The sequence below is a fragment of the Panthera pardus genome, unplaced genomic scaffold (assembly GCF_024362965.1).
Source record: "Panthera pardus isolate Hobbes unplaced genomic scaffold, ASM2436296v1 HiC_scaffold_16, whole genome shotgun sequence".
NCBI lineage: Eukaryota > Metazoa > Chordata > Mammalia > Carnivora > Felidae > Panthera > Panthera pardus.
Window position 1 is genome coordinate 10,670,799 of NW_026526721.1, and position 143,176 is coordinate 10,813,974.

At 48.0% G+C, this 143,176-nt stretch overlaps 1 protein-coding gene across 3 annotated transcripts; it reads left to right on the forward strand.

Annotated features, from left to right (window-relative positions):
- The first annotated feature begins 1,428 nt into the window (after positions 1 to 1,428).
- Positions 1,429 to 102,339, forward strand: RCAN1 (regulator of calcineurin 1). 3 transcript variants are annotated; one of them, XM_019420270.2, is made up of 4 exons: positions 1,429 to 1,787; positions 93,769 to 93,942; positions 97,604 to 97,763; positions 100,569 to 102,339. In XM_019420270.2, exons 1-4 carry the CDS (start codon positions 1,545 to 1,547, stop codon positions 100,739 to 100,741), a joined length of 750 nt encoding a protein of 249 aa, XP_019275815.1. In that variant the 5' UTR covers positions 1,429 to 1,544; the 3' UTR covers positions 100,742 to 102,339. The 3 variants fall into 3 exon arrangements, with proteins under 3 accessions (XP_019275815.1, XP_053759074.1, XP_019275816.1); XM_053903099.1 differs by lacking the exon at positions 1,429 to 1,787 and adding an exon at positions 71,170 to 71,187; XM_019420271.2 differs by lacking the exon at positions 1,429 to 1,787 and adding an exon at positions 90,362 to 90,543.
- The last annotated feature ends 40,837 nt before the right edge of the window (positions 102,340 to 143,176 follow it).

The following is a 143,176-nucleotide window of genomic DNA, read 5'->3' on the forward strand; positions in this document are numbered from 1 at the left end:
AGAGACAGAGCATGAACGGGGGAGGGGCAGAGAGAGAGGGAGACACAGAATCCGAAACAGGCTCCAGGCTCTGAGCTGTCAGCCCAGAGCCCGACGCGGGGCTGGAACTCACAGACCGCGAGATCGTGACCTGGCTGAAGTCGGACGCTTAACCGACTGCGCCACCCAGGCGCCCAAGGGGCTATTTTTAATAATGATGCTACGAACCTTTGGATGTTGGTTTTGTGTGGACATGTTTTCATTTCTGTTGGGTTTATACCTAGGAAAGGAATTGCGGAGTCCTGCAGTAAGTGTGTTGAACTTTCTGAGGAACTTGCAAGCCGTCTTTCCAAAGTGGCTGCACCATTTTACATTCCCACCAGCAGTATAGGATGGTTCCTAGATTTCTCGAATCCCGTATCACATTGTATTTTATGAATTATCTCTGCATGCGGATTACTTACCCCACTTGGATTTAAGCTCCTCCTGACCACAAAACGTTCGTAAGATTGTCACAATGGCCACCCGGTCTAATTTCACACCTTCCAAAGAACTCTACACTTGAACAGAGTTAGCAAGTATTGGGCCCTTACTGGATTCTTACCATACATGACTTCATTTTACAGATGAGGAAACTAAAATTCAGGTTACTCGTCCAAGCAATTAACAGCAAAGCTGATATTCAGACCCAAGTTTTGACTGTACCACGTGGTCTTTCACGGTGAAAAAAAAATCTACCTATTTTGCAGAGGGAAAAAGAGTCTTACTTGAGAATTCGTGCTTTCCCTCTATAAACTCCCCAAAGGTAGGGCGCAATGTTTTGCTTCTTTCATTATCTCCTCTTGTGCGTAGCACAAAGGGGTAACTCAAAAATTTACTTCTGATTACATAAACTTTGAACAATGATATTATGACGAATAAGCTGAAATATAACAGTAAGGTATTGTCGTCATGGTCTAGTTCAATCCTTACTGCGACTATACGTGATAATATACGGTAAGCATCTAACCACTTGCCAATGCCCTCGGAGCCACAGCCACAACTGAATCTCGCTTAAATCCCCCAAAGTTGGCCTTTGTGCCTCAAAGCGTCACCGCCTGGGAACCAGAGAAGCGCTGCCTCTCCAGCTACCATCCCGGCGCCCAAGACGCAGCCTTGCGCCTTTCAGGTGACACCAGGCGGCTGCAAAGCGGCACTGGTTGACGAGGCCCGTGCCCCTAACCAGCATGGCCACCGTAAGGCTTCGGGGTGAGGGCGGCCGAATGAGGATCACGTGAGGAGAATCCCGTTCCTTTATTGGCTTTCCCTCCTGGGAGGGCGGGATACAATCACCCAGCGGGGGGCCGGTCTTAAAGGGCCCCGCGGCTGTGTCCTTCCCGAGCTCCGCCCCCGGGGCTGGGCGGGGCCGGCGCGCGGAGGCCGCGTCCGGGGGAGCCGTGGTGACCGCCGCCGGCTGAGACGAGAGCCCGAGGGGGTTAACCGCCGGGTCGGCGCGCGGGAGAGCGCGAGGGGCGCGCGCACGAGCCCGGCTCAGCCGACGGGAGCGCGCGGGCTCGGGCGCGGGGATGGAGGACGCCGTGGCCGGGCCCCGGCTCCGGGCGGCGGCCGAGGCGGCCGAGGCGCGAGCGCAGCCGGGGGTGACGCTGCGGCCCTTCGCGCAGTTCTCGGGGGCGGCCGAGGCCGACGAGGGCGGCGGCGACTGGAGCTTCATCGACTGCGAGATGGAAGAGGTGGACCTGCAGGACCTGCCCAGCGCCACCATCGCCTGCCACCTGGACCCGCGCGTGTTCGTGGACGGCCTGTGCCGGGTGAGGGCCGGGCCGGGCGGGCCGTCGGGTGGAGGGCGGACACTTGTTGCCCGGAGGAGGCGGCGCGGGTCGCGGCGCCCAGGTCCCGGCCGGCCCGGGGCAGCCTCTCCAGCCCGGGCCACCGGCGGGGCCGGGAGGCGACCCTCGGGGACGTGGCGATGCCCCCGGCCGCCCTGCCGCGGTCCACTCACGGCCCGGTGGGGCGGGGGCGCGCTCCCGGAGGGTCCCGGGTCCCTGAGCACCTGCCGGGCCGCGCGCGCAACCCGCAGGGGGGCTTTCAGCGCCTCGCCTTTGACGGTGGCCGGTCACCACCTCGCAGACAAGCGCCTGCCCCCGGGTGTCCACTCGGGTGGGGAGAGTAGGGGTTGGGGGGAGTGAAGTAAGAGACAATCTCGGGATGAATTAGCACCCGGCGTGTCCGGGAGCTCGCAGGGCCACCCTTGGGGCATGTAAGGTAGCTCGGGCGGCACTTACTCCTTTGGGGAAGGGGCTCCCCTCATTCATCGGGAGGAGGAAACAGACGTGGAGCGGCGACGTGACTCACTGTTCATAAATAGGACAGCGTCTCTGCATTCTCAATCTGCACTCTTGGAAGAAAAACCAATGTTTGGGTGAGGATCTGTGGTTGCTCATTATCCTGTGGCTGGCCAGTTTCGGTCGAATGGTGTTGAGGGGAAGGGACCCATTCTCTAGGCCTTTAGAACAGTCGGGAATCTTGCTCTCTGAAGGGGTGACTTGCCACCATTGGGACACGCTATACATGGGGAGTTGATTTTTTTTTTTAATCCACCCAGTTTAGAAATTTAGGAGGGTGAGGGGGCAGGTATGAGTAATCAATGGTGGTGGCAGGGAGGAGGAATCTATTTCCAATCTACAATTAGTGTGCAGAATAGGATTTGGACAACGCAGGCGTTGCAGAATAAAGCCTGTCTCTAAGAGATATGTCTCAGGAGGAGAGCAGCCGTCAAAAAAAGCGATGCTTTCCATGCTTGGCTCTGGGTCTGCGTATACTGTCTATGAACTTGTAGTAGGAGGCTGTTGCCAAGAGGTACGCCACTGTGGAGCCGAGAATGGTGTGCTGGAGTCCCATTGATTTGTAATTTATGTGCCCATCCACTTTCAGAAAGGATTCACAAGGGCCGTGTGCTTAGGCAACTTCCTGTGCGTGCTTTCTAAAGCAACAGTTGTCGTAAGTGCGGGGTCCCGCTCGTCTTACTCTCAAACCTTGTCTCTTCCCGCGGCCAAGGTCTAACTAGCATTTCAGGTCTCTTTCCCCGGGGGTCCGAGGCTGTCCTTCTGATGGAGCCAGGTCAGGTCATGTGAGACTGCGTTTATTTGCTTGGGTGTCTAGCAATTTGTAGTTTTCCAGTTTTCCCAGTTAAGTATGGGGGACATTCCTGAGATCGCTTTGTATGAAATTTGGTCCGCTTTGCCAGCTATTCGTTTATAACAAATGTTGGCAACTCTGCTTGGGCCAGGCGCTATTCTGGGCCCTGAGGGCACAGCAGTGAATGGAACAGCAAGTCTGCCTTTCGGGGCTGACCTTTTTGTGGGCGGCAACAGACAGTGAACAAATATTGAGTCTGTCACGAGGCGACAGTGCTATAGGAAAAAGTAGGAAGGAGGAGATAGGGGAGGAAGGAGTGGACGTCTGGGAGGGGAGGGAGATTGATGTTTTAGTAATGACGATCGGGGAAGGGCTTACTAAGGAGGGGATATTTTGAACAGGCAGTGGGCTACCATTCATTCCTTCATTTATTCTTTTGCAGTTTATCGAGTGCTTACTACGTTCCAGGCACTGTTTTGGGCCCAGTGAGTAGAGGGGCGAACACAGTGAGCTTCCTGCTGATGTTCTAGTGGTTGAAGGGGGGGGGGGGGGTTAGGTAACAGAGGAATATAAGGGAACAAGGTCATTTCAGATAGTATGAAGTGCAATGGAGAAAGTAACATAGGATTGTAGGCTAGAGAGCCACCCAGGGGAGGATGGGGGCTGAGTCAGAATCAGTCCTCACGGGAGCACTGTGGTGGTTGAAGGGGTTTTAGTAAAGAACTGATTAATCGCAGCAGGACTAAGAGAGTCCCCTGGCGGTGGGGGGGGGTGGTATCGAGGGGAGGAAGTGGCATTGCTAGAGCCTGGGGAGAGCAGCGGCCCGGCAGGAGAGGCAGATGTGAAGGGATGGGATTGAGATGCTGTGGCAGGGACTGGCAGGGAGGAAATACCCCCCGCTTGCCCTGGCTTTCTGATCTCCTTGGCTGAAGCCAGCTGGCAGCCAGGAGGCAGGGGGGCCCCGAACAATACAGTCCCATAGGTGGGCTCAGCCTTCCAGAGCCCGGAGAAGGGGAGAGAGGGCAGAGAAGGGCCCTGGGGACGGTGCAGGCAAAGAGGACGTGCAGAGAGGAGTCAGCACGGGGCCACTTTAGATGGAGTGGCCCTGGAAGGTGTCTCTGCACAGCTCGGACTGGGCTGGCAGGAGGAAGCTCCCGGTGCAGATCTCGCGTGGCTGGCCTCCAGGCAGAGGGAACAGCCAATACAGAAGTTCCGAGGCAGTGGTGAGCTGAGTGAATTCAGAAGGCGCAAAGGGGCCCTCGTGGCCGAGTGGGAGATGGTAGGGGGAGACTGAGGTTCGACACAGCCGGGGGGGAATGGTTCCATGAGGGGCCTTGGTGGCCATGGGAGGGATTCAGATGTTATTCTAACAGCCAAGCCGAGTGGAGAAGGTCTCTTGGACAAGGAGAGTGGGGGGGTCAAGAGAGGAAGCAAGGAGACCCCCTAGGCGGCTCTTGCCTTTCCTTGTCCCAGGGAGCTTTGGAAGTGTTTGGACTCCGATGGGGTGTTGGAGATGGACCAAAGGACAGAGACTCTATTTGAGTCTGTCAGAATGGGGGTGGGGGAGCTTTATGAGCTTTGGTTGTACATCCATAGGGTCCTGTAAGATGTCAAACAATTGGCAAAGACGCAAAATTCACTGGGCTAGTCAGAGGCTCGGAGGGCAAGTAGTTCTGGCAACCGAGGCGGTGAGAGCAGAAATCCCCGTGTGGCCTTTGGTGAGCCTTCCAGTAAAAAGAGATTTCTCCTTTAGCTAAAACCATCCCTCTAGGTGGGAAGGTGTGGCCTCTGACAGCCTTATTAGTTTAAAGGCTTTTCTCTCTCCCAACCGGGCCAGATCACCCAAAGGTGGTGTAATGAATATGTCCTTCTCCATCAGGTCAGTGTGGTCTGACCCCTAGTGGGCATGCCGCTAACTGCATTGCTGACAGAAGTCGCAGGGCCAGCAGGGGGTAGGGTGTCTGGTGGTCCCCTCTCATTCAACAGCCTCTTAGAAGGCCACCTGGATGAGTGATGGTGGCTTAGCTTGTTAGGGGACGCTAGAACAAAATGCCACAGACTGAGTGGCTTATAAGTAACAGACATGGGGGACCTGGGTGCCTCAGTCAGTTAAGTGTCCGACTTCAGCTCAGGTCACGATCTCGCAGTTCAGGAGTTCGAGCCCCGCGTCGGCCTCTGTGCTGACAACTCAGCCTGGAGCCTCTTCAGATTCTGTGTCTCCTTCTTTCTCTGCCGCTCCCCCGTTCGCAGCCTGTCTCTCTCTCTCTCTCTCTCTCTCAAAAATAAAATAAACATAAAAAATTAAAAAATGAAATAAAATAAATAAACAACAGACATTTATTCCTCACCATTCCAGAGGCCAGCACGGGTGACAGCCCTCTTCTGGAATGCAGACTTCTCGCTGTGTCCTGAAGCCATGGCAGGGATGGGGAGCTGGGGCGGGGGGCTCTTTCATAAGGGCACTGGTCCCAGCCAGAGGGCTCCATCCTTGACCTAAATACCCCCTAAAGTCCTCATCTGCTAATACCATCACCTTCAGGGGTTAAGATGACGGCATGCAAAACTGGGGGGACCACAAACACCCAGACCATGGCAGATGGTGGGAAGGAAGAGGGCTGTGCCGGACTGTTCACCCAGGCTCGTATTATTCTCTTAGTCCCGAAAGAAAGAAATCGACCTGAGGCACCAATTCATTTGGGAATGTATATCAGAGGTCATTTTCTAGCCCTGACAGTTAGGTCTGATAGGTGAAATCTGTTTCTATTAGCTGGGTCATCATCGATGCTGTAAATAATTTGTAATGAACATGTTCATTAAATGCTTATCTAACACCTAACCGAAGCTGTATGGTCATTAATTTCAAGTAATATTACTAGAGATTTGCACCATTACAAATGAATGAAGACTTTTATGAAAATAAAATTAGTTCCTGTTGTACAAATATTAATGTAGCATATCCCATTACCGTCCTCTTTCTGCAAGACTGTTTTTGCTTTACTGAGAAAGCAAAGCAGCACTTTGAAGCAGTAATTAGAGGTGCTTTGGCTTGTCGGCAGTGGTCCACTGGTTCCCTAGAATAAAAGCTAACTAGAAACTTAGAGGAGTTCTCAAAAAATGCTCTGTGAGTTTCCCGGCAGCAAATATAGTTCCATACGGTAATAGAAATGAATACCGCTTTATCTGTTGTCTGCAAGATGAATGCATATTTGATTCTTAATGTTTATTGATTTTTGAGGGGGGGAGGGGCCGAGGAGGGGGTGTGGGGAAACAGAGGATCCGAAGCAGGCTCTGTGCTGACAGCAGCATACAGCCCGAAGCGAGGCTTGTACTCGTGAATCAGGAGATCCTGACCTGAGCCAAAGTCGGATGCCCGACCACCTGAGCCACCCAGGCACCCCTGTGTATTAGGTTGCTAGCGCTTTGCCCAAAGGCTAAGTCAGAACATATTAATCATCAAAAAAATGACTCTTCTCTAGTGAATAAACTCACCTTCCTTAAAACAGATGCCCACTTAAGATTCGTGATACAGACATGACTTTCTTTTAATAACAGGAAATATTCCGAGAGCCCTAAAAGGAGTTTGAGTGGTGGCTTTGATTTCTGTCTATCAGAGACGACTGATCGCACCTTAGCTACATACACGAGAGTCCCTGGGGAGCTCTAAAATCGTCCAGACCCGGGCCGCCCTGACCAGCTGCAGTCTCAGGGACTGGGAACCGCCTGGAAAGAATTGCCCAGGGAAGCTCCCCCAGGTGATTCTAATGGGGAGTCCAGGTTGGGGACCGTTGTCCTACCTGGAAGGGGTTTTGCCTGACCGGAGGCGTTGTTGGGCCATGAAAAGATCCTTGAGTAATTGGCCACTGGGTTCCATTTTGAGCCAGATCCGTGCCTCGATTGCCTCATGTCTAAACTAGAAGTCAGGCTCGTGGTCTGACGCCTCCCTTCTCTGAGTGGTGTCTGACCTCGTAGCTGGAAAGCAGGGTGATTGGCTGTCTGCCCTAGAGCCCTAGCCTTTGGGAGGTGACACGCGGGATCGGGGTGTGTGCTTTAACCTGGGGTTGCCTCCCTTCGCCTCCGTGCGCCTCCCTTTCCGCGGCTGCTCAGTCTCCAGACGTCACATGCTGGACTTGTCTTCCCAGAACCGATTTTTGTAGACAGGATACCATTCAATAGGAATTGGATGATGGAGATGGTTTTAGTGTCCGTGTCCGGGGTAGCACGGCTGATGCTACTTGGGGGCTGACTTCTGCTCCCAAGACTGTGGGCCCTTGGCCGTGTTTCTGCCTCTTCCTGTTACAAGTCAGTCTGTGGCAGCGTGTCGTGAGATGCGACATTCCAGCTGGACAGCGGCAGTCGGCTTCCTCTGCAGTGTCAAATCCAGGCATTCTCAGGCCATTTTTAGCCTCACCCGAGTGTCGGAGGCATGTGGTTTCTCAAACTTGAACCGTGTGTAAACCGGCCCCGACACCCACCCCCAAAGAGTAGAGTGACGGTAAACCAATATGGTATGGTTTAATTTCTTTGGAAATGTTCAGCATGTTCTATGTTAAAAACAAAAAACAAAAAAAGCCCACAAAACCCCCAACCGTGTGTTTCATCCGTGCAAAGTTTATTTTAGAATTTATTCACTATATCCCTAATTTTAGAATTTCTGACTCTTACATGAATCAAATGATTTTTTATATCCGTGAGGTTCCTTGGGCCCCTCCCCGTCACCCGTGTCGTGGGAGCAAGCGTGTGGGTCGCTTTCAGCTCTGTCCCCTACCACCGGGCACTCAGCAGCGGTAGCATCCACTGTCACTGCCCTGCAGCCAGGACTTTCCGGCCCCCAAGACAGTCCCCAAAGGGAACAAAACACAAACCGGCCTCGTGAGAGGACAGAGTGGCTAAAGCAGAAGCTGCTGGCGTCTGATTCCTGTGTCCATATTTCAGGTTGTGTTCGTCGCCTCTTGACTTTTGAAAAAGGTCCTCAGACAGTCCAGCCCACGCTTGTCATCCCCGCCGCCTGAGGGGACCCGTTTCCCGGGCTGCGTGACTGCATCACTCCTGGGGGGCAGCAGCCAGCTGTGCACACACAGCAGCGTCGCACATCAGTGTGCGCATTGAGGGTGGCAGCGGAGATAGGCCCCCGCGGACCACATTTTCGGTGCCGATCGTCGGGACCCCTTTCAAGGGCTGGGGGGGCGAGTGCCAGTCACTTGAAATACAATTCGGCTGTGACAGCAAACTTTTTTCTTTTTTCTTTTTTCTTTTCTTTTCTTTTTTTTTTTTAATGTTTATTTATTTTTGAGAGAGAGCGTGAGCGGGGGAGGGGCAGAGAGAGGGAGACGCAGAATCCAAAGCAGTCTCCAGGCTCCGAGCCGTCAGCTCAGAGCCCGACGCGGGGCTCGAACTCACGAACCGCGAGATCATGACCTGAGCCGAAGTCGGACGCTCAACCGACTGAGCCACCCAGGCGCCCCTACTTATGTTTTTTTAATGTCAAAAGATTTGATGGGGTTTAATATGCTCCCCTCCCCACTGAAGTGTGCGCGAGAAGAGACAGTGCCGCCCGCTGGCAGAGGGCACGGGTCTGAAGCAAACCTTCACCACGCGGGTCCACAGTGGGAGTCTGAGGATGCTGTTTCTCCCACCGTGCCTTAGTTTCCCCACCTGTAAAGTGGGGGTGGTGACAGTACGTGTTACGATGTACATAAAATGCTTATCACTGACTAGGACGGAGTAAACATAACCACCTGCGTTGGTGTATCAGTTATCTACAGCTGTGCGACAAACCGACTCAAAACATGGTCATTTCTTTAGAGAGAATTGGGGAGGGGCAGAGAGAGGGAGAGAGAGAGAATCCCAAGCAGGCTCCTCGGTGTCAGCACCGAGCCCGACGTGAGGCTCGAACCCACGAACCGTGACCTTGACCTGAGCCGAAAGCAAGAGTCCGACGCTTCACCCACCGAGCCGCCCAGGCGCCCCAAGACCTAGCGCTTGAAAACAATACATTTCATTATCCCACGGTTTCTGAGGGTCAGGATTCCAGGGACGGCTTTGCTTGGCGCCTCTCCCTCCAGGTCGGCCTCCTCCGAAGGCCACGCAGAAGGAGTGTCTGCTTCCAGCCTCCCTCACGTGGTTGGCCGCAGGATTGCCTTTCTGGGGGGCTCCTGGGCTGAGGGCCTCACCTCCTTGGTGGCTGTTGGCCAGAGGCCTCCCCGGTCTCCTTGCCACGTGGGCGTCTCCACAGGGCACCTCCCGGCCTGGCAGCTGGCTTCCCTCGAGCGAGCGAGGAAGGGCACGTGACAGGCAGGGGATCCGCAGTCCTAACCTCAGAGCGGAAGGAACCCCGCCACTTTTGCTCTGCTCTGTGGGTGAGAAGTGAGGCTGTGCCAGGGGCAGGGGGCGCCCACCAGGGCGGGACTCCCGGGAGGTGGAGGTCCCTGGGCCATCTCAGGCTGCCTGCCGCGGGAGCTCATCTGTTAGGACACTGTTTTCTTTGTAAACTCTTCTGACTTCTTGGAGCAGCTAACCCTCAAGTGCTTATGAAGGTTTTTTCTAATCTGTTTTGTTTTGTTTTTTTTTTTAAGCTTCAACCCTATAAAAGTCCTTTTCTCCACAGTTTTAGGTGGCACCACTGAACATAAAATACCCCATTGATAGGATTATAGCTCGGTTATTAGGTTTCTACAGTATCAAAAGCTGTTAGCCACTCCGTTTCTGAAAGGAGAGCTCGGGAAACTGGACCCATTGACGTTGGGAAGGGTCAGGACAGTATTTTTCCTTTCGGTGCTAATTTCAGCAGATGTGGGGTGAAACTCCTGTGTTAGTCCTAATCAACGCCATAGGAACAAGTATTTGAGGCTGGCCTGAATTCAGATTTAAAAAATGAAAGTGTCGGTTAGTTCAGATAGCCGAGTTTGGATTTGTTTTCACTCAACGTAACAGTAGCGTGTTTTCCTTCCCCCCTTTATATTTTTTTGTTAAACTTCCTGCTTTATTTTATTTATTTACTAAGTTTATTTCTGAGAGAGAGAGAGAGAGAGGGAGGGAGGGAGAGAGAGAGAGAGAGAGAGAGAGAGGGAGAGTGTGTGTGTGTGTGTGTGTGTGTGTGTGTGTGTGTGTGTGAGCTGGGGAGGGGCAGGGGGAGAGAGAGAATCCCATCCCATGCAGGCTCCACGTGGTCAGCGCAGAGCCCAACACAGGGCTCAAACTCACGAACTATAAGATCATGACCTGAGCCGAAATCACACGCAAGGGGCAGGGGGCTTAATGGATCAGGAGTCAGATGCTTAACTGACTGAGCCACCCAGGCGCCTCTCTGCTTTATTTTAAAGATGATAAAGTAGTTCCCATTCATTACGGTGAAGTTTTTTTATGTGTAATATATTTCTTTTCATCTTCTTATAAGAACTCTGCACGATAGGTGCAATAACATCCCCATTGCACAGATGTGGAGACTGAGGCCAGCAGAGGCCAAGTAGCCTGTCCTAGGTCGCATAGCCAGGAAGTGCTGGTCCTCTGATTCAAGCCTCGTTTTGGCAACCTCCAGAGCTTGGGCCCTCGTCATCTTACAGAGTACAGCTCTGCACATGAATTTTTCATGTCTTTCACATCTTATTGAAACCCCAGGGCTGCTCGGTGAAGAAAGTATTTTTATCCACAGGAAACGGAGGTTCAGATGAGTTACAGCTCTGTTACTCCTTCAGCCATTTATTTATACTTAACGGTGTATCTGAGTGCTCTTGGTATATCAGTGACAGCCATAGTGATGTTCTTGTGTTCAAGCAGAAGGCAGGGCCTGGGCGCTGGAGCCAGAAAGACCTGGATTTGAACCTTGGCTCCATCACTTCATTCATTCATTCATTCATTCATTCGTTCGTTCGTCTGTTCGTTCATTCGTTCATCCATTCATTCAACAAACGTTTACTGGATGCCTATTCTGAGCACTGTGCTGGTTTCAGAACCAGTCCTGGGACCCCAGGTGAGTCTCCCACCCGCCCCAAGGCCCCGCCTCCTTGGTTGCAGAATGAAGACAGTCATCCCCACCCCACGGTCATGGTGACATCAGCATGAGGGGGCGCAGCCCTAGACAGCCTTTGGTGAGTGACAGACACCAACCATCCCCACCTTCGTGGGGCTCACAGGTTAGCAGCAAAGACGAAGAATTAACTTTTGATTCCTGTGTGTTATGGTCAGTTGGTCAACGTAACCAAAGCACTTAGTAGATCCATAAAAAACCACATGTCGTTGGGCAAGTTATTTAACCAAACCTCAGTCGCTTCCTCTATAAAGTGAGCAGGTTGAGTTGGATAATGTCTGTGAGACCATTTCTGGCTCTCGAAACGATATGGGTGGCTTTACACTCTTACATCAGTGGCACATGGTTAGAACAGGGCCCATTTGCCCTTTGCTCCCCAGCACGCCCACATGTTAAAATCAGACTTTTCCAAGCAGGAAGTTGCTCAAGAAGGGAATTTCTCTAGTGTGAATGTAGTTTTCCATCCGGCTCTCCCACCTGTAGGCGAGGCAGAACCTGACCTCTACTCATCCTGGGTTTTCGGCTGCGGCTCTTTAACAAAAAGACAGATTAATAAGAGAAAAAACAGACCGTTATTACTGGGTGCCGTGCATGTCACAAGGGAGAAGCCTCAGCGGAATGGAACTCGGCTTATCAATCCTCTTGAACAAAGAACGACATACTTGCAGAGGAACGACAGGGCGGAGAAAAGCCATTTCAGGCTTCCAAGGGCAGCCGACTGTGGAAAGGTAAAGATGTGGGAGGAGTAAGGTTCCTCTGGTGTCTTCTCTGGGCTGATAAAGAGTCTGGAGTTGTCTCCAGTAAAAGGAGACTTTACATGCTGCCTTTAGGCAGAAAAAGAGGGAGGAGATAGAACTTTATTGCCTTCAGCTCAAAATAACTTTCATGTCAAAGAGGGATACTTGGGGGGGTGACATATTCTGCTTCCTTCACACCCATACTCGAGTCCTACACTGGTCAGTGAGAGGCCTGTCTGCGGGTTTGTAGCTGCAGAGGACGTGAATTTCAGTCACTTAGAAATTTACATGGGGCTGATGTGAAAGAAACCTGTGTCAGAGGGCGTTTAACTGACCGCTGCATTGATTCTGTCCATTCAGCATTGGAGGGTCTGCCAAAGAGAGCCTCACAGGGCCAGACCACTTATGTGAAATGTTTGTTCTTACAGTCTCTTGCTTACTTGGGACTTTTCCAAATCTCCTGATGGCTATTACTTATTGACAGGTGACAATATGTCCCATTTGCACGTCTGATTTATGCCCGTCGTCCCGGGAAAGTTATCAGTCGTACCCCTTTGACTCTTAAGTTTGGATGATAAAGTACAATTAATGATAGCACCCTGTTTATGAAGCACCATTTGTTCCAAATATTTTATGCACATCATTTATTTTTTTTTAAGTTTATTTGTTTATTTTGAGAGAGAGATAGGGAGAGAGAGAGGATCCCAAGAAGGCTCCACACTATCAGTGCAGAGCCCGACGCGGGGCTCGAGCTCACAAACCGTGAGATCATGACCTGAGCCCAAGTGAGGCGCTTAACTGACTGAGCCCCCCGGGGTACCCAGCACATCATTTAATCCTTCTTACAACCTTCTAAGAAAAATACTATCTTTGCCTCTTTTGTAGAAGAAGGCTTCTTCCCCCTTTGCAAAACTACTCAGCACATAGAATCCCGCTGCAACTGGGCCTCTGACCGTGGGCACTCTCGCAGAACCAGGGCAGGAAGGGCCCCTCAGCCTACACCCTGCTTTTCTCTCAGGAGGAATCAAGGCTCAGAGAGGGGATGATGTCTCCTCAGGGGTGCTCCCGGGACATTGGCTGGAACTAGAACAGGTCTCCTGGCCCCTACCCGCCGCCTTTTGTACTGCCCGTGTAATTCCCCGGAAGTAACGTCCTCCCCTCTCCCACCCCCGCCCCACCCAAAGAACCCAGAGCACATGAATAATGAGGACAGCTAGAGACAAGTCAGCCAGGACAGGCAAAACTGTCCCAGTGCCACTGTTAGGGGGCTGCCACAGAGCAGGGTATCCGGGGCCCCTCCCGGCCCGAGAGGCAGAGAGCTTTGCCCCTGAGCCAGTCCCATGCTGTTCAAAACACCGGCACTGGCCACCAGGGGGAAGTAACTTCGCGTATGTTCTGCGATGGAGCCCGTCTGTTGACTTAGACTTTAATTCAGGCATCAGGACAGAAAGTGCATTTTCAGCAGGAAGAAGTCACGCCTGTACCGCAAAAGAAGCTATTTAAAGATTAGTTTGTAGTTGAAACTTTCACGCGGAGGGACCGCCTCCCCTGCCCACAGAAGACCAAGGGAGCGAGAGCCACCTCCCGAGTGGCCCCTTCCCTGCCACCGGGCCATGCCGGGCCTTCGGTGGGAACAGGAAGCACAGGGGCATGTGGTCCTCCTACTCCAGCCATGCCTGGTTCGAGTTTGGCACTTCCTCTGCCTCAGGCTCAGGTTTGAGGTTTGTCGGGACTATGACTCCAATTATCAGCGGAGGGGCACCTGGGTGGCTCAGTCGGTTAAGTGTCGGACTCTTGGTCTCAGCTCAGTTCATGATCTCACGGTTTGTGGGATCGAGCCCTGCATCGGGCTCTGTGCTGACAGTGTGGAGCCTGCTTGGGATTCTCTCTCTCCCTCACTCTCTCTACCCCTCCTGCACTCTCTGTCTCTCTCAAAATAAATAAATAAATAAACTTAAAAAAATAAAAAAATAATAGTTAAAACAATCATCAACAAAGGGGCACCCGGGTGGCTCAGTCGGTTGAGCATCTGACTCTTGATTTCAGCTCAGGTCATGATCTCAGGGTTTGTGGGATCGAGGCCCGCATCAGGCTCCTTGCTGACAGTGTAGAGCCTGCTTGGGATTCTCTCTCTCCCTCTCTCTCTCTGGACCTCCCCCACATGCACGTTCTTGCACATGTGCTCTCTCTCTCTGTCTCAAACATTCAAGCTATCAGCATAAAGAAATACAAAGGGAACTCATTCAGATGAATCAGACACCATTTCAGAGATAACGGGAATTTTCTGAGCTGGCTTCCGATTTTAGGTTACCACATAGACTACTTATAAAAGTAAAGCTTGTGCTGGCAGATCGGTCTCCAGACCTGTGCAGCAGGACGTGTTCTCTCACATGGGAGCCCCTGTCCTGGGGTGAACGTAGCCTTCAAACTCAGCCCCCTGTTGATCCCGACACAGGATTTCCAGACTGTTTTTATTTTTAAAATCAATCCTGAAGTGGTGTATTTCTTTGAAATGGTCAATACATTTGCAGGGGGCTAACACTTTGACCCTAATTTGCTCTGTTTTGCCAAATATTTATTCTTGACACGTACTGGGAAATAACTGCTCATCGGCAGAATACTTTGTAGCCTCCCCGTTTGGAGCATTTCAGTTGTGTAGAGCAAGTTGGGGAAAATGACCTGGTCCTCCACGTGGTGAGCCCGCCTGAGACGGTGGCGTGAGTGAGGTGGGGTGGGAGGTAGAGACATTGTATGGGGGGGATGACTCCCCGCACTTGCTGGGGTGGGGGGGCCATCGTGCAGAGGACAGAACGGGGCGGTACATGCCTCAGTAGCGGCTTGGTCACCTCGAGGGCTGTGGCCGAGATTCCAAGCTTCATCTTCAGTCTGTAAAAGGAGGGCGAGGGGGTGCGTTCACCTTTCCTGGATGCGGTGAGGTGTTAAATACAGCACAGCAGTGTCTGTACTAGTATCTGAAGGCACGAGATACTCCGAAAGTATTTGTTTTGTCTTTATCAACGACCCCACTTTAACGGCCATGATTATATTACTGGATGATGATTCGTGTTGGGTGGCCATTTAATTTGTTTGTTAACTCATTCCCTTGTCATTTATTTCCTTCTCCTCCTTCGTTTTCTCTACTAGATAGCACAGGGGCCACACTGGCAGGATCACCTGATGGCAGGTTCCTTTGCTGCTTGGTATTAATCTTAACTCTTATGGCTCCGCTGAAAGTGGAAAGGTCCAGGCGTGTGCGCCTGGAAGATCCTTAAGTGCCATTTGTTACGGGCACACGCCAACCTTGCTTTAGAGTCCTGAATGCTTAAAGGTGTTATGATGTTGGGAATAGGAGGGTGGGTCCCAAAGCCAAGTCAGCCTGAGTTCAAATCCCAGCTCTGCCAGCAACTGGCTGTGTGACCTTGGGCGAGTGACTTTTTTGCGCTTTGGTGTCTTTAAGTAGGCCTCACTCCCAGCCCAGAGCCCGGTGCGGGCCTTGAACTCATGACCCTGAGATCAAGACCTGAGCTGAGATCAAGAGTTGAACGCTTAACCAACTGAGCCACCCAGGCATCCCTGGTCTCTTTGTTTTTAAAGTACCTACCTCCCGGGGTTGTGAATATAGGGAATAAGGGCAGGCCACCCCAAAATGTGCCACTTTGGCATACTGACTCTTTTTTAAAAAGGTTACTTAAGAGACGGCCTGTGCAAGAAGACACTCAGACTGCCCTCTGCCCCTGATATAATCCTCCCACGCAGAAGGTACCCTCCCTGTACTAGGAGGTAAAGAGAAGAGACATCCTTACCATCAGAGAGAAATTCGGGGCTGAGAAAGCTGTACAAATAACCCTGTTACTTTTTACTAATTATGACCCTAGTCCAAATTCTGATTAGAATTCCTTACTAATTAGAGGCGACTGGGTGGCTCAGTCGGTTGAGCATCCGACTTGGGCTCAGGTCGTGATCTCATGGGTTTGTGGGTTCGAGCCCCGCGTTGGGCTCTGGGCTGATAGCTCAGGGCCTGGACCCTGCTTCCGATTCTGTCTCCCTCTCTCTCTGCCCCTCCCCTGCTCGCACTCTCTCCCTTTCTCTCTCAAAAATAAAAAAAAAAAAGAATTCCTTACTAATTGAAGCTCCCAAAAGTTAAGTTTTTCTTTGTCCTGTCAATTCCTTACAGATGTATTGTTTCTTTGTCTAAAAAGTATGAAAACCGTATGCCTTGGTCATTTCTCTGGGTCTCAATTTCACTATTGGGTCTCCATGCACACATAATAAAACTTCTCCTGTTAATCTGTCTCAGGTCAAAGTAATTTTTGGTCCAGCTGGAAGACTTTAAAGGGTAGAGGAAGAATTCTTCCTTCCCTAAATAAGGATAAATATAAATTGTTAACCTTAAAAATAAAACTCCATATTATATGTCAAGCGTACTTCAATTAAAAAAAAAAAAAAAACAGTGGTGTCCAGGTAACTAAAAATAATAAAATTAAAAATAAAATAATGTAAATAAAATAAATTAAATAAAGCTGTTAGTTGTTTTACCAACAAAAATGCGTTAATTCCGGAATAACAGAATTGCAATTCCACAGAAGCAAACTAAGGCTAAACCACAGACAAGCCTGGAGAACAAAGGAGAAGAATGTTCTTACATCAAGAAAGGGGAGGTTGGGAGGGCTGTGTAAACAAAAAAGCCATTGGCCTAAACAGGGAATTCAAGTATTGTGGCTTCTCATTGGCTGAGCTGTTGCTGGGGCAGGAGAAACCCTTTCTTCCTCCTATTGGCTGTGATCAAGTAGTATCCTGGTGCAAGGTTCCTCCCTCCCGCCATTTGATCGGAGGTAAGGTGATAGCACTCCCCCTTCTGGCCTCCCATTTTGGCCAGGTTTCCCTTGATTAATTTTCACAAAATAAAGAGCTAAGAATAACACCAGGCTCAAAGTAAGTGTTTAGTACATGCTAGCAATTTTATTAAAACTAGTCTTAAAATCTAAATACTACGGTGTCTGAGTCGCTCACTGCTATTTATCCTGTGCCTAGGACAGTGCCTGCCACACAGTAGGCACTGAATAAATATTAAGTACGGCGGTAGAAGTAAAACACTAACATAAAAATGAAAGTATTGCTCTTTTAAGTCCATTAAATACTAAGCCTTATTTTCCCAGGAGGTTCCCGCACATGGGAGCATGTGTATGAGATTAACTGGCTGAGGTGCTGCTCAACATTAGGAACACTGTAGCAGGATGTGTCACACCAGGAGGCTAGCGTGGCCTGTCATCACTTGTAAAAGCTTAGCTCAAGTATGCTTTACCGTGGAATGAACTCTGCTACAAAGTTGAAAACAACTTAAGAAACAAAACGCGGTGGGGCGCCTGGGTGGCTCAGTCGATGAAGCCTCTGACTCTTGATCTCGGCTCACGTCATGATCTCACGGTTTGTGGGATCGAGCCCCATGTGCGGCTCTGCGCTGACAATGTGGAGCCTGCTTGGGATTCTCACTCTCCCTCTCTCTCTCCCTCTCCCCTTCTCTCTCTCTCAAAATAAATAAATAAACAACGGCAACAAAAAAACCCCGAAACACTGTAAAAACAAATCTCAAGACAATGGATGTAAAAATCCATGAGCCCTAAAGCATAAAATCATTAATGCTGATGATGAGAAATCCTAGGGGCGTCTGGGGAGTTCAGTCAGTTAAGTGTCTGACTTCGGCCCAGGTCATGATCTCGCGGTTTGTGGGTTCGAGCCCCGCGTCGGGCTCTGTGCTGACAGCTCAGAGCCTGGAGCCGGCTTGGGATTCTGTGTCTCCCTCTCTCTCTGCCCCTCCCCTGCTCACTCTCTGTCTCTCTCTGCTCTTAAAACTAAATAAACGTTAAAAAAAAAATCCTAGACTTCCCAGCACAATTTTTATTCTTATTTTTATTATTTAAAAAAATTATTTTTAGACATTTATTAATAAATGTTCGAATTCGGAGTGACAGATTCCAAAGCAGGCTCCAGGCTCTGAGCTGTCAGTACAGAGCCCAACAAGGGGCTCGAACTCACGAACCGTTGAGATCGTGACTAAGCCGAAGTCGGATGCTTAACCGACTAAGCCACCCAGACGCCCCTTTCCGGCACAATTTTTTTAAAAAATTCTGTAATTGAAAAGTAAATACCATGTTTGCTTGGGAGTCTTTCACTCTCTCTTGCCCTCCCTTTCTTCTTTCCTTATATCCTTTCGTTTTCTCTCCCTCTTTTCTCTTTCACTGTTCTTAGAATGCCTTTTAGGAGACACATCTTTTCAGAAATTCACTGTCATCTGCTAAATCTCCACTTACTGCACCAGCCAGACTCTAGCACCCTTGATAGAAGGTGGCTGGTCATTCTCTGCCAAATCTTGTCCCTAAGAGGGCAAAATCAACTTGTGATCTTATCTCTGAATGCTGCCCTGGTTTCCATTACTTCGTGCCAGGAAAGATGACCTTCCTTAATGAGATGCATGCTGTCTGCTTAGTACTCAGCGGCCTGCTGTGCTTTTAATTAAATGAACCGATCTTTAAAAGCTTTATGGTTAGCCCCACAGCAGCCTGTCACCCCGCAGTCTGTCCCCGGTTACAGTAATTCCAGATGATTACATCATAGGGTGGCACCAGTGGGGACTGAAGGTTGGACTTTAGCACTGTACGATCTGGGCTCATACTTCTTAGAGCCAGTTCTCTGTGCTTTGGGTCCGGGATAACTCACCCCTTAACCTTCTTGCCAGAGAGCACTGCCATTCTAAGCTGGCTTTAGCAAAGAGTTTACGCACCATTGCGTTAGGTCCACAGCGTGCTGGTGTAACAGTATCTAATGGCATTAGGGAGGACTTTCTGAAGAGCACAACTCATAACACATTTCTGAGTACCAACCATGGGTTTTTTCATTCGTCTAGATTGCTATTTGATCTGAAGAATAATTCATTATAGAAGTAATACTCGGCCATAAAAATAAATGAAGGCACTTACTAAAAATTCCCCATCCTCTTCTCGCAACCTGTTTCTTAAAGATAGCCTCTGTTAAGTTTTATGTATACTGTTTCATGCATGTTCTATGCATGCATCAATGTGTATGTGGTGTAGATAAAGAGATAAATGCACTTAGATATATACCATGTATATATATTCATGTAATGTCATACTATACGCTCTTTTCCTACTTGCCTTTTTAAAATACTGTGGCTATCTTTCCAATAGACTGCATTTCTTTTGATGGCTACCTGGCATTTCAATATAAGAATATAACATTAAAAAAAAAAAAAGAATAGGGGCGCCTGGGTGGCGCAGTCGGTTAAGCGTCCGACTTCAGCCAGGTCACGATCTCGCGGTCCGTGAGTTCGAGCCCCGCGTCAGGCTCTGGGCTGATGGCTCGGAGCCTGGAGCCTGTTTCCGATTCTGTGTCTCCCTCTCTCTCTGCCCCTCCCCCGTTCATGCTCTGTCTCTCTCTGTCCCAAAAATAAATAAAAAACGTTGAAAAAAAAAAATTAAAAAAAAAAAAAAAAAAAGAATATAACATTTAACCACAATTCCTACTGATAGACATTTACATTGTTTGTGGGTTTTTCCCCCTATATAAACATTCTTGCAAGCAGCTCCTTATACATATATCTTTGTTTACTTGTGCAAATGTGTATGTTACATTTCTAGAAGTGGAATTTCTGAGTCAGAGGGTTTAGTGATTTTGCGTCTCAATAGATGCTGCCAGCTTGCTCTCCAAAATGTTTACACTCCTGTATATTAACCCCTACACTGCATCAAACTTCCTCTTTCCCCACATGCTTGCCAACGAAAGGGATTCTAAAGCATTTTAGATCACTGCCAAGATCGTCGTTCAGAAGTGAAAAATAGTATCTCTTTGTTTGAACCGGTTTTTCCTAAAGTAGGAACAGGGTTGATCATCTTTTATGCTTCTCGAACTCTTGTTGGGTTGTTGTTGTTGTTCCTGTGAGTTGATTGTTTATATCTTTTTGCTACTTTTCTGGTAAGTTTGTGGACTTAAGAATGTGTAAGAATTTCCTGTATATTAAAGAAATTGGTATTTTATCATGTATATTGCAGACATTGCCCCCAGTTTGCCATTTGAATGTATGTGGTTTTTATCCCACAGAAATGTTTACTCTTTTTATTTGTAGTTCAGATGTGGAACTTTTTTTTGCCTTCCAGTCTTCTGGGTTTGTCTCATACCTAAAGTCCTTTCCTGGGCTTTGTATATATTTGTACATATTTTTTGTGTGTATATATATATATATATGTATATATATATATATATTCTGATGTTTGCCATTAATTCATTGGGTATTTTGGTATAAGGAGTAAGGCAGATTTCTGGTTTTCTTTTTGCATGTTACCTGTGCATTCCAAATCCCACAGATTTGAAATACATGTCGGTATTAATCAGGGTGTTAATCTTTTTTCCCATTTCTGAACCTATTTCATGCTATTTTAGTGGCTGTGGCCTAACATGTTAGCCTTCTTTAACAATTAATGGGTCTAATTCTCCCCCATTCTTCTCTCTCAGCGTTTCATTTTCCAGCCAGTTTCATTTCTTACTGTTTTTTTTTTTTCTTAATTTTTATTTTTGAGAGAGTGTGTGTGTGCAAGCAGGGGAGAGGGGAGAGAGACTCTCGAGGGGGCTCCATGCTCAGCGTGGAACCTGACGTGGGGCTCGATCCCACGGCCCTGGGATCGTGACCTGAGCTGAAATCAAGAGTCCAGTGCTCAAGGGGTACCTGCGTGGCTCAGTCTGTTAAACGTCCGACTCCGGCTCAGGTCATGATCTCACGGTTTGTGAATTCAAGTCCCACGTCGGGTTCTGTGCTGACAGCCCAGTGCTGACTGCCTCGGATTCTGGGTCTCCCTCTCTCTGCCCCTCCCCTACTCATGCTCTGTCTCTCTCAAAAATAAATAACCATTAAAAAAAATAAGAGTCCGATGCTCAGTTGACTGAGCCACCCAGACTCCTCAAACTCAGCATTTTTTATAAAACAATGGACTCTTATTATTTTATTTTGGTTTAGTTTTTAAATGTTTATTATTTTTGAGAGCGAGAGAGAGAGAGAGAACTCGCGCACATACGTGGGTGAGAAGCGGCGGGGGGGGGGGGGGGGGGGGGGGTTGGCACAGAGGATCCCAAGCAGGTTCTGTGCTGACAGCAGAGAGCCCAGTGGGGGGCTCAAAGTCAGGAATGGCGAGATCGTGACCTGAGCCAAAGTCGGACACTTAACTGACTGAGCCACCCAGGCGCCCCTCAGCACCTTTTAAATGACAGTATCTCACTTGATTTACGTAGCTCCGTCAAAACTTGCCATTTTGCTCAACCGGCTGAGCCACCCAGGTGCCCCTCATTTGCTTATTCTTCATAAACCTCAGAATCATTCATTCTGTCACGTTCAAACTCTCCTCCACCCCCTACAAAGAATGGAATAAGAAGTGCAACAAGCAAACCTGTTAGGATTTGGAGTGAGATTGCTTTGGGCTTATAGTTATTTAAGTGAATATTCGCATCCGGAATGTTCCGTTTCTATAATGTTCTACCTATTTGGGCCACCTTTTTGCCACCAATAGAGATTTGACATTTTCTTCATGTAGATCCTGTCTGTTGTTTGTAGTTTGTATTCATGTTTCAGATTCTTGGGTGTAAATATTTTTTATGCAAACGTAGGAAATGTATTAAAATGCGAGCTGTCTTTTACTATTATAGTGACTTCTACTGTCATATAAAGAAAAGTGTTGTTTCTATGGATTAGCTTTGTAACTAACCACCACACTGAGCCTCTTACTGTTTCTAACAGGGGTTCAGTTGATTCTTTTGTATTTTCCAGCTGTAAAGTCATACCCTCTGAAACTAGTGATAATTTGACACGTGCTTTACAAAACTTGTGGCTTAATTTCTCAGCCACATGGCACTTTAACAATGATTATAGTGGTGTCAGATGGCATCTTTATCTTGTACTGAACTTTTTTTAAAATTTTTTTTTTTTTTTAACGTTTTATTTATTTTTGAGACAGGGAGAGACAGAGCATGAAGGGGGGAGGGGCAGAGAAAGAGGGAGACACAGAATCGGAAGCAGGCTCCAGGCTCTGAGCCATCAGCCCAGAGCCCGACGCGGGGCTCGAACTCACGAACCGTGAGATCGTGACCTGAGCCGAAGTCGGACGCTTAACCGACTGAGCCACCCAGGCGCCCCTGTACTGAACTTTTAAGGGGAGTGTGCTCGTATCTTACCATTGACCATAACCTTGGGATGGCGGTATGGTAGTTTAACTCACCTGCAAGTAACTTTGATGAATATGGTCCTTTCCTGGTCTAAACCTGCTTGTGCACAACAAACACATCCAGCTCTCTTCTTGCTGTTTTTTTTTTGTTTGTTTGTTTCAATGTTTATTTTTTCGTTTTTGAGAGAGAGAGAGAGAGAGAGAGCAGAGGAGAGGCAGAGACAGAGAATCCCAAGCAGGCTCTGCACTGTTGGCCCAGAGCCCGACGCGGGGCTTGCACCCACAAACCATGAGATCATAACCTGAGCCGAAATCAAGAGTTGGATGCTTAAGTGACTGAGCCATCCAGGTGCCCCAAGTTCTCTTGTTGCTTTTAAGTAGACTTGATCCTCCTTTAAAGAAGTGACTGGAAGGATGTTCTATGAACCATATGTCTCTGCCCAGTCTCGACACTGCCCAACCCACCAACTCTGTGTTGATGGAAAGGTTCTTTATCTGTGCTGCCCAGGGCAAGAGCCACTGAGCCACTGAGCCTAAGAAACGTGGTGGATACGATTGAGGAGCTGAATTTTTTATTTTATTTCACTTAGATTACTTTAAATTGTCACATGCTATTGAGTGCTCAAAATGTGGCTGGTGCTGCTGAGAAACGGAATTTCTTATTTTCTGTGTAAGTAACTTTAACTGAAATAGCCACACACGGCTTGTGGCCACAGAACCGGGCAGCACGATTCCGCCTTCGTATCGTGAGAGGATAGGACGCGAGCTCTGGAAACCACCTGGTGGCCCCTCGGTGCGCTCAGAGAGGTTGAGATTGCAAGCAGTCTCGCGGGCAAGTTCATGGCTGATGGCAAAGAGACGCCCAGGCAGGCGCCTCGTTCTCGTCTCAAGCTTTTCCCGCTAGGCCTGACCCCCACCTTCCTCCTCACTTCCTGTTTCCCTTCTTGAAGTGACAACCACGTCGTGGGGTGTGCAGACCAACAAGCGGTCGGTGAACGTGCCAGACCCCGCTGACTTCTTCACCGGGTGGGTTGACCCTGAGGCTTGCGCGGTTGGTGAGTTTCAGCTGACTTTCCCTGCTCTGCTCTGCACGGTTCCCTTGGGGTTCGGGTGGTGCGGTGCTGGAGCCCATCCAAGAGCCCATCCGGGCCCTGCGCCTGGCCTCTCGGCAGGTGGGGTTGAAGGCAGCCCTTGGCACTGTGTTCTAGCATCCTCAGGAGATGCTTGTAACTGTGCCCTCTGGGTCCACATGTATTTTCTAGTCTTCTTCCTTCAAGACTGTGAACATGCGCACTTCCAGCAACACAGCAGCGTGTGGCTCCTACCCCTGTGACTGATCCAAACCGGAAAAGCAATTCGCCTCTGCTGAGTTGGGGTGTGGGGGGAGAGAATAAAGAAAGGAGAGCCCTTCTGGGCTGATGGCTCGGAGCCTGCAGCCTGTTTCCGATTCTGTGTCTCCCTCTCTCTCTGCCCCTCGCCCGTTCATGCTCTGTCTCTCTCTGTCCCAAAAATAAATTAAAAACGTTGAAAAAAAAATTAAAAAAAAAAAAAAAGAAAGGAGAGCCTTTAGGAAGGCCTTCGGGGCGGGGCGCCCGGATGGCTCAGTCGGTTAAGCCTCTGACTTCAGCTCAGGTCACTATCTCGCGATCTCGCGGTCCGTGAGTTCGAGCCCCGCGTGGGGCTCTGGGCTCAGAGCCTGGAGCCTGCTTCCGATTCTGTGTCTCCCTCTCTCTCTGCTCCTCCCCCGTTCATGCTCTGTCTCTCTCTCTGTCTCAAAAATAAATAAACGTTAAAAAAAAAAAAAAATTAAAAAAAAAAAAAAAAAAAAAGGAAGACCCTCAGGCCAGGGCTCCAGCCCAGGGTGGGTCTCCTGGTGACAGAGAAACCATAGTGGTGCTCACAAGTCACTTGGAATTTTCCTACTTGAGCCGACCCTCCGCCTCTCCCCGTGGAGATTTCCTAGGTAGTCACTTTGGGCCACAGCTGGCATTCTCCTGGACTTTCCCTTCCTGCCGGCCACTCGTTGACATGAAGCAGGAGTGACCTTACCCCATGAGGGACTCCTCACTCTTTCTGGCCGAGAGGAAGACCCGGCGCTCACACCCAGAGGTCGTTGGTGGAAGCTTAGTGGTGACGGTGCCGAGCGCCTGCCCTGCCACTCACTCGTCGTGTGACTCTGGGCAGCTTGCTCACCCTCTCTGTGCTCACCTTCTCTGTGCCTCGGCTCACTGGCCTGGAAGATGGTAATGGCCACCTCGTGGGTAGGGCCGCCGTGAACATTCCACGAGTCCGTAGCTGGAAGGTGCTCAGAGGGCCCGGCTCCCCAGTATGCCCTCCACAAATGTTAGCTCTCCACACAGGGGACACTCTCCCTGCCCCCAGGGCAGGTGACCTCTAGGCTCCGTCCGCCCCTGCCCCTCGGTGAGAGCCCTCCGTGCAGGCGTATTGAAAGCACTGCCAGGGTACGTGTGGATGGCTGCACCAGTGGCCCCCAGGGAGTCCCCTTTCCTGGCCGGGTCACATGCATGTCTCGGCGGGGCAGAGGGACAGCTGCTTTCTGACAGCAGGGTCCCAGGGCCCTGGGGGCGGCTTGTCCAGCACCAGCGACTCCACTGGAGCTGTCAGGACGCCGGCTCACGGGCCCGTCCCGGCAGCGCGTTGGTCTGGGGAGTGATGCTGTCCCAGGGGCCGGTGAAGGAGTTTGCGTGTCTGAACCTGTTTGCCAGCTGGGAAGTCAGCTGCCAGCTAGGAAGAGGACCCGCCTCCCGGGAGCAAGCAAAGCCCGGGGGTTCTGTTTCTCCCGGTTTCCACAGTGGCTGAGATAGCAGGGCCTACCTGCAGAGCCTGGCCTTCGGACCGGACCGTTGCCAGACGCTGGAACTTGTGGCGAATAGACGGCTTGTGTTCACTCCGGGCCGAGTCAGTAATTTGCGAAAAGGTCAAACTCGGCTTGAGCAGAACACAAAACCACTAGGATTCTAGTCTTCTGCCCCACGTGCTCTTTTTTTTTTTTTTTTTTTTTTTTTTTTTTTTCCCATGGTCAGGCAAGACCTTGAAAGGTCTTGGTGTACTTCCTTAGAGCTTAAAAACTAAGTCATTGTCCTCCGGCTTTGGGGACTCTCTTTTCCTGTCCCCGCCCCCAGCACATCCAGAGAAGGGCTGTGGTGACTTTTCCCCAGCCACCCGCTCAGCACCTACTGTGTGCCAGTCCACACAGCAGCTGGCTCCTCTGTGTGTTGTGGCCAAGTAAATGCTTCTAGAGCCTTTGTTCTGTGCCAGGCACTGTTGAACGTGCTTCGAAATATGGACACATCCTGACACAAACACACAGAAAAGCTGCTCTCGTCTCCCTTTTATGGATGGACTAACCGAGGCCCCCAGAGGTGAAGTCGCCGGCTCCGTGTTGCACAGCTAAGTTGGGGGCGGGGCAGGATTTGAGCCCAGGCTGTTCTATCACAGAGCCCAGAGTCCTTGACCACTGCCCCCTGCTGCCTCTTCATTCTGGTCCCCCGTTTAGTTTGATTCCAGCATCCCTGTGAGGTACACACTGTCGTTACGTGTGGCCTGGAAAGTTCCCGTGAAGGCCGGTAGCCGGCCTGGGATTCAGAAGCGATGCCCGTGGGCCCAGATCCAAACACTGCTGCTCCCCGGGCACCCGGCTGCCCAACCATCATTGCCATCCAATTCCCTGGACTTTGTCTCAGCCCCTGCCCTCACATTACACCCATCAGGTCGAATGCACCTGACAGACTCTCAGGGGCTCAAGGCTCCCCTTAAAGGGCACCTCTCTGCTCATCTTCATGAAACAGTCTCTTCTTTTCCAGCTGCGTCTCTGACTGCAAAATTGTTCTGTCTCCCCACGTGCTTGTTTACTGCTTCTGTTTCCTCTGGACAGTTTGTATCCTTTGCCTGATTCAGTGATCGGACTGTCGAGTTTAGGTAGATCTGGTTTCCGACTCAAGGGTCAGGGTCCTCCAGTCTCATCACTCGATACATAACATTTCAGTACCTTTTCTGTTTTGCCACGATTCTGAAAATAATCACTTGCCTGTCGTGCTAAATAAGAGCCTAAGAATGCAGATGTCACCCGTCGCCCAGCCCTCCAGCCTCAGAACAAAAAATAAGTGTCAGCTAGCAGTTTTTTCCTACACGGGCGACAGAATTATAAGCATGCCTGGGGCCGTGGTTGCCCAGAGCATGAGCCCCTTCTGTAGTCTGTACACCTGCTGCTTGAGGGCAGGACTCTCCCTGGTGGCCACCCTGTACCCCGACCTGAGACCTGGTGTGCGGGAGCACTCCATCAGTGTCTGTCCAGGGAATGACAGCAGGCAGCTCACACATATTTGGTGGGAAGGGGGACCCAGGAAGCCAGGAACTAGCCCAGAACTTTCACAAAGAGAACGCCCACAACAATTTTCTTCTGTCTTCTAGACGTTCTACTAAACCTACCTGCTGTTCCGGAAGCTGTGCGTGTCCTTTCTCTGTGCTTGGCTCAGCAGCCAGGGGGCTCCTCACCCCGACCCTGTGGCCCATTGGGACTCCATGCTTCCATCTCTTGGGGGCTCGATGTCTTCACCTATGAAGCTGGCACGGCTGTTTCTATTCGGGCTGCCTCGAGCCCCCTCCCTCGCCTAGGAGAGAGGCCGAGCAGGCTCATCATCCAGGAGCACTTCCCATGCTTAGTATGCGCAAAACAGAGCGGACACGCTCGCTCGGTTAGGATCCCTTTGACACAGCTCTAAGGGAAGCTCGTGATTCGGGGTGACAACTCACCCGAGTCATAAACCAAATCTTATTCCTAACCGTTTAATTTATTTTATAATCTGTGACGACGCACTTAAGAGGATCGGCCGAGGGAGGGTGAGCTGGCATATGGTAAAAGTACGCTGTGCCTTGTCTGGCAGTCGGTCGTAGGCGCTCTGCAGGCTCGTGGCCGGGGGGCCGAGAGCTAATTAGTATCAGGTCGAAACACGTGGCATTGCCAGTGTCTGAGCATTTTTCACCCAAAGACGTTGGCGCTTCACTATTCTGCCGCTGTCCACGACCAGGCTGGCATTGGAGACCATCTCCGTAACTGAGCAAGACTGAAAGCATCATACGAAGTCCTACCGTGTGCAGACTGGGTCAAGTCCTGGTGTAATCTACCTAGAGGGAAGGTCGATCTTATTTTAGAACGAAGGCCACCGAGGTTCATTTGTGATTCCGCTCAGTGTTGGTGCAGAGCCCACGGGCACGGGTCTTCTGTGTATTGAAGCCCTCGTGACTGCTCAAGGCCCAGCGCCCATCCTCCGGGTCTTTATGTCCCCACACACTTAAGAGAAACAGCATCACAGTCCATTCCCATGTCCTCCTGGAACTCCAGTTAAGTCCAGCCGTTGAGGCTTTCCTGTTATTGGAGATTGGCATCTCTGTATTAATCACTAGAGCACGTAGAAGTTACATAGGAAAATCTGGTCGGGGACAGATGGCCCCAGCCAAGAAATGTGTGGTTGTTTTTTTGTTTGTTTGTTTGTTTTCCCACGGAATCAGAAAACACAAGGAACAATGATTGGTTTCTTTTCGCTTTTCAAGGCTTCATAAATCAACGTGGGCCCTTGATAAATGGTTCTATTCTTAACAGACTTTGAGGCCTCGGTGTAGAACAATGACAGGCACCTGGATGGCCCCAGAAAGGTGGCTTGGGTGGAAAAGGAGGTCAGGGGTTTGTGTGGGTGTGTGAGGGAACAGACTGCCCCTAGTGCTGGGAAGGCGGGACATCCCCCCTCTGCTTGAACGTAATCACCTCCTGGCGGCATTTGATTCCGAAAAACAGCAGCCTAAATGCTGATCCTTGGGCTTAATCACATCTTTTCTTAGCCAATCAGAGGAGAGTTTTAACAGGGTTTGGCCATGGGTTCAGGCACTACCATCCTGAAATAATGAAGCAGGGCTGACTGCTAGAGGGAGTCCTGACACCCAGGAGCACTTGCGAGGCTAGGAGCCCCCCCACCCCCAACCCTGTAAGCAGAACATCCCTCCAGAATGCAAGTTCAGACGTGTGGGTGAATTGGGGCAGTTTCTCAGGTTTTCTGGTTCCCCATCATTTTTCTCTCATCTCCGTAAACCCAAACAGAGGAAGACTCTGTAAAGACAGGGGGATCTGGGGGGGCACCTGGGTGGCTCAGTCAGTCGAGCGTCTGACCAGCTCAGGTCATGATCTCATGGTCTGTGAGTTCGAGCCCCACATCGGGCTCTGACAGCTTAGAGCCTGGAGCTGCTTCAGATTTTGTGTCTCCCTCTCTCTCTGCCCTTCCCCCGCTCATGCTCTGTCTCTCTCTCAAAAATAAACATTGAAAACTTTTTTCTTAAATAAACATTTTTAAAAAGACGGTGGGGTCTGACAGGGCGTAAGGGGGTGGGAGCACTTCTGCATTACCTGTGATGACACCTCACAGCTAGAATCCAGATCCTTCTCTAGTTCCGTACATGACCACGTTTATTGTAAGGGGGGGGGGGGGGCGGTATTGGGGGCATGGGTAGAATTCCATGATGGCCTATTCTTTTTTTTAAGTTTGTTTCTTTGTTTATGTATTTATGTATGTATGTATGTATGTATGTATTTATTTATTTATTTATTTTGAGAGAGAGAGAAAGAGAGAGAGAGAGAGAATTCCAAGCAGACTGTGCTATCAGCTCAGAGCCCAATGCAGGGTTTGATCTCACCAACCGTGAGATTATGACCTTAGCCGAAATCAGGAGTCGTGGGCTCAACCAACTGAGCCAGTCGGGAGCCCCCATGATGGCCTGTTCTGCCCACACGTGTAAACTAATGGCCATTCTGGTATCAGCCTGACGGTCATAGGATCCCGATTGTGGGAACCTTGAATCCTTCAAATAGATCAGTTAATCAAACTGGAATTCAGTGGTAGCTTGAAAGACTTAAGCGCCGTTTAGTCTTGAACTAGCTGTGTTTGAAGCTCACCTTTCATTTCTGTCCCTTTTACGTACGCTGTCCAAGGGCCCCTGGACTTCGGGGTGTCCCTGCGGTAGCTGGCCAGCCCCTGTGCCCGCATCCCCCTGCACGTGTTCAGTGAACACCTCGTGCTCCGAGGTCCCACCCCAGGCCTCTCTGCTTGCTCTTCCCTCCTCCTGGAACAGTTGGTGCCCAGAAGGCCATCGCTGGCTTCCTCACCTCCTTTGGGTCCTGGCTCAGATGTCACCTTCCCAGGGAGACGGTCCCTGGCCATCTTATTTCAGGTGTACCCCCTCCCCTGCACTCTCGGTCCCACGTGCTACTCCGTCGTCCTCCAGGCCGCTTCTCCCCCATGTGACACACCGTGTGTTTTATTTATTATTTATTGTCCAACTCTGCTTTCCAGACTGTGAACCGCATGTGGGGGGGGGGGGGGTATTAGTGTTCACTGTCGTGTATCTCCAGTTCCAGAGCTCTCCCTGGCACACAGGATGTGCCCAAACCAATATTTATCAAATGAAGGGATGAATCCTTCCTGACAAAGATTTATACTGGCGTCGGCTGGGTAGCATTCTGGAAGTGAGGACTGGACCCGAGTTCCCACTTGAGTCCACGCCCTTCGTAAGGAAGTCCCTTATGTGGGTCCTGGCGGGTTTCTTCTCTGAACACTGTGCAGCCATCACCTGTACACAGATTATAAAGGTACAGCTTGATGGGTTTTTACTAAAGAAAGAATCTTCATCATTGCCCCTCAGGTCAAGACAGAGAATATTATTGTGCCCAGAATTTTCTAGGCCATCCAGATCCAGTCATCCTGATGCTTTGATTGGCTAGATACACTTTATCTTACAATAGGGGCATAGTTTGACTTATCCTTGAGGCTCCTGGCTTCTCAAGTAGAGGAAGCATGTCTTCTCATCTTTTTGTAAATTTCCTTCTGTGGCCTTGCACACAGGGACCGTCACGCTTGTGATGGATCAGCCCTTAGTCCTGGCTCTGCCTTAGGAGGGGATACGGGCTGAAATACAGGGTCCTGGAATGGTGGAGCCCTGTAGGCTACCAGGTGCTGACCATGGCTGGGATGGATGGGCTTTGTCAATGTGGGGAGATGTTTCAGGATAACGTTGAAGAGATCCAATTTAGAAAGGGGATTCAGAACATTTTTTCTGAGGTTTCTAGTTCTTATTCCCTTCCAGATCAGAATGCTGAATTTAATACTCTGAGAGGTGTGCTCGTTAGACATTCCTTTATTCATTCACTTGCTTATCCAACAAATATTTATTGAACGCTCCTGGCAATGTCCGTAGACCCGGGAGAAAACATAGCAATGTCTTTGCCCTCTTGGAATGTGCATTTTTCATGGGAGAGACAGGTTTTTTTTTTTTTTTTTTTTTAAGTTTATTGGTGATAGATTGGGATTACTGCCATGAATAAACCAAATGAGGGCCTGATAAGCAATAATGGGAGGCACCTAGTGGGGCCCCCTGAAGATCTTTTTGAGGAGATGACATTTAAACTGCGGTCTCAGGGCTGCAAAGAGCCAGTTAAAGTCCAGGAAGAGGTGGGGGCCTGCTCACAGGCCTCTGGCAGAAAGAGTGTTCACACAGGAAACCAGTGTGAGCAGAAAATAGGGAGGAAAGGGGAAATGGGTAAGTATTGAAAAGTGTTTGCTAGACTTCTATATTAGTTGGGGTTCTGCACAGAACTAAGTGAGAGAGAGAGACATATACAGAGAGATAGAGATACATAGAGATACAAAACTAATCCCCTTTCCTATATATTATATAATGTATATTAAGTATGAACGTATAACTATATAATGTATATTAATAATATGCATATATAGACTATCTTAGATTAGTTTTGTTTGTGTTTAACTTAAATGGAATCATGTTTTTAATTATTTGTATCTCGGTTTTTTTGTTCAGCATTCTGTTGCATGTGGTATTAGAGTGCTCCAGAGAGACAGAACCAATAGGATGTGTATATTTATATAGAGAGATTTACATTAAGGAATTGGCTCACATGATTGTGGAGGCTGGCAAGCCCAAAATCTGCAGGGTTGGCCAGCAGGCTGCAGACCCAAAGGTGAGGTGATGTTGCAATTCGAGTCCAAAGAAAGTCTGGCTGGAGACTAGAGAGAGACCCGGTGTTGCAGTTCAAGTCTGAAAGCCTTCTGTTGCAGAACTTACTCTTGCTTGGAGGAGGTCAGTCTTTTTTTTGTACTCAGGCCTTCAACTAATTGGATGAGGCCCACCACATTAGGGAGAGCAATCTGCTTACTCAAAGTTCACCAATTTAAATATTCATCTCTTCCAAAAACACACTTGCAGAAGCATTCAGAATAATGTTTGACCACATATATGGACACCATGACCCAGCCAGTTGACACATAAAATTAACCATCACACCTGTAGTAATAGTTCATTTTCATTGTTGTTTCTATCTATGAATATATCACAATTTATTTATTATTCTGTTATTGATGCCATTTGGATGTTTTCCAGTTGGGGTATCATAATAATCCCTCTATAACATTCTCCTACATGTCTTTTGACATACATACCTTCATATTTCCTTGATTGTGGTACAGTGTTCCTTTTTTACAAGTCCAGCTTTGCTTTATTACTCTTTTGTTTTGGAATTTTATGTCTAGGTTCCTGAAAGACATGGGTCAGTAATTTTTTTCTTATGATATCCTTGTCAGGTTTTAGGATCAAAGTTATGCTAAAATCATAAAACAGGTGAGAAGAGTTTCCCTTTTTGTGTCTATTGAAGATTTTATGTAAAATTGATGTTATTTCTTACTTAAATGGTTAGAAGACTTCATGGATCTTCTGTGAGGGCCTGGAGTCTTATTCTGAGAAGGTTTTAAAATTAAAGAGTCAGCTTCTTTAACAGAGATAAAACTAATTGATTTTCTCTTGTCTGTTTTGTTAAGTTGCAGTTTTCTTGGAATTTGTCCATTTTATTTGAAATCTCAAATATATTTTCATAAAAATTGTATTGCATTTTTATAGGCTTTTAAGTATCTGTAGGACCTATAGTGATGTCTCCTGATTTCAACTCTGACAATGACAACTTGTGCTTCATGTGTCCTGTCAAAGGTTTATTGAATTTATTAATGTTTTCAAAGAGCCAACCCTTGACTGTTCATTTTTTTTCTATTGTATATTAATTTTCTATTTCAATTTTTTTTCACTCTTCCCCTTTTTTCAGATTTGCTTCATAGCTCCACTAAGGGCCAGTTTCATGTACGCTTGAAAAGCATGTGTTTTTTTTTTTTTTTTTAATGATTTTGTTTTTAAGTAACCTCTACACCCAGTGTGGGGCTGGAACTCACAACCCCAAGATCAAGAGTCACGTGCTCTTCTGACTGAGCCAGCCAGGCACCCTGAAAAGAATGTGTATTTTGTAGCTTGTTGGATGCACTGAACAACAACTTATAGTCAGTTGGGTTAAATTTGTCATTTGTGTTGTTCATATCATCTGTTGCCTTACTGAGTTTGTATTCATGATGCCAAGAGAAGTGTGTTAAAATTGAAACACAGTTAAAATAAAACTGTGGTTGGGATGTTTTTCTCCTTTCTCTCCACTTTTACATGTTCACTCTTTCCTTCCCACACCCCCCTCCCCCCGTATATATAACAATAAAATAACCTTAAAAAATGACGCAAAAGAAGACATCATTTTTAAAATTATTTTGTTTCATTATTTCATTCCCTCCCCTAATTTGTCCATTATGCATTCCTTTACTATTCTTTTAGTGTTCTCATAGTGGTTGTTGTAGAGATTACAACATGCATCCTTGACTTATTAAGGTCTGATATGAATTAGAGAGTAGAAATACTATCTTAGCATGTGCTGCTTCTGTAGCTAATGTATTATTCTGGAAAAACATGTAAATTTGCTTTTTGTGTATGTGTGTCAGTAAGGTTCTTAAAAGACCTCTTGCAACTGTTAATGTTTTAATAATCACCAGAATGAATTAAGAGTAAAGTTGAAATCTTATATAATCTTTAGAAATCATTCAACTCTTTTGAAATTCTGCTATTAATTTTTCTAGAAAAAGATAAAATTCATCTTAAACAAGAACGATTTATAAATTATTTTTATAATAATCCAAGTACACAGTTGAGGTAAAATCTTGGAGCATTGCCCTTTCAGCATACAGAATTAGTATCTGTTAAATATGTATCAAAGCATGACCCTCTGATAACATATAATTCTCGTTTTAGTTCCTAATGCCACACATTTACATGCAGCAGTGGGGACTCGTGGTCAGTGTGCATTTGATTTTGTCCTTTGGATTCATGATGCTCTCATGAATCCTCTGGTGAAAAGTCAGACATGGAAAACATACAGGTTTATTTTCAACAAGACCCTGGCACCAGGCAAGCAGGTACATGCTTCTGCAGAGTTTGAAGAAGCCTAGCCTATGAACTCCTTCTAATTTGTAAGCACCTGACCCAAAGTTAAAAGCAACTTATGATCTTTTCATAAAGAGGACTGATGTCCTCTGCATCCTTGGTAATTTTCCCCCGACCTGTTCCTAATTATACCATCTCACCTGGCAATTTGATGCAAACCTCAGTAGGTGTTAATACCAACAAGATTATATTTCATAGGGGAATGTAATTTTCCACTGCCGTCAGCAATGGAAGACGAGTAGGCTGGTAAAAGAAACCCTTTTGCAAGAAGGTTGTATTTGAGGAGTCATTCACAAGAACAAACTATAATTACGAAGCTTTATTTTTACAAAGGAAAAATTTTTTTAACCTTGGTGATGTCTGTTTTCTTAGATTTGGTGGCAGCATTTGGAAAGAGATACTTTGGTGTTGGAAGTCTTGTTTTCCATTATTATTTTGCTTTGAAGTTGTTTGGTGAATTCACTCTGAATGAGACATTTTGGTTATTTCTAGCTAACTGAATTTCTGATTTCCCTTCAGATTCTTTTTTTTTTTTTTTTTTTTTTTTTTGAGAGAGATTGAGAGGGCACAAGTGAGCGAGGGGCAGAGGGAGAGAATCACAGGAGGGGCAGAGAGAGAGAGAGAGAGAGAGAGGGAGAGAGAAGCGGGGCTCACCTGAAGCAGGGCTCAAGCTCACCTGACGTGGGGCTTGAACTCACGAACCCTGAGATCATGACCTGAGCTGAAGTCAGATGCTTAATGACTGAGCGCCCCAAGTGCCCTCCCTTTGGATTCTTAATACCTTCTGAAGGCTAGGGAGGGATATTAACAGAGATTACTTGAAATAAGGTGTGAGATTTTTCTGCCTCTAGAATACGGGCAAAAGGTAAAGTCAACAAATTGTCGCATGATGTCAGCCAGCAGGCTGGGGCACTCCAGATGGCTCTAGCAAGCTGCCTTTGGCCAGCCCTGTCCTCAGGTGGGTGGTTGGGTGGGCAGGAGGGGGGAAGGAGGAGGCATGCTCTTCAGCAGAAGGTTCAAAGAAAAGTCATCCTAAGGTATTTGGGAGTAAACTGGTAGCTCCTCGTTAGACTTCATAATCCGTATGAACTTTGCTTGTGTGTGTGTGTAGTTTGTTTTCTTAATAGTCAGCCTTCAGGTCTCTGTTACCTGGTCTGGTCATGGGATCTCTGTAAATCAGGGTTATGTTTATCGACCTGTTGAGATGCAAAGCAAAACAGAGGCTCTTTGTGTTAGTTTACGAGAGCTGCCGTATCAAAGTGCCACAGACTGGGTGTCTTTAACAACAAAATACGTTTAGTTTCCAGCAGTTTTGGTGGTTGAAGTCTAAGGTCAAGATGGTGGCAGGTTTGGTTTCTCCTGAGTTCTTTCTTTCTCACTGGCTTGCGGATGGCCACCTTCTTGTGTGTCCGGGTGTAGTCTTTCCCCTGTATGCATATGTCTGATGTCCCTTTATGAATCCTAATCTTTTTTTTATTTTTCTTAACCTTTATTTTTTGAGAGAGAGAGAGAGACAAAGCACGAGCGGGGGAGGGGCAAAGAGAGAGAAGGAGGCACAGAACCCGAAGCAGGTTCCAGGATCTGAGCTGTCAGTACAGAGCCCAACGCGGGGCTCGAACTCGTGAACCGTGAGATCATGACCTGAGCTGAAGTCAGACACTCAACCTACTGAGCCACCCAGGCGCCACCCCCCCACTTTTTTTTCTAAGTAGGCTTCACACCCAGTGTGGAGCCCATTGCGGGGCTTGAACACAAGACCCTGAAGTCAAGACCTGAGCAGAGATCAAGAGTTGGACCCTTAACCAACGGAGCCACCAAGGCGTCCCCATTTTTTTTTAAAGAAGCTCTCTGCCCAACATGGGGCCTGAACTTATGACCTCACATCAAAAGTCACATGCTCTACAAACTGAGCCAGCCATGCACCCTTTCTAATCTCTTCATAAGAGGACACCAGTCAGACTGGATCAGGACTCACTCTAAGAGCCTCATTTTAACTTAATTACCTTTTAAAGGCCCTCTCTCCAAATAGAGTCACATTCTGAGGTCCTGAGGGTTAGAACCTCAACATGTGAATTTAGGGAGGCAGGTGCAATTTAACCTATAACACTACTAGAGTAATCTATTGGTTATCAGGGGCTAGGGGGTGTGGGCAAAATGGGGACATGTTGGTCAAGGGTACGTTTTTGGTCATAAGAGGAATAAGGTCTAGGGATCTAATATACAGCATGGTGACTCTAGTTAATAACACTGTATTATATACTTGAAATTTGCTAAGAGAGTAGATCTTAAGTGTTCTCACCACACACACACACAAAAGGGGGTAAGTAATGTTTTTTGTTTTTTTCAGAGAGAGAGAGAGAAAGCCAGAAGGGGAGGGGGCAGAGGGAGAAAGAGAGAATCCCAAGCCGGCTCCACACTCAGCACAGACTCCCATGCAGGGCTCTATCCCAGGGTCCTGGGAACTGACCTGAGTGGAAATCAAGAGTCCCTTGACCAACTGAACCACTCAAGCGCCCCAGAGGTTAACCACTGTTACGTAAATAAGCTTGATTGTAGGACTCCTTTGACAAGATAGATAGATAGATAGATAGATAGATAGATAGATAGATTTATTCATCTTAAATATATAAGATTTTTATTAATCAGTATGGTTTTATCAGTCAACCAATAAACCCCGGGGGGGGGGGGGGTGGAGACTATCTGTAGGAATTTCTTAGCACTATTGTTCTAGAACAAGTATCAGGCTGTTCTCTGAAACTAGTGACCCTGGACCCAATTCCAACGTGTCTGGGTGGGGAGGAATTTCCCCACCACACCAGTTCTCAGACACCAGCTGGGTGTCCAACGATCCGACTCCATTCCGACACCATCTACTTGGAGGTGGCGTCGGATCTCCCAGGTTCAGGGCTCAGCCCTACCAGACTGCCCCCCAGCCCCACACCCGTACACTTCAGGTGCCAGCCCCAAGTCCAGGCTGCCACCTGTGTTCCCGACCACCCAGCTATAAATCGGAGGCTCCCACGGCCCTCACCCTGGGTCTGATTCATTCACTAGAGCGGCTCACAGAACTCAGAGGAGCATTTGACGTACTAGACTACTGGTGTATTATTAGAGGCTCCAAGTCAGGAGCGGCCAGACGGAAGGGAGGCACAGGACAAGGTGTGGGGAAAGGGCACGGAGCTTCCGTATCTCTGGGCACGCCCTTTTATTAATCTCTATGTGTCCCCCGACCCAGAAGCTATCTGAACACGGTCCTTTTGGGTTCTTACGGAGGCTTCATTACAGGAGCATGATGGATGAAATCCTTGGCCTCCAGACCCCCTGCCCTCCCTAGGTCAAGGGGTGGGACTGAAACTTCCAGCCCTCCAATCACCCAGTGGGTTCACCCAGCAACTTCAACCAGTCCCGCCGCCTCCCCCCGCCCCCCCCCATTCTGAGAAGTGGTCTAAAACTCGCCTCATTAACATAACAAAGACACCTTTCTGCCCTCCAACACTTAGCAAATTGCAAGGGTTTTAGGAGTTCCCTGACCGACAGGGACACTGAGATGAAGACGAAATATCTATTTCTTATAAATCACAGTCTCACAGACATTCTTTAAAATGGCACCAAACTCCATCCAGCCCAGGTGCTAGAGTAAATGCCTCATCTGGCTTGGAAGAGAGCAGCCCTGTTGGCCTTTTGATAACAAAATCAGAGCCCCCAGGTCACTCCCTGATTCTGTGACCTAAATAGGAAGGCACCTGCTTTGCAAGAATGTGGCAGGTCCCCTGGGAGGCGCCCTTGCTGGGTGCACTCTCCGTGGGCACCAGGCCACTTGCCCATCTTCCTGACTTTTTATTTTTAGATTTTTTTTTTTTTTTTCCCATGAATACTCCACCACTGAAACTGTCACGCTGGGTATCCTGATTGTGTCTCATACTTTTTAGGGCTGCAAACAATGGAGGCTTTTCATTCTTAGTGATTTCTTTGTCCTTAGTAATGGCACTGACGTCTGGGGATGACTGCTTGTTTTTCTTTGGGCTTCTTCATCTCCAAGGTCAGACTTTAGTACATGGAGAGCCAAGAGTGGGAACTTCCCCTTCCTCTTCCTCCTCTTCTCCCGTTTGAGGAAACTTTTCAAATAAGAGGAAAGAGAGGGTGTGAGTAATACTTTCTCAGATTCGAAAGATCATTAAGGGGCACTATCAACTCATTTTTTGACTCTCGGAGATGTTCATCTTCGTTCTGTTTGTTTGCTTGTTTTAAGTTTGTTCGTTTGTGGGGCGCCTGGGTGGCTCAGTCGGTTCAGCATCCAACTTCGGCTCGGGTCATGATCTCACGGTTCCGTGAGTTCGAGCCCTGCATCAGGCTCTGCGCTGGCAGCGTGGAGTCTGCTTGGGATTGTTTCTCTTACTTTCTCTCTGCCCCTTCCCGGCATTCTGTCTCTCTCTTTCTCTCTCCTTCCCTCCCTCCCTCCCTCCCTCCCTTCCTCCCTTCCTCCCTCTCTCTCTCTCTCTCTCTCTCAAAAATAAATAAATAAACTTAAAAAACATTTTTTTTTTTAATTTATTTATGTCTACACCCAACATGGGGCTCAAACTCACAACCCTGAGATCAAGAGCTGCATGTTCTTCCAGCTGAGCCAGTCAGGCACCCCTGTTCTGTTCAGTTTTTTCAATTTTTTTTTAAGTTTATTTATTTATTTTGAGAGAGAGACAGAGAGAGACAGGCAATAAGGGGCAGAGAGAGAGAGAGAGAGAGAGAGAGAGAGAGAGAGAGAATCCCAAGCAGGCTCCCACTGTCAGCACAGAGCCTGACGCGGTGCTGGAACCCACAGGCCGCAAGATCATGACCTGAGCGAAACCAAGAGTGGGACGCTTAACCGACTGGGCAACTCGGGCACCCTTGTTCTGTTTTTTAACAAGAGTCTCCCTCTAGCCTTCCTTCCTGTGCCCGGTCCTGGAGCTTCCTGAGCAGGGCAGTCAAGATCCTAGAAACAGCATCTTCATTTGGCTGTTGGGACGTTGGAACTGGTATCTTTGAACTGTGAGGTAGTCTTTGAAAACAAAATCACAAGGAAGGCCGTTGGCTATTTAAACTCTCCAGCTTGAAGTGATTTCCAATATTGATCTTTCCCACAGAGCCTAAGACTCCCCTGAGGCCCCTGGGCCCATCCCTAGAAGGGCCTAGAACTCCGACTCACTGCTCAGTGTTTTTGGTTTTCAGGATTTTTCTAGCGCTTGTCAAAAGACATTTTTGAAGTCTTTTGGCCTAAAAGTCTCCTTCCTCGCCCTCCTCCTCGCCGGTCTTGTTTACAAACATCCCCTGGGGTGACTTTCTATGCTTTTTCTTGACTTGCAACCAGCCAGCTTTTATACATATGTCATCAATGGACAGGAGCCGAGGAAGGAGGAAGCCTCCAAGGTCTCGGGGGTCTCAGACTCACAGCGCCTGGGCTTTGGATCCCTGCTCTGTGCAACCTCGGGCAAGTTGGTTAACCTCTCTGGGGTTGGATTCCCTCATCCATAAAGTGGGATGAATACTGCATGCCTCTTTGGACCCCAGGGTCAGAGGTGAGGGGCCGAAGAAAAGCATCCAGAGCCCCCAGGGCAACCCCCACACCCATGTCCCCGCCCCACGCTGGTTCCCGGGAGTCTGTCCAGTGTCCCGCGCCTGTTTTTGCAAGCGCTGCCTTTCGGCTGCGTCGGGTTACAGCATACAATCCCTGCAGCCCAGAGGACGTGACTGGATAATAGCCTGTCAAGTGAGCCACGGTGATATTTGAACATGAGCCCCGATCTGATTATTCTTCAGTCATTCAACCCCCGGCAAGAACGGATTCATACTTTCCACTGCTGCCTGCGCCAGCCGGTTTCCATATCAGCCGGAGTCTCAGGAAGATGGAGGGACACACTGTCATTCTTTCCATTCGTGCTGACCCCACTCGCTATCAGGCCTGAGCGCCAGCACGTTCAGCTCAAGGAAGCTGCAAGTGCCGACCGGGCTGCGCAGACCGGCTTCCGTTTCCAGCACGCTTGAGGGGAGATAAGGCGGCTCTTCGTGTTCTAAAGCCGGACTCACCTTACCTGCAAAAGCAAGATGAACGGGGCCTCCTCCCCTCTCCTTGGGAACCTGTGGCCAAGTTCGCTTTTTATTTTGAGCCACTGAAGTGAGGGCAGTGCGGACACTTTGGGTCTGAAAGGAATGCGATGCGACCTTCTCCTCTCTGTTCCCTGACGCTTGCTGTCACTTAAAAAGAGTCAGACTGGTAGCAAATCCCATATGAATTCTTCCACGGTGGGGGGAAAGATCGGTGGTGGTCATTTCTGTTTGATAGAGCGGACAGGCAATTCCAAAGCAAAAAAAAAACCAACCAAACCAAACAAAAATTCTTCAGCTCACGGTCATTACTGAAAACCGGCGGCCCCGATGGAGTCGGAGCTCGTGGCCCTGAACCTGGCCAACCCACCACCGCCCTCCCCTGAGCCCAGGGACGTAGCTGACACTCTGTTTCCGTTTTAGAGAATTCATTCCGGGGAACTGAGAGGTGGGTCTATTTTAGGACCCTTGACTAATTCATTTTATTCTGTTTTCTGTAAAGCAAAGAGTGTTATCCATCAGCAAGCGTAAGTAACGTCTGAGGAATGCAGCTACACTGTGTTAGGTTTGGGGTCATGATTATTGAATGGGTCCTGAGCTCATGAGAAATTCAGAGGCCCCCATCCTTGCTCCAGGCCCGGGGCCAGTGATCTGGACTTGGCCCTCAGCACTGCAAGTTGAATCACCTTCCCAAGCAATCCCTAAACAGCCGGCCTAAACATCTCTCAGGGACCCACCTTCCAGAATCGCTAAATACAGATCCTTTTTCATTTCCTGGGTTTTTTGTTGTTTTTTTTTTTTTTGTCTGCTTGGTTTTGTTGTTCCTCACGCGAGGCGCCTAAGTACTGGGTGACCTTGCCCCAGGGGTCACAGGGACTCACAAGTGTTGAGTTGGGACTGGTAACCCAGCCCTGCTCTTCCCAGGCCAGGAGAGGCTGGTGGCCGAGACGCTGTGTGCACAGCCACACAGACCACCTGGAACATTCTGTAGTGTGACCGATGCCCCTGCAGTGTCGCTCCGGCCAAGATGGACCTCCCAGAGGACCCACTAAGTTCCAGAGATTCTTCTCTAACCCTTAGGAAAGGTTACTTGTAGGGAAGACTGTCTACAAAGTCTCCTCTCCCTCTCTGGGCGGACCCATCGCCCCAGGGCCCAGAGAGGGGCCGCCAGGACGGGAGCAGATGTCACGGTTGGCCCCAGAATAGAGCTGGTCTGTCCAATCCACCTGCTGCCCCGTGACGGCAAGCTGCATGGGAATCGAGCCTTAGACAACCAGTTCAGTTGTCTGTGACAAAGCATTTCCACTGTCAATGGCTTCAGCCAAATGGCCCATTTATAAAAATGATTGTCCAGTAGGCTTTGGATGCACACTGGTTATCTTCTTACTTTCTCGGCTCAGTGGAGAGATGATAAGAATATGTAGTGTGGTTGGGGCTCAGTCGGTTGAGCGTCCGACTTCGGCTCAGGTCACGATCTCACGGCCCATGGGTTCGAGCCCCGCGTCGGGGTCTGTGCTGACCCAGCTCAGAGCCTGGAGCCTGCTTCGGATTCTGTGTCTCCCTCTCTCTCTGCCCCTCCCCCGCTCATGCTGGGTCTCTATCAAAAAATGAATAGGGGCGCCTGGGTGGCGCAGTCGGTTAAGCGTCCGACTTCAGCCAGGTCACGATCTCGCGGTCCGTGAGTTCGAGCCCCGCGTCGGGCTCTGGGCTGATGGCTCGGAGCCTGGAGCCTGTTTCCGATTCTGTGTCTCCCTCTCTCTCTGCCCCTCCCCCGTTCATGCTCTGTCTCTCTCTGTCCCAAAAATAAATTAAAAAATGTTGAAAAAATGAATAAACGTTAAAAAAAAAAGAAGAATAGGTAGTGTGGCCTGTCGCAGATTTCTCATGTCGGCTGGTGGGCCCCTGGACTCCGACCTTAGCTGGCTCGGCCTCTTCCTCCTCTTCAGCCCCTGTCAGTAGTCTACAGACTGACATCCAGACCTCTCCACGGACTCCCGACACGTCCCAGCGGGACTTCCGTTCGGACGCTCACAAACCTCGCAAGCTGTGTGTGTCCAAACCTGGGCCGCCGGCTCTGCTCCTAAACTTGTCCACCTCTCCTTTGTTTTCTCCCAACCACTGAGCTGTTCGGGTCAGAAACAAGGGAGAGCGTTGTTGATACCTTCTCTCTCACCATCACTGATTCAGCCAAAAGTTCTGTAGATTTCACATCTAACCATGCGTCCCTCCCGTTTCCACTTCCCTGTCCTCACTAGAACTGCCTCAGTTCGGTCTCTGAGACCGTCCCTTGCCTAGGTGACTGCAACAGCCTCATACCTGACTTTGCCGTCCGCTCCCGTGACCCCCGATCTACCTCTAGCCTGCTCCCTGAGAGATCTTTCTGAAGATCTGTTTAAGCATCTCACTGTCCTGCTATGAAGAACTCGCTCACACTTATCCACAGTCTAGAAGTTGAAGTTCAAGATCCTTACTTGGCAAACAGGCCTTTTGTTTGGCTCCTGCTTACGTCTCTGTTCCTCCCCTGCCTTTCCCTAGCATGGCTCGTTTAATGCAGGGGTGTGGACCCAGTGGGGTCCCCAGGATGCAGACAGCTGTATGATGAAGCTGGTGGTGGGTCTGCCTGGGATGCCTCTCCCTGCTTCTGCATCCAGTTGGCCCCCTTCGGTCCTTCTGGTAGCCTCTTAAGATTGTTTTTTTTCTTTAAAGAGACTTCATGTTTTAGAGGGGCACCTGGGTGGCTCAGTCGGTTCAGTGTTCGACTCCTGATTTCAGCGCGGGGGTCATGATCTCGTGGATTATGAGATGGAGGTCTGCGTTGGGCTCTGTGGTGAGTGTAGAGCCTGCTTGGGAGTCTCTCTCTGCACCCACCTGCTCGTACACATGCTCACTCTCTTTCTCAAAATAAACGTTGAAATAAAATAAAATAGGGGCGCCCAGGTGGCTCAGTCGGTTAAGCATCCGACTCTTGGTTTCAGCTCAGGTCACGGTCTCACGGTTTCGTGAGTTCCAGCCCTGCGTAGGGTTCTGTGCTGGCAGCGCGGAGCCTGCTTGGGATTCTCTCTCTCTCCCTCTCTCTCTGCCCCTCCCCCACTCGTGCTGTCTCTCTCTCTAAGAAATAAACTTTAAAAAATAATAATAAAATAAAAATCAAGAGACTTCATGTTTTAGACTAGTTTTATGTTCACAGCAAAATTGTACAGACGGTGCAGATTTTCCATATGGCCCTGCTCCACTCCCCCCTCCCGCCCCCGCCATGCACAACCTCCCCATTATCCACAACCTCCCCATTATCCACAGCCTGCACCAGAGGGTGCCTTTACCACGGTTGATGGCCCTGCACGGACACATCATCACCACCCAGAGTCCACAGTTTACGGTAGGGCTCCCTCTTGGTGTCGTGTTGTACGTTCTGGGGGTCTGGACAAATGTACGGCGAAATGCATCTGCCGTTACAGCGTCTCACAGAGTATTTCCGCTGCCCTCCAAATCCTCTTTGTGCGGCCTGTTGATTGTAAGACAGAGAGGCGGACTCTTCCCAGCTAACCTCTGATCTTCTCCAGTGAAAAGCCTGTCTTGGTACTGCCCTGCTCGTTCCTAACACACGTTCTCTGCTCGCCTTGTGATATATTGTTAGTAAGTGTTTGATGAATGAACGCATGAACGCATGCATGCATGAGTTGGCCATACGCTTAAAAGCCAAGTCATGACTGAGCCCAAGGGGATAGCATAAGTCGCTGGGTGTCTTTGCGTCTTCTCCCACCCATGCCTTTGTATTATAATATTCATTCGACTGCAATAGATTCCCCGCCAAGCAAGCCATTAGACCCCCTGGAAATCTGCCCAGTTTATACTTTAAAACATCGTTATGTGTTCACCCAAATGTGCCGACTTCTCCGGTGCCAGTGGCTCACTCTCAACCTACTACAATTTCTCTCTTCTGAAGACTCTAGTTCCTGGCTGGTTTGGGTTTTATTTGTAGTAAAATTCAGCATCCTTCCTTAAAAAGAAAGGCCGAGTGGAGAGGGACAGGAGGCATTCGTAGGTGGCTTTATTTTTTTTTATTTTTTTTTTAACGTTTTATTTATTTTTGAGACAGAGAGAGACAGAGCATGAACGGGGGAGGGGCAGAGAGAGAGGGAGACACAGAATCGGAAACAGGCTCCGGCTCCGAGCCATCAGCCCAGAGCCTGACGTGGGGCTCGAACTCACGGACCGCGAGATCGTGACCTGAGCTGAAGTCGGTCGCTTAACCGACTGAACCACCCAGGCGCCCCCGTAGGTGGCTTTATTAAAGGAACAGGAGGACCCTGCCACACTTGGAACTCCTCAGAGGCGCCCCCCGCCCCGGTTCGCTAGGGTCCGAGTTGGATGTTGTCCCGGAGGCTCTCTTCTCCTTGTCACAGGCCCCCGTGGAAGCCGTCCAGAGCCCGGTCCTCGCAGAGGCCTCGGATCTCCTTGCGGGAAGGAACGGGTCGGGGAGATGGCACGGCCCCCCGGGGGCGCGAGTGGGGCAGGCGTGATCCTGGAGGGCTCCCCGACTCCGTTACTGCGCTGATCTGGCGAAGCATGAAACCCCCGCGCCCATGTTGGGAAACGGAAGGAAGAACTAGGAGGCCAGTTCTGAAATCAGCGAATTGTGTCACAGGGCAGCGGCCTGGGACCGTCTCGGGTCAGCTCCGTTCTTGAGCTCCTGGGCCCCAGGCCACATCTCCCTCAAGCTCTCCCTCCTGCTGACCTCCCCCCTCCTCCAGCCCCCACATCTGGGCTGCGGCATCTGGGAGGCTTCACCGGACCCTGGCCCGCTCGCGCGCCCAGAGCGACCGAGAGCTGACCGTCCCGGACCGTGTGACGAAGGGAACCCGAGCTCTGGCCACGCAGGCCTGGGTCGGACCACCTCGCTTTGTTCTGAGTTCGTTTCCTGGTCAGGGAACCGACACCCACCTCGAAGGGCTGTCCGGAGGAGGAAACGAAAACGAGGTGTTTGAGGCCCGCCCGGCGAGCTGCCTCCTCGTCCACCCTCCCGTGTCTCGGTTGGGGGATTTTTTTGCGCGGGTCCTTCCAATTGGCAGAATCCTGCTGAGGAAGGCCTCGTCGCTGCCCTTCCCGTGTGAAATGCCTTTTATTTTCACTTATTATTTTTTTTTTTTAATGTGTATTTGTTTATTTTGAGAGAGAGCCACGCACACGTGGGGGAGGGGCCGAAAGAAAGAACCAGAAGCCCCAGCCGGCTCCGCGCTGTCGGCCCAGAGCCCGACGTGGGGCTCGATCTCAAGAACTGGGAGGTCATGACCCGAGCCGCAATCAGGCGGATGCTTAACGACTGAGCCACCCAGGCGCCCCGCTTTGCCTTTTAGAAAACACTTTTACTTCACACTTTCTGCTTTGTCACCCTCCAGGCAGAGATTTCTCAGGCTCTGTCTGGACGTCCTTAAAATGGGCTCCCCTCAGGAGCAAGATCACCTCCGCCATGACGTCGGGCGTCTACAAGAAGCTGCGTGATCAGGAGAGGGAGAGAGAGGGGTTAGGAAGAGGAGGAGGGAAGAAGGAAATGCTGTCGTGAGCAAGTTGAGTGTGGTAGTTCCCGGCGGGGCAGGGACGAGGTGGAGAGCTGGTGTTTTCCTGAGGAGTCCCGCGCCCCTGCTGAGGGTGGGCCATGGTTGTGGGGGAGGGGCCAGGTAGCTGCTGCAGGGAGAGGCGCCTTCTGACCACCTCTCTGCAAAGCCCCAGGACCAGTTTGGGTAAAAAGTGACCCATGATGTTGCTTAAAAAACTCACCTGATGGAAGGGGACTAGTTTTAGGAGAGGCCCTCAAATTTTACAGCTGACAGCGTCCACTTCCCTTTCCCTCTCAGCTCTTCGCGATTTCCTCCCATCTGTCCAGTTCCACCTTCTAGGGCCCCTGCTTTTATATTCAGGTGACTAATGTTTACATTCTGTGCCTGTGACCGTTGTCCATGTTTTGTTCATAAGTTGATTCTAAAACCGGAACGTCAGTAAGCAGGGTTTATGCTATTATAACTCTGAAAATGTTCTTCAGCACTGGGCCAACCAGTTGGTTCGGATTCATTTCCTTCTAAGTAAGTCCAACTTCATGACTCAGGAGGCACTGGAAGAGAAAGTATCTAACATCAAAGGCAAATGGATTCTCCTTTTGTAACACTCAAAAATCTGCCGGTTTAAAATCCTGTGATTTTTGGACCTGACTTGCTTGGGTAGTATTTTTATTTTTCTTAATTTCTGTGTGTGTGTGTGTGTGTGTGTGTGTGAGAGAGAGAGAGAGAGAGAGAGAGACAGAGACAGAGACAGAGAGACAGAGAGACAGAGAGAGAGAGAGAGAGAGGCTTTATCATAGTCTGAAGTCTTTGTGTCTTCTCAATTATGGGAAACTTTCTGTTATTCACATTTTTGCATTCTGGCCTGGCTCTTCTCAAGATCTGAGGCTTTCCTGCCACCTGGGCACTTTTCTTCACTCCTCCCTGAGCGTTCCCGAGATCCCCTGTCGTTGTCTTCTGTGGTTCATGCCTTCATCTGGCCGGACTACATTCATCTTAACTCTCCCCAACACCCAAGAGAGAATGAAAAGTAAATGATGTGACTTCTTGAAATATCTCAAAAAAAATAGGCACCATCCCACTTGATTGCTAGTTTTTCTCTGCACGTAGAATTGTCTAGTGAATACTGTTCTCTCCCAGAACTTTTCGGGAAGCTCGTTGTCCTCTAGGGACGAGTTTGGCTGATGTAAAGGCTGAGGTCAGTCTGACTCACACACCTTTGTAGGGAACTTATTTGGTTTTCTCTTAAAGCATTTTTCTTCATCATTTCTGTTCTGAAATGCTTTGCAGATAGGTTTACATGTGAATCTTTATTCATGGTGGTCTTCATTTGCCAATTTATTTCCATCTCAACAATCATTTCCTTTAGGCCCGAGGAATGTTTGGTTTTTTTTTTTTTTTAAGCATTCTTAATCTCTTCCCCTTCATTTATTTCTCCTCTTTCTGGAACCCTGGCAATTTCATGTCAGGCCTCCTAAATTGGTACCCTCTCTTATATTTTCTATATGTGTTTTTGTGACACAGATAATTTTGACAGTGTTCTACCAACTAGAGAGGCAATGTATATTGTTAACAGCAATAATGAAAATTACCAGGAGAAGTTATTATGGGATACAGTAAGGCCTTACAGGAGGCAGGAGCGATGGTCCTTATTGGCAAGATAGAGAAGGAGCCAAGGATGAGTGAAAATACAGAAAAATGGTGTCGTACAAAGGGAGAAGTTAATTCAAGTTTCTCGGCTTTGATAGTCTTAAAAAGTGGATGTTCAGGTCATTCACGGGGGCTAACGTCTCAGGGGTAGAAAAAGGTACGGAAACACCTGCTGAGGCAACAGTGGTGAATGGAAGTTTGCCCCGGAAGCCTTGAAGATGCACCTGAAGTTGTATAGGATGTCTTTGTAGTGGGATTGGTTGGCCTGGCTTTACGTCCAATAATCAGAACCTGTGAGCAGGAGTGAGTTGGAAATTGAGCAAGGCCAGCATGTGACCGGACATTGATGAGGGAACTCAACCAAGGCAAAATATTGTCATCAGCGATGTGAATACAAGAGATTAGCTACCTAATCTTGACTTTATCCAAGTCCGTGATTCAATGTCCTCTCTGTGTCCTTCCCTGCTCCCTCAGTCACCATCACGATGCCAACCTTTGTCCCGGAAGCAAAAAGGAGGCAAAAAGGAAGAAGTTGGAAGCTTTTGGTCCCCCAAATTCGAGGCAGTCTGCTAAAATCTTTCCATATACCTCAAGTCTGTTTTCAGACATTATCCTTGGATCAGCATCGTAAATGCAAAGTAATTTCATCTTGTACCATAAATTCTAGGTGACGTTGGCTTGGATCTAGGAACAGAGACCAGATAAGTCAAATTCACTCACTTTCATTGACTTCAGAATTGTTGAAGCTGGAAGAAACCTCAGAGATCCAGCCAAGCGGTTTTGAAATGGTCTCATTTTTGGGTTTTGTTGTTGTTTTTAATGAAATCAAGATTCGTCTTTCAAACGAACTCTCTCACTGAACCCAACACGTAAGCAGAGCAGAGAGGAGTTGCCCCACTGTGCAGTAGCGGTCTGCCTTGGAACCCCCCACGGAGTTCCCCATCACATCCACAGACTCCTAGTAGTTCCCCATATTTTATTTAAAAAAATTTTTTTAACATTTATTTATTATTGAGAGACAGAGAGAGAGCATGAGCAGGGGAGAGGCAGAGAGAGAGAGAGGGAGACACAGAATCCGAAGCAGGTTCCAGGCTCCGAGCTGTGAGCACAGAGCCCGACGCGGGGCTCGAACTCACAAACCGCAAGATCATGACCTGAGCCGAAGTCAGAAGCTCAACCGACTGAGCCACCCAGGCGCCCCAAGTTCCCCTTATTTTATAATCGAGGACGCGGAATCCAGACGAGGGCAGGTGGGGTCAGAACTGCACTTCCTGCTTTCTCTTCTCTGTGTTCTCCCGCCAGCGAGAGACAGCAAACCCCGGACAGAAAAGAGCTGTGGATGAATCCAGATTTTGCCATTCTAGCTCCTCACGGGAATGAGAGGAGCTGTCTCGGGAGAGTTTTAATCCAAGGCTTTTTTTTTTTTTTTTTTTTTGCCTTAGGCTCTTACCAAATCCCCCAGGATCTCATAAGGGACTTAACTGCTTGTGTTCTAGTCCCAGAGACACATGCGAGCCCTTCAGACAGTGCAGGTGACTTCTGCAAGTTTCCCAGCCTACATCCTGGGAACCACTGGGCACTGTGTTTCCCTAGCTTTATAAACCGGCTCTTCTGGCACTGGGACGACCATTCTCTGCCCTTTCTTGGTCACCTATTATGTTACTGATAATTAAATTAGGTCTTTGATTGGCAAGCAAGTAAAATCAGTTTGTTGTAATTTACCAAATTAGTCTTAGCGACTAATTGTGAAGTCATTTACATGTTTTATCTGTATTAGCTGTATTGTTTTAATTTTAAATGAATTGATTGACATTATTAGGGAGATTTAGTTTCATTAATTGAAAGTACATTCACGTTTTGACACAATACCTCTTTTTGAGAGGTAAACGTAAGTTTAAGTTCTATAGAATACACTTAATCAGGGTTTTTTTGTTGTTTTTTCTTTAATTTTGTTTAACGCTTTATTATTTTTTTTTTTTTTCTTTTCAACGTTGTTTTTTTTTTTTTTTTTTTTTTATTTTTGGGACAGAGAGAGACAGAGCATGAACGGGGGAGGGGCAGAGAGAGAGGAAGACACAGAATCGGAAACAGGCTCCAGGCTCCGAGCCATCAGCCCAGAGCCCGACGCGGGGCTCGAACTCACGGACCGTGAGATCGTGACCTGGCTGAAGTCGGACGCTTAACCGACTGCGCCACCCAGGCGCCCCTAACGCTTTATTTTTTAAGAGACAGAGAGGGACAGAGTGTGAGCTGGGGAGGGGCAGAGAGAGAGGGAGACACAGAATCTGAAGCAGGCTCCAGGCTCTGAGCTGTCAGCACAGAGCCCGACACGGGGCTTGAACCCACGGACCATGAAATCATGACCTGAGCCAAAGTCGGACACTTAACCGACTGAGCCACCCAGGTGCCCCAATAATTCAACCATTTTATACATTTCCCAAAGAGGAGAAATTTAAAAGGATAAGACACATGAACACCTACACACAGTTGCTGGCACACAGGACATGCTTAAATTGTTCATTGCTTTCCTTTCCCTCCCCTCTCCTCCCCCTCCCTTCCCTTTTATCCAATCATCCCCACCCCTCACACGCCCCGTCCTCACTGTGAGTTCAAACCCCACGTCGGGCTCTGTGCTGACATCTCAGAGCCTGCTTCAGATCCTCTGTCCTCCTTTCTGCCCCTCCCCCGCTGGTTCTCTCTCTCTCTCTCTCTCTCTCTCTCTCTTTCACACACACACACACACACACACACACACACGCAAAATAAATAAACTTTTTTTAAAAATGGCCTCTAATCTAAGATAGGCTAACTTGTAAAGAATCACACAGACTAAAGGCAGCATCCGTTAGTGTTCGGATTAAATTATTTTAAATTCCTGGAAGGAAACGGACTCTTATGTGAGGATCAGTCTTTCAGGATTTATGGTGATTCCTACACAGCAGTTTCTCCAACTTCAAAACTAAGTTTTATTCCAAAGATTCTCCCTGTGAGCCTACCACTTAGTCCTCGAAAGGCACTTGGCCACCTGCCCCGTGAAAAGGCAGGTCCAAATGCGTCCCGTTCAGCTGGTTCTGCCCCACTTGTCCCCGAGCACAGAAGCTTAGAGCAACAAAGCTCCCTTCCACTGACAGCCCCTCACCCTTAACATACGATCCACTTGGGATTCCCGCGTTGGTGTCAGGAGACCCTTCTGAGGAGCCCGTCTACTGGAAATGTCCGGGAACTAAGGTGGCCCCAACGCTCTTCTGCTCCCTGGCACCCTGCCATCTCTCACCAGCAGACACACTTTTTAGACTCAATTACGGCCTCGTTGTCATTGCGACCTTGGAACACTGAATTCTCACAGTTAACCGAAAGGTTAAAACACATTCGAGGTCAAGCTCTTAACAGCCAGTCTAATTCAATTAGCGAGGTCTGTTGATGGCTTTGGTGGGGGAGGAAGAGCTGCATCCAATAAAGAGTGTCTTCGGTTTGCCCTTTCTGCTGCCTAAAGCGAGTGCAGAAAAAAAGTCTGCGGACTTCCAGATGGAATTCTGACTTGAAGGGGCCCGGGAAGCATTGGCCAAAGCACGAGTAGCCAGCTGGAGTGCTGAAGCCGGAAGTCAGCTTTCAGCGTGCGTGTCGAACTTCCTCTTGATGGGACTGTGGTGGGCTTTCAAAGCCGGAGCCCAGGTCTCGAGTGGAAGGCTCACGTCCCCCTGGAAGCTGCGTTAAGTGCAGTGCCACACGGGTCCGCCAACACCTCCCCTGCTCTCAGAGCTTAGTCCTCCTATGCAGTCATCCATCGGGTGGAATTTGGTCCTGACTGTGAGAACCGACCAAATGCATGAGACACAGGACAACAGTATCTCTTTCACTCTGATTATCTGCTGTCCACGTAGCAGACAGAACTCGGGAATAGAAATGGAAAAAGAGAAGCACATGATTCCTCCCCGCGTTTCCTCTTAGGTTACTATTTCATTACAGCAGCGGCAGCAAGTAGGAAATTCTAATGAAGCCCAGACTTGCTAGAGACTTCTTCAGTTGGTTGTAGGTTAAACCTTACAAAGATTTTCCCAAGCATTTTTCCTGCCAGTAACTAGGCTGAAGTTTTATTTTATTTTTTTAAGTTAATTTATTTGAGAGAGAGAGAGAGAGAGCAGGAGGGGCAGAGAGCGGGAGAGAGAGAGAATCCCAACCAGACTCCACTCTGTCATTGTAGAGCCCCATGCTGGGACTCTGGGCTTGATCTCAGGAATGGCGAGGTCATGACCTGAGTGGAAACCAAGAGTCAGACGCTGAACTGACTGAGCCACCCAGGTGCCCTTGAAGTTTTGTTTCAAAGTTGATTTGAGGTTATTCTGAGTACTTGGGTTACCTTTTTGTAACAGAGTGATGCCTCTTAGAGCTTGTATTCCCAATCTTTTAAGTATTCCAAGTTTCTTTTTAGTGGAAACGATCTCTGCCTCTCTTGCTCGAAAGCATGTGGGTTGCGCCCACACGGAGCCTCAAATGCAGAAACACTCGGAATCATCATGGCGTTTGGGGGCTTGGGGGTGGGTGGAAGTCAAAGCAACACCGTGGGTCAGATTTTTAGTTTAAAGCCGTCCGGTCAAACAACTCTGAAGTGAGGGCGCAAACCACGATCCTGGCCCCCCCTCCAGGTGAGGGTGTGAGCCAAACAGGGCCTGTGTGTCTTGGGAGTGTGCCGTGCTCCCTCCGACCGGGGGGAGCAAGTGATTGGTTTGCCACCTACGTTTCGCACCTACCTACCGGCGTGCGCTTATGTGCGTGGGCGCCCTGGCTGTGCGCGTGCGCAGAAGTCGGCCTGTGCGTGTGCGCACGCTGAGAAGGGAGAAAGAAAAAGGGGCGGGGAAGAAAAAGCAAGGACAGTTTAGTTGTGCCTCGGAGAAGCTGGAGGACAGAGGAGCCATGTTTTGGGGGTTTGGGCCGGGGAACGTGGCGGCGTGTGGCTTGTAGTCAGCCTCCCATGGTGGACCCCGGCAGTGGGCTTCCCCGGTGGAACCCTCCTCTGGCCACGTCCGCAGTTCCCAAAGGGACACACCATCGAGGCCCTACACCTCTCCATTTCCGCCGCACTGTGGATACCCAGGACCCCGCACCTCCCTCGCTAGATGACCCAGATCCACTGCCAAGGTCTCTGTGGGTCTCCTACCCAGGTCCGAGCTCTAGGACCTCTGGTAAAAACACCAACCCATTCATGACGGCCCCACCACGGTCCTCCTGGTACCTCCCAAAGGCCCCTCGCCCAGATACTGTCACATTGACATTAGCGCTTCAACAGATGGCAGAAGGGGGCACGTTCAATACACTGCAGTAACCTGTTTTTTTTTTTTTTTTTCAAGTTAGGAAGACAGAACATATTTTATTTGAAACTTTTGACTGATGAAGGCTTTTAACCGTTTAGGTGCCTGGTATGCGGGCCTCCGTTTGTTCAAGAAAGGCAGCTCGCCCTCAACCCAAGTGCTGTGATATGGAGCAGGTGTGGGGTTCTCCGTGCAGGATTGGGAGACCCGGGGTTGGGAAGAGGCTTTCCGGGTCCCGAAGCCACGTGTGCGGGTCTGCCTTGCCAGGCCCGTGCCCGTCCATGTTCACGGTCGCCGGGCCTCTGCTGGGGCAAGGGCAGCTTCCTGTGTTCGCCGGCAGCCCGCTGCATCCTTACATGGCTCTGAGATACTCCCCTCTTCTCTTCGGCCCAAGGCATCCCCGTTTCCACCGTGGCACTGTCTAGTATGATCCAGAAAGGCGGCAGTTCAGGCAGGGAGTCGAAGGTGTTCCCGAGAGAGGGTAGCAGCCAGCCTTGGGTGCAAGAGACGGGGTGCAGGTCCCTGAGACGATACGCAGGAAATGGCCTTAAACAGTGACGTGCCATTGAAACGTGAGGGGGTAGCCCTCGCTCTGTGTCCCTGGCCGAGTGCTGGGAACACAAGTGTCCGCCCCGGAAATGGAGAAGCACCCGGGTTTGGGGGGCCGGGGATGGGCTGGGAGGCGGGGCTGGCGGGTGGCTCTGGGCGACCCGCTCCGCCGCCGGGATGGCGGGCCGCGCTTCCCAAACTGCCTGTGACTTTGACCAGATTTGTTGCAGTTTTCAACCCCTTGCCAACTAAAGGCAACATGATAAAAATACATTGCTAGAAGAATGGCGTGGAACAGAAAGACCTACAATACACAAGCCTCAACGTCTTATTCTCAGATGCAACAGACATACAATTTTTCTGATAAATGGCTTTTAAAAGTTTCTAAACGCCTTCCCTTGGTTCTCTTCTGACCTCATTGCAGACCGGCCCCCGGTCACAGACACACTTGGGCAGCCTTATGCTGAATGACAAGTAGAGGTCAAAAGCCGGGATTTAAAATACGTATATTTATGATTATGAGGTTTTCATTAAATTTTCAGGAAAAAAAATCAATGCACATCATATTCAATTTGCTTTATTTTTAATCTGCTTTCAAATCTTTTCTGGTTAGCAAGCACACATTTTACGGCGTTATAGCCCTCAACTGTGTTTATATTCTGCTTTTACTCACTGGCCCTTTTCTCACATGTACACCCCCAGAACCCCTTCCTGGGTCTGAGCCTTCTCACCGGCCACCCAGTCACCTGGTGGCTGTCCCAGCTTGCGCACTGTTCTCCCCTCTCCCCTCTGTTCCCCGTTCAAGCTCTCTGAGGTGCCTGAGTGTCTGCTCGAGTCACAAATTGGTCTCCTTCTTTGCCTCTGGCCCCCTCTTGCCTCTCCGGCTTCATTTCTTATTTATTTCCTCCGCTGTGACCGCTCCCACCCCATGTGCTTCAGCTGCTGAGCCCTATGCAGTTCTGGAAGGTTCCCGCCTTTCCATGCCTCCCTGCCTGGGGCTCCCCGTAAACCAGCCTCTGCGCTGGCCCTTGGCAAACGGTAGCTGTTTGCTCTTAGGGAGAACTCTGCATTTTGTTGCATTTCCCCCCAGATATTTTTCTATCACAAACAGCACTGAATTAAAACACTTTTCTGCAACCTCTTTTTTTTTTTTTTAATTTTTTTTTTTTTTTTAACGTTGATTTATTTTTGAGACAGAGAGAGACAGAGCATGAACGGGGGAGGGGCAGAGAGAGAGGGAGACACAGAATCGGAAGCAGGCTCCAGGCTCTGAGCCATCAGCCCAGAGCCCGACGCGGGGCTTGAACTCACGGACCGCGAGATCGTGACCTGAGCTGAAGTCGACCACTTAACCGACTGAGCCACCCAGGCGCCCCTTTTTTTTTTAAGCATAGGAATTAATTCCCCCAAATGGAATTAGAGAGTCCCAGCTTATGGACCCTTTATAAACGTTGTTGCATATTGCAGACTTGTCTTCCAGAAAGGTTGAACCACATTTCAGTGTCAACATCAGTAAATCCTGAATTTTAACTCAGAAATATTGTGCCACCATCGGCCTCAAAATAAGTTTTAAGCTAGAGTGTATGGTGGGTTCTTATGTTTGTAATAGCTAATGTCAAACGGATTGGCTTCCCACTTTAGATGCTCGTTCTACAAAGGTCAGGGCCTGTCTCCCAACATTCCTTTGCCCTGAAAACAACGGACACGTAATCAATACATGATGATGATGACGTCAAGTGAGGTGAGCAGAAATGAAGATAAAAGCTTTGTTTTCGGAAGATGTCCCTCGTTGTGTGTCCGGCAAAGCGGGGAGAGGAGTGATAACAGACAGCCAGTTCACCGCGTAAGATACGCCTAGGCGCGCTGCTGGCAGGGTTGACCTGGGTACGCCATCACCAGGGTCTTTGATTATGTGTCATATTTACAGATGAGAAAACTAGAGCGCATAGAGCTTCCATACCTTGCCCAAGGTGGTGAGTTCGTAGCGCACACAGTGAGGCTGGGATGCGACCCTGGGCAGCCCAGAGCCCCCCACCACCCTGAGACAATGCTGGGTTTAGCCTCTGCCCAGCTTGATGGCATAGTTCTTCTGTGGGGCTTTTTTTGGGGCACTTACCATTGTGAGGGTTGTTATTACTCTAGAAAAGTTTTTTTTTTTAACTTTTTTTTTTTTAACGTTTATTTTTGAGACAGAGCATGAACGGGGGAGGGTCAAGAGAAAGAGCGAGACACAGAATCCCAAACAGGCTCCAGGCTCCGAGCTGCCAGCACAGAGCCCCGACGCGGGGCTCGAACTCCTGGACCGTGAGATCATGACCTGAGCCGAAGTCAGACGCTCAACCGACTGAGCCACCCCGGCGCCCCTCTAGAAAAGTTACAAGTTCAGCACAGATAACTTTCTTTTTTCTGAGCTGCCGGAAAGTGGTTACCCACCTGGTGCCCGAATACCGTGGGATATCTCCTCACGACCCGGCTGTGCTTCTACATAATCACAATGAAACTCTCAGGATCAGGACGTTAGGGCTGATGCGTCACTGCCATGCCACCGTGAGATTCCCCTGACAGTGCCCCATTTGTCTCAGGGATGTCCGCCGTAATGAAAGGATCCAGCTGAGGCTTGAACATTGCAGTGGGCGTCTTGTCTCGAGTCTCCTTCAGCCCAGAGCCGTGCCCCAGTCTTTCTCGTGCATTCTCATGACCTGGACACTTTTGAAAGCTGCAGCCCATCGTTTTGTAGAACGTCCTTCAGCCTGGATCTGTCTGATGTTTCCCCGGGACTAGACGGAGACTGCGTGTCCTTTTTTTTTTTTTTTTTTTTTTTCAATTGCGACAATACATATGACAAAATTTACCGTTCTTAACCATTTTTTTTTTTTAATTTTTATTTTAAGGTTTAGTTATTTAGTTTTGAGAAAGAGAGAGAGCGAGCAGTGGAGGGGCAGACGGAGGGGGAGAGGTAGAGAATCCCAAGCGGGCTCCGAGCCGTCAGCACAGAGCCCCCTCTCCGTCTCACGAACTGTGAGATCATGACCTGAGCCGAGATCAAGAGTCAGGGGCTTAACCGACTGAGCCCCCCGGGCGCCCCAACCATTTTCAAATGGACAGCCCAGGGGGCGCGTGGTGGCTCAGTCGGTTAAGCCTCTGACTTCCGCTCAGGTCATGATCTCCCGGTTCGTGAGTTTGAGCCCCACGTCGGGCTCTGTGCTGACAGCCCAGAGCCTGGAGCCTGCTTCAGATTCTGTGCCTCCTCTCTCTCCCCATCCCCCACTTGCGCTCTCTCTCTCAAAAATAAACAAACATTTTAAAAAAATGTTTTTTAATGGACAATCCGGTTGTGTTAAGTTGTTGTGTAAAAGCGTGCTTTTGTGAGCGTGCTAGACGTTTCAGGTAGACGAGACCAGCCCTCCCTCCCCCAGTCTTCCCCCTGTATGGTCCTGTGGCCCTTTGCAGGTGCCTCCCCAGGGCATTTGTCCCGTGATTCCGTGTGCCACTGTGGGTCTGCCCCCACCGCGAGAAAGACACTTTCTTAGGAACGCCTGGCACGTAGTAGGTATGCAATCAGTGATGACATAATAAAGCAAACCCTTGGGGGAAATTATAAAATAGAGAGTAATTTGATTTTCCAGGAGCATAAGAAGGTACCCAAACTGATGTCACTGCCGAGTACATCAGTGCTCCATGAAGCCTTTATTGATTCTTAGCCAAAATGGAACCTTAAGAAATTACCCCTGAGGGACACCGGGGGAAGATGATTGTTTTTATGTGCTTTCATTATGGAATTCACCGAGCGTTCCGTCAGATTTCCTTGAAGTGCTTCTTCTGCGTGACCTCCCAGAAAATACGAGGCTGATCTGGGAGTGCTCCACGTCAGCTAACGTGCTCACGTTAGAGAAGATGTACTTGAGTGCAGCGCAGCCTGGAATTTTCTGGGCAGATTCCTGAATTGGAAACGATAGCATCTTGGGCCTTTTCAGGAGCCCAGAACCCGAATCCTCAGTGCCTGTGGAAAATGGGTCAACTCTTCAGAACAGTAGGACTATTGTGCACCCCCCCCCCCCACGGGGCCATTATTGACGATATTTTGGCGTTAGAATTCAGATTTTCTTGGCATTGACACTGTGTATTAGCTTCTCTTCCTTTCGTAAACAGATTACTCAGGTAACTAATTTCCATGTGAAATAATCCAGAAAGAGGTAACCATTCTCCAGAAAGTGCTTGCCCTTTGCCATTGTGCTTTCAAGCGTTCAACCAGCCGAGTGAAACCAACGACAATATTTTTTCACTCTTGGAGGAAGATAAAACTATTCAAATGTATTTTTGTTCACCTACGGAGCATTCGAACGCTATTTAAAATAAACAGGGTATGAGGGCAGATCACTATTTCTGACATTGCAAACAGTCCAACCAGGCTTACAGATATACTTGGGGGATTATTTTTCTTTGTACTAAAAATAAAAGTTTTAAAATAACCCACTTGTCAAGAAGAGTTTCTTGGTGCTGGAGAAAAGGGCAGAGATTGGGAACCTTTATCCTGTATTTACACTGATCGCGATCTCAACACAGCATTAGTTTGTAAGGACAGGTTCCCCCACTCTCTGAACGTGGCGTGTCCTTGTGAAAACTTTCGTAAGCTGAAATGGCGTAAAGCAAAGAAGCAATTAGCATTTGTATGGAAAAGTTTCGGGCGTTTCCAGACACCCCCAAAACTCCACTGTCTTTGCATTTTCTTTTCTTAGGACGCATCTTGCTAAATAAAGGATGCGCAAAATCAATCAAGATAGAGCACCGAGAGGCAAGCTCAGTGCTCCAGGGACTAATCGCGAAGATGCTGGGTGTAGTTCCGGGGGAAGGCGCTTGGGGGCGTCACTCTGGTCGCTCAGGGCGCGCGCCGCCTCCATGTGACTTGCTGCAAAACCAAAGCTGAACGCTCTCGTAGCTTTTTGCCTTCTTTCATAGAAGTGAAAGTCCTGTTCAATTTCTTGTGGTTAAGAGAAAGCAGGTACTACATAGGTCTTTGGTAAAAGCAGAGGGCCAGAACGCGAACTTTCGAAAAGTGGGGTATATACCGCTTCGCCGGACATTACTCTTATTTATTCTTTTATTTCGCCACTAATTCTCCATTGACGTCCCCCCCCCAGGCACTCACAGCGTTTCGCCAACAGACGTAACGTTCTTCTGATGTCTTTGTGAAATCGTGTCAATAGTTCCGATTTTTAACACGCTATTTTTTTGTTGTTGTTGCCACTTCAACCAAATGTTCTTCTGGTACATCTTAAGCTATTATATTAAGTATTAAAATTATTAGAGAATTGCAAAATAGTTTCCATTATAAAACCCTGCTTTCATCGTTTACAACTTTACAGCAATCCTCTTACAACGAGGTTTTCCAGTAAATGGAGGTCCCACAAAAGTCAACAACCTTGAGCTGAAGATCAGTCTGGATATTCATCGTTCGCTTCTGTTCTTCTTCCTCATTTTTCCCTCATATTCTCGATTCCCTGTTTGTTCTAAGTGTAGAATACGGGAAAATGATAAAGGAAGATCCTGCTTTTAAATTCTTACAGATGTTGAGGTTGGTATCTTTATGTGGAACAGTTCGCAGAAGGAGTTTTAACATTTGCCTTCAGGGCACCTGGGTGGCTCAGTCCGTTAGGTGGCCCGAGTCTTTTGATTTCTGCTCAGGCCACGATCTCCCAGTTTCTGAGTTCGAGCCCCACATTAGGGCTCTGCACTGACAGCGTGGAGCCTGCTTGGGATTCGGTCTCTCTCCCTCTCTTTCTGCCCCTCCTGTGTGCTCTCTCTCAAAATAAATACATAAACTTTAAAAAACAAAATAAAATTCGCCGTCTCACAGGTACTTGCATCCTTTCCTATGTGTGTTCTTCCTCACTAGCACCTTCGTGGAGGCCGGTGTCTGTGCCAATAGATGCCTTTGGTCAGCCACACGCTCAGACTAAAGCCTTATGCTTGCTTGTTAGTCATAAATCGTGCAACCTCTATTCCTCACTTAAGCAGATTCTAGGTTTGTATCAGAGTGCTCAAAAATACCTAGCATCTGACTTCTTGCATTAAAAGATACATTCGGGGGGGGGGGGGATTTTTTTTTTAGCGATCCTACCCCTATGTCGGGTCAGAGCCCGAGACCTAAATGAGCTCACCAAAGTTCCTGTTAAGTAGTGTTTGCTGACTCACCACTGTAATCTGAGGGCGGGTCCACGTACCCAAACCGTCGTCCCTTTTTCGGTACTATCTCGGGGATTTACAGGAAGGCGTATTTGGGTACAGCCGTCTTGGGTCACAGTGAGAGGGCACGCAAGTGCATGTAGACTCCGCCAGTTGTGAGCTGCACGACCTTGGGCGAGTAATCTGAGCTCCCCAAGCCTCTCATTTCTGCGAAGGTAAAGATAAGAATGCCTTCCCTTCGTCCTCTCCACCGGTTTCGGGAAACTCAAATGAGTTCATGCGTTTGAAAAGACCTTGTAGACTGCAAAGCATAGTTTGAGTGTAACTTAGGATCATTATGTCAGAGCCGGCGTAATAAACTGGAAATACCTGAGCCACGTTCTCAGGAACATTAGGACCTTCTGTGGGACCCAGTTCCGTGTATTTGGAAGGACTTAATCCGCTGGAACAAGGGGAGGTTTGAGAGCGTGGCATTTAAAGCATTAGGCTGATTAGCCCATTACCAGCAGGACATTTGTGCACCTCACAAACAAGCCCTTTATCTTCTTGCTTTGCCTGTGAAATTTACAGAAACACCTACATAATAGGATTCCTCACGGAGCTTGTGCTTGTCTGAACTCATTTGTGAGCATATCGGTCTTTATCCAGAACAAACAGGCTTTAATGAAAGTTCTTACAGAAAGAATCCTGTGCTGTGTGAATCAAACAGCCTGTATGAAACTTCCTGACGCTACTTAATTTGTCAGACAAGTTTCTTTTATTTTTTTCCCAATCCTGGCCTTGTTCTGAATTTTCCAACGATTCCTGGAATAAGTAGGCTACATTTATTCATCTGTGCCTTCTCACAATTTCCAGTGACTCCGATGGGAGTTTCATGCAGCTGGGTTGACAGCAATTTATGGGTTTTTTTATTATTATGATTACTTGGAAGCCTGTTTTTAGTGTCCAGGTAAAATGTTTTTATAGCGCTCCATTAGCATAGAATTTAATACACTTGAGTGTTACTATCTCTGCCTGCTTTCCCGCACTTGGTTCCATTATATAAACTGAATCATATTATTCAGGATTGTAATCTTTGCCATCTCTGCCATTGTCCTTTTAGATGCTCTGGATTCAGAGCGCTGGGGCTGAAGGATCCTTTACCCATTGACTTTGCAACACATGAGACCGTGATCCGGGGAGATGGAATGTTCTGCCCAGTGCAGCTCAGCTTGTTTTTGCCAAAGCTGGGGCTAGAAACCAAACCCACCTCCTGGACCAGCATCCCTTCTAAGACGCCATGCCTCTTTGGAAAGCCAGAGTAAAACCTCTGCTATTCAAAAATCTTTAGACAGCCAAGTTTTCTGTAGAGAAGGGAATATATAACAACGGTCGAAAGCTTAATATTTAATCATTTTGAGATCAGTGTGTAAAATGGACAGTCTGGGGGCGCCTGGGTGGCTCAGTCAGTTAAGCATCCGACTCTCGATTTCAGCTCAGGTCGTGGTCTTAGGGTTGTGGGATCGAGCCCCACATCCAGCTCCGTGCTGAGCACGGAGCCTGCTTCAGATTCTTTCTCTCTCTAAAATAAAAAAAGAAAAGAAAAGAACTGTGTTTTTTTCCCACCAGTAATACATGAGACCACAGGCACCTCCTTGACAGCTTGAACTGTCAACATGGTTTTCCACTGGCTATGATAGATCGTTCTTCACTATTTTAAGAATTTGCGTTAGCCTGGGTACAATTTCATTGTCGCCTTTCTTCAGATTCTGATTCTGAGTCAAACATCCGAGAGAATTCAGCATGAGGCACAGCCTTAGTTCCTCATCCATGAGAGAGGAACAGTGCCTCTCTCACGGAGTAGGTCGGTGCCTGCAGAGTACCTGCCTTGGAACCCGGGAGACAGGGAGCTGTCAAGTTCACGACGGCTACTGTTGCCATCGCCTTCACCATCGTCACCGTCGTTATTTGCTAAGTCTTTCAACGTCACTGCCGGTGACAGATGGACACCACCTTCCTCATCTTTTAGGTACCGTTAAATGCTAACGTTGAGTTAGTGTTCGTTATTTTTTAGAATTATCTGGAAATTTGAAGACCCACCACCTGTACTGGCTAACATGCATGTTAACATGTCCTTCAGCCTCGCGGCTTCCCCCTGCACCCCCCGGCCTGGGAAGAGTGCGTTGTGATGGTTGAAGTGGGACGCCGGGATTTCGCGGTGTTCGGGTCGGGTTTGATTTCTGGCCTTCCTCTTGAGTCACTCCCTTGACTTGAACCTTCACATGATCTGCGTCAGCCTTTCCATGGGTGAAAAAAAGACATCCACGGGTGAAACAAGCCACACCTGGTCGGATTGTTGCACGAGTCAGGGGCTGCTGCATCCCAAACGGGCTCCAGGAATGAGCCGTGTGCGCACCAAGGGTCTGGGCGAATGGGCATTGCCTTTCGATGACTCTGGTGTGGGTTTCACAGCTTCAAATTAGAGTACCATAAAGTGGGGGCGCCTGGGGGTCTCAGTTGGAAAAGCGTCCGACTCTTGATTTCGGCTCAGATCACGGTCTCACGGTTGGTGAAATCGAGCCCAGCATCAGGCTCTGCGCAAAGAGTTGCAGCAGAACTTACTTGGAATTCTCTCTCTCTCTCCTTCTCTCCCTCTCTCTCAAAATAAATAAATAAACGTTTTTAAAAAGGAAACACTCACAAAGTATCCAAATGTCTCATCAGCAGTGCAGTAAAAGCATCCTTCTGAACGTGGCCCTGAGACCACTCAGGTCACGTGACTGACCTGACACAGGTCTGTTACACAGCAGGAAACAAAAAGGTCCATATTACTTGGTCCTCCTCCAAAAGGTGAGCTGAGGTGTTTCTCTGCTCCTGTTTTCCAGCATTTGGAAACGTGTTCTCAATATTTTCCCTGCTGACTGTATTGCCAGTCATTGCAAAAGGAAACCAAATCCAAGAGAATTCTGTTGTGTACTTTTAGCGCCAAAGGATGCAATTTTTCATCAGAGACCTCACTCTCTTGAAAAACTGTTAAGGGGCGGGGCGCCTGGGTGGCGCAGTCGGTTAAGCGTCCGACTTCAGCCAGGTCACGATCTCGCGGTCCGTGAGTTCGAGCCCCGCGTCGGGCTCTGGGCTGATGGCTTGGAGACTGGAGCCTGTTTCCGATTCTGTGTCTCCCTCTCTCTCTGCCCCATCCCCGTTCATGCTATGTCTCTCTCTGTCCCAAAAATAAATAAAAAAAAAAAAACAAACAAAAAAAAAACGTTGAAAAAAAAAAAAACGTTGAAAAAAAAATTTAAAAAAAAAAAAAAAAGAAAAACTGTTAAAAATTAGGGGCGCCTGGGTGGCGCAGTCGGTTAAGCGTCCGACTTCAGCCAGGTCACGATCTCGCGGTCCGTGAGTTCGAGCCCCGCGTCAGGCTCTGGGCTGATGGCTCGGAGCCTGGAGCCTGTTTCCGATTCTGTGTCTCCCTCTCTCTCTGCCCCTCCCCCGTTCATGCTCTGTCTCTCTCTGTCCCAAAAATAAAAATAAAAAACGTTGAAAAAAAAAAAAAATTAAAAAAAAAAAAAATTAAATTACGTATTTTCACCTCGTGTGAATTTCTACATTTTATTATGAAGACCATCTTACCCATGTCTGTGTAGAATTTGTACGGAGTGCTGACTTTGTTTTAAGTCACTTACCAGCTCTTTACCTTTTTTTTTATTTGCCTTCGAACTCTTTAAAAAGAATTTGTCGTCTATGTAGTTTTTCAAATGTGTGCGAAAGTAGAGATGAGCCAATGTATCCCATGCGCTCAACTCATCACCCAGTTTCAACAATCGTCAACACACGGAACCCCCCTTCCCATCCTCACTCCATGGGGTAATTTTAAACACACTTCCAGGTATCATATCACTTCAGCTGTATGCATCTCAAAGAGATAAGGACTCTTTTCTTTAAAAAAAAAAAAAAAAAGACTAAAGTGCTTTCTTTTTGTTTGTTTCAGTGTTTATTTATTATTGAGAGAGAGAGTGAGAGACAGTGTGAGCAGGGGAGGGGCAGAGAGAGAGGGAGACACAGAATCTGAAGCAGGCTCCGGGCTCTGAGCTGTCGGCACAGAGCCCGACGCGGGGCTTGAACTCACAGACTGTGAGATCATGACCTGAGCCAAAGTAGGACTCTCCACCAACTGAGCCATCCGGGCGTCCCCAAGATTTTTTTTTAATGTTTATTTGTTGGAGAGAGAGAGAGAGAGCATGAGTGGGGGAGGAGGGCAGAGAGAGGGAGAGAGAGAGAAAGGAAAAGAGAAAATCTCAAGCAGACTCCACACTGTCAGCACAGAGCCTGACTCAGGGATCCATCTCACCAACCGTGAGTGAGATCATCACCTGAGCCGAAATCAAGAGTCAGACATTTAACCAACTGAGCCACCCAGGCCCCCCCCCCCCGCCCCGAGAATTTTTTTTAAGAGAACACAGTGATTTTAAGTCATTTATCCCCCTTAAAGCACGAGCAAGTCAAGGCAATTTAAAATACTCCATATTCCTTTTGGTAATACTGTAAAAAAAAAAGTCGGTGGTTAAATATTGAAATACCCCTTTAAGTAAAGCCTAATGGTGCACCTTCTCATAGAGAGGTACATCTCCACTGCTTCTACTCCTCTTTGTATCCTAATCATCCTTCCTAAATGCAGACCTCCCTTTGGTTCTGAAAAGATTTTTGCTTTATAGCTTCTTTGTTCCATCACAAGTAGATCTGATTCTGGAGCGGAATTCAGTGAGTTTTGCTCACGAGCCCAGCATCGTGCTCCAGGCTCTTCTACTGGCGTACATGACGCCCTTTAGGACCCAGAAACATGGGCCCATCTTATGAATTTATGGCCAAAAGCTTATTCAGGACCTACAGTCAAGACTTCAAAATTCTGCATAGGTTTCTGGGTTTTATAGATCATTCCACTTTTTATGTGGAATAACCTTCATCCGAATCACTTCAGGAAATGAGAAAAGTAGGATATGGTTATGAGTCAGACATGGAAAACTACAGCATGGAATGAATTAGTCAGAAGAAGGGCTTCAGTGGCCAGCATGAGCCGTGCGCTATCAGGAAGCGGTGCGACTTTCCATGATTTTTTGTGCTGTAAATCATGTGGCCTAAGGCTCCGAGGCACCTGGAGTCTTTTTTTTTTTTTTTAATCATATTTTTCGAGATAAAACTGGAAAGTGCTATATTCCTTCCAGTAGCTGGCTGTCCCTACAGTCAGCTGTAGGGACTGGTGGGGATTTCCACCCATCCCCACTCCGGTGGAGACAAGGACATTCGCCCCCACAGCCCTGTCAAGTTGAGAAAGCAGTTGGCCTTGACAGAGTCACATTACAAAGGGAGGAATCCGTCTCTTTCTTTCGTTTTCTAATACTTTCTCTGGAACCTCAGGTCTTGCAGGCTCATACAACCATGCCCTTTGTGGTCTCCAGCAGAGGTCTTCCTCCCTGCGTCGTGCGTGTGTAGAAAGGCACTCGGAAATTCAGAATAAGGCAGCATGTTCCAGACTCCTGTCGTCCTGTTAAGGAGAGAAGAAAAACTTATGGAAATGCAGTGGATTGAAAGTTTGAGTCATGTAAGGTCTGGAAAACTATATCATTAGAGGAAAATGCTGAACATATATAGTCACCTATTAAAACTGTACGGGGAGGGAAATAAGGTTGTTGTTTTTTCTGGAATACGAGTCACGTAATCACATCACCTCTTTCCTGCCTCCTATGCTTGACTGCTTGATAAGTACACATGGCATTCAATCATTATAGCTTGGGAAATATATATATTATATATATATATATATATAAGACATATATGTAATATATATTATATATTATATATATATAAGACATATATGTAATATATATTATATATTATATATATATAAGACATATATGTAATATATATTATATATTATATATATATAAGATATATATGTAATATATATTATATATTATATATATTAGATATATGTAATATATATTATATATTACATATTAGATATATATAATGTATTATATATTATATATCTAATATATCTAATATATATATTATCTATCTATCTATCTACATATATATATTATATATATATAATATATATATATATGTAGAGAGAGAGTGCAAGGCAGGGAGAGGGGCAGAGGGAGAGAGAGAGAATCTTAAGCAGCCTTCATGCTCAGCATGGAGCCCAGTGCAGGGCTCGATCCTGGACCCTGGGATCACGACCTGAGCTGAAATCAAGAGTCGGACGCTGTACTTACTGAGCCACCCAGACGCTTATAAATATATATATATTTTATTTATTTATTTATTTATTTATTTATTTATTTATTTACCAGTGTATCTAATGGGAGAATTCAATAAGAGTGGAACCTATCTGTGAGCGTTCACACTCCCCATTCAACATCGACGAAATTCTAGTTGACTCTGATGTCCTTGGCAACCCGGTAAACATTTCTCTGGAAGAATCCTGTAAACCAGGTTTGCCTTGTTTGGCATTTGTGGCAGTCTGGCAAGATTCCCCTGGAGAATTATTGGTCCACAAGTTATCCGAGGACAGTTGAACGTGCTTGTCACATGGTAGCACTTAGCGATCAGATGGTAATTGGCAAATCTTCCTCCCCCTCCCCCCCCCCCCCCACAACCCTGGACCAGTGCCTCTCACACCTTACTGTGTGCCATGGATGGAATGTTTGGGTCCCCCCACACTGGAAACTCAAGTGTTGAAATCCTAGCCTCCCAAGGTGATGGTACCGGAGGCAGGGCCTTTGGGGGTGATTAAGTTATGAGGGCAGAGCCCCCACGGATGAAATTAGTGCCCTTACCAGAGAGACCCCAGAGAACTCCCTCTCCCCTTCTACCGCGTGATGACACAGCAAGGAGATAGCCTTCTGCGAACCAGGAAGGGCACCCCACCAGACACCAGATCAGCTAGTGTCTTGACCTTGGGCTTTCCAACCTCCAGAACCGTGCAAACTCGACATCTCTTGTTTATAAGCTGCCAGATAGCGTGCATAGGTGACCTGGGTGCCTTGTTAAAATGCAGACTGTGCTTCGGTAGATCTCAGGCGGGGCCCGGCCGTTCAGCCTTTCTCACAAGCTCACAGGTGATGCCAGTGCTGCTGGCTCAGGGCCACCCTGTGAGAATCCAGGCCGTCCTGGCCACTTGCTGTATAAATGAGCTGTGTCTGCAAAGTTAGCAGGGTGCCAAACCTTGCTACCCTGTGCCAGTGTGTGCAGAACCCTTGTGTGTCCGTGACCTCACGTCTCTCTACATCCCAATAACACTACCCCCGGCAGGACCAGGAAACACCCCGGGACGGAGGAGCCCTCAGAGGCCCATGGCATGAGTCCCCTGCTGACCTTCCCACCTAGCATCTCAAACTCCATTTCATCCTCTGAGTACGTGACTGTGTGCCCCAAATTCTGCCAAGGCCTTGGAAGGTTCTGGCAATTCCCTCCCTTTCTCCACTGACTAAACGCTTCCTTAGTATGAGGACGATTTCTACAACTATTGGTCATCCAGGTCTCCTCATGGGACCCACAGGACCTACACTTAAGCCTCCATTCTAAAAATGTGTTACGTACCCCTCGTCTTTATCCTCTGACATGCAGGGAAAGGGCTCACAAAGTTCAGAAAGACAGTAGGGGACTTCAACTTCACGGACCAAGGGGGCGGTGCTAGATGTTCTGGGAAAGAAGGTCTAAGAGATTTATGAATTCCTTAAGGCTGATTTAAAGAAAGAATCAAGAAAGAATATTCACAAGGGGAGTATCCCAGCCCAGAAATTTGAGCTGTTGCTGTGATTAAGAACCACCCATCATCAGAATATGCGTTTGGACCAGCCTGAAGAATCCTTAAGCCAAAGTGACAGGGCTGATTTCCGCTGCCTTTTCCCCCTAATTGCCCCAGTGGAAGTAGGTTAAATCTTTAACTGGTTATTTTAGTACCATGGAATTTACAAATAAACCGGCAAACCGACCTCATTATTTTAAGATCCTAGGAAATATGATTCAGGATTTGTCATTATTTTTTCCAAGGAAGAAACTGGTATAGATTTTCTGGACGGGTACATTTCTGTGACTTTTCCGGTTAGAAGGCAGCCGGGCTGACCTTTCATAAACTCTGTTTGAAAAGAAACAGTGTTCAGAATGTAAGAGTAAAAATAGTCACCACTGGCATGTGTGTATATCCTTGATGGTTTCCCTGAGTGTAATGGGTGCCTCTGAAAGCCTTTCCACTGTTTTCTTTGGGTCTTTGTTTAGGGGGAAAAAAACAAAGTCCCCATTCCAAATGGTTGCCAAGAAGGTGGCATTTGAAAAGGTGAGTTTAATCACTATCAGAATTGCTGGTCTTACTTTATCAACATCAGAGTTGTGTGGTTTTGCATCCCTGAAGGACAGACTTACAGAGTGGTGCTGGATGATGGCAGGAGGCGAATCCCATCAGATGCACCATAAAGCTCTGCCCACACCACCAAACTTCTCCAGAGACAGCCGGGTGTGCCTTCCAGTGGTGGACTGGGGCTGTCGTTACATTCCTATCTGATCATTTTCTTCCAGAAAGTTCTCCCTGAAGATGTGAAGACAGACCATAGGCAGGAAACCTGTGCTCTGCAGAGTCCTTATGTGAGGATATTGACATAGGAGTGGTAGTTCAGGATGGGCGCATTGTATATTGTCACATACTCTTAAAGTAGAGGTTGTATTAGGTTCCTGTGGGGTGGGGAGGGGGACTTAAACAGCAGACATTTATGCTCTCACGGTTCAGGAGGCTGGCAGTCCAAGTCCAAGGTGTCAGCAGGGATGGGTTTTTTCTGAGGCCTCTCTCTCCCTGGCTTGGAGAAGGCGGCTTTCCCCCAGCGGTCTTTCCACTGTGGGGGCAGGTCTGGAATCCTAGCACAGAAGTTAAGAATCGCAACAACAGGGGCGCCCTGGGTGGCTCAGTCGGCTAAGCGTCCGACCTCGGCTCAGGTCACGATCTCACGGTCCGTGAGTTCGAGCCCCGCGTCCGGCTCTGGGCTGACGGCTCAGAGCCTGGAGCCTGCTTCCGATGCTGTGTCTCCCTCTCTCTCTGCCCCTCCCCCGTTCATGCTCTGTCTCTCTCTGTCTCAAAAATAAATAAACGTTAAAAAAATTTTTTTCTTCAAAAGAAGTGCAACAACAGCAACATAATTCTCGAAGCGATAGTGTAACCCACTGGAGATGAGAAGATTTCTGTAGAAATAGGCCCAGGTGTTTTGCAGAGAACAGGGTGGACCTTGGCCACGTACGAGGAGTCTTGGTTGTGCTTCCTCTATTCTGACTTGCTCGTCCCCACGCTGCCCACCACCAGGCAGGAGCACCTGGGGGAGGGGCATCAGGATCACACACGGATTCTGCGTTCAGTAGCTCCTGGGCTCAGTCTGCGGGCCGATCGGCACCTCAAGGAACCCTGGTGGAGTCTGTTCTGGGCCCCAGCACCTGGCAGAGCCCATGCCGGGCCTGTAGTAGATGGTCAATGAGTGGATGAATGAGCGAATGAACGAATGAATGACAACGGCAACCCGCACATGGCAGCATTTCGGAAGGTCAGCCACGGAGGCTGTGGCCCTCCTGCCAGTCCCCCTCCCTTGGGCTCCCAGTGCAGTCCTTTAGGGAGGCTCTGCTGGGGTAGATGCCACCAGTGGAGTTAAACCCTGTTTGCTTTGCGGATGGTGGAAACGAGGCAGGTATCGTGCAGCCCCGTGTTAACCCGGACTCGAGGGGTGCCAGCACCACCCTGGCTGTGAGTGTTAATCTTCCAAGCTTACCTCCATAAATTGTCACTTTGGTGTCTTTTGGTTAGGCGGCCGCCACTAATGCCGATTTTGAACAACCACGGCGAATCATCTAGCAGACCCGTTTCGCAACTCGAAAGCAAATTAGAGCGTCACCTGAACCGCCACCGGGCTAGCAAGTGAACACCGCTCGAAAGAACTAACAACAACATTCCAGAAAGTCACAGGCTCTCCTAGAAAGTGCCTTCGTGGCAGATTTCATCTTCTTGCATGCAGGCTGCCACAACCACGGCCCCTGGCTGGCTGCCTTCTTCTGCCCAGTGCCTTCCAGGGTCACTGCCAGCATGGGTCAGAGTGCCCTGAGCCCCCCCCACAGCGTGCCCAGCAGAGCACCTCAGTCACTGGCCAGGGACAGGCAGCCTCCTCTCTTCACGGAGGATGGAGACCGCAGAGAGCAGGAGGAACAGAAGGCAGACGAAAGAGAGCTTCAGACATGACTGCTTGGTCACATCTCAGCATGCAGCAAACGAAATCTCCCAACTCCTTCTGGGTGATGGACAGCAACAAGCCAGCTGGCAGTGCAATTTAGCAAAATCATCCAAACTACACAAAATAAGAAAGAAACACACAAAGTAAGTGCAGACGGGAAAAGCGTGCATTTCTCTGTAATTGCTTAATACCCTGTTACTTGGATTTGCAATGTGACTTAGGAGAGATAACGTGTTATCTAGGCGGCATTCAAACAGAATTCAACGTTCTTCTGGCCGGCGCATTTTGAACCAGACAGACCAGATTCATGGATAGATACAGAGGTTAATAATCGCTTTTGAGGGGTGCCTGGGTGGCTCATTCGGTTAAGGGTCCAGCTCTTGGTTTCGGCTCAGGTCATGATCTCACGGTGTCGTGGGTTTGAGCCCCGCAGGGGGCTCTGTGCTGCCAGTGCAGAGGCTGCTGGGGATTCTCTGTCTCTCCCTCTCTCCCTGCCCCTCCCCCACTCGCACTGTCTCTGTCTCTCTCAAAATAAATAAAACAGACTGTAAAAAAAAAAAAATCGCTTTTGAAATTATCGTGAACAGTATTTTTCAGTTATACAGTATTTCTTACAATGTTAAGCAAAATACCGGTTTATAACGATATGGTTAAAGGCAGAGATTTTCAAGGTAGTATAATGATTTTTAAATTACATCTCAAATAAGGCTGTTTTTAAAAGTAGCATACTCATATTTGGAAAATTTCGATATTGCAGAGAATTTAAAATCCCGAGCACGAACTGACTTGACATTTTTTTAATCGTGTGTACCCTTTTGAAAACTCTACCTTCCCAATTTAAATTTTTTTAAGCTTTATTTATTTTTGAGACAGAGAGACAGAGCGTGAACGAGGGAGGGCAGAGAGAGAGGGAGACACAGAATCCGAAGCGGGCTCCAGGCTCCGAGCTGTCAGCACAGAGCCCGACGCGGGGCTTGAACTCACGAACTGCCAAGATCATGACCTGAGCTGAAGTTCAGTGCTCAACCGACTGAGCCACCCAGGCATCCCGAAGATGACTGCCTTCTTGCTGTGTCCTCACGTGGCAGAGAGAGTGAGGCCTGGCCTCCCTTTCTCTCCTTGTGAGGACACCAATCCCATCTTGGGGGCCCCATCCTCATGACCTCGTCTGGACGTCTAATTAGGTCCCAAAGGCCCCACCTCCTAAGACCACCACAATGGGAATTTGAGCTTCAACATACAAATTTGGGGAGGACACAGTTCAATCCATTGCAGTGGGCAAGGCACTTAATTTATCTCATTTTCTTGGCCTTTTTGCTTTTCCTGTCGGGACTATTTTTTCCAGATTCTCTGTCTCCTAGGGGCTCTTTGCCCGCGTGGCAGGAGTGGGTAAAGGGTGAGCAGAGAGGGGGATGTGTGGTGTGCACAGAGCAGTAAGCCTGAGTGCCCGCCTGGTTGCCCCTGAAAGCTCTCCTCTTGGCTCCACCGGAAATGCCCCTTTCTCTTGGGTGTGCTGGGGGCTCCCCCTCGCCTGGGTTCAAGCTCCTGACACTCCTGGGCCCTTGGGGACTCCACCGCCCCCTTGATTCTGGAGGCGGCGTGGCTGCGGCCTGGTGGGAATCTTTCTGTGACCCTTTGGGTTCCAAAGAAAACACCACCCCGGGAACCCACTATGTTTGTTGACCGCGTAGAGCCTTCAAGAGCGTGGACCCCAAAACAGAGCTTCCGGGAAGCGTTCACGCAGGTCCCTTTTAATAAGTCACGCACTCGCGCCTAATCATTTTCCCCATCGGTTTCATTTTCCAGACACGACATAGTAATGGGTCAAGCAACTTCTGCCTTTTCCTGTTTCCCCTTTTCATGGGAAAAAAACACTCTGTCTTTCCATATCTCAAATGGAATTGAACCCTTCTTGTAAAGTCTACATCTCAGGGAAAACCCCGCTGCTGTGCTTAGCTACTTCCTCCTATTCTCTGGTTCCTGGCACAGTGGAAGTCGCCATGCGCTCTGACTTCTATTTTCTGCTCTGAGAGCTGTCATAACTTATTTGCCTATTAGTATTTGAGAATGCTGTGTTTATTTGCAAACCACGAAGACGGCTGGGCTTTGAAGCCACGGTGATTGTTCTTTCCTGTGAACATTGATGGTACGTTTTTCACATCAGCTTCTGAAATAGGTGGTAGTTACATGCCTTGCTGACCATCCTGGGATTTTTCGAGTAACTCAATGCTCCCTTATACCGGCTAGTGACTTGAAGTTAAAAGCTATTTAGTTTGAAACAAAGAAAGTGTTTTAATGTCCACATTTAAAAAAAAAAAGGGGGGGGAAAAATTAATGATAAAGAACAAGTACATAGAGTCAGTATTTTTAGGTCATTTCTTCTTAAAGCCAACATCTAATAAATCCGGAACGTTCTTAGGGCCAAAGGTTAGTGAGTGTGCGGGTAAATGTTTGGATGCAGAGATTGCTATTAGGCGGAATTTTGGGTCTGTGTGGGGGGGTTTTTTTATAGAAAAAAATGAACTTTTGCCTCATGTGACTGCTAACCATTTTCTGAGTCACAGAGACCCTTTGCTATTAGCCATTTTATTTCTGTAAATCTCTTTCTTTTGCCATCCTTCAGATATCAAAGAGCATGTTATATCTCCGAAGGATTTCATTTTATTCAGGGTCGACTGAAATCTTTTCAACGTTTCTGCCTGCGTTTCTCAATGCAGATGATATCTTCTTTGGACCCATTTGAAATGACATGTTTTAAAGGAGCCCTGTATGAAGAGAGGCCACCCTTGCCTTTTGAAAAGAAATTAACAGAACGTAGGAATGCGCTGGCATGCTGGGGCTAGTCTTAGCGTGTTAGAACAAACCAACTTCATCTCGGATCCCAGAGTTGTCTTCCCAGGGGCACTTGAAAAGCCATGGGAGACATTCATCGGGATCACAGCAATGGCGGGTGAGCTGCTGGTACTTGGCGGGGGTGGGGGGTAGAGCCCCTCATAGTGATAAACATTCTAGACTGCAAAGCACAGGGCCACGCAAGGAAACATGATTTCATCCCAAACATGGTTAGTGTAAGTACTGGGAAGCATTGGGAGAAATCCTAGGCTCAGAAAAATTGGGATATAAAGCATCTTCCCCATCAGGCTCATCTCCCTCCTCTACACAAGAGGAAACAGCACACACATCTGGTTGTTGTTGTTCTTGTTGTTGTTGTTGTCGTCGTTGTTTTTCAAGGTTTCCCTTTTTTTTATTACTATTTTTTTCATTTTATTTTTTTAATTTACATCCAAATTAGTTAGCATCTAGTGCAACAATGATTTCAGGAGTAGATTCCTTAATGCCCCTTCCCCATTTAGCCCATCCCCCCTCCCACAACCCCTCCAGCAACCCTCTGTTTGTTCCCCATATATAAGAATCTCTTCTGTTTTGTCCCCCTCCCTGTTTTTATATTGTTTTTGCTTCCCTTCACTTATGTTCATCTGTTTTGTCTCTTGAAGTCCTCATATGAGTGAAGTCGTATATTTGCCTTTCTCTGACTGACTAGTTTCGCTCAGCATAATACCCTCCAGCTCTATCCATGTAGTTGCAAATGGCAAGCTTTCATTCTTTTTGATTGCCGAGTAATACTCCATTGTATATATATATACCACATCTTCTTTATCCATTCATCCATCGATGGATATTTGGGCTCTTTCCGTACTTTGGCTACTGTTGATAGTGCTGCTATAAACATGGGGGTGCATGTGCCCCTTTGAAACAGCGCACCCGTATCCCTTGGATAAATACCTTATAGTGCAATTGCTGGGTCGTAGTAGGGTAGTTCTATTTTTAATTTTTTGAGGAACCTCCTTCTAGGGTGGCTGCACCAACTTCATTCCCATCAGAAGTGCAAAAGAGATCCTCTCTCTCCACCTCCTTGCCAACATCTGTTGTTGCCCGAGTTGTTCATGTTAGCCATTCTGACAGGTGTGAGGTGGTATCTTATCGTGGTTTTGATTTGTATTTCCCTGATGGTGAGTGGTGTTGAGCATTTTTTCATGTGTCAGTTGGCCATCTGGATGCCTTCCTTGGAGAAGTGTCTATTCATGTATTTCGCCCATTTCTCCACTGGATTATTTGTTTTTTCGGGTGTTGAGTTTGATAAGTTCTTTATAGATTTGGGATACTAACCCTTTATCTGCTATGTCATTTGCAAATATCTTCTCCCGTTCTGTCGGTTGCCTTTTAGTTTTGCTGATTGTTTCCTTCGCTGTGCAGAAGCTTTTTATTTTGATGAGGTCCCAGTAGTTCATTTTTGCTTTTGTTTCCCTTACCTCTGGAGACGTGTTGAGTAAGAAGTTGCTGCGGCCAAGATCAAAGAGGTTTTTTGCCTGCTTTCTCCTTGAGGATTTTGATGGCTTCCTGTCTTACATTGAGGTCTTTCATCCATTTTGAGTTTATTTTTGTGTCTGGTGTAAGAAAGTGGTCCAGGTTCATTTTTCTGCCTGTCGCTGTCCAGTTTTCCCAGCACCACCTGCTGAAGAGACTGTCTTTATTCCATTGGATATTCTTTCCCGCTTTGTCAAAGATTAGTTGGCCTTATGTTTGTGGGTCCGTTTTCTGTTCTGTTCCACTGATCTGAGTGTCTGTTTTTGTGCCATCAGGGTTTCCTTTCACCCCTGCCCCACATTGCTGCAGTTTTCACGAGAAACCACAAGGAGCCTGAGATCTACTTCCTCATTTCTAGAACGACTTTCTTGGTTATGGCTCACGTCATTTTTCTGTGGGGGACCAACACGCAAGTACTCCACCAGTACAAGCTTTTGTTAGCAAATGCCAGGCGGTGTTCAGACTGTCCTCTTGCTGGTTCTGGAAGCGTGGGGAACACACGCTGTCCGGCTGGTGCAATGCTGTTATGTCCCACATGAGCAAGAGGCAAGCTTGAGATGACCTTGAAACAAGGCTGGGGTGGGGGTGGGGGTGCTGCTTTTGTAACTTTGCTGTGCTTTTGCTTTCTGATCTGGTTTCTCTGCGGGATCACATCCCACTGAGAAGTATATGGGGCTGCTGAACCAAGGCCAGTCCAGCCTGTCCCTGACTTCAGGCACAAGGCTCAGGAGAGAAGGTCCCAGCAGCTGTGACCCCAGTGACAGCGGGCCAGAGAATTCTATTCAGCTTTGTCAACATAAAGTCACATATAAATGCCTCCGTCAGGGCGCCTGGGTGGTTCAGTAGGTTGAGCGTCCAGCTCTTGACCTCAGGTCTGGATCTCAGGGTTGTGAGCGTGGCCCAAAGCCCTGCGTTGGGCTCCTCACTAGACACGAAGCCTACTTAAAATACATACGTGCATAAATAAATGTTTAAAAAAGAAAATACGTTTAAAAAAATACATTACTAAGGTTGCTGTCCAAGAGCTTACTGCCTGTGTTTCCTTCTAGGAGTTCTATGGTTTCAGGTCTTACATGGAAGTCTTTAATCCATTTGGAATTATTTTTGTATATAAGAAAGCGGTCCAGTTTCATTCTTTTGCATGTAGCTCTCCAGTTTTCCCAGCACCATTTATTGAAGAGACTGTCTTTTCCCCATTATATATTCTGGCCTCCTCTGTCATCCATTAATTGACCATATGCCATGGGTTTACCTCTGAGCTCCTCCATTCTGTTCCATTGAGCTATGCACCTGTTTGGGTGCCAGTACCATACTGTTTTGATTACCACTGTTTTGTAGTATAGTTTGAAATCAGAAAACATGGTGCCTCCAGCTTTGTTCTTCTTTCTCAACGTTGCTTTGACTCTTCAGGGTCAGCCCTGTGTTTTAACTCTTTAGCAACCATTCTGCCTTTCACTTATATTCCCATCATGCTATGCAAATGTACAGTAAACATCTAAACATATATACACACATTGGAGCACCTGGGTGGCTCAGTCAATTGGACGTCCAACTTCGGCTCAGGTCATGATCCCACGGTTCGTGGGTTTGAGCCCCACATCGGGCTCTGTGCTGACAGCTCAGAGCCTGGAGCCTGCTTCGGACCCTGTGTCTCCCTCTCTCTCTGCTCCTCCCCTGCTTGTGCTCTCTCTCTCTCTCTCTCAAAAATAAATAAACATTAAAAAAAATTAAACATATATCCACACATGTTCCTGATTTTAATTTTTTAGGACCTCTTCTGAATTCATCTTCAATGTGGCAAGATAGCCTAGCTATATAATTTAAACAGAGAGTTCAATAGGTATTCTATTCCTGTAGCAAATTCGAACCCTTGACTTTGACACACTGTACTTAGATCCCACCCTCCGTATAAGTTGTTATGGCAAAAGGAACAACCGTGGTGGAGACCACCAGCGTAAATCTACTGCAGAATTCAGCACAGTGTGCTGGAGTCCTGTACCCCCAACGGCACGTGTAAATTGCTAACTCCGTGCTCTATGTCACGTTTTCAAGTCATTGAAAACATGGTTGGACGGCCATTTTCCAACTCTTGGGGAGTGCACAGCAGGGAAGACAGATGTTGAAAAGATAAACCCACAACCAATTATAGTCATCATAGGTGCCAGGAAAGAATAGGAATGCTTAACAGAAGAGTTTGCCACATCTGGGGGCCCAGGAGCAACTTTTGTGCCCCCAGAGATGATATTTAAATTATTATTCAAGTGGGACTTGGCTAGGAGGAGATGCAGGAGGTGATCCAGGCAGAGGAAGAAGCTTGGATGAAAGCCCTGAGCCTTAGAAGCCTGGGGAGCAGTGATGAACCAGGTCAGTGTGGCTGGACCTGGGCTGTGGCAAGGGCAAGGCAGGACCTGCGCCGAGAGGTCCCAGGAGCCACTCGTGGTCTGGATGCTGGATTTTCTCCTGGGAGTGAACGGAGGCCCAAGCAGTGCTGGCAGGAAGAGAGAGACAGGCTGTTTTGTAATATCCAAGTTAGGAACGTCTCAAAGAGGCTGTGGTGGTGCATTTTCCAAGACTCACCTTCTAGAATGTTCCCAAGGCACGTCTTCCTCCTTGTATGCCAGGTCCTATTGCTCTACTGCTGTCCAGTAGCATGCAGAGAACTGGGCGAGGATTTCCGGACATCCGCTCCTATAAACAGAGCTGCCCTAAGCTTACGTAAAGGCGCCCATGGCCATCCACAAGACGGTACCCACAAGACGGTACCCTCAAGGCGGTACCCACAAGACGGTACCCTCAAGGCGGTACCCACAAGATGGTGTCCTCCATGTCACTCCCGAGGCAGCCCCAGGTGAAGGCGCCCTCCTGGCAGTGAAAGGGGGGGTGGAAGAACAAACTAGAGAGATGGAAAGAAGGATGGGGAAAAGAAACAGGCAGGGATTTTAGCAAGAGCCAGAAATTGTAACCAAAATGGTAGCTATGAATCCAACTAAATGAGCAATCGCTTTGAACACCAGGGGTCTTAACGACAGGGGCCCCACAACCACCCTGTGAAGTAGGTCCTACCTTCATAGTTTCAGAGACTCAGGTCAACCTCCCTCTCAGCCTCTCAGAATATGGGACACGGTCCACCTTCCTGGTCCCGCTTCCGTTAGAACTTTTCTTCTGCAGCTACTTTATCAGTATTAGCTCTAACTGCCCGTGACCCTTAGGTTGAATGGGGGGAAAGGGAATTTTGCATGGCCCCCTTGTCTGGCATTTACAGAACGTCCAGCAGTCAGTCTGATCTTACACCTGAAGGGCAAGTCGAGGGATTTTTTTTTTCTTTTGTGCTCTTTTTTTAAAAAATTTTTTAAAATGTGTATTTATTTTTGAGCGCGAGAGAGCGCGAGCGGGGAAGAGGAAGAGAGAGAGGGAGACACAGAATCTGAAGCGGGCTCCAGGCTCTGAGCTGTCAGCACAGAGCTGAACACAGGACTGGACCTCAGGAACCTCGAGATCATGACCTGAGCTGAAGTCAGATGCTTAACCGCCTGAGCCACCCAGGCGCCCCTCTTTTGTACTCTTAAAAACTTTTTCAGAGCTGCCTGCCGAGCTCTGCTGTGTGGGCCCTTTATGTACACCAGAGGTGTTCCAACTTGAGTGTGTATCCTATCACTTAGAGGACTTATAAAAACCCAGATCCTGATTCATTAAATATGTTCTGTAACTGCATAATCAGTTACTGCAGATTCAGTGGCTTAAAGCAACACGCATCTATTAGCTGACAGGTCTGTGGTCAGAAGCCCAAACGTGGGCACCTGGGTTCTCTGCTCAAGGTCATACAAGGCTGGAGATTAATAAATGATAGTTGAATGAATACACAAATGAATCATTTTTCTTGATGCTCGAACGTCTGCTCTATATCCCAAACAGCTCACATAAGAACCTACTCAATATAGGTGCTCAAAATATCTCCACGTAGGTAGAACCCTGCCTCAGAAAAGCCCACCTGTCTAGGGGACTTTCCCCCCTGTAACCGATTTGCTGTCTGGAATTTTCCTCTTAGCAATGCAGTCATTCCTTTGGGGACGAGACTTTGATCTCCATAATATGCTGATTAAATACAAATTCTCTGAGAGCTCTTATACTTGAACAGCTGTCATCATTAACGCTGTAATGGGGGGGAAAAAGCTCATTAGGTAACATTCCAGTCTCGTTAGAAGGGAGAGGCAGAGGGCAGGGCCGTCCCAAGGAGAAAGGAAGAGCTCCGATTGTGATTCTGGGTCAGCAAGAAGAGTGGGGAAAACACAGATGAGGAAGGGGTAGATGTGGGGACATGGGAGTGACAAGAAAGAATCTGACGGCTCTGCTCGGAGAAGGCATCATGCTGGAGGTCATTTGCAAAGCCCGGATAGGAGATTTTCCAAAAACCAGCAGATAACTCTCTGCCAGCCACCGCCCTAGAGCCTGCTGAGTCGAGTGTGCTGCTTAAGATCTGGTCATGCTAACGCGCAGCTCAACACCAGGGAGCAGGACAGTCACGTGACCGTCTCCTGGCACGCGGTGGCCCGGACTCCGGTGAGAATGTCCCAGCCAACACAACTAAGTGGTTGGTCACTTCACGGGATAAAAATGGCTGGCCAAGGAGGTTATCGAAGAAAACACAAAAGCAGTATTTTCTGGTGAAATCCCTGTTTTTGAAAAGTATTTAGGTAAGTAAGAAAGGGGATTCTCTCAACAGTTGGCACCCCCAAAATATTAACGAGTTAAGAACACCAGGTTTGGAAATCGTGGGTAACAAACATTCACAGGGCAAAGAAATGAAAGCCACAAGCCACACACCGCTGTGCAAGAAATAGGGGGGTAAATTTCCTCTCCCCCTAACCGTCTAACTTTGCAAGAGTGTTATCTGTTAACCACGGTTTCTGTGACCATCGATACATAAGAGAAAGTGAAGGGAGGGCAGACAGAGAAGCCTTCGTGTTATTACAAAAGTAATAAATGTTCACTGTAAGTCCAAACAGTAATACTAGTCAGTCCAAATAGGCACAAAAGGAAAACCCTGCAGTCGTAACTAACATGCATATTTTTTCTTTTCGCCACAATGGATCCCAGCAATAAACGTCGCTTTGTAACCTGCTTTTCTTTTCTCTTAACAGTAAGTTGTGAACATCTTTTTTTTATGTCGTTAGTTTTCACCTCCTTGGTGTGAAGGGCTCTGTAGCCTGTGGAATGGATTCAGCATATTAGCCGGCCACTGGTTGGTTTTGGTATGTTATTTGCACAAGCAGGATTGCAGGGTATATGTTTGCATCTAAACCTTTGCCCACAGCTCTGTACTTTCTGTAGAATAAATTCATAGGAGTAAAATTGTCGGGGCTTCAACTGACATGGTAAATACTGAGATTCTGAAACTGTTGAGTTTACTACCTTTTTTTTTAACTGTATTTTTTTCACGTTCCTTAACGTGGATCAATGACCTAATGATCTGGAGTAAAATCAGTAGTATTTTCATGGAGTCCAGTTTAAAGTCTGTCCTACTTGTGGGATAGTTCAGATGATTAACTTAGTGTACGAATCTTTGACCTTGGAACTTGTTGGTTCCTTGATCTTGGGAACGATTGGTGGTTGGTTGTGATGAAATTATAAAATGGGGTTCGTGAGCGAATGGCTAAGAAAGAATTCTCGAGAGGCGTCTGGGTGGCTCAGTCGGTTAAGCGTCTGACTCTCGATTTTGGCTCAGGTCATGATCTCATGGTTTGTGAGTTTGAGCCCCGTGCTGGCAGCGTGGAACCTGCTTGGGATTCTCCCTCTCTTCCTCTCTCTTTGTCCCTCCCTTGTTCTCTCTCTCATTCTCTCTCTCTCTCAAAATAAATAAACTTCAAAAAGAAGGAGAAGAAGGGGAGGAGGAGAAGGAGGAGGAAGAAGAGAAGAATTCTTGAGACGTTTTTGGTGCAAAAAGGCGATTTCATTACAGTATGGGGACAGGACCCCTGGGCAGAAAGAGCTGTGCCAGGATTGTGAGGAGGGACTGATTAAATACTTTCGAGTTTGCGGAGGGAGAAGGGATAGAGAGACAGTAAGTTTCTAGGGAATTTGGAAGCAAGGCTTTTCAGGACCTTGAGGGGCTGGCGCTGTTAAGATAAGTTTACTTTTAGTCTTTAATAAAACACACACGTTAAGGCACTAAGGCAGCCATGAGGTCCTTGAGGAAGGTCATGCTTTCCATGTTTCAGACGTCTACCAGTGGGCTGCAAGCTGTAAGGACATTTAACTTAAACTATGTTTTTCTTGCCTTTGTTTCCCTCTTCGGTTGGTTGGTTGGTGAACACAGTGACACGCTCCAGGACCCTTCAGGAATAGAGGATTTGCCACCCAGCTGCCCTTGGCAGTTGTCCCTTTGGGGGATTATATCAGCTGAGCAGAGCCACCCATCTCTCTAAGTTCCCCACCCCTTCTCAAGGTCGCTGCCTTCCCAGAGCTGACCAGTGTGGGGGCATCAGCACGAGCCCTTCTTCTGCTCCAGTGAGGGTCGCGTCGTCCTCAGAACCCCCACCCCCACCCCACCCCCCAGCGGTTGATGACCCTGTATTCCATCTATAGACTCTTGGGGGAGGTTTCTTTAAAGGATGAAGTCAGGGGGCACCTGGATGGTTCAGCACGTTGAGCGTCCAACTCCTGACCTCAGCTCAGGTCGTGATCTCATGGTTTGTGGGATTGCCCCCCCCCCCCCCATTGGGCTCCGTGCTGACAGTGTGGAGCCCGCTTAGGATTCTCTTTCTCCCTCTCTCTCTGCCCCTCCCCTGCTCATGCTTTCTCTCCCTCTCTCAAAATAAACAAATAAACGTTAAAAATAAAATAACATAAAGGATGAAGTCAGGCACCATCTTCCTAAGACTTATTTCAACATAAGAAGTTCGATTAAACTGGATCCTAGATTTTTACAAAGGCAGTTTAAATGGTCTGTTAAAGAACTGTCTTAAAAGCCTCACTCTGAAAATACCTGGAACTCTGTCTACTTTCGGATCATCTCTAACCCTGTCTTCTAAGGCCATTCATGACAGAACCTTTCTGCCTCCATCAATCACAAACGAGTTCTGCAGAAATCTGTAAGTGGGTTAAGGTTCTGATTCTTAGCCATGCTGGCTGCGTCTCTGGTATGACCCAATGTCTTCCTAACAATTGCTAAAGAAACCAACTGTGGTTTGTAGTTGTTTGAGCCGAATCTACGTAATCCCTATAATAATGTCTCCACCAGTCGCTTTCATTACTGTATAATTTCAGAGGCGGGAGAGAACATTCAGCAAACGCCCAGGAAGTCACTTATGAAAATGTGTTGTGCCAGTGAATGGGCCAGAAGGAAAAAGACGAAGAATTGCCTTGTGAGGCGTAACGGACATGATGTCTAAATGTATTATTTGAGGGGCCCCTGGGTGGCTCAGTTGGTTAAGCGTCCAACTTCGGCTCAGGTCATGATCTCACGGTTCGTGGGTTCTAGCCCCACGTCGGGCTCTGTGCTGACAGCTCAGAGCCCGGAACCTGCTTCAGATTCTGTGTCTCCCTCTCTCTCTGCCCCTCCCCCGCTGGAGCTTGCTCTCTCTCTCTCTCTCTCTCAAAAATAAATATTTAAAACATTTTCTTAACAAATAAATGCATTATTTGAAGTAGATTATGTGACATAAAACACTTTGAGCCAGGGGGGTGGATGGGTGAGCGCCTTCGTGTGTATCCTTATCTCTCAGTGTCTGGCTCACAGCAAGGGACTAAGCTATTTTTGATGACTTCCTAAATTAAGCCAGAGGCCAAAAGCTCAAATGCCTTTGGGGTCTGGAGTGATGGGGACAATGATATCTGGAGAGCACAGGGTTTAGCCACCAGTTCAGCCATCACCATATGGGTCTCTGGGCCCTGAGTTGACACATCTTCCCTTCCCCCCCCTCCCCCGCAAAGAAGCCAGAAATTCTATTTCTAGGGCCACCTAGGTGTCTCAGTCGGTTCAGGGTCTGACTTCGGCTCAGGTCATGATCTCGTGATTTGTGAGTTTGAGCCCCACGTCAGGCTCTGTGCTGACAGCTCAGAGCCTGGAGCCTGCTTCGGATTCTGTGTCTCCCTCTCTCTCTGCCCCTCCCCTACCCCCCCCCCAAAAAAACATTAAAAAAATTTTAAACATTCTGTTTCTATGTGAAACTTCCCAGTTTTTCAATATTGACAACTAACTTTTTTAAGTGTTGGGGAGCTGGCAATTCTAGACCTAAGGGGACAGCTCTTCTATCCCAGATGCTACGGAGTAAGATGTGTGCCCAAGTTCTAGTCACTTGACAGGAATGCCCAAATTTCCTTAACAACAAACCTGGTGCAACCATTCTCTTTTTTGATGGTGCGTGTTAATATCCAAGTTGCGGTGGAGTCTCCTTTGTTCTGTGTTGATAATTTTTTTCTTTTTAAGTATACTTTAGTATATTTCTTTTTTTTTTTAATTTTTTTAATCTTTATTTTTGAGAGAGAGAGAGTGGGGGAGGAACAGAGAGAGGGAGACACAGAATCCGAAGCAGGCTCCAGGCTCCGAGCTGTCAGCACAGAGCCCGACGCGGGGCTCGAACTCACAGACTGGGAGATCATGACCTGAGCCGAAGTCGGACGCTTAACTGACTGAGCCCCCCAGGAGCCCCAGTATATTTCCTTTTAAATATATGTTAGCGTATTTTAAATCATTGTGCCATTCTTACGAAGACAGGATATACTTCCTCGTGCAACTTATTTTCAGACTTTAAATAATCAGGGAAGAAGGCAACGAAAGCATAAAAAGGCAGCCTAAGCTGTGGTCTTGTTAGAAACTTCTCGGCTACAGACAGGAAAACAGGGCCTGGGGGCGGTAATGGAAATAGTAGGAAAGCACTCATGACACAGTTTTCTCTTCTCCTGCATTTGGCAAGGAACAATTTCTGAGCTGACTCCTGAGTTTTTAAATTGGGTGTGGATACAAACTCTGCAGAGCAAAGGTTTTGAAAACTGTGTTTTCTATCTGGTTTTACGGATTTTGATTTTGCTCCCCTCTTTCCTCTCTCTTGCACAACCTTCTCACTTTTTCATCTTCTGCTTGTTTAACCAGACATTCACCGGGTATCGATAGGCTGTTGCGTGACCCCAGCACTGTGCCAGGTTCCGAGGGAGAAGCTACTAGAATGACACGTGGCTTCTGCCTCCCGGCGGCCCACGTCCTGCCCACGTCTGGTTGGGTCAGTTCTTCCGGATGAGCATGGAATATGCAACGAAAGGATCCGGGTTCTTCCGTCAGCGTTCACACTAAAAAGTAGAGCTCATACTTTGAATGGAAGGGGGCTTATGGGGCGCCTGGGTGGCTCAGTCAGTTGAGCGTCCGACTCTTGATTTCGGCTCAGGTCGTGATCTCACGGTTTGTGAGTTTGAGCCCCAAGTTGGGCTCTGTGCTGACAGCGTGGAGCGTGCTTGGGATTCTCTCTCTCTCTCTGTCTCTCTGTCTCTCTGTCTCTGCTCCTCCCCTGCTCTCTAAATAAATAAGTAAATGAACTTAAAAGGGGGGTTGGTTTAGTTGATGGGAATGAATCAATGCAGGGCTGGAATGAGAGATAACCAGCCCCATGAGCGGTAAGCACAGGGGCAGATTGTCGCTAGCCTGCTCCCATACACTTCCTGCCCAGGGGTTTTTGCTGCCACAAGATTGTGCCCCAATTGAGGAAGGCATCAAGGCAGAAATTAAAATCAGCAATTAAAGCGAGGTGGGTCGGGAAAGGACTCGACAAAAGAGAGCAAATAAGGGATGATTAATTAGGGTGGCTTTGGCCACAGTCACCTCTGAATAAACGTTACCTCCCTTAATCCACGTCCGCTGGTCTCCAGGCCACTCATTAAGCATAGTTCCGATTTGCCTATGGCTGTTTTCTCCGTCTTCGGCCTTCTAAGCCGTGCGTTTCCAAAAAGTCACAGAGGGTTGTTTAACCTTTCTGTACTAAGGAAAGATTGAGGTAATAAGGAAACAAAAGTTAATGGGATTTTGAGCTCACGTGGAGTTTAACAACCGAGATGAAATCTTGCCTGAGCCCTGACCTCCTTTTTAAGGTATAAATTCGAACATGCTTCTCATCCCTAGTTTTTCCTAATCAACTGATTATTTCATTTTATTTCTTCTTCTTCTTCTTCTTCTTCTTCTTCTTCTTCTTCTTCTTCTTTTTTGATGATTGCATTTTTTTTTTAACACTCTACCATAACCTTTAACAGAGTATGCCTGCCCTTCTGCTAAAATACATCGATCCTGGGGTGCCTGGGTGGCTCAGTCGGTTAAGCGTCCGACTTTGGCTCAGGTCATGATCTCACGGTCCGTGAATTCGAGCCCCACGTCAGGCTCTGTGCTGACAGCTCAGAGCCTGGAGCCTGCTTCGGATTCTGTGTCTCCCTCTCTCTCTGATCCTCCCCCATTCATGCTCTGTCTCTCTCTGTCTCAAAAATAAATAAACATTAAAAAAAAATACATCGATCCTTTTTGACACTGGCTTCAATACGCCACCCATATTCTATATTTAAGTCCTTGAAAGCTCTGTGTTCTCCCAGAAATACTAATTATGTGTATACTCTCTTGTACTAATCCGTGCAAAGTAGCAGATCCGTCAGACTCTTCTATTTTTCAAATTATCAGAAATGCGCCAGGCTGAAGCTTAGTATTAGTATCATTTCTTCTGCGTTACCCTGCAGATCCAGAGGATTAGTGCTTATTAAACGTAGAAGTGATCTTCACTTAAGACGGTTTTCTTATTGCAGATTTGGAATTCTTACGGCGGGCGTCACCCTCTGTCGTGGAAGAACCCCAACCTGCCTGTTTTTTTAGGGGGTTCTGGTTAGAACCTTGGAGCCCATCAGCAGAAAGGTCACCTGCTTTGTTTCACATTTGCTTTGAAATGGAGGCCCCTCCCTGTGACACAGCCGATTTTACCAGGAATAAAGTAGTGCTAAAAGCAATAAATTCCTGAGCCCAAATCTGGCCTCCTCCCTGAGCTCATTCCCTGATTCCTCCTGACAGAGAACAAGAATGGAGATTCCTTCCGAGATCAAAAAGAAGAATATTTTTCCTGCTCTCCTTCTTCTCCTGGATCGTTAGGGCGAAGCTCAAAGAAAAATGGGGATTTAATCACACTGCCGCATAGACAAATGGTCTCCGTGGGTTTTGATCATGAATCTCATTGGTAAAAGAGTTTTTAGTACATCTGCCAGTGAAAGCATTTTTGTTCATAAAATCTACACGATTTCAGCTCTACACTGGGCACCTTATAAAACATACCCTAAAAATAGGCATTTTAAAAAGACATCAGTGGCATTAAAAGAAGTGAAAATATAGTAAGCTGAATATGTTCTTCCCACATGCAGAAGATTTTCAAGACGGCTGCCAGAGACCCCGAAGAATCATAGGCCTCCAGTAGCGTCCCAGGGGTGGGGCCCCCAAGTTTGGACTTGATGGCTCAGTGCCCCCCCCCACCCCCGCCTGGGTGACCTGCGGGCTCCCACACAGCAGGGACGGAGAACATATGTCCCGGAATGGGACTGGCACCCTCTGAGCACACATGTGCCTTTACCGATGCTACACCACGTCCTGTGACAAAAAGGAGTGGCATGGCCTTTGCTTAAACCAAAGACACAGGGACACCGTTCAGTCAGGAACACCAAGGGCCATGGCCCTTTGATGCCAGGTGAATTCTGGCTCTTTGTGGGACTCAGATGGGCCCTCCCTGGGGCAGTCTCTGAATGTCACAAACATTTACCAGCATCTCCAGGAAGCACAGAATGAGTGCTGTTGCCCCCATGTGGCTTTTGCTGCAGTCAGGGAGATTTGCCAGATAAGAAGGTAACTAGGAGGAGAGCCCAGAGGGTCACTGGGTTAACGGAAGGGCGTCTCCTAGAGAAGCAGTGTTTGTGATGGGCTTTAAAGGATATATAGGGGTCTGATGGGCAGAAGAGAGAGACAAGAGAGTAGCTGGCTGAGGGCAGTGAGGAAAACAGGCACAGCTGAGGGCTCCATGGCCGGGAAAGGCCTCAAGCCTCACTGGGCATCTTGCTTCCACCCTGCCATTTGCTCTATTCTGAACTAAGATACTGGAGTGGTTCTGTTGTATGGAAGTCAAGTCCTGCTCAAAACCCCCTGATGGCTGCCACCTCAATCAGAATTTAAGCCAGAGTTCTTTCAGGGCTCAAAGGCTCCCATGGCCTTGTTCCCAACCGCTTTCTCCACCCTTCTCCCCTGCAGGGCCTTGAATGTGCCAAGATTCTCTTGGCTGGGCGCCTTGGTGTATTCTGTTCCCAGGCCCAGAATGCTGTTCCCCAGCATCCCACAGTTCAGTCTCCCACTTCCTTCAGATCTGATGCATCGACATGTCACCTTCTCAGGGACGCCTTCTCTGACCAGTCTCTCTTTCAACATCTTTCCCCAGCTTTTCGTGTCCCCTCTCTGTGCCTTTCCCCCAGCACTTACCACTGTCTAAACACACTGTGTACTTTACCCAATTATCTTGTTTCTTTTCTTTTCCTTCTCTTCCCATTTAGAACGTCAGCTCCGTGAAAGCAGAGGGTTTTGTCTGTTTTGTGCACCCTTGAATCCCCAATACCTAAGAAACTGCTTGGGTGAAAGAATGGATGGGTGGATGGATGGGATGGGTGGGTTGATGGGTGGATGGATGGATGGATGGATGGACAGATGGATGGATAGTTGGATGGGTGGATGCATGCATGCATGCATGAATACTTAGTAAAAGTCGTCATCTTCAACCTAAGGAACAATGGGAAGTCGCTGAAGTTCGTCCCATGGGAGAGAAACATGATCAAGCTCGGCTTCGGGAAGTTACCTGTTGTGGGAATTATGTACTATCCTGGAGCCATAAGAAATTGTCCACCGTGAGGCCTGTTAGAAAGGTATTGTAGTCGCAGAAGCCGCCTGAAGTGCTGTGCGGGGAGTGCAAAGTGGAGGGTGGTACAGAGAATCCACAGACCTCTCCCCGGACCTGCGGGCAGGGCACCTAGAAGAGGAAGACATCCAAGATGCCCTAGACAGTCCAGCCAGAGCAACTGAGAGAACAGAGGTGGGGAAATGAGCTCCGACACCAGAAGGCGCAGCTGCCAGGGGAGCACGGTGCCATGGTTCCCTGGAACCAGCCTGGAATCTGCCGTTGATAGACCAGGGTGAGTCCTGGCTCCCTTAAATAAACTGTGCCCTTCTCAACCTCAGTATCACGACAGGTGAAGTAGGAAACAGAGACGCGGTAGTGTTTCAGGCGCCCTGCTCAGCGCTCTGCCAGCATCACATTGTTCGATCCCGCTCCACCGCTGAATTGGATATTAACCAGGGTTACAAGCTGAGGACAGGAACACTCCCCTCGGTTAATAGCATCGATCAGACTGGGAAAACGGTAAAGATGAGTAAGCGTGAGGTCCTAGGTCTCTCCATTGTACAGTAACCGAGGTTGGAGGAACAAAGCTCCACGTCAGAGGCAGAAAGGGCTCCAAATATGAAGCAACAATAAAACAATTCCATTATCTCAGAAGCTAAAAACTCACCTAAGCCCTGAGTTTCTTAGCGTTCAAGATGAATGCTCTTTAAACGCGTACCTTTTATCTCAGTCAGGTATGTCCCCCGCCCCGCCCTCCGGCCCCCCCCACCCCCCCGCCCCGATCTTTTGTGAATTGCCCCGTTCTTTGCTCTGCTTTGGTTTGCACATCAAGGTCCACACTCAGTTTCCCTTTCTGGTCGTTTCGTAGAACCGTTTCCCTGGTGGTGGCACATTCTTGGCAGAGGTGCAACCTCCTTGGGGTTTATAAGGACGCGCTGAGGTCATCCTAACTCTGCTTCGGGAATGCTGTAATGGAAATGGTGGAATTCACCCTAAACCTCAGTTTTTCCTCCCTGAAAATAAAAAACTTCTTAGTGAAAATATGCTCTTACTGCAAGTTAAAGAGATGAATTTAGGATTTTTGTGGCACGAATGGAAGAAATGCAAAACATCTAAAGCTTTCAGTTGACTAAAGCATTTCATTTCTTCTTCAACTTCTGGTGTCAGTTTTACTATTTTAAGTGCAATTTTTGGTATGCTTCTCAAGAGCTCTAATGAGACATTAGGCCCTGCTTTCTTCAAATCACTTCTATCCGACTAGCAAACAAGAATCAGGAATGCACTTGTCTCCCAAATGACAAGGGATACACATGTAGGAACGTCTACTTTTTTTTAATACTTGTTTTGGAACAATTTTTATCCTCCATGAGGACAGGCACTGTTTACAATGTAATGCTTTTGCATAGGACATTTAGAAATCCAAGTTCCCGTATAATAGACACGCAGCTGAAGAGCGGACATTCCTAAAAAAAAATTTTTTTTAATGTTTATTCTTGAGAGAGAGAGAGAGCATGGGGAGGGGCAGAGAGAGAGGGAAAAACAGAATCTGAACTAGGATCCGGCTCTGAGCTGTCAGCACAGAACCGGACGCAGGGCTTGAACTCACGAACCGTAAGATCATGACCACGAACCGTAAGATCATGACCTGAGCTGAAGTTGGACGCTTAACCGACTGAGCCACCCAGTTGCCCTGAAGAGTGGGCATTCCTGATGAGAACTGTCAGATTAGCAGATGAAGGGAAACTGAGATGCGTTTAAAGCAGTGTTGCCTCTGGGTACAGGGACGAGACAGGTGTCCTATCCCTTTATAACGTCCCTGCAGCCAGGGCTGGAGCGCCATGAAGGAGCCTTGCCACTCAGTGACGTACTTCGAAAACCCTTATCTGCTCCACGCCTCTCACACAGTGGCTGAGGAAGCCGGTGCTGGGGGACCGTAGGTGCCCCTCTCTGGTCCAAGGCCCTGGTCACTTTGTGACCCAAGGAGTTTTGCCGAAAAGCATTCTTTTCAGCCCCCCTACAGTTGGTCACTGGTTTGAGCGCCTCTTCTGGGTGTAAACATGGGAGCACTCAGGATCACAATTTGATCCAAATGGACCTTAAAATCAAGTCAAAGGCAGGTACAGAATCACACATTAGGCTTTTGGGGCAGCCTAGTGAGAGAGCAATCATTTATCATTTATTTTTCAGAGCAGAAATTTGCCTCTTCTTTCTCCTCTGACCGCCGTTTAACTCTATTTGCTAAGGTGGATTCCAGGAGAAAGAGAAAAAGCAGGGGGTGAGGGGGGTGGGGGGTGGAGGGGGACCATGGGGTGGACGTGGACGTGGCGGGGGCAGGGGGGAGGGGCGGTGCACCTCAGAGCCCTCCCCAGCCTCTCTGGAGGAGGCTCCTGTGTCCTACCTCCCCCTCCCTTTCTTTCCCCTTAGCGCCTCCCCCCCGCCCCCACCAACGCCTCCCATACCCGCACTACCACCGCCACAACGTGCGTGTGTCAGGGACAGGCTGCCGACAGCACTGAAAATACGGCACGCCCAAACACACGCTACCCATCGCCAAGCACCACCTCATGCGACCGTATCCCCGTGCGGTTTGAGGCATACCCGTACTATTCGCAGTGTTCCAAACTGTTTTAGAATATACGCATTTAGATCTTTTCGGGTTGGGAGTTATGGGTAATTTGGCAAAGCGAACGCCATAACTGGTTTCTTACATAACTCTACAGTTGGCAGTAAGGCAGCGCGCATTGAAATTAAGCAATGCTCATTCATCCAAGAAGACTTGACTTTTCCTCCTTTGGAGGGATAAATGCTCCGGTTTCGTTTTGCTCCATTAATGGAGACTGTAATATTATTGGCTAACTTTAATGGTTCTCTGAAGTTAATTCTTAGATGTGAATGGCAGAGTTCTAGTTAACTTCTGGAAGCTTAGGAGGTGTCTCTGTGTGCCGCTGGACTAGACAACGCTTTTAGAAGTAACTTGAGTGCTTTTAGGTGATAATGCAACTGGGGAGATTGGGAAGGACGGAGGACCCAGGCTGCCACAGGGATCTAAACTGGAAAAGTGCTCAGCACCTCAGAGTTGCAGCCTTTGGGAAGAAGGGGCAGATGTTTCACCTGAAAAGGGGCCCGTTTTCAGGTACGCTCTCCACCCGTAGCATGCATTCCTTCCATTTCTTCTTCCTTTTCTATGAGAAGAAAAATGCAACTTTCAGTCTATGTGTCTCAAAAACAGGACAGCTGATCTCAGTGTTTTCTTTTCTCAACTCCAGAAGCTAGATTCTCTAAAATGTGTTTGTATCTTTTTCTGAATCTAGTAGCTCCTAGAAAATGATCAAAGTGTTGCATCTTCCTGGTTTCCAGATTACAATAGTAAAATTTTCCAGTGAAGAATCCCAGGATTGCTTGAGGAGCTCTTCTCACATTCCCACTGTGGAATACAAGTGAGAATGGGGACATTCATCCAGTAAAGTTCAATTAGGGTGGAAAAAAAGCGCCATATTTCAAAATGAATTCCACTTTCTTTTTTCTTTAAAAACAGAGTTCATTGACCAAGAAAGATTTCAAAACGTTTTCTCTAATACCCCAACATGAAACTTGGATTGAGGTTTTCAGGGAATTACAGGGATCAAACAACTAGCCAAGGCTTGAGTTTCCAGGTTTCCCAAAGGCTCAAAACTCCCCCAGAGGCTAATTACTGTTTACTGCTGAGACCTTCCTCATTTTTCTTCCGTAACATTTTCCATCTTAAGAAGGGTGGTCCCATTCAGCTGAGGAGCATGGTGTCTGAGTGGCTGAATGGAATTACTACCAGTGGAAACTATGTTGCAAGAGGAGTTGATAAAGCAGCTGCAAGGCAAACCTTGGCTGTTTTTTCCATCCTCCCCAAGCAAAGTTAATTAGCATAGGGAAAATGACTAAGGTGTTGACGTCACCTCTTTCCAGTAGAAACTTACACTCTGTCTCTGTCTGCCTAAAAGCATGCAGGACTTGACTCAGGAATTTGCTGTCCAAACAGGATGCTCTAGAAGCGGTGCTTTTTTTTCCCAGGGGGCTGGACTTCAGTGCTTTATAAGGGCCTGCTGGAGCGACAACCTCCAGCCTCTTGCAAGGGACCGTCACTTGGGGCTTGACTGCCTGAGTCGCTAGTGCTTTCGCCCTAAGAAAGCAAGATGCACTTTAGAAACTTCAACTACAGCTTTAGCTCCCTGATTGCCTGTGTGGCAAACAGTGATATCTTCAGCGAAAGTGAAACCAGGGTAAGGCTTCTAATATAATGTGATTTTTGAGAGGTTTCAAAGCACTGTGTTAATTGGAACTAGCAGCTGAAATATTTGCGGGGGTGTGATGTGGCTGTCTTGCGGGTTTGGGGGTTTTGAAATAAGTCCAAAATATTTGGTGCTTTATCAAACAAAGCTGTTGCCCGAGGGATTAACTGTGAAGGAATGTTTAAAACTCTCAATATTTGACAACATCCAGGTCCCTTGACCAATCAGTAATGCAACGTTTTAACATGGTTTGTATTTTTCATTCTGTGTAGGTTGTAAGCAAACTTTTAGACGGAAGCTTTTTCTGGCCGTGAACAGAGCGTTTCACTTTGACATCTAGAGATCAGAACAATGTAATTTTATCTTAGGAAATAAATATCGCAAAGCTATTTGTATGTCTGTGGTAATTACAAGGGCCTGTCCTCAAGTTTTCAGCTTCCTTTAGCTAGGGAAAATGCAGCCATAGCAAACAATAAAACTGGATAAATATCTTAAGTTTAAGTGTGGGGAAGCAGCTCTCATTGGTGGTAATCAGTATAATTAGTCATTGTAATCACCGTGCTTTTCTTCTTCATTCGATTAAGATGTAAGATTTCCATCAGTAGCTACCCAGCTGTCTAATTGATCTTTACCAATATTGTATATGAGTGAGTTCTGTGTGTTGTGTTTGGGGAGTGGTGTTCGCGCTATAGGCTTTAGAGCCCATGCCATATTGGGACATGTGAAGGATTTTTTTTTTTTTTAATCAAATTGAACTGCACGAGTGTGTATGATGCTTGAGAGCTAGGACTGTGGTTTCTGAACGAGATATCAGCACATTCTATGTGTGAAAATCCCACAAAAGCTACGTATTTCATATTAGCCTTATGTGAGTAAAATCATTCTTTATTCAATCAAAGAGGGACAGCGTCCAGCAACTATAAGAGCTAGATCCCAGCTGTCAGAACAAATAAGATTATTTTTTTTTTTTGGAGAATGGCGTCATAGTGATGTGGATTTAACAGACTCTGTGCTTTCTCTTGTGGTCTGGTCCTGAGCCCTGACTTGTATTCTAAAAATATTCCTCAAAGTCATCTCCCCTAAATTCTGAATCATAACTCCAAAACTAAACAGTGGGTCACAATGCCTATTGATGAGGTCATGCAAAATTCCAAATATATATGCACAGACCCTGCGCCAGAAACTTGCCTGAGCTCCCGCTGGAGAGAGGTGGGGAAAACGTCCGCCAGCAGCCAGATGAAATCCTCTGGGGAGCATCTGCTGTGTAACATTTTTCTCATTCTTTGCCTCTGCAAAACCCCTCAGAGGTTTGCATAAACGAAAGCAAAGCCACGGGATTCAGAGAGAGAAAGTTGGTGAGTTGTTACCACCCCACCCTTGGAACAACCTGCCTGGTGCGCACGGGCTGACCGCCCCCGCCCCCGCGCTGGAACACAAGTCCTGTCCTGCCCGTGAAGCCTCTTGCGCCTGGAAGTCCCATGCCCTTGCCTCTCTCTAGCACTGAACATTCTTGAAAATGTTCTCTCTTGTAAGGCGTCCCCTCTCCCCTCTGCAGAAACTGCTTTCCGCAGGTTTCCAAGGTACTCGGTGCGCCCCGCCCGCCTCCTCCTCGACCTCGGTCCCCTTTGTAGAAGGCGCGCCCCTCCCCCAATGGGACCCTCAGCCGGCCCTTTCTGCCTTGCGCAGACTTCCCACCACCTGTCCTTCCTGTTCAGTCTGGAAGAAAAGGCTCGGAGGGTAGGACGCCTCACCGTCCATACAATCTTTCTGGAAGTTTTGACTGTCTATCAACTCGGTCTCTGGTTGGAGCCTTGAGACCTCGCTGTGGTCTCCCATCTCGCCCCACACCCTCCCACAAAAGCCACCACCCTAGGACCCAGCCCAGCAGGGGACTCTCCACACAGCTTCTCCCAGAAAGCTGATGAGCTCCTTCCTGAATCTAAGCCTAACACCCTTGGACTTGGGCATTTCCATCCTAAGAACTCATGCTGTTCTGTAATTTTCACTAGGTGTTGTAACACTAGAGCTAGAAATATACATACATTGTAGCCCGCATGCAGAAATGGATCCATTTGTGGGAGGCAAACCGTAAGAGACTCTTAACTGCAGAGAACAAACTGAGGGTTTGCTGGAGGGGAGCAGGGCGGGGGATGGGCTAAATGGGTGCTGGGCATAAAGGAGGTCACTTGTTGGGACGAGCACTGGGTGGGGATGAGCACTGGGTGGGGGTTCTACTCCTGAAACCAATACTACGCTGTATGTTAACTAGCTTGAATTTAAATAAGTAAAAAAATTTTTTGAAAGGAAAGAAAGAAGTGGGTCCATTGGTAGTACATTAATTTTTAAACCAGTATTATTTTAGAGAGTTAAAAAGTAACAGACTCAGTGGGAAAATAATAGGGAGATTTCTTTTTAAACCTCTTCCTTTACCCTGAGAAATGCAGGGTTTCTTATTAACTTCATTGTTTCCCAATGCAATAAAATTAAAAAGAAAAAATTTTTTAATGTTTATTATTTGAGAGAGAGAGAGACAGAGAGAGACGGAGAGCAAGCAGGGGAGGGGCAGAGAGAGAGAGGGAGACACAGAATCAGAAGCAGGCTCCAGACTCTGAGCTGCCAGCACAGAGCCTGACTCGGGGCTTAAACCCACAGACCACGAGATCATGACCTGAGCTGAAGTTGGCTGCTTAACCGACTGAGCCACCCAGGTGCACCCCCCCAGTGTTTTGTTTTGTTTTTTTCAAATGAGTTCCAGTGTTTTTAAGCCCTAAAGAAACATCTGATCTACACAGCCACTCCCTGTGTTGAGTAGTGGGGGTGGGAGATCACTAGGCCTGGGAAGGTTGTTGGACATAAGGAATTGTTGGGGGGGGGGGGGGGGGGGTGACAAATTACCAAGCTGGACATCCTTGGAATGTCCTCCTTTCCTACTTTCAAAAGAATGTTTCTGCCACTGGTAATTGTTTCGCTGACTGAATAAACTTAAGAAATCCTACATTCTAACTTTCTGAGAAAATCACCTGTATTAGAATTTAAAGGGGCCAAAAGCAAATCTTCCTTGAAGGGGTAAGGCTGGCTTTTCTTGTCTAAGAAAGAAGTTGGGTGTTCTCGAAATGACACGAATAATTCCCTTCCTCAAGTGGAAATGCGATGTAGTCGTCAGGACTCCTATGCGGGTATATTTTAACTCCTTTTATTTTTGTTATTACTTTTCAGGCCAAATTTGAATCCCTCTTTAGGACATATGACAAGGATATCACCTTTCAGTATTTTAAGAGCTTCAAACGGGTCAGAATAAACTTCAGCAACCCCTTATCTGCGGCGGATGCCAGACTCCAGCTGCATAAGACTGAATTTCTTGGAAAGGAAATGAAATTATATTTTGCCCAGGTGAGTTGAATGCAGTGATACACCTGCTTCTCCCTCTCACCCTTTTTAAAAGTATCTTAGACATTGATTATGTTATACATTGATTTTTTTTTTTAATGCATACGCATTTCAATTGCAATGTTGGAATTAAAAGTATATCCTGGGGGCGCCTGGGTGGCTCAGACAGTTAAGCGTCCGACTTCAACTCAGGTCATGATCTCACGGTTCGTGGGTTTGGGCCCCGCGTCCGGCTCTGTGCTGATAGCTCAGAGCCTGGAACCTGCTTCAGGTTCCCTGTCTCCCTCTCTCTGCCCCTCCTCTGCTCACACTCTCTCTCCTTGAAAATAAACATTAAAAAAAAAAATTTGTTAAGTAGATCTTATTCTGTACCCTTCCTTTTTCACTGTGTATCATCCGTGATCATTCTACCACAACATTAAAATGTGTTTAATAAGATCATTTCCAGGTACGTAATATTCTACCATATAGATATTTCAGACATATTTAAGCAGTCTTTACTGTCAGACATTTGTCTTGTTTTCCAATGTTTCACTATCACAGATAACCCTGCAGTGAACATTGTTACATCTCCACCCTTTTTTTAAGCATGTTTATTTTGTCACTTAAATGACAAAAGCAACACGGATTAACTGAAACAATCCAAGTATGGTACAAAAGTCCCTAAAGTTAAATAGGTAGATACATTTCCCCACTCCCCCTTCAAAGCCATCGCCTCACATAACCACCTTTGAAAATCTAGTGTGAATCCTCACCCACTTTCCCCTTCACATATACAAACACACAAGTGCATGAGTATGAGTTAATTTGCTTGCACAAAAAAAAAAAAAAAAAATGGAATTACTACAGCCTTCTCTTTTACTTAGCAGTGTATCATGGACAGCCTTTCTGGTCAACGTGCCCGGCTGGGTTGATTAAAAACTCTTAAGAATTCATTTTGAGGAAGGCAAAATTCATACTCGAAATTTTGAATGTCCCGCCTATTTAAGAAAACATCAACATGGGGTGCCTGGGTGGCTCAGTCGGTTGAGTGCCGGACTCTTGATTTCAGCCCAGGTCATGATCTCACAGTTTTGAGATCGAGCCCCGTGTTGGATTCTGCACTGAACGTGGAGCCTGCTTGGGATTCTCTCTCTCTGTTCCTCTCCCGCTTGCACGCTCTCTCTCTCTCACTCTCTCAAAATAAAAAAGAAAGGGAGGGAGGGAGAGGAAGAGAGAGGAAAGAAGGAAGGAAGGAAGGGAGGAAAGAGAGAGAGAGAAAGAAAAAGAAAAAGAAAGAGAAAGAAAAAGAAAAAAGAAAAGAAAGAAAGAAAAAGAAAGAAAAGAGAAAGAGAAAGAAAAGAAAGAAAGAAAGAAAGAAAGAGAGAAAGAGAAAGAAAGAAAGAAAGAAAAGAAAGAAATCAAACAACAGCATGTGTTTAAAAGCAAGCGACCTCCAAAATGGCCCTTGACCTTGGGATGAGTAGCGCTGGGATAACCTTTCCTGCTCATTCAGGAGGGTGGTAGTTAAGAGTACAAGGCTGTGGGCCTGGCTAGTCTAACACTCTAAGATTTGTGCAGCATGTTTCCAGGAACTGGCTCAAGGGTTAGGGCTACTGACTTGTTTCAGACCAAGAGCAGACCTGAGCGGGGCCTCACTCTGTGCAGGTTCTCAGCAGCCCCGAGCCTCCCTCGGTGGAGAACCAGCCTTCTGCCAAGTGCAGGCAGCCACGTCGGCACAAGGCTGCCAGGCCTGGCTGGAAAAGGAAAAAAAAAAAAAAAAGAGTTAACCAGACAGGTAGCAAACGCGAAGAAAGCCTCCTGGTGGCAGGAGTCCCAGCCCCGGGTCGCTCTCGAAGGGCTGTGAATGGGTTTGCCGTTTCTCTTGCTCACCACCCTTCTGGTTCTCCCCCACCCTCCAGACCTTCAATGATAAGGTGACCCATTTTCAAGGCAGCTCACAAAGTTCTATATGCTGTTGCATCTGGGGTCCAACAGGTTGGCCGTGGAAGGGGAAGGAGCTTCTCGGGTGCAGCTTTCTGGTTATGGCTCGTCCCCACGGGGGCTCTGAGCTCCCCAGGCCAGTAGAGGAGCGGAACCTGTGGAGACACTTCCTGACCCTGGGAGGAGGCCACCTTGCAGGCCCTTCAAGTATAAATTAGAGCTAGGATGCGCTGCCCCCTGGTGGCGGAGCAAAGCACGGGTTTTTGACCTTGGCTCTTTAGAATGACTTTGTCCTTCCACTTTTTCTGATTATTAAAGTAAATGCACGCTCAGTGTGAAAATTTGGCCGGGGGGGGGGGGGGGGTGGGAGATTAAAATACAAATAAAACCCAAACTGGTAAGATTTTGATACAACATCTTTCTGGGCAGCCCTCTAACTGCACGGAGAGGACTTCTAAGCCCAGACTAGAACCATGGGTTATCGTTTCATGCTATTTTTTAGTTTTTTTTAATTTAAATTAACTTTTTTAGGTTTACATCCCAGTTCATTAGCATATAGTGCAATAATGATTTCAGGAGTAGAATCCAGTGTTTCATCCCCTACGCACCACACCCAGTGCTCATCCCAACAAGTTCCTCCTCGATGCCCCCTGTCCATTTAGCCCATCCCCCCAGCCACAACCCCTCCAGCAGCCCTCAGTTGGAGTCTCTTATGTTTTGTCCCCCTCCCTATTTTTATATTATTTTTGCTTCCCTTCCCCTATGTTCATCTCTTTTGTATCTTAAATTCCACATATTCAGTCTTATGATACTCGTCTGTCTTTAACTAATTTCACTTAGCATAATACCCTCTAGTTCCATCCACGTTGCAAATGGCAAGATTTCATTCTTTTTGATTGCCGATATGTACATACATACATACCGCATCTTCATCCATTCATCAGTTGATGAATGACATTTGGGCTCTCTCCATACTTTGGCTATTGTCGATAGGGCTGCTATAAACATGGGGGTGCATGTGTCCCTTCGAAACAGCACACCTGTATCCCTTGGATAAATGCCTCGTAGTGCAATTGCTGGATCGTAGGGTAGTTCTATTTTGAATTTTTTGAGGAACCTCCATGCTATTTTCCAGAGGGGCTGTACCAGTTCGCATTCTCAAGATAGTATTTTTTTTTTTTTTTTAATCTCCTGGCAGGTGGATCTTTTTTTCCTTCTTTGCTTTTGGCATCTGATTTGGAACCGCAGAGGAAGGGAATTGCGGGGTACCACCGGGTGGGCGGGGGCCCTGGGACCCCAGCCCCACTTTGCCCTCCCAGAGGCTGTATCATCTTAGAGCTGTCGCTTAGCCTCTTGGAGCCTCTGTTCTGCCTTTGTGACCTGAGGAGCTAGAAGAAGTGGCTGAGATCCCTGTGGCGTCAGCAACAGTGCTTTACTTGGTCCATTTCTACTACGACGCTACTCCTTTTCCACCAGTCTCGGTCCGTGGTGATTCCTGGCAGTCCCTGTGCCTGTGGGTCCCAGTCCTGGGAGGGCGCTCTAACCATGCTTGTGCCGTCACCCCTTTGCCTTCTCCATACGGACTGGGTCACGAGCCCCCTCCGGAACCGCATGCGTTCTGCCGCCCAGACGTAGGCTTGTCCTTTTGCACCTGTCCTCCACAAGCTGTCACTGAGCGCTGCCGCCTCGCTTGGGTTCTGTCCTCCAGAAACCATGCGCCTGTATTTTTTTCTCTCCTCAGACGTTACACATAGGAAGTTCCCACCTGGCCCCCCCGAATCCGGACAAGCAGTTTCTGATCTCTCCTCCTGCCTCGCCGCCCGTTGGTTGGAAACAAGTGGAAGACGCTACTCCTGTCATAAATTATGATCTGTTATACGCTATCTCCAAGCTAGGGCCAGGTAAGCGGTGCTCTTGGGTGGGAGCAGGGAGACAGATGGGCAGAGGTGGCGTTCACGGGCCCAGACGGAGATGCTCACCTGCCTCAGGGAGCGCCTCCCCCCACCGTGGCCTCCCGCGTGTTTTGTGAATGGTTTCTAGTTGCTTTCATCTGCGACTGTAACTCAGGTTGCTGGGGACACGCACACCTGCCTGCCTCTGGCCTCATTCCTTAGCGGGTCATGGGTACCAAGCACCGTGACCCCTCGTTGCCAGCGTCACGGGAATCCTTCCCGTCACCCACTGAGCACCAGCCCCAGGCCCTGTCACTCCAGAATGAGCAATTAGACTTGGAAAGGGAAAACAAACCACCCTACACGTTAGAAATTTCATCTTTAGTCAAGGTGGTTGGTCTGATTCTCACCTGCTCCTTTGAATGTTCAAGGGAACTGTAGGGCGTAGTGAAGAAAGGGCCCCAGTCATGCACGCCCCCTCTTGGCCCCATTGGGGTGCTCCCCAGCTGAGAAAGAAGAGTCTTCAGTCCTCCGATGGGACGAACGTGTGAGTGTTCAGGGAGATAACAGGTGTTCTGGCCTCAGTCTTCTTCTCCATAGAGTGGGTATTACCCAGTGGAGCTGTGAGCCATACGTTGAGACCGTTGTGTAGAAAGCACTTCAAAACGTGCCTGGCCCATAGGCTGCGCCCAACACATGATTTTTGGAAACAATCCGATATTGGTGGTTCCTGTCCTACCTGCTGGGTTTGGGGTGAGCGAGCGGGCAGGTTCGTGAGGACGTCTTGGGGTGAAGCAGTTTGAGCTCCTGCCCTATCCACAGAGCAAACAAATACTGAGACCATTTCTTCTGGACCAGAAATCTGATGATACTCCTTTGGATTGAGGGTTTTATTTCACGGACCATCAGCAGTTTCGTGTTGAAAAGATTACATTTCTGAACACACTGCCCCCAGCGGAAATCGCCTCCATGGGAGAAAGCTAGAATCCCACTACTCACTGCCGCTGGTGGTGTCAAGGTCAAGGTGGACCTGGCCAGTCCGAGGAAGCGCGAGCTCCTGGCTGAGGTGCCTTAGCCAAGCTGAGGGCTGGAGTCTGCCGGGATGCTAGACAAGAGAAGAAACGGGTCCTCCAGCTGGGGGAGGTGACAGACTCCTCCAAGGGCAAGGAGTGCTGCTGAAGGCAGTTCTTCCCACTCCAGAATCTACCCCTCCTTTCTGATTTGAGAAGCCCTTTCAGAAAAGACATAATCCAATCCATTCGCCCTTAGTTTACGTGACAGTGAGCTGGAACCAGATCTCATACTGGGCCGTGCTTTGCCGCCAGCAGGATTGCAAAGAGTTTGCAAATGTGGCCCTACACTGAGGCTTTCTGGACCCTGATGGGCAGGTAGATAAGGACCCTGACCGGACAGCCGTGATCTCGTGACCTTCCACCTCAATTCCCTCCCTGACAGAACTGAGGCTCACTCACCTTTTCAGATGCAATTGCCATGAACGTTCCAGATAGAGAACAGGCAATTTCCTTTCTTATGAGGAAAAGTGCCTTCTGTGTTCAGAGGCGTCCCCAAAGCAGCGGGGGGCGGGAAGGTCTGGAATCCGGCTGGGGAAGAACACACAGAACTTGAAGGAAAACCCACCTCTGCACCCTGAGGGGGCGGAGCCAGCCGAAGCAAACCGCCCCCCTCCCCACCTGCTTAAATCCTAGCATTTCTACTACTCCCCGCTTCCCACCAGTCAGGATCCGCGCCCTATTTGTCAACATTAGTAAAACCAGGTGACACTTAACGGGCCTGTGGACCATGCAGCAGGTCCCAGGCACTTAGCTTGTACTTACCTGAGCAGCTCTGTGAGGTCAGTGCCATAATTATCCCATTTCTCGGAGGAGGCCGTGGAGGGTCACAGGAATGCGAGGGGACGTGCCTTCGCACGGGCTCCAGGTCCTGAGTGGAGGGAATCACAGGCCACGTGTGGGCCCCCTTTGTGGCCTGTCTCCAGTGCGAACCGCCTCGGTGGGAGCCTCAAGAGGGAGGCTCATGGGGTGCCTGGGTGGCTCAGTTGGTTAACCATCCAACTCTTGATTTCTTTTTTTTTTTTTAATAATGTTTACTTATTTTTGAGAGGGAGGGAGAGACAGAGTGCAAGCAGGGGAGGGGCAGAGAGAGAGGGAGACACGGAATTGAAAGCAGTTCTCCAGGCTCCGAGCTGTCAGCACAGAGCCCGACGCGGGCCTCGAACTCACGGATCGTGAGATCATGACCTGAGCCGAAGTCTGACGCTCAACCCCCTGTGCCACCCAGGTGCCCCCCGACTCTTGATTTCTGCTTGGGTTATGATCTCACAGTTCATGAGTTCTCTCTCTCTCTCTCTTAAAATAAATAAATAAACTTAAAAAAGACGGAAGCTCTCGATGTCCTTTCCTAACGCGTTTTATTCGTGTACTGTCTCCCCGAACACATCGCACCACAATGGGGAAGCCATCTGGGTATTTTAGGAGGCCTGGTGGACACGTTAAGTGTCATTAAAAAATATCCTCCTTCCGTTGCTTTCATATGCCTGGATTCAGTGTTTGAAAGCAGAATAATATATAACGGTGACTCTGTGTGTGTGTGTGTGTGTGTAATTTTTTTTTTTTTTCCCCACTAGAGCCACCAAAGAAATACCAATCCAGAGCATATCTGGCTGTGTCCCTCGGTCCCCATTGAACGTCCGCAGAAGCCAGGCCGAGCAGACCCATACATGCTCTTCCGTTTGCTTTTGTTTCTTGGCTCTCCGGTCCTTGCCCGAGTTACCCTGCATTTCTCTTCTTTCCCCAGGGGAAAAGTATGAATTGCACGCAGCGACCGACACCACCCCCAGCGTGGTGGTCCACGTCTGTGAGAGCGATCAGGAGAACGAGGAGGAGGAGGAGACGGAAAGAATGAAGAGACCCAAACCAAAAATTATCCAGACCAGAAGGCCAGAGTATACGCCTCTCCACTTAAGCTGAACTGGCGCCCGGAGGAAGAAGTATTCCGAATCACACTCACGGAGAGGAATCTTTTTCTGTGCAAGTGGCCGCTCACGACTGGGGAGGTGGCAGCCGTGATCGCTGCGGCAGAAATTCCAGTTCGCGTTGCTCAGAAGAGAATCAAGGCTTTGTCCTCTGGTTCTAATGCTGGGCATCCGTCAATGTTCATGGCTTCCGGGAATGTCCTGGGCCAATCACTGAAGTTTAAGGTGATCGCACGAGGACATTTGGGCACGTCTCGAGAAAACCGATAACCGATCGTGTTTTGTACTTGTTCTTTTCTGGTAGGTTCTGTCTTTTGTCAAGGGCGGCTTGATCCCTGGGTGTGGGGAGAACCTTCTGTTTCCAACCAGCCCAATGGGCAGACTCTCTCTACTGGTAGGAAAAGGCACCGCGAAGCCACAAAGCGGCCGGTGCAGAAAGGCTGTGGAAGCAACAATGCAGTGTGGGAATTGTAGTGTTTCATTTTTCTCCCCATCACGTTCTAATGTTTGTGCATGTATATTACGGATTTTCAGAACTAACCTCTGTTTGTGTATAGTTATGCCATTGTTGTGTTACATCTTTTGGGAAGATAGGAAAGCTTGAACAACCGATCACCTTTCCAGATTCATGATTTCTCTGCGACAGCACTCACACGTGGAATGCACCTGGAATACGTTCATTCAGCATCCTATCCATTGCAACATAGCCCTTGTGCTTTGACAAAAGAAGTCGATCTGAAATTCCCACGTAGAGTTTCACTTGGTAAAGTGCAGAGAACAGCAGTTTCACTGCCAGCATTTAGTGGGTGAGAAATTTTAGGTTAGGTGTTTGGGGTCAGACATCGGTTCCATTTCTTTCTTTTCCGTGGTGGTTCGTACACATGAATCGTAGCCAAAATACCTTTCTGGGGAACCGTTGGTGGAGATAGTTGATTTTTGTTTTTTTAACCCCACTAAAACATCGAGAGAAACCTGTAAATAAAGCCGATAGCATATTTTCAGTCCCATTTGTACACTCGGGTGAAAAATACGGCAGTGGAATTGTAGTGTCAGAATATTACCCTACCTGTGACTTGTATGTTGTAGAAAACGCTGTTAAATGTCGGACAGGACTTGAATTCAAAGCATGTCAAGTGGATAGTAGATATGTGGTGGAATGCTAGGGACTCAGTGCCTTTTTCCCCATTGATTCCTGATGGAATTGTTACACTAGGTTAACGTCTGTAATTTTTTTCTGGTCGTAATGTGTGTGTCTGGTAAACAGGTATTCTATTTTGGCCTTACAACACCGTAACGAAATTTGTCATTTTGAAATCCCTAACGCCCAGTAACAGTGCATGCTTTGGAAATTTGGAAGGTGGTTTTCTTTAAGAAGCAAAGGCATTAGGTTGTTCGTGTCAAGAAATCGACGGGATGTTCTCAAAACCCTGTTTACAGTACTTGGTGAGGTGTTGGGGGGCCGTGAGGGAGAGACCATTGCCTAGCTGTTCAAGTGTTCCTGGCTAAGTGCTTTTAAACTGGAGAGGCTAACCTCAAAATATTTTTTTTAACTGCAGTCTATAATAAATCAACACAATATCCTCTTTACGGAAAGCTTGATCTCTGTGCCCTTTTATTTCTGATGATCGGTCTGTGAACCCTGTGAACCTTGCCGTCTCCAAAGGACTCCTTCCTTCGTCAGCTGCCATTGAGAAACGTGTGATGCTTTCCTGTGGTTCGTGGAGGGTTAACCGCACTAACTGTGTATCACCTAGTAAAGCGGAAAATGGAGAAAACTGAAATCGGGAGTCTGGGTATTTGCTTTGTGGAGGGAGACGAGGAACACCCTGTTGCCCAGCAAAACCACCAGCTCCAATAAGCAACAACGTTTCTGATCGGTCATAGGAGGAGCTGTCTTTCCTGCTAGAAGCCCAGGCAAGACACTGAATGACAAAGGCCAGTTAATGTTCCGGAAGTCTGTCTCTGAGCCTTCCGTCTGAATCCCAAGCAGCCTTTCCCCCGGAGCCCTTATGACACGTGGCGGTGTGCTTTCTGTGCGTGCCCACAGAGGCCCAGACAATCCAGGGTTTATTGGCCGAACTCTAGCAGACGACATTAATCTTGATCAAGGTTAACATTGGGCACTTTTCCGTGAACGCTCACATGCTCTTGTGTTTTTTTTCTCTAAGAATAGCTCCTCCGGTCGTGTCCAGGAGAATTTACATATTTTCAACCCGCCGATGTTTGGCGTTTAAACATGTTGGAAAATCCATCTTTCAGTCGGGTGGCCAAATCTGATTATCGAGCAGATTCACTAAGTGACCGCCTCGTGAGGGAGGGGGCTGCCATTCATCGTCCTGTTGAGTAGCTGGGAGCCCAGTAAGCCCAGTGTGCCAGCCCAGGATCCTATTCCATAAATAACCCTGGAATAAAATCAAACCGTGTTGTCAGCTGTCACCCTTCGCCACTGATTGAATGTGTCCCTTAACTAGATTTTGATAGGACGTATTTCTGATCTGGGGGTAACCGGCTTAAGGGTCATCCGAGGAAAGAAACCCGGCCCCCCATGAAAGGCATGCTAAATCCAAGGGACGGGTCGTGATGGATGGAGAAGTGTTAACATTAGTCAGTAAACTCAGATTTCCTGTCGGTCCCCTTTGCCCACCTGGGAAAATGTAAGCAGACGGTCCCACTGCCCACAGAGCCGACAAAACCTAGAGTAGAAATCACAAGTCAACGAACATCTTCACTCAGGACAGTGATGTCAGGTGAGCAGTTCTGTGGCAGCCTCAGCTGAGCTTCTGAAACCCACAGTGCATGTGATTGCTGGTTACCAGGCTGATAGCCGTGAAGGGCCCCCGGTCACAAGCGTGCTCAAGACTCAGACATCTCTTTGGCCCTGCTCCTCAGAGGGCTCCGTGAAATGCAAAGCAACGGACCCAAAACAGGCGGAACCGTGCAGAACACACCCTTTGCCACTGATTGAACGTGTTCCTCAGATAGATTTTTATGGAATATATTTCCTTTTTTTTTTTTTTTTTTTTTAAGTTTATTTTTATAGGGCACCTGGTTGGCCCAGTCGGCTGAGCGGCCGGCTTTGGCTCAGGTCATGATCTCACAGTTCGTGGGTTCAAGCCCTGCCTCGGGCTCTGTGCTGACAGCTCAGAGCCTGGATGGAGCCTGCTTTGGATTCTGTGCCTTCCTCCCTGTCTGCCCCTCCCCCGCTCGTGCTCTGTCTCTCAATAAGTAAACATTAAAAAAAAAAAAAGTTTATTTTTATTTATTTTGAGAGAGAGAGAGAGAGCAAGCAGGGAAGGGGCAGAGAGAAAGAGGGAGGGGGAGAGAGAGAGAGAGAGAGAGAGAGGAATCCCAAGCAGGCTCCGCTCTGCCAGTACAGAGCCTGACATGGGGCTCCAACCCATGAACCGCGTGAGACCATGACCTGAGCAGAAATCAAGAGTCTGTCACCCAACTGACTGAGAGCCCCCCAGGTGCCCCGATAGGATATATTTCTGATCTGGCAGTAACCAGCCTAGGGTCATCCAAGAAAAGAAACCCAGCCTCCGTGAAATGTATGCTAAATCCAAGTGAAGGGTGGTAATCGATGGAGAAGTATTAACATTTCATGTGGCTATTAATATTTGGATTATGAACATTGATTTGCAGTCAGCAAGCATTTAAGATTTTATATTTCCAGAATGGAGTGTGAAATCAGTGCCCACAGGCGATGGGGGTTTTCGGAGAACTTTAATTTTCAGTGACATGTACAGAATTCACTACAAAGGAAATAGATCTTATCAAATATGAAATTGCAAAGGATTAACTACAGTATATGGACACGTTATGGCCAAAAAATGAATCAGCAGCTGGGGCATGTCGTGCTCTAAATGTATTGTCATAGGTTTGCAGAACTCTGTGCAATATTTGCCTCAATATATTAAGTGCCTATCAAGTAACAGTCATCGAAAGGTCAATTCAGACCTGAAATTATAAATAACCTGAAAATTATTTGGGAAGAAGTCGGAATATATGTAAGAAATACATTCTTTCTCCCCTAATTCTCTGGTCTTCTGACTCCTTAAAGACACGTAGGGGATGTTTTTTTCTTTTCAAGTAACGCCACCCCTCTTGGCAATCTCTAATTCACGTCTGAAATTCTCACTCTTGTGACTCACCAAAGCTACATGGCAATCAGGTAGATGGATTTTATTCTCACATACCTCATTTTCTTCAGCGCCGCCTCTCTGCTGTGCGTGAAAGGTCGTTTTAATCGTGGCTGTGTTTATGAACGGCAGAAGGAAATTATGTGAAAGCGATTGAGATGTGGTGTCTACATTCCACATTTCTTTTTCCAGATTCTGGCTAGGGATACAATGACCGTTTGACACAGCGAATGAGAGCTGACCGGCTGCCGTAGCCGCTGCTCACCGTTCTGTCCTTCCGTGCCATCAGGAACCCCCTCCCGGCTGACATTTAAGCTCTGGTCACATGGAATTTTCCGTGTGTCTAACTCACCATATTCTCTCTTTCCTATGCACCATCCCCCATGTTCCCTGTGCCTAGACCCTTATCCCGTTGCCCCAGCCCAGCCCAGGCTAACTCCGTAATGATGTGCCCCCCACGAGAGCAGGCCCATGTCTGTCCTAGCCACCTCTCTCTGAATCACTAGCAGCTACCACTGTGCCTGGCCAGTGGCGACCAATAAATATTGCTGAGATGATTGACTGACTCACTGATAGTTGTCCTACAGTTGCATCACTGATGTCTCCCTCCCCCTGAGAATCATTTCCAGCTGCTACTGCTGAGTCTCCCATTATGTGCCATACTTCCCCTTTGTAATATGGATTGACTTCTTAGCATAAGAATTAAATTGTTTGTCTTCCTTGTTAGAACCTAAGTCAAGTGGAGGCAGGATTTCTGGTAGTCTGTGCCTCAGAATAGACATTCAACACAAGTTGGATGGATGGGTGCATGGATGGATGGAAGGATGGATTGGATAGATGGAAGGATGGATGGATGGATGGATGCATGGATGGATAGATGGATGGATGCATGCATGCATGCATGGATTGATGGATGCATGGATAGATGAGTGAATGGATGAGTGGATGGATGGATGGATGGATGGATGGAAGAATGGATTGATGGATGCATGGATGGAAGCATGGATTGATGGATGCATGGATAGATGGATGCATGGATAGATGGATGCATGGATAGATGAGTAAATGGATGAGTGGATGGACAGAAGAATGGAGAGATGGATGGATGGATGGATGGATGGATGGAAGGATGGATGGATGCATGGATAGATGGATGCATGGATAGATGAGTAAATGGATGAGTGGATGGACAGAAGAATGGAGAGATGGATGGATGGATGGATGGATGGATGGATGGAAGGATGGATGGATGCATGGATAGATGGATGCATGGATAGATGAGTAAATGGATGAGTGGATGGACAGAAGAATGGAGAGATGGATGGATGGATGGATGGATGGAAGGATGGATGGATGCATGGATAGATGGATGCATGGATAGATGAGTGAATGGGTGAGTGGATGGATGGGTGGACGGAAAGATGGATGGATGGATGGATAGACGGACAGAAGGATGGATGGATGGATGCATGGATTGATGGATGCATGGATAGATGAGTGAATGGATAAGTGGATGGACAGAAGGATGGAGGGATGGGTGGATGGATGGAAGGATAGATGGATTGATGGACAGATGGATGGACGGAAGGATTGATGGATGGATGGATAGATGGAAGGATGGATGCATGGATAGATGGATGCATGGATAGATGAGTGAATGGATGAGTGGATGGATGGATGGACGGATGGAAGGAAGGATGGACGGACAGATGGATGCATGGATTGATGGATGCATGGATAGATGAGTGGATGGATGGATGGATGGATGGGGATTTCAGATGCAGAGGAGCAAGAGGTCATTGAGAAAGAATAGGAAAATAATGGGGCATGTTCTCCTCTCCCTAGTCAATAGAGCATTAAGCAGCTCGGTGTTTTAATACAAATTGCCAGGCTGCTAGAACAACAAGAATGAAAGAGGGAGAAAAAGAGACATAATTGTGTTGGGATAGGGCAATAGATGAGAAAAGAAAAGCTTTGTTTTTAAATTTTTATTCTCAGAGTGATTAGCTAAAGAGTGAGTGACTGAGAAGGGCAGGAAAGAACGTGCCAGAGGATGGAAATGCTCCATGCCTTGACTGAGCAACACGTGGAATAAAAGCAGCAACAAGTGTGCATTTGCCCAAAACTCACCAAACTGCATACTTACACTGGGTGCATTTTATTATATATAAAGTACACCTCAATAAAGTTGACTTGAATTTTAAAAATCAGGATAAAGGGGGAAAAAATTCCAAAACCTGTTCCGTGGACAACAATTGAGGGAAAGTCTTCATTCTCCACATCCTAGTAGAAATATTTCCCAAGTGTATAGTGCTTTTTTTAATGTTTGTTTAGTTATTTTGAGGGGGGAGGGGCAGAGAGAAAGAGAGAGAGAATCCCAAGCAGGCTTTGCACAGTCAGTGAAGAGCCTGATGTGGGACTCAATCCCACAACTGTGAGATCATGACCCAAGCCAAAGTCAAAAGCCAGATGCCCAACCTGACTGAGCCACCCAGGCACCCCTAAAATGCTTTAATATTTTTAAAACAATATTATACAGCAAGGCAAAGCAGCATCCCAAATTAGAGTGTAAACATTCAAATGAGCTTTTCTAGAAGAACTTGGTATGTCCCAAGTTGATTTTTAAGTCATATTTATTTTCTTAAAGTTTCATGTACAGGACTAATTCTTTTTACATGTTCAGAACGAACACATTGCTAATTCAATAATTACATACATATAATCAGTGGTAAATGAAATGGACTTTATAGAGTGTCTTTAATGCCAACCCAGACTCTCATGAGGCCTCGGGCCACAGTGACATATGGGACCAGGAAATACATTTGCAGTGATGAACCATTGGAAATAAACCACTGGAAAAAGACACAAACAAAAACCCCACTTTTCTGCTAGGTCAGTTTTCTTTTTGAAGCTTCTAAAACATTTTTCTTGCAAATTACGCAAAATGTGCATCATCAATCTTTTGCTTACAGAGATAAAAAAAAAAATGTTTAAGCACCACAAATGATGGAGAAATAATTTTTAAAAGCTACATAGGATCACCCATAACCATTACAAATAATGGCTTGTACCACACACGCATGTTTATGCTTTACAAATTCTGGCATTCTTCATGTGGTTTTATTATGGGCTCAGTTGCCAAATATCCTCTTTTAATTGAGTTAAATTCACAATTTTTACACAGTACATAGTTCCAGTTGGTCTTTATAGCAAGTGTTTTGTGAAAAAGCAACTGTTTGCAGAGGTGCTAGCAAGTGAGTATGGAGAATTTTGTTAAAATACACTTATATTGAGGGGTGCCTGGGTGGCTCAGTCGGTTAAGCGTCCAACTTTGGCTCAGGTCATGATCTCACGGTTCGTGAGTTCGAGCCCCGCATCGGGCTGTGTGCTGACAGCACGGAGCCTGGAACCTGCCTTTGGATTCTGTGTCTCCCTCTCTCTCTGCCCCTTCCCTGCTTGCGTCCTGTCTCTCTCTCTCTCTCAAAAATAAATAAACATTCAAAAATTAAAAAAAAAAAAACAAAAAACCACACTCATGTTGAATAACCAAGAATGGAGAACATCACATAGATTAAATTGCAGCTGGCACAATATAGCTCGTTTCTATGAACGCATTACATCCGACAAACCCAATCACGGGGAATGCTATCGAGGAAACAAATGTGATGAGGGCAAATGCATTCACCGCCTTCACCCCCAACACCCCCCAATCTGGGTTTGCCACCAGCTCCTTTGCTGATACTGGGCACTAAGGAAGCCGAGTACCCAGGAAGCTCAAGGCACCGTTTACCTTTGGGAAAATAGGCGATCACATGGAAAGAGAAAGTAAACAGGTGGACTGAGCTGCCTGCCAATCTCAGAAGGTGAGTTCCTGAACCAGACTTCATTGCATCTTGGGCTTATTGGTTTGGTTTGGGTTTTTTTTCATTCATTCAGGCAAAATGTGCCCAGATCCAAACTCTTTTTTTTTTTTTTCTTTTAATGTCTTTATTTCTACTCAGGACCATTAGGCCTGTCCCTCCTCCACTGTTCCTTGTCCCCGGGACTGGTGATACCCTTCACCCAGATCAGCCTGGAAATCCTGGGGTCACTCTGACTGTCCTCGTTCGCGCTCCCCCCCTTGCGATGAGATTATCCTGGATTAACAGGGTAGGGCCTAAATGCAACCACGAGGGTCCTTATAAGAAGGAAGCAAAGAGAGTTGACTACAGAAAAGACTGAGATGCTACGCTCCTGGCTTTGAGGATGGAAGGGCCCTGAGCCCAGACATGTAAGGAACACGACCCCCGAAGCTGGAACAGGCGAGGAAAAGGAGTCTCCCTTCGAACATCCAGAGGGAGGTCAGCTTTGCCAACGCCTTGACTTCCGCCCTGTGAAACTCATTTTACTCTGGCCTCCAGAAAGAACCGAAAGAGAATGAATGTGGATTAAGCCATCAGGTGTGTGGTAATCTGCTACAGCAACAGTAGGAAGCTAATACCCCCTCTGACTTAGAATGCAATTTAGGGGCGCCTGCGTGGCTCAGTCAGTTAAGCACCTGACTCTTCGACTCAGGTCATCGTCTCGTGGTGCGTGAGTTCAAGCCCCGCATCGGGCTCTGAACTGACAGAATGGAGCCCGCTTGGGATTCTCTCTCCCTTTCTCTCTGCCCCTCCCCTGCCTTGCACTCTCTCTCTCTTAAAGTAAATAAATAAACTTTAAAAATACATATATATATTATATTATAATATAATTATATTATATTATATTATATTATAATATAATTAAATATAATATAATATAATTATATTATATTATAATATATATATGTGTATATATATGTATATATATACATATATATGTGTATATATATACATATGTATATATATATATATATATATATATATATATATATGTGTGTGTATATGTATATATATATAATGCAATTTAAAATCCTTACCTGGCTCTGAGACCTCCTCACGTGCTCTCTCTCCCTGGCGCGACCCCGTCCAGCTACACCAACATCCGAACACTCCCTCGTGTTCAAGTTTGCCAAAGATAATGCTTCCGTGCAGTTCCCAGCAAACATGCTGACAGAGGCATGGATGGCAAATTTCAGGCCTTCACCGTGGGCCCCGAATACTAGAAATACTGAGTTCCTTCCAGGGGAAGAAAGTTCCCCACGGATGGATGGTGTCAGACCCCCAGGGCGTGAGATGACCCCTATTGTCCCAGCCTGGTGATGCCAGGTGGGCGAGGCAGCAGGTGGACCACCGAGCCAGCTTTGGAAATCCTGAATCACCAAAAAAATTCAGAGTGCTTTCTGGAAATAAAGTTTCCTCCCCAGGGAGCAGGTCATTTGAATCTTGCCGGGGAGTCACGCCTGGGATGCTCCGAACGAGGATAGCGGTTTTCAGTGAGGCAGAAACAAGTGACCGACAGATGGCCCTAAGGGCTCAAGTTTGGGGGACATTCCCACTCCTAATGCTCAGTCTTGGGTGCTTGCAGCAGAGAACCCAAGTCACTTGAAGCAAGGGTCTGGGTGGGTTGGGTGGGGAGCTCTACAAGGCCACACGGACAGAGATCCCTGGCAGAGACACGGGCTGGGAGAGAGGAGGCCTCAGGCATATGCGCTGCCTGCCCCCTCCCAGTGCCAGGGTCCCGATGATGGAGGACAAATGACTGGGAGAAGGCTGAGGGTCTAGGAAGCTGAGCCTGGGCCTGGGGGACGCCCCTGAGCTGCAGCCTCCGGTGCCTGCCCGCCGGCCAAGCCAGCAGCGCCCCCTGCTGCCCGAACTGAGCCGCACTCATTCAGAGAGCAGGAAGAGGAACCGGAAGTTCTCAGGGGGGCTCCGGAAGGGCAAAGAGAGGGACGTGGGCTGGTCGTGGGGGGAGGTAAGAGAGGTCCACAGCGGGGTGTCCCTGGTCTGAAGAGCTAGTGCCTTTATCCCCAGCCACCAGAGAGTTCCCTGGGCTTAACTGGGCTGAGGCGTGTGTCCCAGGGTTGGACAGTGAAGCTGTGTGGGGGTCGAGGGGGTGTGGTTAGGGCAGCATGGTCAAAATGGCCCCCAAGATTCCCAACCCTGCTCCCGGTGAACAGGACCTGAGGGGATATCACCCCCCATGATTATATTACTTTATGTGGCAAAAGGGATTTTGCCTTTAGAACTCAGTGCCCTACTCACTGACTGGGTTAATCAAAAGGAAAATTGTCTTGGGTGGGCCTGGCTTAATCAGGGGAGCCCTTAAAGTTGAAAAGAAGCTGCAGCAAGGCTCTCCTGCTAGCAGGAAGAGGTGAGCTGCCCGGTTGTGAGAGGAGGACCAGGTGACAAGGACCCTCACAGGGCAGCTTCTAGAAGCTGGGAGCTGTCCCTGGCCAGCAGCCAGTAAGAAAAAGAAGACCTTGGTCCTAAAACTGCAAGGAAATGAATTCTGCTAACAACTGCATGAGTGTGGAAAAGGGCCCTGAGCACAGGTAAGACCCTGGCTCTGCCTAACACCTTGATTTCATGGTGGTCTCACCTAGGGAGAGACCCTAAGCAGAGGACCCAGCCAACCCACACCGGGACGCCCGACCCACAAAAACTGCGAGGTGATCAATGTGTCTTGTTTTAGACTTCTGTGTTGTTGGTAATTAGTTGTGCAGCAGTAGGGTGTAAGGTGTCACCTCAGAGGGGGCATGTGACCTCTTCATTGAGGCCAGGCTCACATGGCCAGAAGGCCAGCACCCCTCTTGGGAGGCCATTGGGCTCTTGGGAGCCATCAACCCCAAACAGACCTGAGCCGTCCTCAAACTATCCCTGTACTGCATGCCACAATTTAACTTTTTTTTAACATTTATTTATTTTTGAGAAAGAGGGAGAGAGAGAGTGCACAGAGGAGGGGCAGACAGAGAGAGACATAGAATCCGAAGCGGGCTCCAGACTCTGAGCTGTCAGCGCAGAGCCCCAGGTGGGGCTCGAACTCATGAACCGTGAGATCATAACCTGAGCTGAAGTTGGACACTTAACTGACTGAGCCACCCAGGCGCCCCAGGCCATGACTATTTAAACATTGATTTCTTGCCTCTCTCTCTTTTTTTGAGAGGAAGGGAGAGAGCGTGAAGGAGAGGGACAGAGGGAGAGAGACAGAATTTCAAGCGGGTTCCATGCTCAGCATGGAGCCCGGTGTAGGGCTCGATCCCATGACCCTGGGATCGTGACCTGAGCCAAAAATCAAGGGTTGGATGCTCAACTGACTGAGCCAAACGCGTGCTTCTCTTGCCTCTTTTGTAACGAATACGTTTACAAAAATATTTTAGTAAGCTGTTTCCTAAGCAGTTCTGCGAAAAGATATAGCTATGCATGAGTGGTAGGTTTCATTTCTGGTTTTGTTTATTTTTTGAGGGAGAGCAAGCCATGGAGGAGCAGAGAGAGACAGAGACAGAAAAATCCCAACACTATGGAGCAGGCTGTGTCCGTGTGGCTGGTGGGACCTCAGGCAAAGCAGATGACAAAAATATCTTACAGGAGGTGTTTTCTTAAGGGAGACCATGCATCCAACACGGAAACTCCAGCCTGGTTTTCCACAGGTGCTCCGGGGGCTGGGGGCGCCGGTTCTCATCTCCACAGCCTCTGGCTGTGCCCATATTGTGTCCGTATCTGCCCCGTCTATCTGGCCAGTGGAATTGAGCTGAAGTAGGACATCACTGAGTGATGAGAAAACATTTCAAAGACACGATTAGTCGAGTGGTTGGATCTGAGCTGCGGACGCATCAGGTTGCAGGAGCCCAGAGCAGGGACACAGAGCAGTTTAGTGCGACTTGAGGACATCAGACAAGCGTCCCCAAAGGAAAAGACGCTTGAGAACGGTCCTGGAGAATGACCAGAAGCTGGAAAATCAGAGAAACCATTGCAGGTGAAGACACAGAGGGAGGGGAGGCAGGACCAGAGCAGTGTGGGTGCCCCATGGTGCCTGCTGGCGAGAAAGAATTCCCAGGGTAGAGGAAGGTGTGTCGGGAGATTGAGTTTGGCCTGGGCATGAAGGTGAAGGGGAGTATGAAGATCAGACATATGTGTTAGAAAGCTCACTCTGGGGGCGCCTGGGTGGCTCAGCCGGTTGAGCGTCCGGCTTTGGCTCAGGTCACGATCTCACAGTTCGTGAGTTCGAGCCCCGCCTCGGGCTCTGGGCTGACGGCTCAGAGCCTGGAGCCTGCTTCGGACCCTGTGTCTCCCTCCCTCTCTGCTCCTCCCCTGCTCATGCTCTGTCTTTCTCTCTCTCCTTCCAAAATAAATAAAAACATTTAAAAAAATTAAAAAAAAAAAAAAAAGAAAAGAAAGCTCACTCTGGCAGGAATGTGAGAGTGGATGGGGGAGGCTTTGCTGAAAACAAAGTGAGAACTGAGGGGGCCCTGAATGAATGAAGCGGGGACAAGGAGACAGGACACCTCCCAGCGCCCTACCTTGAGTCACTAGGGGGAGGGCTCCCCATCGGAGATGTGGAAACATGGAGAATATCCAATTGTGGGGTCCCTGGGAGAGGGCTGGGGGCAGTGTCATGGAGAACAAGGGTCTGGGCCCCCCGGGCACGTTAAGACTTCCCTCCGATGTCAGAGAAGTTCATCTCTAATGGTGACAGAAACAAACGCACATCTGCGTGTCAGCCTTGAATCTCTTTCTTTTTTTTTTTTTTATTAAAATTTTTTTTTTCAACGTTTTTTATTTATTTTTGGGACAGAGAGAGACAGAGCATGAACGGGGGAGGGGCAGAGAGAGAGGGAGACACAGAATCGGAAGCAGGCTCCAGGCTCCGAGCCATCAGCCCAGAGCCTGACGCGGGGCTCGAACTCACGGACCGCGAGATCGTGACCTGGCTGAAGTCGGACGCTTAACCGACTGCGCCACCCAGGCGCCCCTTGAATCTCTTTCTTAAATGAGGCCCTAGGGGTGGAGTATCCCAGGACTTCCCTTGCCCCCAAGAAGATCTAAGCCAGGATGGTGAGGAAGCTCTGAGCAGGTCATAATTGGTTTAATGCAATGCCTTGCTTCAAACTCCACTGCATCCGTGACAAACCAGATGAAGGGCTACTATCCAAAATCTGTGAAGAACTTATCAAACTCAACACCCCAAAACCAAATAATCCAGTGAAGAAATGGGCAAAAGACGTGAATAGACACTTTTCCAAAGCAGACATCCCGATGGCCGGCAGGCACGTGAAAAGACGCTCAACATCATTCATCATCAGGGAAAGACAAACCAGAATCACAAAGAGATACCACCTCACACTAGTCAGAATAAATGCCTAAAACTAACAGCTCAGGAAACGACAGATGTTGGCAAGGATGAGGCGAAAGGGGAACCCTTTTGCTCTGTTGGTAGGAATGCAAGCTGGTGCAGCCTGTCTGGGAAACAGTATGGAGGCTCCTCAACAAATTAAAAATAGAACTCTCCTACGACCCAGCAATTGCACCGCTAGGTATTTATCCAGAGGATAAAAAGTGCTGATTCGAAGGGGCATATGCTCCCCGATGTTTATAGCAGCCCTATCGACAATGGCCAAATTATGGAAGAGCCTAAATGTCCATCGATGGATGAATGGACAAAGAAGATGTGGTGTATATACACAATGAAATACTACTTGGCAACGAAAAAGAATGAAATCTTGCCACTTGCAACAATGTGGATGGAACTAGAGTGTATTATGCTAAGCAAAATAAGTCCGAGAAAGACAGATACCATATATGACTTTGCTCGTATGTAGAATTTAAGAAACAAAACAGATGAACATAGGGGAAGAGAAGGAAAAAAATAAAAACAGAGAGGGAGGCAAACCATAAGAGACTCTTAAATACAGAGAATAAATTGAGGGCTGCTGGAGGGGAGATAGGCGGGGGGATGGACTAACTGGGTGACGGGTAGTAAGAAAGGCACTTGTTGGGGACGAGCACTGGGTGTTCTACGCACGAGATGAATCGCTGAGGTTCTGCTCCTGAAACCAATAGTACACTGTGTGTTAACTAACTTTTTATTTTATTTAAAAAAATAAACTGGGGCTCTGGGGTGACTGAGTGGGCTAAGCATCCGACTCTTGATCTAGGCTCAGGTCATGATCTCACGGTTCGTGGTTTCGAGCCTGAAGTCGGGCTTTGCAGAGCCTGCTTGCGATTCTGTCTCTCCCTCTCCCTGCCCCTCCCCGGCTCGTGCTCGCTCTCTCTCTCTCTCTCTCTCTCTCTCTCAAAATAAATAAACCACCTTAAAAAAAGCAATTGATTAAAACAAAGCAAAACGAAACCTCCATTGCATCATGAACCAGAAAGGAGGCAGGAGGGCTTACCGGTGACTTAGCAGTCTTGGCATGCGTCTGAAAAAATGTAAAGACACCCACTCTGACTCTTAGATATCGTTACAAACAGGGACCATGCGTGATGACACCACTAGCTGGAGTTGTACGTCATCTTTCTTTGGAGTCTAAGACAGTACCTCAGGTCTAAGTCAGCTAATCTGTCCCACTCACGCTTTCGGCGTTTCTGGAAGAACATGTAGGAAGGAAGTCTCTCGGAAGCTTTCAGAGGGACCAAGCTGACATTTGGACAGAATATGTTTTTTAAAGCACGGACGAGGCAAAGAGTGAGGGAGCAGCCAATAGGCAGCTTCATAAAAAAAACACAAAAATCCATGGAAGTGAATATAAATGGTAAGAAATGCAACACAACGAGAGAACTTTCTTCCCTTTTTATGAATCTGTTAAGCATACTCACCCTAGTGTTCCCACACACAGAGAGACTGGGGTCATTTTCTTCACCACAGCGTCTGTTCTCCCAGTAGCTCAAACAATCACAGGAAGCCCGATTTTGAAAATCACAGCAACTTTATTTTGCACATTTCACAAAAATGCTTTATACTCAGAGTACTGAACCCTTTGAAAAAAAACGAAAATGAAGGGCACTCGGGTGGCTCAGTCGGTTAAAGCCTCCGACTCCCGGTTTTAGCTCAGGTCACAATCTCACGGTTCGCGAGTTCAAGCCTCGCATCGGCCTCTGTGCTGATGGTGTGGACCCTGCTTGGGACTTTTTCTCGCCAGCAGGCGCCATGGGGCACCCACACTGCTCTGGTCCTGCCTCCCCTCCCTCTGTGTCTTCACCTGCAATGGTTTCTCTGATTTTCCAGCTTCTGGTCATTCTCCAGGACCCTTCTCAAGCGTCTTTTCCTTTGGGGACGCTTGTCTGATGTCCTCAAGTCGCACTAAACTACTCTCTGTGTCCCTGCTCTGGGCTCCTGCAATCTGATGTGTCCCCAGCTCAGATCCAACCACCCCGAACTGGCGGCCGGCTTCCCTTCCAACCCCCAGCCAGTTTGCCAAGTGTTTCAATTTATTTGTCGCTGATTTGCTAGCACCCCACAGGAAGCTTGGAGAGAAATAGTCATTCAATAAATACTTGTTGGCTGAACTGCTTACGAACCAACTTGATTCTTTTTTCTTCCATAAAGATACAGAGCCTCCCCCAACACTATGGAGCAGGCTGTGTCCGTGTGGCTGGTGGGACCTCAGACAAAGCAGGTGACAAAAATATCTTACAGGAGGTGTTTTCTTAAGGGAGACCATGCATCCAACACGGAAACTCCAGCCTGGTTTTCCACAGGTGCTCCGGGGGCCGGGGGCGCCGGTTCTCATCTCCACAGCCTCTGGCTGTGCCCATGTTGCGTCCGTATCTGCCCCGTCTATCTGGCCAGTGGAACTGAGCTGAAGTAGGACATCACTGAGTGATGAGAAAACATTTCAAAGACATGATTAGTCGAGGCACCCTGCAGGTGTCTGAAAAGTTGTCCCGGTGGGGTCTGCAGGGCCCAGCTTAAAAGAGCTGGCACAGAGGGGACATTGCTGAGCTACTGACCTTGACCTGCAATCTGCAACAGCTGCAGCCTCTTGCTTCTGAATGCACAATAACAATTCATTCCTGAGCACTTTCCTATAGGGGCTGAGAACCAAATAATCCCCCGATGTAAGCCATTTGACATCCAAGTGCTTACACAACTCAACTGACAAAGATTATATGTTGAAATCATTGCCAAGCAATGTCTTTTTTTTTCTTTTCTTTTTTTTCTTAAAGAGAGGGAGCGCACAAGCAGGGGAGAGGGGCAGAGAGAGAATCCCAAGCGTGTTGTGTGGCACAGCACCTGATTTGGGACTTGATCCCGCGGCCCTGGGATCATGATCTGAGCCAAAATCAAGAGTCAGATGCTCAACCCACTGAGCCACCCAGGCACCCTAGCGACATCTTTCTTTCTTTTTTTTTTAAATACTCTAAGGAACTCCCCTCCCCGCCCGGGTCCTTCTTGGGGATCTTGTCCAAGCCCTCCCGAGAGGGATTAGCCAGTGAGAGTTTTGGCACCCACTCGATTTTACCTTTTTCAGGCGAAGTGAGGGATGGAGAAGTCTGCACGCTGATGCTCCGCGACCTTCAGGACGCACGGTCAGAGCACGAACAGGAAGACACTGCACATCGCTCCGGAGGATTGTGGTGCCGCTTGGAGAACGTCTGGGTGCGACCCCGATGTCAAAGCATCCTGCCAGGGAAAGAGCAAGGCGCACTGGCCAGCCTGGGGGAGCCCAAGGCCTCGCGTGGCGCCTGTTTGCACTTTTCCCACCAGCCTCTGCCTCCCTTTCTGCCACACCTCCCCGGTGGCAAAGTGTGCCTCCCTCGTTAATTTCCACAAGAAATCAACAAGACGGGAAGAAGACTTTTGGTTTCATTTCGCTTTGTTTCTTCGTAAGTGGTTTCGTTGACACGTAATTGCACACGATTCACCCGTTTAACGTGTACAGTTCAGGGCGTTGGGTGTATTCACACACGTGTGCAACCAGCACACCACCGTCTGTTTTAGAGGATTTTTGTCACCTCAAAAAAACCTCCGAACCCTTCAGCTATTATCCCCCAACCTTCCTCCAACCCCCGGCCCCAAACCCCACCCCCAACCTAGTCGTAAGCAACCATGAATCTACTTCCTGTTCCTGTGGCTTTCCCCGTCCTGGACTTTCGTGCGAATGGAATCCTAGAACATGTGATCTTTTTGTGACTGGTTCCTGTCAGGCATCATGAACAGTTACGTGGTTCATCCACGTTGTGTCACGTATCAGCACTTCGTTCCTTTGTATGATGGAATAATACTCTGTTGTATACTTTGGCACATTTTGTTTACCCATTAATTAGTTGAGGGGCATTTGGCTGTTGCCACTTTTCGGCTATTATGAATCATGCTGCTATGAATACTTGCATAAAAGTGTGTGGACACACTTTTGTTACTCTTGGGTCTATGCGTAGGAGCAGAATTGCTGGGTCATATGGTAACTCTATGTTTAATCATTTGAGGACTGGCCTGTCTCCCAAAGCAGCTGAACCATTTTGCACGCCCACCAGGAGTGTATGAGGGCTTGGATTTTCTCCACCTCCTCACCGATGCTTAGCGTGACCTGACTTTTTCAGTCTGGTCACCCAGTGGGTATGAAGTGACATCTCACTGTGGTGTGCGTTTCCTTTTCCCTGGGGCAAGTGATGTGAAGCATCCTTTCCTGTGCATGAGGGGCCACTCATTTTGGCTCGAGAGGAGGGGTTTCATCTTGCAGAACATTCTACCATCTCATTCTCCCTCCCCCTGCCGCCTCCTCTTCTGCCCTCCTGGATCCCACCCAACCCAAACACGCACTCAGATCCAGACTTTTCACTCCCCCCCCCCCCGAAGGCCCAGTGCCAGTCAGCACGGCTCAGGGTCTGCCACAGTGGGCTTGCCTGACAAAGCCAAGGCTTCTCACAGCAGCTGCTTGGATGAAGTGTTCTCTATCTTCTTCCCCTCTGCGTAACTGGTATACAGCAGGGGCCTACTAGTGGATGGCCCTTTGCATGTACAGGTGTTTATATGGGTTCACTGCTTTGGAGTGCTACAAATTCACAAGGCGAGGAGCTCCTCCAAAAATTCAGCGGGAAGGAAAGGGTTTGGTGCCATATGTTGAAATTCTGGACCCCCAAACAGCCCACTTTTCCTAAAGATTTATTTCCCTTAAGGTAAAAACAGATGGTTTTCGAAGGAAGGGGGAGGCTCAGGAAGACGAGAAATTCACCCACACCTGGTGGTAAGCCATGATGAGATTCGTATGGGAGCTCAGAAATTCTAGAAGAAGGGAAACTGCTGTGGCTTAATAAGGAATGTCATGATCTCTGGTCGTGTGCCATTAGCAGCCTGGGTTGAATTCCAGTCTTAGGCGGTGCCCTGAGCATCAGTTTGTACTTACGTGTCAGTAGAGAACCGTCGACAGTGCACTCTTGCCAACGGATGGAGGGGCCAGTGGGCCGAGTTGTCAGGCGGAGTCAGGTGAGGGGGTATGGAAGGTTGGGGTTGGGTGAGGATGGGCTTCCCCAATCAGAGCACAAGGTGAGCTCCATCCAGGTAAGCACCAGAGTATTAGGGTATTAGGAGTGGCTAAAAGCAAGGACTCCAAGGTTAAGAGTACACCATATAAAGGACAGGACACGTCCTGGCATGAAAAGACTAATCTGGGTTTTGGTCTCTATTCCTGGTTGGTGGAAAGAGATGAGAAACTAACAAGCTCAGTGACTTTCTCAAATAAGCAAACCACCCTTAGGCCAGCTTCTTCTTCACTGTTGAATTCATTCATTCACCTCTGAACAGTTATTGGGTACCAACTAGGTGCCCAAAACAGGGCTAAACGCTAGAGAGAGAGAGAGAAGGCAAAAATCCTTACAATCCAGCCAGGATTGAATGCGAGGGGAAGGGTTTGGCCTTTCGACCCAAGAGAGGCTCCTTCGGCTAAGGCGATGCTAATGTTGATTCTCATGAGAAGGACTCTGGCACAAAGATCAAGAAAGGAAAGGCCCCTGAGATGGTTGGCCCAAACAGTAAACACATGTAGAAGTAGAGTGTTTGTCTCCTATGCCCCCAATTCCCAGGCATCAGCATTCCTACTCTTGAGGCTTGAGACTTCCAGGCCCACACCCATGGTTGGTGATGACACCAAGTTCAAAGCCCGCCTTGAGATCTAGTGATCCTCCAGGGCTTACAGAAGTGTGGGGTTGGTATGGAGCCCACTGTTTCTGGAGCCCCGAATGTAGCAGAGGTGTGTTAACCTCTTGACTAAAGGTTAACAGAGGCTGCCTTTCGTCTGCAGAAGCTCTGGACACTCAAGCTGCAGAGTGGGGACCTGCCAAGGATAAGATCATAGTTCACGGCGGGTTCTCATGTCTGGGTTTGTCCCTGGGACACTGGCACTGGCCCGACTACTTAAAGCTTTTACCAAGCCTTACACACCCCCACGCTTCTGTAATATTCCCGTAAGCTTACCAACAACCATGCCTGTCGGACCCAGAGGTCACCCACCCCACCCTGCCCTCAGGGGCCTGAGATGCTGTCCGCAGGCCCCGAAACCAGTAAGATGATCTCATTTTCCTTCTCAGACCATTGAGTGTCTCCTTCTGGGACAAGTTCTACCTGGAGAACTGCTGTCATCCTCTGCCTGGAGCAGACTGCTTCTGAGTTGAAGAATGTGGGAGCCCTTTTTCCATTTTCTCTCTGAGCAGTAACTTATCACACGGACAGCCGTGACTTGCCCCATCCTACTCTCTGCTGTGACTCGTACATAATTCCCCTTCCGTGAGACTGGGGACGGCCTTCCTCTGATCAGCTCCTTTGGGTTTCTTGGACCGCCCAACTTCCACAGCAGTGCAGCTCCTTACCTGGCGTTTACCCGTGCTGGACCCCCCCTTTGCTGAAGCTGGGGACAGCAGTGATGGGCCAGAACAGGTCCTGCGGCTTTGGGTCCAGGGTGGCTGACTCTGGAGGGATGTCCCCCAAAGGCTCACCTCCCTCATCCACCCCAGAGCAGAAGTTGGCAGGCTGTTGAAGCACCTAATATTCTCTCTCTCTCTTTTTGAGAGAGAGAGAGAATCTTAAGCAGGCTGCACCCCCAGCTCAGAGCCCAGTGCTGAGCCCAACTTGGAGCTCAGTCTCACTGATGAGGTTTTGGAGTCATGGGAATCCGGAGCCAATGGCCAAGAAAGTATTTTTGAGATGTCTTTGGTACAGGAAAGGTCATTTTTTTTTAGAGCACAGGGACAGGACCCGTGGGCAGAAAGAGCTACACTGGGGTTATGAAGCATGACTGGTTATATACTATGGAGTTGGGGGAGATACAGTCAAGAGGAAGTTTCTTAAAGGGATTTCCATATACCAAGGAGGCTCACACGTGACTGGAGGCCTAGCTATTGTCAAGCTAAGGTTATTTTTCCCTCTAGCAAAGCATTAACATTAAGACAGTAGGGAGTTCCTGGAGATGAAGCTATTGATGAGTTTGCCTTTTTCTTGTAATTTACCAAGATGTTTGTAAATTGACGGAGACGCTATCAGTTTAACCATTTGTTTTCTGTCCTTTCCTTTGTTCTTGGGCAGCCAAGAGTGCCTGAGGAATGGTACACAGATCCCACCTGGGGGTGGAAGGGTGTCACGACGTGTCAGCCTGCCTTATGCTCCTACCCCAGCATCACAACGGTGAGATCATGACCTGAGCTGAAATCAAGAGTCACCTGCTTAAACGTCTGAGCCACCCAGGCGCCCCAAAGCAGCTAATTTTAGGGAACACTAATGTTAACCTACCTTTTGGATAAGTAGGAAGTTACGACTTGAAGCCGGGCACCTGGGCTAAGGTCCCAGAGAAACCGGCACACCGTCCACCGTCCACCTCAGTGTTCCTGTTTCAAAGAGGTGCAGGAGGCCCCCAAGAGAGACATTCCTGAGAAGCAAAACTGGTAAGGGGCTTACTTCATTTTTTGAAAGACTTTCATGCGTCTCAAAGAGACAGCAAAGATTCTAAAGGAAACACCCTAAGAAAAGGGAGGGAGGGAGTTTTCTTTCCCTTTGGGCCCAGGGAAAATCCTCTTTCTTTTGACCTGTGTTTCCCTGATGCTGCCTGGGACGGTAGTCCCAGGTCGCTGCTCGAAGAGCCCATGTGGTCCAGGGGAATGGCCCTCCTTTCCCCACTGGCTGGCTGCTCTGCTGTTGGACCACTGGCCAGGACTGGATCCTCAGACCTCTCTTCTCCAAGGGGGGGTCTCAGCAAGTCCCTTGGCATCGAGGACCATCACGACACCCACGTGTGTGTCCCTAGCCCGACCCCCCTGTGAGCTTCATATTCAACCTACAACTGCCCACATCTAGAGGTGGACTTTGGAGGGCATCCCAAACTTCGCGTGTTCAAAAGACACACTTCTTAAAATTTCCCCCCAACTTCCCCATCGCAGTTAATGGCGCCAGCCTCCACATGCTCACTCAAGTCAACTCTTGCTGTCCTTGATGGCTCTCCCAACCTCTTGGGCTCAACCACATTATTCAGAGCCATTCAGGGACTGCTAACAGCTCTGCCCCGAAATGTTTCTCAGAGCTGTTTACTTCTGTCTCTCCTCTGAAACCAGCATCGTTCAAGCCCCATAATATCTCACATAGACCGTGTGGGTGCTCAGTTCATGCTCTGGAGAGAATGAATGAGCAACGGGGTTGGTTTCTCATTGACCTCTAATATGTGCCTGTTCCCAGTGGTTCTAAAAAGCCTTATCAGCAAATGAAATTTATCTTCCAGGAAACTTTGAAATTACATGTCATGAAAGATATGATGTTAACAAGGGGCTGGTGAAATGCAGAGGTCATTAGTCTTTGAGTTGCAAGTTCTCCTGATTAAAAAAAAAGAGAGAGAGACTAACAGCTTCTGTATTGCAAAGGACCGATGGATCCATTCATCCTCAGCAACATGGAGGCCAAGTGTTGATCATAAAATGCTTCTTAATTCTCCTAGGCTGTTACATGTTATCGAGATATATACATACACAAATCTGTACGTATCTCAAAACTAGAAAAAGAATAGAGAATAATATCATTATTACCCATGTAGCTGAACCCAACTGTATTGTAACTTAATATTTTGCAATTTGTGCTTCAGATTTTATATACATATAAAATAGTACAGGGGCACCTGAGTGGCTCAGTCACTTAAGCAGCCAACTCTTGATTTCAGCTCAAGTAGTGATCTTGGGTTTGTGAGATAGAGCCCCATAACGGGCTCTATGCTCAGTGCGGAGCCTGCTTGGGATTCTCTCCCACTCCCTCTGCCTCTCCCCCCCACTCTCTCTCTCCCTCTCTCAAAATAAATAAATAAATTTAAAATATGATCGGTAGAAATGAGACCCTCTGTCGCCCCTTCCTAGATTCTATTTCCCTTCCTCCCTCTGCAGAGGTAACTGCAATCAGGAACTTGGTATTTATAATCTCATGTGGGTTTCTGTTGCAAGGCTTTTTTTTGTTTGTTTGTTTGTTTGTTCGTTTGTTTTACCACAATTCTTGGGATTCATGGTCTCAACGCTTAGAAGAATAAAGAGGCGGACACAAAGTGAGCAGCAGGCAAAAGTCTGTTAGAGCATAAGATCAGAAAGGAAGAACAGTAGGAAAACTCTCTTTACAGAGAGGGGACATCGGAAAGCGGATGCCCGAGGACTGTAGGCAAGGGTCCTTGTTTTCTAAGGTTCTGGTCAGCCCTCTTCCTCCGCTTCCCCCTTGTTCCTTCTCACGTTCTACCCTTATTGGCTTGTAGCTCTAGGTTCTGGGGTGTCCATTCCTGATTGGCTCGTTTCCATTGCATGAGGGGTGGTCTATGGCCATACTTAGGTCTTTATAGTCAAATTCCTGAGGAAAATCCGAGGGGGAGTAGGTGGGGTCTGTTCCATTCTTCAGAGGAACCTTACTCTGGAGGGGGCTTGCTGTGGTCAGATACTCCCAGGATTGTTCCAAAAGAGGTGTTTTTCCCCACCCAGGGACCTCAGGTCCTAATCTTTCCCTCTCTGCCTACTGAATCCTATCTTCTCCTATCATTTGTATGTATTTAGACTAAATTTTCTAAGTCAGTAAGCAAGATGGTGTGAACCAGACTAAGGCCATCTTGGACAAACCTGCTGGGCTGACCCTGGTCTGTGATTCTTTGAAACGGTCTTAAGCATAGCACCTCCCCCACATTCTCTCCTTTTGTTTAAGGGCACCTTTAAATGCACCCTCAGGGCATAACATCCTTGATCTGCCCTGGAGATAGGACAATGACCGCAACTATTTTCAGACATTCTCCTCTTAGGTGGTCCCTCAGCTATACTCCCAGCCTCTAGGGTTATAAAAGCTGGTCTTAAACGAGGTGAGGTTGGGGAGATCTAGTTGACTGGTGGCCATCCAGGACATACCTCTGTCTGTAAATCCTGTGAATAAACCATTTCTCATCCAGCCCCACTTGCTGGCCTTTTTCTTTTCTCTTACAGCTCTTCTGGCCTTCCGAGGTCTTTTTACAGACGCTTCCCTGTCATGGAACAAAGGTATAGTTTGTTTTACCAATGGTAAATTTTAAAAACAGGGGGGTGCCAGGGTGGCTCAGTTGGTTGAGTGTCCAACTTTGGCTCAGGTCATGATCTCACGGTGCGTGAGTTCGAGCCCCACGTCGGGCTTGGTGCTGACAGCTCAGAGCCTGGAGCCTGCCTCAGATTCTGTGTCTGAAAGGAACAGCTTTGAATCCAAATGACAGCCCCACCTTAGTTTAAAGCTAGGTTCTCTTTTCTGCTTATTATGGATCTTTGATAAGAAATACAATTGCTGAGAAGTTTGTTTTGCTTGCTGTTTGCTACGAGCATTGTGAGACCTTTCCTGATTGTAACCCACTGTAGAATGGGCTGTAAAACTTCCTAAATGTAGTCTGATATGTAATGGAATGAGTGATTGTATACAAACTAACCGGCATTTCTCGCTTCTGTAAACCTGCCTGCTTAGCACATTCCTCACCTACCCCCTTCCCCCTTTCTTCCTCCCGCCACAAGTAAAAAACCTCCCCTGTGCTATTTGTCTCTGTCTATAAAAACGCTATACCAACCCTATTCGTGGCCTCTTGTGTCACCGGCGACGAGTGCGCAGAGGACCAGGTTCGAACCTGCAATAAATGACCCTTGCCGCTTGGCTTTGACTTACGACTCTGGTGGTCTTTTGTGGGAGGTTTTGGAACTTCAGGCATTACATGTCTCCCTCTCTCTCTCTCTCTCTCACCCCCTCCTCCACTCATGCTCTGTCTCTCTCTGTCTCAAAAATAAATAAACGTTAAAAAAATCAATTTAGAAATAGATATTTTTTGGTATTATTGGGCAAATTACTTTTTAAAATCCAACATTTTTTAACATTTATCCATGTGGATACACATTCTGATTCATTCTTTGTGCATTCTTCCTTCTTTCCTACCATTCAGGTTTATTAACACACAAGTAATGAGCGTCAGCTCAATTAATTTTCGTAAAGTGAACATATCCATGGAACCACCAGCGAGAGCAAGAAAGAAGATGTTAATTACACTCCCGAAGCCCCTCGCGTGACATCATCTGGTCACCATCTGCCGAACTTCCCAAAGAAAAACTTCCTAACTTCTCATGCCGCGGTCTCCAGCCTAAGAATCCTATATGCAAGAAATCCTAGAAGTTGTAGGCTTGTCTGGCTTCGTTTGCTCAACTTCCTGTGAGAGAGATTCATCTGTCTTTTCTTGTGGGTTAGTAGTTTGTTCATTTAAATTTTTTTCAATGGGGGCGCCTGGGTGGCTCAGTCGGTTAAGCGTCCGACTTCAGCTCAGGTCACGATCTCGAGGTCCGTGAGTTCGAGCCCCGCGTCAGGCTCTGGGCTGACGGCTCAGAGCCTGGAGCCTGCTTCCAATGCTGTGTCTCCCTCTCTCTCTGCCCCTCCCCCGTTCATGCTCTGTCTCTCTCTGTCTCAAAAATAAATAAACGTTAAAAAAAAAAATTAAAATTTTTTCAATGTTTATTCATATATTTTGAGAGAGAGAGAGCGAGAGAGAGCGCATATGCTCAAGTGAACTTGAGCCGGTGGGGGGTGGGCAGGACAGAGAGAGAGGGAGAAAAAGAATCCCAAGCAGGCTATACAAGCAGCCCAGGAACCCTGCGATCTGAGATGAAATCAAGAGTTGGATGCTCAACCCACTGAACCACCCTAAACATTTTTTCTTTTTTTTTTTTTAATTTTTAAAAAATCTTTATTTTTGAGAGAGAGAGACAGAGTGTGAGCAGGGGAGGAACAGAGAGAGAGGTAAACACAGCATCTGAAGCAGGCTCCAGGCTCCGAGCTGTCAGCACAGAGCCTGACACGGCACGGGGCTCGAACTCACGGACCACAAGATCATGACCTGAGCCGAAGTTGGACGTTTAACCGACTGAGCCACCCAGGCGCCCCTTGACTTTGTTTCTTTTCAACAGACTTTACTTTTTAGGAGAGTTTTAGATTTTCAGAAAAATTGAGAAGATAGAACACAGAGTTCCCATATACCTCCCATTCAGTTTCCCCTGCTATTATTAGCCTTTTGCATTTGTTTTTGTGTATTTGTATTTTGTGTTTTTGTATTTGTATTGGTATTTTGTGTTTTTGTGTATTTGTTTGGTGCATTTGCTGTAATTAATGAACCCATACTGGTACATCATTAACGTAAATTCACAATTTATTTTGATTTTCTTAGTCTTCACCAAATGTTCTTTTTTTTTTTTTTTTTCTGTTCTCGGATCCCACATTGCATTTGGTTGTCACGTGGCTTTAGGCCCCAGGCCCTTCGTGGCTGTGGGAGCTTCTCAGACATTCCCTCTTGGGGTGCCCCTGAGAGTTTTGAGGAGGACTGGTCAGGTGCTCTGTGGGGTGCCCACCCACCCACTACTGGGATTTGTCTGATGTTTCTCTTGTGATATGACGGGGAGGAAGACCACAGAGGTCAAGCGCTGTTTTCACCACATCGTGGCAAGCGTACGTCCTGGTCAACGTGATTTACGACTGTTGGTGGCCCCGTTCACCCGGCCGAGGCTGCGTTTGTCATGTGTCTCCAGTGGAAAGTTAGTTTTTCTCCCTCCCTTTCTATACTGTGCAGTTTGGGAGGAAGTCACTCACAGGATGGGGAGTTTGACTCCCTCTCCTCGGAGGCACCGTAACTACATGAATTCTTCGGAATCCTTCTGCGTGGGAGATTGGTGTCTTCCTCATTTATCAATTTATTCAGTCCTTTATTTATATCAGTATGGCCTTGTGGATATTTACTTGATGATTTTGCAGCCCAGAAGTTCAGCTTTGACCATCGCGAACCCTCTCAGTTGGCTCCTGTGGTCTTTTGACCCCCCTCGATGTTCTGTTTTGAGCATTTCCTTACCTTCCGGGAATACCAGGTCCTCCGGGCTCGGCTCATACATTTCCTGCCCCAGTTCTAGAAACAGCCATTTCTCCAAAGAAACAAGGGACATTTCTGTCCCTTTGCCAGAGAATAATATTAGGGTCTGGGTGCTGAGGTGTGCTTGCTGTTACCCGGATGTCCTCTCTTGTGGAGCCCTCCGAGGACAGAGCAGAAAATATGCATGTTTAGACTATGCTATGTACACGTGCTGACCTACAAACACTCGCATATCTCTACCTGTATTAAGCTAACCATGAGTTCATACTGGCATCGCCAACTCAAATCCATTACCACATGGATAATTCTGGCTTTCCTCCCCTTGCTGATCTATGAACTCCAAGCCCAATTCTGAGAAACCCATGTGTTGATTTTAAAAAACCAGTTTCGGAACTTTCTCGATCCCCCGTGTCTCCGAATATTGCCTCTGTTCCATTCACTTGCTTCTGTATTTCTAGGACTGCAGCTGCACTCTGTTGATCCTTTTTCTTGCTCCTTGTTTTTTGTATTTCCCATAATTTTTTCCTCTTGTGCGTCACTCTATGTGTTTTAAACTGACCTTTCTAATTCATTAATCTTTTCTTTGGCTGTGCCTAATCTGCTAGTAAATCCAGCCACTGATGTGATCCTTTTTATAGACTCTAGCTTTCTTCTGAACTTCTGTTTACTCGTGAATTAACTTTGGAAATTTATGGGTTTTTTTCTCAAAAAAAAAAAAGTATATTTCATCCAAATATTCAAATTGTATTTCTTGAGGGGCTTTTCATTTGGTCTATCTATTTTATTTTCCTGTCTTTTTTTTTTTTTAATTTATGTTCTTAGTTGAAAATTTAATTTATTCTGTTTCCTTTAGTTTATCTTACAGTTCTTTTGCTTTTTGGGTTAAATTTGTTTTCTATCATTGTTTCTTTTTAAAAATGTATTTAATGCTATAAATTTACCTCTAAGAACCACTTTTGAACCCAAAGGATTTCATATGTAATATTTCCTATGTCCTTTGAGATCTTTTTATTTTTACAATGTTTTCTGCTTTAACCAATGTGTTAAGTAAACATGAATTAATTTTTAGTTTCCAGATATATAAATGTTCATTGACTATATATTTATCATTAATTTATAGCTTTAAAAAATTTTTTTAAACGTTTATTCATCTTTGAGAGACAGAGAGAGACAGAGCATGAGCGGGGAAGGGGCAGAGAGAGGAAGACACAGAATCCGAAGCAGGCTCCAGGCTCCAAGCCATCAGCACAGAGCCCAACGCAGGGCCTGAACTCACAAACTGCAAAAGCATGACCTGAGCCGAAGTCGGACACTCAACCGACTGAGCCACCCAGGCGTCCCAATTTATAGCTTTTTTTTTTTTTTTTTTTAACGTTTATTTATTTTTGAGACAGAGAGACAGATCATGAATGGGGGTAGGGCAGAGAAAGAGGGAGACACAGAATCGGAAGCAGGCTCCAGGCTCTGAGCCATCAGCCCAGAGCCCGACGCGGGGCTCGAACTCACTGACCGCGAGATCGTGACCCGGGCTGAACTCGGACACTTAACCGACTGAGCCACCCAGGTGCCCCATTTATAGCTTTTTTAAAATCAAAAGTAAGGTGTATTTTTCAAGCCCTATGTATAATCGTGCATTATTGATCTCCCCCATGAATATTAGGCATGTACATACATCTATTAATGTTACAGAAGACATACTATGTATAATTGTGCATTATTAACGTGCACTTTTAGTAAATGTGAATTCTCTTTATCTTTGAAATTCTTAAAATCTGTTTATTTTGCTTTATTCCAGAATGGTAGTTAATCTGGTTGTAGTATTCTAAGCCCAAGTAATTCAGTGGAGGAAGGTCAGTCTTTTCAACAAATCTTACTGAAAAAACTGGATATTGCCATGCAAAAGCGGGATCTTCAACCTCTTCTTTCCCTTTTATAAAAATTTCAACTCAAATTGGATCAACTATACATCTAAAACTATAAAAATTTCTAAGAGAAAACATAGAACAAAGTCATAGCGATCTCGGGTTAGACACTTAGCTAAGATTAAAAAAGCATCAAAAATTAAATTTAATAACTTAGATTTCATCATTTTTTAATTTTTAAAATTTTGTTATTATTTTTTAAATGTGTATTTATTTTTGAGAGGGTGCAAGCAGGGGAGGGGCGGGGGGGGGGCTCAGAGGATCTGAAGAGGGCTCTGAGCTGACAGCAGCGAGCCCAGTACGGGGCTCTAACCCATGAACCTCCAGATCATGACCTGAGCCAAAGTGGGACGCTCAACTGACTGAGCCACCCAGGTGCCCCTTATAATTTTTTTTTTTAACATGTATTTATTTTTGAGACAGAGAGAGAGAGAGCATGAACAGGGGAGGGTCAGAGAAAGAGGGAGACACAGAATCTGAAACAGGCTCCAGGCTCTGAGCCATCAGCACAGAGCCCGATGCGGGGCTCGAACCCACGGACCGCGAGATCGTGACCTGAGCCAAAGTCGGACGCTTAAACAACTGAGCCACCCAGGCGCCCCTATAATTTTTTTTTAAAGGCACTGTCAATAAAACGAAAGGCTGGGGCACCTCTCACACTGGGGAAAGTATTTTCTTTTTTTCTTTTCTTTTTTTTTTTTTAATTTTTTTTAACGTTTATTAATTTTTGAGACAGAGAGAGACAGAGCATGAACAGGGGAGGGTCAGAGAGAGAGAGGGAGACACAGAATCTGAAACAGGCTCCAGGCTCTGAGCTGTCAGCACAGAGCCCGATGCGGGGCTTGAACTCACGGACCGCGAGATCGTGACCTGAGCCGAAGTCGGACGCTTAACTGACGGAGCCACCCAGGTGCCCCAGGGGAAAGTATTTTCAAAATACCTATCTGATAAAGATTCCCATCCAGAGATACAGATGGCCACTCGACATATGAAAAGATACACAACATCCAAAACTGCACATACCAACGTTGGCAAGGATAGGGAGCAACCAAGACGTTCATATGCCGCCAAGAGGAATGTCACTTGGTGTAATGCGTTTGAAAAAATGTTTATAAACTTAAACATACTGGGGCACCGGGGGGACTCAGGGTTGGGCATCCAACTCTGGCTCAGGTCATGATCTCGTGCTTCATGAGTTTGAGCCCCACATTGGGCTCTCTGCTGTCTGCGGTCGGCGCAGAGCTGGCTTCGGATCCTCTGTCCCCATCTCTCTCTGCCCTCCCCCGCTCATGCTCTCTCTCTCTCTCTCTCTCTCTCTCTCTCTCTCAAAAATAAATACACATTAAAAAATAAATAAACATGCAACTCCAACTATTTTTTAAGTATTAACCTGATAAAAATGAAAACGGAGACCTGTAAGTGGGTGGTTTTGGCAATTTTATTTATAAGAGCCCTGGAGTGGAATCGCTAAGTTCTACTCCTGAAACTAATATTACACTCTACGTTCCCTAACTAGAATTTAAATAAAAATTTGAAGAAGAAAAAGGAGGAGGAGGAGAAGGAGAAGAAAAGAACCGTAAAGTAGCCCTGAAAGTAATGTAATGTTAGCGTCTGTGAACTAATGACAGAAAAATACTGTGGCACATCCACAACTGACCAGCAGTATAAGGAACAGACTACTGAAACCCAACGCAACACATATGAATCTCCAAATCCTTATGCCAAGTGAAAGAAGCCAAATATAAAAGACTACGATTCCATTTGTGTGAGATTCTGGAACAGGCGAAACTCTGTGGACAGAAATCAGATCAAGGGTTGCTGGGAACGAGGGTTAGGACAACAGATAGTTACAGAGGGGCACATTGGAATTTTTTGAGGGGAAGGAAAGACTTCGTACCTTTATTATGATTGTGACTATGTGACTGTACATTTGTCAGAACTCCTCACATGTCATATCTCAAAGAGATCATTTTTTTTTTTAAGTTTATTTATTCATTTTTGAGAGAGACAGACAGAGGACAAGGCGGGGAGAGGCAGAGAGAGAGGGGTACAGAGGATCCAGAGGGGGCTCTGTGCTGACAGCAAGGAGCCGATGCGGGATTCAAACTCACTAACTATGAGATCATGCGGGATTCAAACTCACTAACTATGAGATCATGACCTGAGCCAAAGTCAGAGGCTTAACTCGCAGAGCCACCCAGGCGCCCCAAAGAGATACATTTTATTGAATGTAAATTACACGTCAGGAAACATGCTGATGTGTATCGAAAGATACATATGAATTTAATCCAGGCTCTGATCCCTTTACACCGTTTCCTGTGATACTCTCTTGGTCGGAGCCACCCCCGTCGCTGTTTGGCCTCCTGACTAGTCTCCCTTCTTCAGTGTCTTCAGCCAATTCTCAACACGGTAACCACCGCGAGCACATTAAATATCAAAGCGTATCATTCCCCTGTTGAACACCATCCAATGTTCCCATCTTCTCCAAGTACCTCCAAGGCCTTTCCGCCACCTCTCGAGGACTTCCCTTTTCTTCCCTCCACTTCCTGTTCCCTCTCTCCTGCCACGGTGATGAATTTCTTCCTCCTCTAGTGTGAGGTCCCATCCCGGGGTCCTGGCATTGGCTGCTCCCTCTGCCTCCTCCCAGGTGCCTGCATGACTTGCTCCTTGCTGCCTTAAGACCTTTACTCAAATCGCTCAGTTTCCGTGAGGATTTCCCCCGCCCTCTTATTGAAAATTACAACCTCCCTCATGGGTCCCCTGGGGGGCTCAGTCGGTGTAGCCACCGGCTTCGGCTCAGGTCATGATCCCGAGGTTTGTGAGTTCCAGCCCCACGTCAGGCTCTGTGGTGACAGCCCAGAGCCTGGAGCTGGGTTCAGATTCTGGGTCTCCCTCTCTCTGACCCTTCCCTGCTCACGCTCTGTCTCTCTTTCCTTTAAAAACAAATGAACGTTAAAAAAAAATTTGTTTTAATTACAACCTCCCCTAACTCCTGGCCAACACTCCCTATCCCTTTTCTCTGCCTTTTTTTTTTTTTTTTTCCGTAGCACTTCTGCATTTTTTTTTTTTCGTGTTTATGTATTTATTTTGAGACAGAGAGGGAGAGCAGAGGAGGGGCAGAGAGAGGGAGGGAGAGAGAGAACCCCAGGAAGGCTTTGCACTGACAGTGCAGAGCCCAACGTGGGGCTCAATCCCATGACGTGAGATCATGACCTGAGCTGAAACCAAGATACTTAACTGACTGAGCCACCAGGTGCCCCAACACTTCTACATTTTTAACATATTATGAGTGTTATTTATTTTGTTGACCGCTGCTCTGTCTACACCTCCCCCACCACATTAAACATAAACCCCTTCAGAAAAGAGATTTTTGTCTGCTTTGTTGATCCCTCTCTCCCGACGTCTTAAGACAGTGCCTGCAGGGGTGCCTGGGTGGCTCAGTCGGTTAAGCATCCGACTCTTGATTTCAGCTCACGTCTTGATCTCACATTCGTGAGTCCGAGCCCCAAGGCAGGCTCTGCGCCGGCCGCTTGGAGGCTGTTTGGGATTCTCTGTCTCCTTCTCTGTCTGCCCCTCCCGGCTCCTGTGCTCTCTCTCTCAAAATAAATAAACAATGCCCGCACATAATACGTGCTCAATACACAGATGTTAACTAAATAAAGAAATGAATGCTCAGGGGTGCCTGGGTGGCTCAGTGGCTTAAGTGTCTGACTTCGGCTCAGGTCATGATCTCACGGTTCGTGGGTTCCACCCCCCCGTCGGGCTCTATGCTGGCAGCTCAGAGCCTGAAACCTGCTTCGGATTCTATGTCTCCCTCTCACTCTGTCCCTCCCCGCTCACACTCTGTCTCTCTGTCTCTCTCTCAAAAAATAATAAGCATTAAAAAAAAAGAAAAAAAAGAAATGAATGCTCATGTGGTTTTTCCCCTGTAAAATTAATCACTTAAGTAAATTTAATGCTAATAACATATGCATAGGTTGAAGTTCTCCAGAGAAACAGGACCAATAGATTACAAAAAAATTTATTTTAAGGAATTGGATCACCTGACAAATAGAAAATCTACAGAGCTGCTGTCCCAATTTTAGTCTGAGGGGCCGTAGGCTGCTGTAGAACCAGGAAGAGCCTATGTCCTATTTTAAAGGCTTTCAGGCAGGAGAATTCTCTCTTACTTGAGAGTCAGACTTTTGTTCTAATCAGGTCTTCCACTGATTGGGTAAGGCCCACCCACATTGAGGAGTATAATTTGCTTTACTCAGTCTATAGATGTTAATGATAATCTCATTGCAAAACACACTCACAGAAATACCCAGAATAATGTTTGACCAAATACCTGGGCACCGTGTGGCCCAGCCAAGTTGTAATATAAAATTAATCATTACATGGGGCACCTGGGTAGCTCAGTCGGTTAAGTGTCCAACTTCACCTCAGGTCATGATCTCATGGTGCGTGAGTTCAAGCTCCACATCGGGCTCTCTGCTGTCAGCACAGAGCCTGTTTGGGATTCTCTGTCTGTCTCCCCCCCCCCCCAAACTAAATATTTAAAAAATAAACTAAATTAAATTAATCATTACATCATTAATATTCATGTCAATATTAATACTACTAATATGTTACTTCTATACATCGATTTTCTTATATTAGACCATGTTAAACCAACCTGGCATTCCCGGAATGAACCTACCTTTGTTATGATATAGTGTTGATTTAAGAATTGCTGAATTCGGGGGCACCTGGGTGGCTCAGTCGGTTAAGCCTCTGACTTCGGCTCAGGTCATGATCTCGCGGTTCGTGGGTTCAAACCCCACGTCGGGCTCTGTATGGAGGGCTCAGAGCCTGGAGCCTGCTTCGGATTCTGTGTCTCTCTCTCCCTCTCTCTGCCTCTACCCCACTCACACTGTCTCTGTCTGTCAAAAATCAATAAACATTTAAAAAAAATTAAAAAAAAAAAAGACTTGTTGAATTCAGTTTGCTAATATTTTTACCCAGCCTCCCTGCAATCATTTTCAGGGTTGATGCTGACGGGTGATTTTCCATTTTTGTCCTGTCCTCAAGCGGTTTAGTATCAGTGTTCCTGCTTCATAAAATGAGTTAAGGACTTTTGACTTGTCCTTAATAATAGATGTTTTCACATGTTTTAGAATTCTTATTTTTAGGCTCCTTTTGAATGGGGTTTTGGGGGTTTTTTTGGGCTTCTTTTTGTACCTTATTTTCATTTCTATCCGCCTCCCCCTCACCCAGCCAGCCCTTCCCTGGCCAGCATGTTGTCATAACTTTCACCCTGACTCTGGAATGTCATCCTGGACCAGATTTGATAAGGGGACTTTGGGGGTTCTGTCCCATAGTGATCCTGGGGACATCCATGCAGTCTTGAGGCCACTATGTGACCAGGCTCAGTTTCCGGTGGGGGGGGGGGGGTTGGGTCTCCAGCCCCGCATTCTTAGACCCTCATTCTTCTAGAACCTGAGTCTCCAGGCAATGGTTTCTTTCCACAATTTCTTTCTTTCAGGGCTCCCACCCGGCTCCTGGCTTCAAGTAACTTGGTGCCTGTCTGGCATCTTGGGCGTTTGCCTGTTGGGTTTGCCCAGAGGAGCTAAACCCCCTGCTGATTTTAGCCAAAGAGCCCCCGTGGGTCAGAGGCTTCCGGCAGTTTTTCACTGCCTCTGTGAGCCAGGCGTCCCTTTTTAGCTTTCTATTTTTGTACCTTATCTGCCATGGCTGTGCTCACAGCTGAACGATGGATCAAAGCATGAACTCATTGAGCCGTCTTGTCCAGAACACTCCTCCCCTATCTTTCTTATTTTAAATTCCCTGCCTTGTTGCACAGGGATTGAAAGAAGCTATTTTACTCAGCACACCAAGCCAAGTCAAATAGAGCAAGACTTCTTACCACCTGAGTTGCAAATGAGCAAAACAAGAAAGGGAGAGTTCGGGTGCCTCGGCTCAGCTCTAGTGACCGGCTGGTTAGCTGTAGAGGCAGGACCCCCCCCCCCCCCCCCCAGGGCTCCGAGTTCTTTCTCATTTTAGTCTCAGGTCACTCGCTGCCACGGGAGATGGAACACTAAATAATCGTGGCATTTGTTATCGACAGTTCCCTTGCCCAGTGGTCAGTGCTTCTGATACCTTGGGCATTTTGGGATTTCCAAACGAGCAAAATCCGTGTAGAAAAGGTCTGATCTACTGGCACAACACAGATTTTAATTTAGATACTGCCATTCACACTTATTCCTCCTACTTGCTTTTCTAGTCCAAATTTCCACACTCTGACATTCCATTAAATTCAACTTGACTCAGCAGATGTTCACGGAGATTCTGTCATGCTCAGGACCACCGGGTGATACAGTCTGGTCTACGGCTGGTCCCGAAAGGGGTGTCCCCCACATCAGGGACAAGTAACCAGCTGTTTCCTCAAGAAATATCCATGAATCCCCGTCCACTTGTTACGTGCCTTGCTGGTTACAGCAGGGGACTGAAGGCAAATCAGCTGATAGAGCTTGTCCTTTGGGGCAGCTGACAAGGACAGCGGATGTGATGGTCAATCACTGTCACATGAGCTAGAAAAGGAAGCGTGGTAAAATGGACCTCTCAAGGATAGAGGGAGAGGGTCTCCTGGGCTAGGAGATCAGCCTGGAAACCCTTGTTCGATTCCTGGCAAAAGCTGATATGTGCTCGTCTTTTGGTGGTGGTGGGGGCAGGGGGTGGGGGTGGTGGGTGCTTCAGAAATGAGAAAAGAATAGTTCTGAGAGCTCTGGGGGACAGAAGGCCATGGTCAAAGGTGACATCGTGTGCTATCAGAACTGATTGGGCTTAAAAACAACAACGACGGGTGCCTGGGTGGCTCAGTTGGTTAAGTGTCCAACTTTTGGTTTTGGCTCAGGTCATGGCCTCTTGGTTCGTGGGCTCAAACCCCGCCATGGAGTCCACGCTGACAGTGTAGGGCCTGCCTTCGAGCCTCTCTCTGCTTCTCCCCCACTTGCACGCACAGTCTTGAATGCTCTCTCTCTCTATCTCTCAAAATAGATAAATAAATAAATAAATAAATAAATAAAACGTAAGGGCAATGTTGGCACAGCAGTCCCCAGCAGGGAGAGACCGCACTTCTGCCAGAAAGACTTTGTGTGTGTTGAGGAGGGGCAGGGGGAGGCTGGTGAAGAGAACAGGGTGGCCTCTCAGCTCTACTCTGCAAGGTGGATGAAGTTGGACATACCTTTGATTGGGGGCCCTCCACCCCGCCCATCTAGGAAGAGCTCGGCAAATACTGAGTTAAACTGACCAGTCATCTGGGGCGCCTGGGTGACTCGGTGGGTCGAGCTTCTGACTTCGGCTCAGGTCACGATCTCGAGGTTCACAAGTTCGAGCCCCACGTCAGGCTCGGTGCTGACAGTTCCGAGCCTGGAGCCTGCTTCGGATTCTGCGTCTCCCTCTCTCTCTGCCCCTCCCCAACTCTCTCTCTCTCTCTCTCTCTCTCTCTCTCTCAAAAGCAGATAAGCATGACAAATAAATAAACTGAGCAGTTATCAAAAGAGAAGATTCATTTATTGAGACAAATGGTAAGGGAGGGAGTCTGAGTTCAGACTAGATATTCCTTAGAATAAGGATTCGAAGATCAAGGTTGTCATCAAAATCTTTTCACTGTTTACATACTTCACAGTTGAAGGTATTTTGGAATTTGCTTTTTTTTTTTTAAGTTTATTTATTTCGAGAGAGAGACAGAGAGAGAGAGTGCGAGTGGGGGAGGGGCGGAGAGAGAGAGAGAGAGAGAGAGAGAGAGAGAATCCCAAGCAAGCTCCGCGCTGTCAGCGCAGAGCCCAACGTGGGGCTCGAACTCGCGAACCGTGAGATCACGATCTGAGCCAAAGTCGGCCGCTTAGCCGACGGAGCCACAGAGGCGCCCCTGGAATTTGCTTTTCTAAAGATTCCCTCTGAATACATTTCCTCTCCTCCTCCGAGTCATGCCAGATAGATACCACCTCTGATTTCTTCGTCTATCGCTTCAATCCCCGCTCACGGCCTCCGGCATTAATCCGGACTCCCAGGCAGAAGGTCCTGGTGGCAACAGCACCGAAATCACGACAATGGCTGTGGACGGTCCCATCTCTAAAAAGTGACCTTCGCACACATTCCCAGAAAGTCTGCCTGCGCTGGTTCTCGGTTCAGGCTTGCCGGTGTCCTTGCTTTTCAGGGACGTGGGCCACAACGGGGCTTCTGCGTAATCAGGAATTGGAGGAACGCAAAATAATATCAGACATACAAGGAACTGAAGAGATGCTAATCTCATTCCCGCAGTTGCCTTGTTCTTTGGCTGACTCTGGCCCTCGGCATAGTGCCACCTCTGTGATTCTGAAGCCACGGCATTTAAAAGGATTATACCTATAAATCCTGCGTAAACTGGATCAATAGGGTGTTAAAAGAAACCTTATAAGGGCAATGTGTGTATTCAAATGTCAAGTGCCTTATGTGTAGATTCAGTGTTCTTTCCTAGCAATGAATAGCATTCCAGAGTGTAATTAATTTATCCATGTTCCTATCAGCATATCGTTATTCCGGGACAGAAAGGGGGTGTGGGGGGGGGGGGTGGTGGTGAACCACGCTGTTATTTCTTTTAGAAAAGCATTCTTAATTGGATCTGTGCTCTTTTCATAGCAAGGTGAAGGCTGGGAAAGGCAAGGGCAGCTGTGAGGCCCGAATCGGTGGGTCTGTAACTGGTACATCATCTTCCTTAGGTGACTCCGGGATGCCAAGAAGGAGGACTGATGCTCCCAGGACCTGAGCAGAGGCAGCTGAAATGACTGTTTTTGTGGACAGTCTTGCTGTCCAGCAGTCCAGCCACACTTGGCATACAGGGGAGACCCACGGAATCAGTACCACGGGGTCGAGTTTGATCCACGGAAAAGAGAGTCTTTGCCCTGTGGCTCCTCATACGGCAGACGCGAACCTACCACACCAGGGGGCCCTAAGTCTCCTGAGCTGTAAGCAAAGTGTTGCACATGCGTGCATTTGGAGGGATGGGAGGAAAGCCATAGATTCCCGAGAAGATTCCTGAAAAATTAGGAAGCGCTGCTCTAAAAGGATAAATAAAACCTCCGTCTCCAACTTGGCACCTGCAACACAACAAATTAGCAAGGCCAAAGCAAGGGAGGACCTGAGTTCCTAGGAACGCAAAGGGAAGGAACAGCCAGGTGAGGGGGCTTTGTCCCGGAAGGGAAAGGCCTAGAACAGGAGCGACAGACTCAATCCCTACAGACAGGCAGGGTCAGTGGGTCCTGCTGATTGTGCAATGGTAGGGCGTGTGGCAAATTCTCTAGCGTGTATTTTTGTGGAAAATGACGCTCCTGTCACTTGTCACCCTGCCAAAGGCGAGCATAAAGTTTCTAAGATCTATTGAGTTGTATAGAGGAAGCCAGACATCTCAGTGTTTAGTAGGAGAGATCTCGATTTTTTTTTTAATTTTTTCTAACGTTTATTTATTTTTGAGACAGAGAGAGACAGAGCATGAATGGGGGAGGGTCAGAGAGAGAGGGAGACACAGAATCCGAAGCAGGAGATCTCGATTTTTTAATCTTGGAAACAAACTCAAAGCCTAAGCAAACAAATTGACCCTATGCCAGGAGGCACAGAGCTGGCCCCTGGCCCCTTGGCCTAGACCTTTGCTGGAGATCTGGGGTTTAAAGATGTCCTGGGCCCACGTTGGAGGATGATCATCCACCTGGAGGCGGGAAAGGCGGGCTGTGCGCAGAGAATGGAGGTGCCTCGTTTGCTGGTCTGGAAGCTTGGGAGGGGGGGTGAGGCAGAGCAGTGGGAAGCGAGCTCACGGAGCTGGAATGGCTTATACACAGCTTGAGGGGGGTTTCTTTTCATCAGAACAAGAGCAATCCTCTAGGAGGGTTTAGGAGAATACCAGGAGACCTCAGCATTTGGGAAGGATGCCCCTTGTGTGCAGGACGCCCAGCCAAAGAGGAGCCCTGGGAGGAAACTGAGGCAGGCCTCCTACAACCAAGTGGATCAGATGGGGAGATTCTGGCCGAGGAAACGAGGCAGAAGGGATGAGGGCGCTGTGTGGCCGTCAGAGAAGACACGGACACGTGTGCCAGGCCACCTGCGTGCAGTGCCAACGGAGCTGCGGAGGGCAGTGGGGGGTGGCGCCCCAGGGGGCAGGCGGGGTGAGCCTCTCCTCTTCCATCACTCGACACCTCCTCATCTGTCACCAGCAGGGCAGAATGAGGACTTCCGTGTCCTTCCTCCTCTTTGTCCTTCCCGTGGCAAATGCAACGGAGCATGTGACTGCGCCCAGGATATGCTCTGTTGTTACTCAAGAAAGGTTGTTTGCTTTACAGCTGTGTTTCTCACTGAGAAATGAGAGTTTCCCGTGGGAGGGTAAAGCCATGGGGGAGAGGGGAGGACAGGCAAGAAGAAGGAGGGGTCACGGGGCAGGGCATGTCCTCAGGCTAATCCAGGGGCATCTGGACGCCGACCGAAGGGCAGCCGGAGGGAACAGCAATGAACCGTCCACAGATCTTGGTCCACGGTCCGTGAAACACCCCGGGTGGGTTACACTGAAGATCAGTCCCTTCGGAGGGCAGAGCCTTTCCCTCCCCAGAGCAAGGTTAGAAACAGAAGGACGACATCCACATTGCAAATGAAGATATGAGATTTCCCTAAAAAAAAAGAATGAAAAGTGGCCGGAGCTCTGACTTCCGATGCCACCTGCCTCGAGGTGGGAACTCACAGAAGAGGAAGATAAACCCACTCAGAAGAGAAGGGGGCTACATTTGCCACCCCTTTCCCGAGACCCAGTTCCCAACGAAGGGACCAAGAAGAGCACAGAAGGTGGGGGAGCCAGAGAGAGAAAGAGAAGAGAGGGAGAAATGACCCAAGGGCTTGATGGGCTGTAGCTCTATTGTTAGGATTATTTTAAGTTCAGTCACACCTGCTCCTTGGGCAAAGGTGAGACTAAGAGGGCAAAAGAGGGAAGAGAAAGAGAAAAGAAGAAACCATTTCAAGTCACAAAGTGCCTTCTTTCTCATCTGTAATCATAATGCATCATTAAAAATAAATGACAAAAACAGTATCGTCGTGATCCAACAATCCATCACATGTGGTCCGGGGAGAACCAGGAAGAGAGGTATGAAGACCGCCACTCCCATACGTATCACCTTTTGCAAACGCTGACATACACGGTGTCTCCACAATAACGGGGTGACAGGCGGCAGGCATTGTCCCCCACCGTCCGGGGAGATAGTAACGTCACGGCTGGTGGGGGGCACGCCACGCACAGTTACCTGGCCCGTGAGTTGACACTGAAGGGGCTCTACATAAATTTGGCAGATAAACATTTTTGCTTCGACCCATAACCCATTTCCCCCCTAGTGGAGTCCTTTTTTGGACAGGTGGGCAAAAAGAGACCACCTCCATGCAGCCTGACCTTGAGCACGGTGAACCTAGGGACTTTCCAGATACAGTGTATGTATTTTTTCCCCTAAATATTAAAGAATAAAGAGTTATTGCCCCCCCCCAAAAAAAGGAAAACACAGAATAGTGTAAATAAGAAAACAGATCGCACATAAGCCCACCATTTACAGACAATATTGACATTGTGGTGTGTTTTTTCAGTCTTCAAATAACGCATAGCATCCCGTGTGTGCAATTTAGAGCCTCGTTATTTCTCACTTAACATTACAATAGAAGGATCCCTCGTGTTGTTACCAACTATTTGTAAACATTGTCTTGATGACCGCATGTAATATTCCGGTATGGAGAAGAATACCCATAGGTGCCACCCTTAACCACTTTTTTTATTATTTTATTAAAAAAATTTTTTTTCAATGTTTACTTATTTCGAGAGAGAGAGACAGACAGATTGTAAGTCAGGGAGGGACAGAGAGAGAGGGAGACACAGAATCAGGAAGCAGGCTCCAGGCTCTGAGCTGTCAGCACAGGGCCCTGTGCAGGGCTCGAACTCACTAAGGGTGAGATCATGATCTGACCCGAAGTCCAGCGCTCAGCTGACCGAGCCACCCAGGCGCCCCTTTAACCACTTTTAAAAAAAAAATTTTTTTTTAACATTGATTCATTTTTGAGAGAGAGACAGGAGTGTGAGCAGGGAAGGGGCAGAGAGAGAGGGAGACACAGAATCTGAAGCAGGCTCCAGGCTCTGAGCTGTCAGCACTGAGCCCCACTGGGGCTTTAATTCACAGACCAGGAGATCATGGCCTGGGCCGAAATCCCACTAACCGACTGAGCCACCCAGGCGCCCCATCTTTAACCACTTTTATATTTTGAGACCTTCAGATTCTAGTTACTGCAAGTAAAACTCAAAGAACCTTTCTATGCATAAAGCTTTTCTAAGCTTCATCCATTATCCCTCCCCACAGAACAGATTTCACACAGTACAATTACACATCGAGGCTGAGGACATTTTAGGGCTTTCCAGAGTGTCTGATGAGGGTTCGTACTGGTGCCCCTGGAGCCTGGAGGTGCCTGCTCGGCCTTGGCCGGCTGAGCTGAGCCCTGGAGTGTCTGTCACATGGGGTGGACCCTTCCCAGAGCTTCCTCCCCGGGAGAGGACGGGGGCCAAGGCCTAAGGAGAGGGAAAGAGGCAGACCAAGCAGAGGGAGCGTCTTCTGGCTCTAGGTCAGGAACCTTCTTTCTCTGTTACCTGCCTGCAGACCTTGAGCCAGGACCTTACCCCCCCTCCCCCCCCACCCCGGGGCTCTAGCAGGACTGGGAATAGCCCAGTCTCATTCTCGCCTCCCAAACCTGAGCAGCTGCTGGGAAGTTGCTGGCAGGTCACTCGGCGGGTGTGCGGTTTGCCCCTCGTGGCCGGTCCCACCGCCCCCAGGACTTTGGAGAGCCAGGGCCAAAGCGTGCGTGGGTGGCTCCGGCGACCGACTCCCGCGGGCGGGGACCGCACCTGTGCTCCACAGCTGCCCCTCCAGCTCGGGGCTGGACACCCCGTCAGTAGGCGCTCGATACATCTGCCGAAGAGATGCGCGGCCAGAGCTGGGGTGCGGGATGCGGTGAAAAGGAGTCTGCGGGGCTTGGAGCGTCTTTAAGTTACTGTTTGGAGCTGTTGGAAGGGATGTGGCGCTGGGCCCAGGGTGGTGGCGGCGGTGGGGGTGGGGGTGGGGTGGGCTGGGGGGGGGGGGCGGGGGATTCCCGGAATGCCCTTCTCTTGGCCTTAGCCCCTTCTCGCCTGCCAACCTCAAACTCCTGCAGGAAGGTAGAGCTGGCTGGCCGGCTGGCAATTGTAGTAACAGCGACTTTCTGCCGGCGCTGAGCCCACCGGCGCCATCCAAGGGGATCGCAGGCTGCGGAGGGCCGAGGGGGCCGGGATCTGGCCTGGGGTCGGCCGGGGGCCGGGGCGGGGACGCGCGGGCACGGGGCGGGGCGCCCGCCGGCTCCGGGAGGCCCCGCCCGCCAGCGCGGTGCACTTGCCCCGGAGGGCGCCGCCTCGGGCTCGGCTGTCGGTGTCCTGCGCGCGGCCGGCGGACCCGCAGCGCACCCGGCCGCCTGGACGCGCCAGACGCGGTAAGTCCACTCTCCCGCCTCCCGGCTCCTCGCCCCGCGCGCCGGCGCCGCAATCGGGCGACCCGGACGGGGGCTCCAGGGCCCCGGTCTCAGCCGCAGGGCAGGAGGCGCCGCGACCCCCGTACTGCGGCGCGCGGCCCGCGCCCCCTCTCCGCTCTCGGCTCTGCCGGCTTCACTTAGAGGCGCACGCACAGAAAACGATCTCACCCGCCACTAACGACCACACTTCCCCATTTTTATTAAATCTCAGCCATTCTTGTAGAAAACTCGGCAAGTGCCTAAAAGCATCCAAAGAGAACTAAAGCCGCCCAAGATCCCAGTCCCCACTCTTTCGAAGACCTCCATCCAGCTCGGGCAATACTTACATATACACCCAGCCTCGGAGGGAACGTTAGAATTTTTTTGACCAGGAAGGGTCTTGGGCCTTGGCCTCTCCCTGGGGAAAAGGCATGGGGCAATCATTGTTGGTATCTGATCTTGATTGTAGTAATTGGGGGAAATGTGGAACTTCTGGAAGCAAGCTGCCTGCGGTGGTGTTTTGCATCTATCATCTGTTACATTGTCCCCTCCTGGATTAAAAAAAAATAGAATTTAATGTTTAC

Bases quoted from the DNA above. Each gene is read 5' to 3' on its own strand.
- RCAN1 (XM_019420270.2), top strand. From the start codon at position 1,545: ATGGAGGACGCCGTGGCCGGGCCCCGGCTCCGGGCGGCGGCCGAGGCG. The intron at 1,788-93,768 runs GTGAGGGCCGGG...ATTACTTTTCAG, and splicing joins TCGTGGACGGCCTGTGCCGG to GCCAAATTTGAATCCCTCTT. The intron at 93,943-97,603 runs GTGAGTTGAATG...TTCTCTCCTCAG, and splicing joins TGAAATTATATTTTGCCCAG to ACGTTACACATAGGAAGTTC.